General features: G+C 48.1%; 3 protein-coding genes across 6 annotated transcripts in view; 2 read left to right on the forward strand and 1 right to left on the reverse strand.

The window, feature by feature from the left end:
- Positions 1-1,152: 1,152 nt before the first annotated feature.
- Positions 1,153-24,943, reverse strand: LOC144137911 (uncharacterized). Of its 2 annotated transcripts, none has more exons than XM_077669928.1 (2): positions 24,723-24,943; positions 1,153-6,714 (listed from the first exon to the last, which is right to left on the reverse strand). In XM_077669928.1, the coding sequence occupies exon 2, from the start codon at positions 6,619-6,621 to the stop codon at positions 4,600-4,602; it is 2,022 nt and encodes a 673-aa protein (XP_077526054.1). In that variant the 5' UTR covers positions 6,622-6,714; positions 24,723-24,943; the 3' UTR covers positions 1,153-4,599. The 2 variants fall into 2 exon arrangements, with proteins under 2 accessions (XP_077526054.1, XP_077526055.1); XM_077669929.1 differs by lacking the exon at positions 24,723-24,943 and adding an exon at positions 23,140-23,347.
- Positions 24,944-25,314: 371 nt separating this feature from the next.
- LOC144137912 (TOM1-like protein 2) lies at positions 25,315-61,225 on the forward strand. 3 transcript variants are annotated; one of them, XM_077669930.1, is made up of 15 exons: positions 25,315-25,519; positions 30,639-30,723; positions 31,153-31,237; positions 35,061-35,207; positions 38,749-38,883; positions 39,889-40,149; positions 42,005-42,083; positions 44,078-44,208; positions 45,388-45,463; positions 47,656-47,779; positions 49,093-49,174; positions 51,331-51,354; positions 53,770-53,820; positions 57,023-57,059; positions 58,835-61,225. In XM_077669930.1, exons 1-15 carry the CDS (start codon positions 25,456-25,458, stop codon positions 59,011-59,013), a joined length of 1,560 nt encoding a protein of 519 aa, XP_077526056.1. In that variant the 5' UTR covers positions 25,315-25,455; the 3' UTR covers positions 59,014-61,225. The 3 variants fall into 3 exon arrangements, with proteins under 3 accessions (XP_077526056.1, XP_077526057.1, XP_077526058.1); XM_077669931.1 differs by lacking the exon at positions 51,331-51,354; XM_077669932.1 differs by lacking the exons at positions 51,331-51,354; positions 53,770-53,820.
- Positions 61,226-93,780: 32,555 nt separating this feature from the next.
- Positions 93,781-116,837, forward strand: part of LOC144137919 (uncharacterized) — a 510,196-nt gene continuing 487,139 nt past the window's right edge. Inside the window, exon 1 of the mRNA XM_077669938.1 lies at positions 93,781-94,379. Coding sequence (XP_077526064.1) covers positions 94,253-94,379 — 127 coding nt within the window. The 5' untranslated portion in view covers positions 93,781-94,252. The remainder of the gene's footprint in view (positions 94,380-116,837) is intronic.

Below are 116,837 nucleotides of genomic sequence, written 5' to 3' on the forward strand. Positions count from 1 at the left end.
GCAATGCCGCTTCTGGAGGCTCCGGGTTTCCTTACCATAATATAAGGGGCTGTGATAAGAACCCCCACCTACCCCCCCCCCCCCCTGCCCTTCCCCTCTCCTGAGCACTGGGAGAGAGCACTGTCGAGCTCGGACCGTGACGACCAGCTTTGTCTGGTGGTGCAGAGAGCCCAAGAAGCCGGACGGACTCAAGGGGTCCTGGAATGAGGACTCTTCCCCAGGGCTGACTACTTTAGAGACACGTTTATTCCTCCTCCTCCTCTTCCTCGATTCACATATGGTGTTTGAAAGATAAGTCTCAGGGGGCGGGATACATTCAAGGAATGAGCCCCCCCCCCCCCCCCCTCCACCCAGCCTCAACACAAGGTGGTATCAGTGTGGGGGAGACAGCCATAGCGATTTCCCGCAGTTGGCATTCACCGCATTTCCCCCTATTGCGTTGCTCATGGGGCGGGGGGGGGGGGGGGGGGGGAGGATTGGCACAAATGACTGAATGTTCGTTCTCTCTACTTACCTACTGAAGCATACGTGTGCGTCAGATGGTGATAATTATAAGGATGGTCCCTGCTGGGGGAGTGTTTAGTTTTGCTTTCCAGGTCGCTGTCACCATCATCTGCTGTTGAAATGGCTTCTTTTTCCCGAGTCCTTCGCGAGTTCAACCCATCCCTTGCCCCGAGCTGTTCCACGTAGTGTTTCACTTCCTTCAGCTTATCGATTGATTGTAGGGTTTAACGCGCCAACGCAACGCAGGCGATGAGAAGCGCCGTAGTGGAGGGCTCCGGATTAATTTTGACCACCTGGGGATCTTTAACGTGCGCCGAAATCTCGTACACACGGACGTTTTTGCTTTTCGCCTCCATCAGAAAAGCGGCCGCCGCGGCCAGGAATCGAGCCCGCGACCTCGGACTCTCCTTCAGCTTATCTTCTCATAACAAAGTCACTCCGTCCGAGTTACACCCGCCATGTTGGCACAGCGTACATTGCGCAGTCCGAGTGGCACAGCCTACCTTTAAGTTTTATTCCAGCATTCTATGCAGTCTTGCTTTCTTGGGCACCCACAAACGGCTTGAAGATATGTCCGGGAAGCAACGTTCTGTGACATACGTTAGCACACTCTATAACAAAAAAAATTACGCCTGGGCAAATGAAACGTGTTGAGAAGAAAACAGTTTTATTGCACAAAGGGCTGCCATGTGTTGTTGCCCAGGGTAACTGGAGTAAACAGTGTGTGTGCACACAAACCTGCAGATGCGTGAAAAAATATGGCACTCATAACCCACGATACAAAAACACCTTGTGAGGACACCAGTGAGTGGTAATCCGGAATGTTAGCTAACCCTCATTGCATGGCCCGTACATATGTACATGTGCTGCCGAACTGCGTTGTTCGACGCTCTGCTTCATTACATCTATGACAAAAATAGATTGATTACCCAACTCTTTCCAGCCCTCCACCGCTCCAGCAAATGTTGTGGGGGTCGTAGTTTACGGTGGATACCGAAGGCACGTTCCGATTTAAAGCACACATGACATACTTCGTGACAGCAACATCCAAAACTTTTTTGTAGCGTAAGCTACACTGGCCGACGTTGAGCAGTTTTCGCGTGGACCCTGAAGGGCCGTGGTGCACAAGCGCGAGGATAATTGGATTGGATTGGATTAAATTGGATTGTATTAGATTGGTTTGGAAATCCGATCCAATTGGAGTAGGGGTGTGAGAGAATTGGGTCCGCACATTCGCCGGTCTGCGCATTCCAGAGGAGTGACGTCATAGCCGCGGCAGACGCACTGGCGCCGGCGCGTGCCCAGCTGCGCGTCTCCGTTGCGCAGTAGCCAAGTCTGACGCTTCGCTGGAGCCGCTTGATAGCCGTTTCGCGTGGCTCCTGAAGAGCCGTGCTGCGCATGCGCGAGGAGCAGTGGCTGGACCGCACCGCACCGCACTGGACTGGACTGGACTGGACTGGACTGGACTGGACTGGACTGGACTGGATTGGATTGGATTGGATTGGATTGGATTGGATTGGTGAACCTTAGCTCACGCTCCGTATATACTGGCATAGCCGAGCTACGCCACTGCTACTTTTTTTGTCGAGGCAATACCCACAGTTTTCCCAACAAAGTGTAAATTTTGGCTGCTTAGTGCATTCCAAACTTGCGGGACCAGCGCAATAGACGGGACAGGGAAGGACAGCACCCCGATGCGCTCGCTTGCTGTTTTCCTCGTCCTGTATACATTCCGCTGTTTCCGCACGTTCTAACGTCTCCCGTCGACGCTTGACAGAAAACCTGCTGGAACTATACCGCCGTTACCGAAGCGGCGGAAGCCACGCGAACGGGCACTTGTAATCACTGCATCCATCCATTCGAGGGACGTTTTGACGACTAGGCCAAAGTTTAAAGTCGCTCGAGGATTTTTCTGTGCTTATATAACGGCCCGGATGATGCGTCGTTTCCTCGGCGCTACACTGCACAGCACTGCACAGGACGCTACACTACACTGCGTCCTGGGGCGGAATTCGCAGTTTTGTTCATTTCATGTCCTTCCAAAGTGTCCATTTCGAGCGAGCCCTGATCGTCTGGAGGCAGACGACCCGGATGTGACGTAAAACAGGTGAGGTTGGTTTCTGCGCATGTCAAAGGCCGCGCATCAGGAACTACGTCACAGCTGGAACGTACGCGAAATGGACATTTGTGATACGGACACGACTCTTAATTCCGCCCTTGGAGAACAGACGTATTGTACCGTTACATAAAGATGAAAAGCACACGATTTGCACAAACAAAAACCTGGCCCGTGCTACCACCTGACTTGCTTTGAACAGCGCTCATGAAAAGGGAAACAGCAACGTCGACAAAGTGCTTCCTTGTGGCACACCACAAGATACTGCCCACAAGCCCGTAGCAGTAAATGCAAAAAAGAAAAACGACCCACAGACCTATGTATCCCGAAAAATGAGGCTGAATTTGGCTGAAGTTCTGTCATTGGTCCTCCAAAACATTAGTTGGATAGCTTGTATGAAATAATATTTCACTGTGCAACCCCGGATCTGTTCTTCTAAAGTATAAAAATATTATTTTTTGTTAGAAGGATGTTTCTTTGACCATCTTCCTGTGTGCTCGCATCAACAACACAAACACCATCGATGTGGAATGAACATCCGTCAGCTTACGCCAACATCCCCTGTGCAGTGCACAATGCAGTGAATGTCTATGTAAAAAGGAATGAAAAGTGCGGTTTTCACCTTTCGCACATATGCATAAAGTGCACATGTGTAACTGACGCTGAAAATCTTGTCTGCTTCTTTCGGTCAGGAATGTTAGGAACTCGCCGGCTGGCGAGGAATGATATCGCGATGCAGCATTCGTGAATGCATGTTTGAAGCTAGTGCATGACATTTGCTTATTTATGCTAACCGCATCATTTCCGGGTGTGTTCTGCCACGAGTCCAGCGCGTTTTGACCACACACAACTTTTTCCTCAAGTTGTTTCCATTTGGTTCTGAGTTGTTTTCTCTTGCGTGCAGCCTTGACAAGGAATTAAAATACCAGGGTGTGCTATATTTTTGTTCCGTTTAAAACCAGACTTAGAGTCATTTGCACATTAGCTGCTGCTGCCAGCTCCGACGGAGCGAAGCGGAGACCAACCCGCCATGTAGACCACTTATTGGCGATTCGGTCCGATATCCGCATACCTTGGTCTGTTTAAAAGTTGATATATAACCGCGAAATCTGTTTGCAGAGCCATACATGAGGGGATCTCTGCAGCCACGGCCGGAGAAGTTTTTTTGAAAAAACGTAACCATGTGGAACTGGCGTTTTCTCGCGTTTCTGGTGTTGGCAATCAAGCGCCGTCACCAAGATATATAGCCAACGGAATGGTAGAGATAGGGCGGTAGACATAACTTGTGCACTTTCTTTTCAAAGGGAAGGGGAGGTTTGTGTAAGGCCATTTGACGTTGTGGGGGCAATACGGACAAGAGCCGTGAAACGTTTCAACGTAACTGTAAATAGTTATGAGAAAAATACATTCTGCAAGAGCTATAGCCTTTAACAGCCGTTAAAGACACATTCGTCGGGCAGCGGCAGTCACGTGCTGTGGCCGGTGAAATGCACCATCACCCCACAGGGCAACAATTCGCGGGAGTGCACAAAAAAAGGTGTTTGTTCCCTGTCTGTAATGGTCAACAAACGGCGTACACGAGCCGCTGTTATCGTCACAAAGATGACAGTGAGATAAGGTCGACGTGATGACTGTGCTTTGTCAACACCGGCATTTGAGCAGGGACGGCCAAGCCTCTTGATTATTGTGCTCTACATTCTACGCCTACATACTGCAACTACATTGAGCCTTTGTCTTGGGTAAATTAGGAGGCTTTTGCGTCATTGCACCCACCCGAAAAGGCACTTCGAGGCTGCTGGGCAGCTTAACAAACCGCGTGACGTACAACTACGGATTGCGGCCCAACCACGGCATGCAAATTGAACGCAAGGCTCACAATAATGACACTTGCTCACACAACCACCGAAAAGTCACCATGCCGCTACGACGTGCAACATCACCGGGCTCATGCGCGTGCGCAGTTGACAGTACAGCGACTTTCACAAGACCGTGACTGAGGTACACGGCACAACGCAGCCGCGCTTCTCGCTTTCACCGCTACCATCACCAACAGCATCCGTCTTGCGCTTCTTACAAGATCCGACTGTCAGGAGCTCGAAGTCTTCGACGAAGTACATGGAGTCCAGCGCCTTTGCCCAGTCACCCTCGCGGTACTTGATCATGGAGTCGCTGGCCTTCTTAATGCTCCCATCTTTCAGGTGCCGCCGGAACATGTCGGCCCACTCACGCTCGTGTCGCTTCACCTCTTCCGGGACAAACTCCACCGACTTCCACATCCGGTCTTCCGGTGGCGGGTCCAAGCAGGACACGACGCGGACGGCGTAGAAGGCATTCGCCCGGGTCATCAGGGTGGAGTGCTGTCTCGGGTCCACGACGCGACACCAGGGCCAGCTGTGTTGCGCCGACAGCTTACCCGTCCTGCCGGTCTTCTTCCCGGCCAGGGACGTCTGGTACTTGAGGAACTCTTCGACGCGCTCGCAAGACTCTCGGGTCACGTCCGAGTTTAGGAACCTGAGAAGGGCCGCCGGGTTCAGCTTCGTCTTCTCCTGCAGGGCTCGCAGCAGGGACAGTGTTCCCAGACCGGTTCCGATGGTGTGGTTCAGGTAGCCTTCCTTAAGGAACTTCATGTCAAGTTGGGCAAATTTCCGGTCCCCGGCTTCCCGGAAGTGCACGTACTGGCAGACAACAAGAACGCTGATCTGCGTTTGAAGCTGCGAGCCCCTGGTGAGCTGCTCGTGTAGGGATTCGAGGAAGCGTCGGTTGGGAACCGGAATGACTCCTCGGAAGGACGCCGAAGGCACGACGGACGCCAGGACACCCGCGACCCTATCTCGGAAGTAGGATTCGACCTGCGTTCTTGTCTTGAAGGACACGAGAGCGAGCAGCAGAGAGCAGAAGCCGATGATCATGCCAGCTTCGTCCAGGGCTTCCCTGTTATCTCTGCTGGTTTCCAAGAGCTTGGATAAATAGATAAGAAACTTCAGGGCGCTGGGGGCGGCAAATGACGGCTGCCGACTAATGCCACGCTCTATGCTACCACCGCTTTCCATCATGCTCTTCCGGAGTTTGACACCGCCTTCGGGTTTGCTCTTGCGTTCTATCATGCTGGAGGGACGCCACTTGAAGAAGCTAAACCTCTTCTGGACAGCGTTGGTGCGATTGTTCTTGGCGTTTTTATCACGTAGTTCGACGGACGTGTCGTCACTTGAAACGTTTGCGAAGGGCTTATTCTCTTTCTCATCGGAACTTGACGTCGGCACCTTGGCAACTTTGGCCGTAGAGCCGGAAGTCTCGTTCGGCGACGGTTTTTTGATGGCATCCTTGGACGCTGGAACAGCCGCAACTTCAGGCGCCGACGCTTTCGCAACCTTTTCAACCTCCTGTACAGAGCTTCGTACGGGAACTTCTGGCTTGTTCACTTGATTTTCTTCCGCTTTCGGAATGGCTTTATTGGTTGCCTCCTCTGAGCCAACTCTTTTCTCGTTTTTGTCGACGGACGTCTTGTCGGTTCCTTCAGGGGTAGAGTTCGTTGGTTCCGCCTTGCCAGGACTATCCTCTTTCAAAACACTGTCTTGCGTTTTGTCACCTCCATTTTTGTCCTTCGCAGCCGAAGGGTCTTTACCGTCGGCATTCACCGCTGTGACCGGCTTCGAAGCGGGGAGATTTTTTCCCGCGTTTTTGTTCTTGGGCAGTATCGCGTCCTGCCTTCCCTTCACGATGTCCGTGAAGAGAGGCACGAGAAGGTTTGACGGCGACGGCGTGGCAACGATACAGTCCAGGATAAGTTTGTCCAGAGACACGCCGACGCAGGCCTCGCCGCCGAAGAGCTTCACCCACGTCTCGTAGAGGAACCGCCTCGTGACGTCGTCCGGGAACTGGAACTTGAGCTCACGTCCCTGTCGCTTCACGGTCTCGTCGGTCCAAGTGCGGACGCTCTGCGGTAGGTGACGCAGGACGTCGGCCTGCTGGGACCGCAGCTCTTCGTAGGCGCTCGAAGCCATAGTTGTCTGCAGATGTTCAGTGGAAGTGTAATGGATGACTATCGATCAGGAACTGCCGCTTCCGCTCCAGCCAGGCGCAGGCCACGGTGCAACCTGCGATTACAGTAAGATAAGCCAATGTGAGGTACGGCGGCACACCTCAAGCTTAATTCTGCGCAAAATGATTTTAAAGAGACCATGCAACACTTTTTTCAACTTTTTTTTTGAAATCTTAAATGCTTGCAGGACGTAGTCACCCAACACCCCCAGTACTTAGATTGGGGGGTCGCAAAGCACCTCAGCGAAAAATTACTGCTCTATGCTCATCAGATAACTTGGAAACTCGCTCAAAAGATTTTTCTTTTTCTCGGTCTTGAAGTTCTTCGATGGCCCGAATTACGTCACTGAGGTCATGTAGCGGCTGTTGGCCGGTTTTCCTTCAGTTGCAACAATGAACGTTTTTCGATAACCACTTTAAAAAGAAAGCCACAAAAGCAAAGCACAAAGCAGAGGCGTATCTGATGCGACGAGCAAATCACGCAATGCCGCTCCGTGCTGGCGATAACTATGGTTCCAGACGCGAAGGAAGGAGTGAAGGCGCTTATCGAAAGCGTTGTAGGGTCCCTTTAAGAATCCTAGCTGGAACATGGAAGGTTTCTAGGGTTTATAAAGGCAATTTCTTATTTATTAAGCTCGTTCGTGCTTTTCGTGAGCGCTATTCTTCCTAGACTGCCTGTATGTTTTGCACTCTACTATCGTGATAAATTGAAATACGAACAATGGTGCGCGTGGTTGTCAGTCCATGTTGCTCTCCCTGACGACGGGCCGTGTGTGGACAGCAGGCAAAAGGTTGGGAAAGCCCTCTAGTAACTTATGCTTACTGCGCAGGCGCAGTCTCTGGCTTAGAATGTGGACCATTATACTGAAAACCACGCGCACCGTTGTTCGTATTTCAGTTTATCCCGATAGTACGCACCCTTCCCTGCCACGAGTTTCAACCATACAAATTTCCCCGCCATCATTTAAAACTATATGCTTTAACATTATGAATTTCTGTGCGAACGTAACGAGCTATATACTCGGTTACAACTCAAGAACGGCACCACCTCATGTAGTGTATCACTCCGCCAAAGCGCCAGACCCGTGACGTAAGTGTGCGCGCGTTTTGAAAGAGGTTTGCTATGAATGCGTGATATCATCTGCCTTGTCTCACGCAGTTTGTTTGGCGTCACTGGAGTCGTTTATAAGCATATTAAGTCCAAAAAATCACGGGAACGGCTCACGCCAAGTTCAAAATATTCCCAGTAACGCCCTACTTGCACCGCGCGGAGAAACATCCGGCTACGGTGATAAGGCACAGCGGCAACTTCCGGTGCTGTCACCGAGTATAGTCAGTTTTTCTTGCCTCTTCGCTGAACAGTCCATGACTCTTTACCCTCACCCTCCATGGATCTTTGCCGCCACATACATTCAGCAAGAACACACCATTTGCCGGATCAGCCAGAATAGCTTGAAAATGCAAAATTGAGTCCGGATGTAGCAAGCCACTGACTGCAGAGTACCGTATACGTAGGCCCGCTTAACCAGGACCAATTTCGAGAAATTGAAAATCCTACCGTTTTCAGCGCTAAAGATTATCTATAGGTCCGTCATGACGATTTAGAGCGTCGAGTAGTTATTTCTAGAGCTCTGGTAATTACCTAATCGAGTAACTAGCCAAGATTATACAATTACCATCTTTACCCTCTGAAATGGCGGACATTTTTCCGTGAGGAAACTACGAAGCATTGAGAGAGGCGCCCAGTGGCAGCAGTTCCTGCAAAGCCTCCGTTTATTTATTCCGCTCTAATGAAAAAAATGCCCAAAATTCAAACAAACGTGACTGGTTCAAAAACTTGGCAGACGATCAAAGAAAGTGTGCGGCGATTTCAGCGCAGCTGTGGATGATTTTGGCTCAGTAAACACTCTTTATAAAGAAATCTCTTTATTATAAATCTCGCTTTATTGCAAGTATATCATCGTCCCATTACAGTGTACAGAGAGCACATAATGCGCGTTTTTAACGAGGTATCCCTTATAACAAAGTAAGTCTGCTATCCTGAGCAATTCGTTACGACGGGGGTTTACTTATATTGAAATTGACTGACAAACGCCACTGTTGAGGCAACAAGGGCAACACGCCTCCTGCGTTGCAACGACCGGATGAACGGTGCATGCGAAGCCATATTTAGCCCGTTGCCAGCCTCGTGCGTCGGCGAAGACAGCGACGCTAGCGACGCTAAAGAACCAAACACATGTGCGGAAAACGGCGCGTTTCCGCAGGAGTTTTTCAAAGACGATAGTCTTTCTTGGGCTGCTTAAACCCATAAATTTTGGCCTGTCTGTCTGTCTGTCTGTCTGTCTGTCTGTCTGTCTGTCTGTCTGTCTGTCTGTCTGTCTGTGACTCGAATCAGCCACCCGGCCAAAGTAAAATTAATATTTCGCAATAGTCTTATATACGTAAACGTCTAAGCCCGGTTTATATGTGCATATTTGTCAACTTTGTTGAACAGGAACAAGACATTACGCAAATATAAGACAGGAAATTAGTACACAACGGATATTTACAGTGTTCCTTTATTAAAAAATTTATGCATGCTTGGTTTTTCGATAGCAAATGATATTCTACATCTACTGCAGAAAACCGCCGCCTCCTGGCGGCATATGAAAAATCACGCTGCAACAGCAACGAAAGGATCCACTAGCTAGGTTCCACGTTCTGCTTGGAACGCCCGTGGAGCACGGCCAGGCGGCTCTGTAAACCTTCTAGTCGGCCGCCTCCATTCACGCGCGTCTCCGCCGTACTGCAGCGCTGGCATCGAGGAACCCGGCCTGTAGCAGTGGAACGCGGTAAATTCAAATCGCCTTGCGCAAACCTTTAGTGTGTTTGCCTTGGAATGAGCGCGACGGTACAGGAACAGCATGATAGGTGAGCGGGAAAGCAAAGGGGGGCATTTCCTTGGCAAATGTCTACAAAGACTATCGTCTTTTGACGACATTTGCAACGAAAGGAGCAGATACGCGGCCAATTTTTTACTCTCCAGAACCGGTAATGTAGTATCCATGCGTGTTCCTTGCTGGTTCTGGAGCGGTTTCCGGAGAGGGAAGAGGCGTAGGAATACGCGTTGTTCTCCGCGCTTGTGTTTGGCCCTTAATGGGGATGATATTGTGGCAACCGAGCGAGCGATCCACCTTGTGGTCACCCGACAACAAAGCACAAACAGCTCAGTTGTAATTTCGCGAGTCTTCAAGTCAAGTCAAGTCAGATTTGTTTACCAGATACACCGAAGTGTAGCTCTGTATGGTCTCCTGGGCTAAAAGCTGCAGTAAGCAGCTTGACAGGGGCCCAGGAGCCTTTGAACATAAAGGCAGACAATGCAACATTCACACAATTTACAGGAAGGAAGAAAAATTACTGTACGCTTACACCTCGCAGGAAGTAATGAAAAAAAAAATACAGATACATTCTCACTGGTCTAGATAATGCTGATACAATCAATGTACACTCATTACATTTGTAGTTCTATACAGTGCCATAAAGCATAAAACATGGTGTCTTTGCCTTAATACACTCCCACGTTCTGGGGAGATCTTTGTTAATATGTACGTACATTGCCAACGCAGCCTGTACTGTTCTCCCTTGATGTTCCACCGAGGTGTCCATAGTATAAACTTTCCACTCAAGCCGACCATCAGACTGATCGAGTTTCACTCAATACCGAACATCCATCCTAGCCGACGCGTAACTACCTGTGCCCCTCGTAAGCAGTTACGCTTCATTCGACAATTACCTGCTACATTCCATAGAACTTTACTCTATCAAGAGTGGCCTCGCAAAAGCAGTGCAATCGAGATCGACAACAACCCATATCTCTATGAAGGCCGAAGAGTCAAAAGTTCCTGACCCACTGACCTCCTCCAGCCTATGGCCTTCCTACCTCCAATAAAGGTACTGCTTCTACTGCTACTATATACTTTCCGACACACACGCTCATTCAGGAGCTGTGGAGCTACCCTTTGTTACCGGCACGACCCGTTTCTCGAGAATGTTTATCGTCGTCTTTGACGACGTGACTGATAACACGTAGTGCGCTATCCACGCTGTGCGTCTACTCGGCTGTGACTCTATATACGACACGAGCTATGCGCGCCAAAACAACTGACTGCGTGGAATGACGTCTGAGTGAGCTTTTTTGGCGGAATGGCTGTGAGTTTACAAGCTTTGGATGCACCAAGAAGGAAAACGAAGCCTTCCGCCTATCGTAGCAGGAAAGTTGGCCCATCTCCTCTAAAACCGTGCAAAGCTATTCCGCCGACATTTCTACGGCGTGCATGAGGAAGTCCCTGCAACGTATATATACATGCGACCCGACAGCTGGACATGTTCGCGCAGTGTGGTCCGTCGAAATGTTATCGCTTTTAACGCAGTAGTGAAAATATATGTTTTTTTTTTCAGCTGAATTATTGAACCGGAAATTTCTTCTAGCTAGAAATATTCTAGCTAGAAATGGGCATAATTATTAACTGGAAATTCAGTTTCTAGGTCATTTCTAGCTGGAGTGAGGTTTACTTCCAGCTAGCATTTGTAAATCCTGCTAGAGGAAAAAAACCGCAAGCTGGAAATAATCGTCTCTAGCTAGACTACGAATTTTTCTAGTTAGAAGCTGTCGATTCCAGCTAGAATCTAATAGTCTAGTCAGAAATGAAGCCGGAAATCATGTTTTCTTGCTACAAATGCTCTTTCCATTTTCACGGGGGTAGTAACCAGCTTACTCGCAGTACGCCGATCACGGATTAAGAACCTACCTGCGAGCGTCCTTCTATTGATTCGCGCGTTGTGGTCTGCCGACGGAAACTGTGCACGGGGATCGCCAACTTGTGTGGTGCCCTAGTGCGTTCGTGTTTATAGCTTACATGGCCATGTTTGTTTGTTGGTTTCCGTTTGCCTAAATTAGGCAACCAGTAACGGGTAGGGAATTATACGTCAGCGTCCAGTTATTCTCTCTAGCGAAGGTCGGCGTATACCTGGCACACGTAGGGGCCTTGTTTTCTCATGGTCATGCCAGTGTCGTGCATGTATGTGCAAAGGGTGCGCTGACGTAGGGGTGGGGAGCGCGAATGATAAAAATAACCCTGCTAGTCAACAAATAATGAGTGCCGATAATTGTTGTTGTGTCGATAAGCTGCGCACCAACCCACATACGGCTTCGGCCGACGTATGCTCTCACCGCGGATATCAGCCATTCTGCAGTTTCAGTTGGCGAAAACATGAACAAAATAACCGGAAAGTTATGTGGAGTACGACGTCGTCCTAGTGTTTATGCATTTTTAATTTGTGTGAATTCCTTGTTATGGTTTTTTTTTTTCATCATTTCTTTTTTTTGCTTCGGCTCCTTTCATGCGTTCCCTTTCCATACACCCAAACTCCCATGATGTATGATCGAAATGAAATCCTGCGTACGCCACTGATAATGGGGGGGGGGGGGGGGGTTGAAAATATAGATGTTGATAAAGGGAGGTCCCCTCTCTACCTACGTCACTGATATGTGCCTAAGATAGCTCACAAGGCACTTCGAATGTCATTCGCGTGAAAACTTTTACATACAGACGCCCAATCACATTTCCCGCAGAGCTCGTACTGCTGTATTCATGACAGACCTGTGCGGACACCATCGCTCTAAAACGGATAAAAATCACGTCCCTTTTCTTCCTAGACAGATGGTTAAAACGCGAAGCTTTCTCCATTTAAACTTGGGTCAAAGTCGAAGTCCAGAAACCAAACTGCTTCGACGGTGTCGGAATGGCCCAATTGGAGAGACGTCGGTTCATAACGCGGGGGACCCGGCCACGTTCGATTTCGATTACCGGAAGCGTGTTTTTAGGGGCGAAGTCCCTTGGGGGAATTGGGCTGTCGGCGTCTCATGTCGGCGTCGTAAGCGTCGTCTCATGTGGTCACGGTACTAAAACACCGGGACACTCGGTTGCGCCTCTAGCTGGATAGAACGCTCCGTAACGTGCACTAAAAAACACTGGGACACTCGCTTACGCCTCGCGCTGGAGAGCTTCGTGCTTCAAAGACAAGATACTTTTAGAGTAAAGCTATATACCTGTACCCCCCCAACGACTTCATATCCGTGGGCAAAAACGTCAAGGCGCCAAGAATACACTTGTACACTGCATGCTTCGCCCCTCCCCAGGTTTCACGTTAGTGGAGATGGCCCCCGAGATTCTTTTTTTCTTGGGGCGCTTGATGTGCCTTTGTGAAAACCCATCGTGTAAGTTGGCTTTCCTGAGGTTACTTTTGGGCGTAACGATTTGGTTTCTGGACTTCGACTTTGAACTTCGAAGACATTTGCTTTCGACCAGAGAAAGCTTCGAGTTTCAACCAGCTTTCACTTCACCCACGATCATCATCATCGTTAGGGAAAGAATGTCCTACAGTGCGCTTTGGGGCAACGTCGCCATCAGAGCACTCTTAAAAATCGTCGCAGGTGGGCTTCGCCGCAACGCTCCACAAGGACCAATCATCGTGAGCAAATGTGCAAATTTGTCCAATGTCGAGGCCCACCATGCGATTAGAGTGAAAAATGGTATCTGCACTGGGATAACAGCGCAATTGCGCTGTTTAAGTTTCATTAAAGGGACACTGAAGTGATATGTAAACATTGCGGGATTACTTGCGCAAATTGTAGTCCGGGGTCCCCAGGCCATGTTACGACCACTCTGGGCGCGTTTACGCGATTTTATTTAGTAGAAAAACTAATTCGAAAATGCTGTCCTCCTCTCTTTACGCTCGCCCATTTTCTGTGGCGTTTTCGTGTGACGTCAGGAGGGGCTGAGCTGGCAATTGGCTGCGCCACGGCTGCGCTACTGCACGGCTCCCCGGCCGACAGAATCAGTCGGCCCAGCGTTTCGTCCGCCGGCCGCCGGCGGGTCGTCGCAATCAAGGAGGTTAAAAAAAAATTGCTTGGTCGCAATTCGTTCGCTTAGTTGAAACGAAGCCAGGACACGTTTGTGAATGGAAGAATGTGCCTTTCTTTACTTGGTTTGTTTGTACACTGTATCTAGCTCCAAGTCAAGGTCGCTTCACACAAGCGCTGCACATGCGACGCTTCGCTGACTGGTACGCCAGTAGGAAAATAGAAGGCCTCTTGAAGGCGGGAGAAGAGTCAGCGAAGTCAATATAGGTACTAAGCAAATAAAATCAACTGATATTTTTACCGTACAGCGGGCGACGCTTACTGCACGATCGCAGTACAACAAATAGTCACCTAAGCGGCTTGAAATGCCAAAACTAAATAAAAGTGTAAACCGGTTGTACAATATATACCCTATATTAGCAAGGCATTCGCGTCCCAATCCGTAGCCTAGCAGTCTGGGGCGCTAGGAATTCACCGCAAATGTTTTGCGAGTCATGAGTTCGAATCCCCGCGGGTACGTGCTTTTTTTTTTGTAAGTTAACTTTTTTGTTTTCCGCCGATGTTTTCTATATTGAGTTCACCTTTTTTGGGGCCGCAACGTTCATGGCTACACGAACTAGTTCACAAAACGCGCGCAGGCTGGCACTGGCGCGCTAGCGAGTTCTCGTTGGCGTGCTGTTGCCATAAGCACCGACTGCTTGCAGGCAGTGGGCACAGGCCAGAATGAACAGACCCTTGGCCTGGTGCGAACACGCTTTTTACGATACAGGCATGAGGGAGGCAAGCTCCAAATATGGGGGGAAAGCGCATGACATTTGGGCGTCTGCGGGTACGCGGAGGGCGTTCATGCACTGCGTAGGTCTCGGCTAGTGAATGCTACGACTACAAGCCGTCCTGGGAGGCTTATCTTGTGCATTTTACAGCCGACAACATGGCAGAAGCGCGGTACGATGATTACTGAGATATTGAGAATGCCCATCCAACAAAGCCATTGGTTATATTTTACAGAACCGAAACCGAAACCGAAACTTGTGTGATTGCTAACCTTGGGCATCGTCCAATCACGGCGCCCCTCCTCTCAACGTCACAGCCTTAGTTGGTGCGGCCGCCGCAAACCGCGCATGGTAGTTTTTCTTCTTTCGCGCTTTGTAAAATAATTACCGATTTGTCAACCGGATAAACGATGAAAAGTGTGCTAATTTGAGCCAGTCTACGCAGTTCAAGCAAAAACGGGAGTGTCCCTTTAACCAAAAAATTAAGTTTCATTATATATAAACAAAAAATTACTGTCCACTTCCCCACAGTATTGCAAACATTATGCACTAGGTTTTCTTCGAGTAACTCTATTGCTCTTTTCTAAAATCCTGGTGCATGATAGCTGGGACACCCTGTATAATGCCTTGGAACTGCGTGAATCAATTCTATATATCAGTAACTCGTCGCATATCAGGCTGCATCATGGTGTAATACAAAACTTTGATTGTGGCGAATATGTGTTGTTCCTGCCATATAAGGAAGCATCTAGCGCCATGTATGGCTGGATAAGGCGTCGTATATGGGTTGAACGGGCCATTTATGGCTGTACTTGGCGCCATATGGGTTGGCCGCGCCGTATATGGCTGTAATTGGCGGCATATTGGTTGGCCGCGCAATATATGGCTCTATGTGAGGCCATATATGGCCATATAGTCGAGGGTTTGACGGCATACCATCTGGTCAGGAAACATGCTGGAAATGGTTTACTGGTCACTGACCAAAGTCAAAATATACAAATGACAAAAGCTTGATCAGGGCTAGTTGGTTGAACATACTGAATAAATTTGAGGCGCTAAACAACGGGGACCAAAGAAACATACGTGTCTACGTGTTTCTTTGGTCCCCGTTGTTTAGCGCCTCAAATTTATTCAGTATATACAAATGACGTTTCGGGAACACTACCGCTACCTTGTTCACATGGCCATATTTGATGCCATCTACGGACTGACCGCGCCATATATGGCAAATAATAACCATATATGAACACATGTATAACTATATACCGTATTTACTCGCGTAATGATCGCACTTTTTTTCCAAAAATATGATGCAAAGTTAGGGGTGCGATCATTACGCGAGGTAAATTTTTCGGGAAAAAGTTTCAGCGCAGGAAATGCGAGTTGCAGGTCAGAATGTTTACGATAAGCCATAATAAGCATAACAAATAAAAACATAATAAAAACTCCACTGACCACCCAATGACCACCGAGTGATGCAAAATGCCATGTTTTCATTACGGAACGTGCCGGAATCACGGAATTACGGAACGCGCCGGAACGAGCTTGCTGTGAGGTGAGAAAAAGTGGCTGTTGCTGTCACAGTGTGGTACCTATAGACACGGCCGCCGACGCAGCAAGCCAAGCGCGTTTTTTTTTTATGTTTTGCGAGTACATTAAGTTCATTTAGTGAGAGTTTCTTCCGCACCAATAATGAACTCATGCACGCTTGCCGATATCGCTAACATCATCAAGTCCGCAGCAATAACGTAGCCATGCGCGCTTTAACAGAGGAGGAGACTAACGTAAGCAGGACCATCGTCGTCTAGACTTGGCACACAACGACATATGGCTGCGGCAAGTTCAGGGTGCGATCATTGCGCGGGAGATAAAAAAAGTCATATTTTGACGACGAACTTCAGGGGTGCGAACATTACGCGAGTACAATAATTCTGCGAGTAAATACGGTATGGCCACATATAATGCATATATGGGCCATACATGGAATTTTCGTAAGGGAAGGCGCGCACCTGCGCTGTTGTCACAGTGCAAGGGCGGTATTCTCGTAACTGTCCCTTTTGAGTCCCTTTCATCGTGACGTACTTCCGGTTAAGCAGTGAGCGTTGGCAGTAGGTTTGTTGCACTTGCGTTACGTCACTTCCGGTTGTTTGCTTTTAACCAATCAGGGCTTGCCAAAAAGGACACTTTGGAAAGGGACGCAAAAGGGACAGAACTCGAGAATACCGCCCCAGATGCACGCCTCTAACCATATGCTGGGTCTCGACATTCACCAAATTTGCACATTTGGTCAGGATGATTGGTCATTCTGGAGTAATGTGGTGAAGACCACCTGCGGCGATTTTTAAGAATGTGAGGCGCAGAAATGTGAGGCGCAGAATGTGAGGCGCATGTCCGTTCCTTCTTCCTTTTTTGTGTCCTATTTTATTTGCGCTGTTACCAAGCAAGACAATGTACCAACTCGCCCAGTCGTCTGTTTTGGCAGAAAGAAAACTAGATCCGCAGCCAGCAGATCTCCCGCCATTTATCGCACTATGCACTGCGTCAGTTTCCCGGATGCGGTTCCATTGTCAGAATTGCACGCTGCCTGGCGGCCGAATACTACGACGTTGGCCAGAGATGGTGCACCCGGTCGTGTGAGGTCAACTTCCGTCGCACGCGACCGCATCCCGCAAACTTTCCTCCCTCAGTGCTGCTTGCCCGACTCATGGTCAGCATTAAATATGTTTCCGTTCTCACTGATAACGAGCCTGTGTATCTCTTTTCTCCCTTTATCTCGCTTGCCTTCCCACTCCGACCTACACTTGTACGTTAATCACATCGCAGTATCAGAGTGTATATGAACAAAAGGAGCGCGTCAATTTTTTTTTTTTTTGACATCGCAAGAGGAATGTCTCTGCCAGCAGTCGCATTACCGCACGTGTGGTGGGATGGTACATTAATTATTTAACGGTTCCAAGCACTACTATTCTTTTCCTGGAAGATTACAAAATAAATTTTGCCTACTCTACTCTGCATTTTATGTCTGAATCAAGGGCGACGCTTTTTATCTGGCCTCACGGCAATATCTATACGTCAGATTTGATGGCCCAGTATTTCGCCATATTCCCTAACTAACCTACTCTCAGTTCTACCGGTGAGCGGCAACAAATATATTTGCGCCTAAGAAGGAGCAAATAATTTATACTCGCATCTGTAGGGGAAAATGTCTGCTTATTTCCACTGGCTGGTAGAGTCCAGTGTCTAAAGCCCCAACCACATGGAGCGATTTTGCGAGCGACTTGGGGCGCGACGCGACTAGCGACGAACTACTTTTCGCCGCGCACCAAGTCGCTCATCGAATCGCTCGGTTCTGGGTCGCCAGAAACAGTCGCTCGCCTCCCGGAAGTGGCCCCAGCGACTAGCCAATAGGAGAGCCCCTACGTAAGCACGCAACCTCCGGTTTAAAGAGAACGGGGGGAAGATCCATGCAGACGACGTCTGCGGTGCAGCGGCAAAGAAAGCTTTGCGTGGCAAAGCTTGAGTACACGCTGAAGCAGAAGCAAGAAGGCTCCCGCTCACACTGGGTGAGACCCGTGTGGGAAAAACGACGTCAAGAAAGCGAATTCTTCACGGCGTTCATGTTGGAGCCGAGAGACGAGGCGCAGAAGGAAAAGCGTGCGCTATCGCTAACCCAAACCAGTTTTAGAGATGCAATGAAGTGCAAAAAGCAAGGTAGAAAGGCGTAATACTTTTTAGTCATGCTTTTTATGACAAATGAACAAAAAAATGTTTGCAAACAACCAGCGTACCAAGCGCGTGTGTGCGGCAACATTGAAATCGCCATCCTCAGTCGCTCGAGCAGTCGCTGTCATGTGGTTGCCTCGGCGAGCGACTTCGGTTCGGCGACTGCGGATCCTAGTCGCGTCGCTCGTCGCGTCGCTGGAAAAATCGCTCCATGTGGTTAGCGCTTTAGTGCAGCGCTCTGTAGTTTTAGCTGAAAGCTTTCCCCCTTTGTCCACGCAGTTGGGTGGAGCAGCAGCGCATATTCGCGCATGCGCAGAACACGTCTCTCTCTCTCTCTCTCTCTCTCTCTCTCTCTCTCTCTCTCTCTCTCTCTCTCTCTCTCTCTCTCTCTCTCTCTCTCTCTCCCTCTCTCTCTCTCTCTCTCTCTCTCTCTCTCTCTCTCTCTCTCTCTCTCTCTCTCTCCTTTTCCTTTTCCTTCTTCTTCTTCTTCTTCTTCTTCTTCTTCTTCTTCTTCTTCTTCTTCTTCTTCTTCTTCAATATTTGTTACTTAAGCTCCTTTTTATAAAAATGAAAATTATCTATACCTGACGCCTCAAACAACCAAAGGAATGTATACGACAACGTCAAAAAAGCGTTGTAATTTGAGTTTTGGACGTCGCAGTACATTTGAGCTGTGAGTCACGGTAATCGTACTACTTCGCGTGTTTCTTTAACGCGTTGGGCTTTAGTTCCAAAACGTCGCATACCCCGCGGGTGCAGGAAGGAGCAAACATCTCCTTCTTGAGGATTCCAGCGGATAGCAAGCAGCAAATTCTGCAAAAGCGAAGGTGTACCGCCAACAGACCTAACCTTCGTTCTGCGCGCCAGCGGGTGGCTAACAAGGTAGGTATATGTATATACGAGGGCCTGGCAATCTGCGTACGCCCGCAGTTCTGTCTTTCTGTGAGGATCGCGCTGCCAGCTGCGCGCCACGGACGCAGCTGGCAGCTCGCCACGACTGAGCACCACTGATGTCTTTCGAGAAGCGGGGACTGGGACAACTCCCTCCGTGCTTTGTGAGCGAAAATGTGGCGTGCGTTACGCCGTCGCAGACAGAGATAGCGGCAGGGCAGAATTAAACAGAAATAATAGTTATAGGTTAGATAAATTTAATTAAGTGATGAACGTAGGCGATATGGCGCATGCCACCACCCCGATTGGAAGGGGAGGCGATTGATCATCATCATCACACAACGGCTCTGGCATCTTTTAAGTGCAGAGCACTTTAGGGGCTCGCCTTGTCGTCGTAGCTCGCTCGCTGGACCCAAATTGACTCACACGGCGTTCCGTCATGACGGCTGTCGTCGAGGCGTAACCCAGATGCTTCGAAAGCCAAGCGGTTTATATAGTCATAAGCGTTCGTAACTCGTGAAACGCTAGCACTTGTCCTACATCTCCCCGTTGTTTAGCGCAAAGAAAACTATCGGTATATTTGAGGCAAAATATATGTAATTAACCGGCAGCGCCCGCGTTCGTGTAGTTACGAACGCTGGTTGGGTTGGTTTTTACGACGGTAAGCAAAAAAAGTGGCAGTGCAACGCCGCCACGAGCGGGACGAAAAGCAAGCACAAGATCATGGAGCACAAGAAGAACAGAACTCCCGCTGGCGCAGTTTCAGGCAGGGAGCGCGCGAGCACTGCGAAGGCGGGAAATTTGAATTGCATTGGGTGGTATAGCAGTGAGCGGATAACGGCGCTACAGCCCATTATGGCGAATCACTGCTCCGCACTTCCGACAGCTTTCACATTGAGTGGAACGGCTTTTTTTTTTTTTTTGCAGCGCTGTCTTCAAGAGGCTACAAGACGACTCTTCGAGCATCGTGTCTCGTAGCGTCTCTTCGATGCCACCTCATTACATCTCACGTAGTGGTTATTTCGCACAGAGCGAGCATTTTTCAGGATACTAGAAGAACAATTTCTCCAACGTGATAGCTCGCAAACAGCAAGTTTTAGGGTTCAGTTCTAACGGTGCAGGACAACTATTCAGAACATTCCGGAGCTTCCGTGTTAGAAGTGGTCAGGTAATGTTCCTATATATCCATACACTCCCGTAGGATTTGATCTTCCTGTAGACAATACATTCCTTAAACGTGACATCTTGCACACAGCAAACTCTTATACCGAAGCCAACTGCAACGGAGATTTTTAAGACGCTCTAGAACATCTGTGCAGCCAGTCGTCGGCCACCGCGCATAGCATAGGACATCCCTGGAGCCTTCCCCTGCGCAGATACCAGAATAGTGGCTGTGGAAAGGTAATAGTTATGTAACAGCTTTCACTTGGCGGTAGTTAGAAAGTGTAAACTGGGTGCGCTTTGATCAGAGTGACGTATACCCCTTTTGAAATGTAGTTCTTTCTGGCATGCGTATATACTTGATTATGGCGCTCAAGTTGTTTCATGCATGTACAGCCACGATCACAAGTTTACGGATCGGGGAAATGGCAATTTTAGGTTATTTCTCTTCCTATAGCAGCCCGACAATCTGTCGAATGCAGGCGAGATGTCGTATAAGAACTAATGAAAACTACCGCACATAGTTCTCCGGGCTGTCGTGCGGCAGAGAAATAACTCAAAATCGCTGCTTTCGTGGTCCGTAAACTTCTGCCCTTGGGAGTACGTATGTATATGCGGATATCACGAAGATGACCCCTAGTGAACCGAAGTCGTGTATTGTGCTGGGTTATAGGACAAACGCGTGAATTGGACTGCGCACTCTAAAAAGTCGTCGCAGGTGGGCTTCACCGCGGCACTCCAGAACGACTAATCATCGTGGCCAAATGGGCAAATTTGGCGATAGGCGATGGCCAACATGCGATCACAGCAAAAAATAGTATCTCCGCTGTACTGTTTCTTGCTGTCATCGCATGCCGGGCCTCGTCATTCGCCAAATTTGCACACTTGGCCACGGTGATTGGTCGTTCTGGAGTGTTGCGGTGAAGCCCACCTGCGACGACTTTTTAGAGTGCATGCACAGTGGTAAGCGCGCTTTTACAAGGCCTATGGCAAGGAAAAAAAACAGTAAGAACACATCCAGCAAGGACTGGACATTTGTATCGGAGGGAAGGATATTTACACGGAAGATAATAAAAAAAACTAAACGAACAGACACGATGCACAATGCAAAACAAACCACGTCACACTCACACGAGTGATCAAGGAAGGTCACTTCGGCACCTCTCACCGCAATCGAAGGTCAGCTCAAGCACGTGTATTTGCTCTTTTGAATTTTGAACGCCCAGAAATTTTCCGCGTTCACGGAATTTTGCGCCTCGTCAGTACAACCAGTGATTTCCAGCGTAGCGGCCTTGGCGGTAGTCGGTGGAAAAGTGACACCAGTTTCACTAGATAAGGTTATCAGTGACACTAAGTAACACGAAAGGCGCATCTGATGATGATGGTGATGATGCGCTATCCCCTTTGTAGCAAGTGGGAGCAAGCTCTGCATCCTAGCCGTCACTTCAAACTAACCCCAGGAAGTTCTCTCGGGACGTTGAGGAAACGCCCCGTCTGGCCAGTGTACGCGCCACCCCATGCGACAAAGGAATACAGCCCCACACGATGCTGGTACACAGTATGACCTTATGGTTTCTGCAGCCTTCCGCCGATGGCTATGCGCGCACACTCCTCAGCTTCTTGCCAGCACGAAAGACAACATCCACGACAAAATGGCCTCTAATCTTTTGCAGCCGGTCAGACAGAGGCCGCGATTATCTCGGAGCGTCGCCGCGGGGTCAAGACCATTTTATGCGCTGGTTGGCGCTTCAGCCGCCTTAACATCCTCTCTGAGCAGATGCGAAAACCAAGCGCGATAAATCTGCCGCTTCGAGTCTGACAATTGGCTCATAGAGCTTTCGTGCAACGAGTGGACACGATTATAGATTAAAAAAAGGTTTGGTGGATCTGAGGGAATACGACCAGCAAACATGGTTCCTTTGGAATCTTGGCGACAGGTGAGAGAATTGCGGGACATGATTTCCTAGAATTTCAGGCGAAAAAGTGGGATATCTGTTCGTTTGTTTAAACTTCAGGACATCGTGCGCGTACACCCGCCGCGGTGGCTCAGGGGATAAGCCGTTGTGCTGCTGAGCACGAGGTTGCGGGTTCGATTCCCGGCCGCGGCGGCCGCTTTTCTGATGGAGGCGAAAAGCAAAAACGCCCGTGTGTACGAGATTTCGGCGCAGGTTAAAGATCCCCAGGTGGTCAAAATTAATCCGGAGCCCTCCACTGCGGCGCGCCTTATCGTATGATTTGTGTCGGCGCGTTAAATCCTACAACCAACCGATCAATCAATCAATCAATCAATCAATCAATCAATCAATCAATCAATCAATCAATCAATCAATCAATCAATCAATCAATCAATCAATCGTGCACGTACAGGAGAAAATTTGCTTTTTCGGCAAACGCAGAATAACCATCCACTTTGAACACGTGGTGCGCAGTTCCGCGCAGATTCTGTTGTAGGGTGCGGCCCACTACGCCGAGTAAAATGTTAGCACTGACGCTACTTAGAGCCACCAAACAAGCTACGCTTTATTTAGTGACAGTATACGTACCCAATGTGGGGTTATAAACCACGCCCAAACGAAACAAACGTATAAGATAGATTCCGACGTTAGTCATAAAATACACTTTTCCGTTGATCTCAGTGATAGTTTCTTTTAAACGAATCGTGACGTCATCGTAGGGAACAGGTCCCCTGCGCGTACATAAATGCAGATCACATTGCATAATTACGCTGAATTAAAACCGTCACCATCTCCCAAGTTTCCTACAGGGAACGAATCGACCACTTTCAAGGCTTCCAAATGCTTTTGCAAAACGCCTGAAATATACGAACCCTGTTGCGTCTCCAACAATTCCTAGACGTTACAATTCATCTCTGCCCATCTGGACACAGATGAACTGTGCATCTAAACAGTTATTTGTCACCTCCCGATATACACCCAACACATCTGCGGTGCACCGTGGAGATTAACGATGAATGCATGCTGGCATCAACGGAGGCGCCAAACTACCCAGAGGTGTGGCTAAGTGGTACCTACAGAGTGAAGTGCCGTGTCCCAAGGACTGCGTAGCTGCTGTGGACGCATGCCGAAAGCACACGCTGCCAAATGGGAGAGAGGACGCTGGCGGAGGGAATAGGCGGCCGTGGCGGCGGGGGAATGCGGCGGCACGATACCGCACCGCGCTCCGTCCCAGTTCACCCGGCCGACAATCCAATAACGAGAGCAGTCCATCCAAGCAGCACGATACACGCGTATACGGGAGATAAAAATAGAATTTCCCTCATTCCACGCTAGGCGCCCGCTCTATCGGCCGTCTGCAGCCGTCACCGCGGTCTTTTCCGACATTGTCAATCACGTGGAAGACAGCTAGGCTATAGACAGGAATAAAAAAAAAATCATAAATGGAAGCCACACGATTTCTCGGAATGAAAAGCTCCGTATCAGTTTTTTTTATGTATTTAACGGCTACAACTTCGAAATTTCGTCGATGGAAAGAAATTTGCGTCAAACCAAGGCTTCTGTTTGTTTAAAGCCCGATGTCTCAAGCAGATAAGGCAACGGCCCTTACGATTGTGTGCTGAGAAAATGAGATTGGAAAAACCCTCCCGAACTGTGCCGTCTGCTTCGCTAACGATAGCAAATGCCGTTTCTTCCGCCGTTACTAAGTAAGCACTCATAAGAGCAATGCGCTATATCTAGGTTTAATTTCAGCCTCGGGAATTATCAAAAAAAAAAAAAAACCTTTGTGCTGAGTCTGAGTATTTGTGTGGTTTTTCTGCAGTCCAGACACTGAGAACTCGAACATGCGATTTAGAGAAGCACCGTGAAACTTGTTATTTTCATAGGAGTAGAGCAGAAACGCACAAACTAGTCGTTTACAGGAATATCGAAGGCGTGTTTTATTATTTTTTTTTTTGCTTATATCAGCACATCTGACTCGAAACCGGCGCGTTTTACAAACAGACTTCGCTGGCGATATCACAAAAGTATTGTCATTAGGAGCAGAGTAGAATGGAATGTGCAGTATCTACTGCAAGGGTCCACGCGCGAAAGGCCAGCGGTTGCTTGTAATCCCAGCTGTAGCAGAAATTCTCATAACGAAACACCTCGATAAGTGGCTTCAACATTACGTAACCACGAAATTACGGCGCTTTCATTGTCACAGTGACGCGCAACATTGCTGGCTGCGACAATAACATCGGCGCAAGAAGGCGCATCTCCCGAGCAGACGACAAAAAAGCGCGTACACAGGTGGCGAGCGGCGGCCCGCCCACGCGATGACGTCATCAAAGAGAGGGAACCCCATTTGTTGCTCGTCCGCAAGAGCAGACGACTATTTACCGTAGAAGGCAGAATGGCTGGGTGTGTATGCTGCAATATATTGCCGCATACCGCAAAACTACGCACCCGCGACGCTCACACGATCAGACAAAAGCGCGCAGAAAAGCAAGCCATGGGCGCGAACACCGTGACTTCACGTTGAAATAGAAAAGAAGACGTGTCGTCTGTTGCAGTTTCAACCGCCTGCAGTTTGTTAGACGGAAACGCTGCCCACGCAGTCACGCGCTGTACATGTACCTCCCCTACAAAAAATCATACCAACCGGCGCAAACACTTACGTTTACCGCGTCATGTTCAGTTTCCGTCGCATTGTACGGAGACAGGCTGTTTCACTTCCTCCTTTGGAGTCTACAGCTGTGCAGGGAAGCATCAGTGCAGGTTTAGGGAGTATTTGATGGATCGTAACGTGGAACTCCTGTTGTACGTAAACTCCTGAGAGCTACGCGCTAGCGGAGTAGTGGGAGCGGCTCTCGCCCGCGCTCCTGATAATCGCACAAAACGAAAATGTTTTGGCAAAGGTGGCGCTGCGGTCGGTAAAATTGCGGCTCATCTGTAGCAACTTGTATGTAGTTTCAATCATAGAGTTTGGTTTGAAATCACGAATCTAGTTGTTGAGCCTAAGTTTGAGGTTGGGTTTAAGCGCATCGCGCTTCGGAGACGAGGTATTTAGCTGTACTTGTGTACAGCACTCCTGTACAAGAGCACTTTAAATGGACCTATTCGCTGGTCGCGCGAATGTTATTAAAGAAGTGGATGTTGAATGTCGGCTTTACCTACACTATTAACGATAAACACTTTTTTTGCGAGAAACAGAAAGTCTTTTTAGTTTCGCAGAATGGCGGCAGGCGGCGTTCCCTTTGAATACGAAACTGATCGAGCGGGATCGACGCAACAACTGTTTTTGCTGCACCGCTGATGGCCGCCGTACGTCTGATGTGATAGGCGTTTGTGTTGTGTTCCTTCGACGACCGTATTCGAACGCAAGAGACTCGAGCCACGGAGTTCACAAAAATGTCGGCGTTATTGGCCCAATTGGGCGGAAACCCCTTCAACACGCCCGTGGGCCAAAAAATTGGTAAGCCTCGTTTCCGCTGGGATTTTTTTTTTCACGCACCGTCTGCCAATGTAATCAGCTGTGCTCACGGAAACATCCCGTGCGGCACCGTTTCGCCCATTGACTAACGAAAAAAAACGCAAAGTAGCGATTTTGTGCGCCTAAGCAGGGCTATTCAGCTTTGTCGTTTCAGATTACCCTCCGGTGTGTCCACGATACGCGAAACCGTAAACAAGCGCATACAATACACCTCGCAGCCGCCCATCAAGCTTTCACCAAAACATTCAGTGCTCATTTGTAATGCATATCTTTCCATCGCTCGTACTCATCGGCTCAGGGAACGCTGAGCGGTTCGTCTTAGATGAGTCATTCACTCGCAGCTACTGTTTTGCTTTACAGCGGTAGCGTGTCGACATCGCGACGTTATCGGCTACTTGTTGTCGCGATACGAAACGGGCACCTTGTCAGTGCGAGCATTCTTCGGTGTCTAACCGACAAGCGCTTGGTAACACAGGTGGGATTGTTTGCCGCGCGACAAGTGCGGCCAACGCGCTGTAAACAACGGGATCTAGCCGGGTAGGGATCGTTTTCGGGCCAATCGGCTGTACGTGGAGCGCGCAAAGCGTGACCGAAAGGCGGGGGGCAGCGTTCTTACTCAGAAGACACCTTTGTGCGCGAGCCTGACGTGTCTATATTTAGACGACGGTATTCTTCGGCGAGGTAAAGGTGGCACCTCGCTGTTTCGCGCACCATCCCGAAAGCGGTGCCCTTTTTTTTTTTTTTTTTTTTGCATACCCATATCTGCGCGTACCGTATTGAAAGCGAGATGCTCGCGGCGTTGAACCCGTAGGACTTGGAAAGAGAGTGACGCGGTGCATTTCCCTGAAGCTTGCTCAAACCCAGCGCGGTCCTAACGGGCGGTTGTTGCGTTCGGGCCATCGTGGGATGAGCGTTGCGTGAGCGCTTCTCCGTTGCTGTGACTCATCACGCAAATGTCGGGTCGCAGTGTAGGCGTACGACGGCAGTGCCGGGCAGATTGGCGGCGTGATCATCCGGGGTGTGGCCTGGAAAATGGGATTGCGCCAAGTTTTGGAGTTACCGTTAGTTAGTGCCAAACAGCTGGATCACTTTCCTGGTAACTGCGGTGGTTGAGGAAACGCGCGCGATGGGAAAGCGGTAAAATACGGGGTTTGAATCAAGATGCCGCACGGAAACAGCGGGGAACTTTCAGTTTGCTATTACACGCAAAATGCACTCCAGCCCGCTTATTACGAACACATCGGGAAACGAAAATCAGCTCGTTATATTCGTTTTTCGCAATATCTGGACATAAAACCTATGTAGACAAATTGTCACGGGAAACGAAGATTTGTTCGTTATATCCAATATTTCGTTAAAACCGGGTTAGCTGTAAGTGGGATATACTGTATCGCTTATACAATAAAATTGATTGTACCTCTATCACATTTGGTGCCACCAGAAATGACAGACAGGGCTTAAAAAGACCAATAACTTTATCACTTGTGTAGTCTCACTGGTCGTGGTGGAGATTTCCTTTGAAGTTTGTAAGGGCAATGCACCATTCCAGATTTTTCAGGGGCAGTGCTCATTCCTGTAGGAAGAAGTGAGAACGTTTCCATTTTGGAGCTCTTTACGCAATGTATGTTGCTTAAATTTTAAGTAGACACCAACAGTGCATCTCTTTAAACTGAACCGCGCAGTCTTAGACTGATGTCTTGTGTGCATTTTTCGCACCAGTAGTGCCGCATCTGTAGCCAGGATAATTTTAATCACAGTGGAATGGACGAGCCAGCCTCCCCTCCGTTTGTTTGCAAGCTGAACTTGTGGATGCATAGCTTTCGAAGTTGACAATAAGCGCAGCTCTGGTTCACCTCCTGCAGACTGATTGACTTAATGTTGCACCAGTGCAGTGTGCACTGGTGTTAACAGCAGGCAAGACAGTGTAGCGGTTGCGTTCTGGGAGGAAGTGCAACAGTTGTAGCTCCGACATGGCACATCTGCTTTTTTGTGAGCAGAAAATGTATAAAAAAAAAAACTCTACGTTACGTTTTCCACCAAAGAGCGGGACGCAAAAAAATGGAAGGTGTTGCGACATGTGCAGCACTATGAAATCAGTTGGCAAGGTCACGTTTGTGTGGTCGGCAACTTTGCTCACTGTCTCCACAGATGGTACTGCATGTTTGGCACTCGAACATCAGAATTGGGGCTGGCCAAAATTATTTTCAGTTCTCTTGGCCCCGCCACAGTTTATTACTCTGGGACCCCTTTCAGTATTGGCTATATTCTAGTGATGCACCCTTCTGTAACAAGAATAAATTTCTTTTCTATTCTATTCTTGCTGCTGCCTGGGTCTCCGAAATACAGCACGATCTGCCTTTCCAGTGTCAGCCTTCAGACTCTCCTCCTCCACTCCCCTTGATGCATGCATGACAGAATGTTGCTACATAAATGGTGTATGTCTTCTATGCAAAAGCCTGTGTCCCTAAAGTAGGCACTTGCGTAGAAAACAGATACCTGTGCCTTTTTCCTACATCCTTGCAACACAGGGTGGTGCGTACTGTGTTTACGAATATGCTTTGCCACGTTATATTAATCTCTTTAAGCATCATCACTATGTCCTCTTTCTTTTTTTTCCTTGGTTTTCTTTTCAATGCACCTTTTGTAAGGGGCGACTGGAAGAAGGGTGATATACGTAATGCTCAGACTTTTTGGAAGGAAGACAAAGTTTATTTCATTTTTTACATACAATACAGTTTTACCATCTGTACCCTTAGCCAACTGGCTAGAACCCGGCCCAGGCAGTAGAGGCTTCATGAAATTTAAAGTGGGTCATAAAAACATTTCAGTGGAATACCACATGACACACATCAAGAGAAAACAACGCTGTAAAGAAGTGCCGCTTGGCTACAATGGTGAGCCATATTTGTAGAAAAATAAGATTCCAGGTTATAGCTCCGGAAAAGGCCATATTACGTTTACCGTAATTATCGTGGGTAACAGGAAGGTTGAAACGAAGGTTGGTTTGATTGCGTGTTTCTCGATGTGGCCATTGAAAAATAGAATGAGGGAACGGAATATTGTTTTCTAGTATATTCTTAACCATACAAGCTGGCTTGTGGTCTCTAGCATTTGCAAGTGGCATAATGTTTTAGGCCAGAAAAAAGTGGAGCGGAACTGTCGCTTACCCTACTAAACGTTGTAATGCGGAGTGCTCTCTGTAACTAGGCAACTCGGTTTAGAGAAGTAGGAGAAGTATGTGACCCCCCATGTCTCAACACAGTAAAGTTATATGGCAATGAAATATAGAGTAGTTTTATATTATCTTGAGAAACAGACGTCATTGATAGGGGAAGCAACTTGTGTAGAAAGCGCCTCACTTTATAAATTAATAGTAAAAAGGGGAGTTGTGCCCAAGCATGCAATTTGAGAAACTGTCAACCACTGGGACCAAAGAAGTAACAATGTGTTTTAAGGGGGTGACAAATCGTTAAGGGATAGGGATAGTGAGGTTAAGGCAAAAGTCTGGTCTCGGTTTACGCATGATAAGAACAACTGAAAGTCTGACAGAGAGGCCTTCATCATGCAATGGACTGTATTAATGAACTGATAACATCGATGTGACAACAAATTGCAAATAGGTGTTTGCAACTTATTCCTCAGTTTAATGAGTTATAGTTTTACTCATAAAAACGCCGCAGGAAGGAAAAAAAAAAAACATACTTTTCTTTTCAGGTGTTTGGTTTAATTTGTACGCTACAATAAAAAAGGTTAATTACGTCAGAATCTGCATACCCCATAGCATTCAAGAAATGGTGGTTGCAGTTTGCACAACTATTGTAGTGTAATTACAGAAATAGTTAGAGGAGTGGCTGTATGAGGGGTGGCTTGGTGTAGTATAGTTGAACCACGATTTAAAAGATCAGTGGTACCCATGAATTATTTCGTTAAACTAAGAACTTCGTAACATTGAGAATGCATAAAGGGGGCCATGTAGACAAAATACAAGTTTGTTTTATTCGGTAGATTTCGTGTTTTTTGCTGACCCCAGCACTCGTCCGGAAGCAAACGATGCTTTATTATTCACTGTCAAATTAATCAGTTTAAGTTAAAATTTTCATTCTCCCACCAAATCGTCTTTCGTGACGTCTGCAATGATATCATATGTGGTGGGGGAGCCTTGTTTACCGTTAGTCAACCTAGACGGCGCCACCATACCGCGGCGGCCCATTTTCTGCCTTCATTTTTGGCCATATTTGTGCCTGGCTTGTTTTTGTTCAGGTAGAAAATAATCATTTCGTGAAACATGGTGTTCACTCGACAAATATGGTCACGTAAGGCACTGTCACTTACGCCATTCGGCGAGTGTCGTCCGAGACAACCCCACAGTGCCGCAGTGCTGCGCATCTAAACAAAGCATAGTGCGCACAGTACCAACAGCAGTACGCACCGGTACTTGTGTACTTTTGTAACTTTCACTGTTTACCCACCATTCCTACTGCTAGAAAAAGAATGTGCCCTAAATGCAAACGCAAATACCGTATTTATTCGAGTATGAGGCGAGGTTTTTCTCCAAAATACGTAGTCTCAAAATCATACCCCGCCTCACATTCGAAGCTCAGTATGTATATATATATGGCGATTTTTTTGCTCTCAAAACTGCACCCTCGCCTTATAATCGTGACTGCCTCATAATCAAATAAATACGGTAGCTTGTTCAGCAAGCCTATAAGCCCTGCTAATTTGCGTTTGCTTTTGCCGGCCTCAGCCAATCGCAGAGCTGGGGACATATGACATCACAGATTCCGTTCCGGAAAATGAGCTAGTGGGTCGCGTGTCCATTCCCATTTTTCCTAATTATGTAGCTTATTTGAGCGACGCTTACATTAAAAGTGGGGTCTGTATGATTCTAATGAGGCAATCTCTCGAATGAACCAAACTTGTGTTTTGTCTGCATGGCCCCTTTAAGCCTTTGGGCAGCAGCTGAGGGTATCCGGATTTCATTTATTGAATCTGGAAATAGATAAGATCAGTTCCATAACACTGAGTTTCAGCTGTAATGAACAGGTTGAGCGTAGGAGTCCTTCAGAATGCCGACACCCTCTGTGGTTGTTGATCGCAGAACAAGCCACGGACGCTTCCCTGGCCTCCGAGAATTGGGCACTCAACATGGAGATATGCGACCTTGTCAACGACACAGACGAAGGGTGAGGAGGACACGTTTTTTTGGCATCTTGCACCCCCTCAGGTGTATGCACTGCACTTCAACCACCACATTGTCGGGCGGTCGGGTCGTTTCATTGGGGAACTTCCAGAAAATTGTTGCTTCCAAACTGTGGAAAGAAAAAAAAAGTATTTTGCGGTGATTTGACTCGCACATCAACTAGAATGCGCAGCCAAGTACTTGACTGCGCATTACATCAAACTGTTGAGCATGAGCAACTAAAGATAGACCTGACGTTTTGGTTCGTGTGAGTGCAGTAGTTGAGATTATTTTTATATTCATTCTCGAAATGAGTAAGAAGTGTTCTAAAATCAAGTACCTAATGAAATCAAAGATAAGAGGGATGATAAAAGGTGCTTTTTAAGAAGTCTAATCTCTTTTTACGTTACTTCTCACCTCTGCCTCTCCCCAGGCCAAAGGATGCGGTTCGAGCACTTCGTAAGCGGCTCCTTCAAAACGCGGGGAAGAACTACACAGTTGTCATGTACAGCCTTACCGTGAGTACACCTGGTGCTGTTCGTCTTGCAGGTGTCGTAGCTTAATGCGTGAATCGACGTTTCCCACTAATGAGGCAATGTCCATTACATTACTTTAGAACCCCGTTGATACGTTCCTGTTTCATGCGATTTCCCAGTTAGTACACTCTCAATTTTGGGCACTAAAAATGCCCCATAGGACGTTTCTTCCAGGATAGTACGTTTCTTCCTCGCGCGCGCGCGTGCGTGCGTGCGTGCGTGTGTGTGTGTGTGTGTTTTTAACGTGTCAACGAGGTTCTACTGTACTCTCTAAAGTACTTTCAAAGACCAAGGATGCGGGTTCGATTCCCGAATGTGGCGGTTTTGGTGGAGGTGAAAAGTGAATTGCCCGTGTGTTCGGGATTTCAGCGCACATTAAAGATCCCCAGGTGGTCAAAATTAATCCGGAGCCCTTCACTACAGCGCGCCTCATCACCTGTGTAGCGTCGGTGCATTAAACCCCATAACCAATCGACCCGCCGCGGTGGCTCAGTGGCTAAGGCGTTGTGCTGCTGAGCACAAGGTCGCGAGTTTGATTCTTGGCCACGGCGGCCACTTTTCTGATGGAGGCGAAAAGCAAAAACGCCCGTGTGTTCGAGATTTCGGCGCACGTTAAAGATCCCCAGGTGGTCAAAATTAATCCGGAGCCCTCCACTACGGTGAGTTAAACACCACAATCAATCAACTCATAACCAATCAAACAATCAACTTTCAAAGACTAATTTCCTATCGGTAGTCGGGACACTGATTTCGGTTTTCTGGCAAGCAAGGTTGTGGCATTGCTAAGTGGCCCTGTGATGTGAATGTCATTTAGCACTAATAAGCAAAACTGTTTTTGTCCGCATGCGAAGGAAATGATAGGAAGAAGTAATGCCGCCTGTTATTCTGTTGAAAAGCAGCAGCTTTTGTGTACAACTAACAAAACATTAATCCTTCATACTCTGAAAGCTTTCCTGGGCAATGCACCTTAATTAGTATGGTACTTAGCTTGACTTTTTTCTTCGCTGTTTTTTTTTTTTTTTCCCCTTGATGTGGATTTGTTCTCCCCTTCAATTTAGAGGTAAATTTTAGGCATTCAACACAAAGTTACTGCTCGCAAGCATTTGGAAGTAACATTTTTAAAGCCCTTAGCTCTCCTTTATGAACTGCCCTGTACTGCCAATATGCTTTGAATTTATCTGCTAAGGTGTGGGGTATTGCACTCAAGAAAGCAAAGGCTTGAACACAAGCCAAACGAGACAGCAATTGTTTCGAGATCATAGTTGTTGCAGTGCTTTTGTTAGCGCTATTTGTATATAGATAGAACTGCTCCAACAGTCCGTATCTTTGTATTGTTCGCGGCTGTGTCGACTTAGCCCGTCAGCAATGCTGCTGTCGACCCCACTTTTCCTTACATGCCAATGCCTTCATCGTCATTTCATTCATGTCCACTGCAAGACGAGGGTGTCTCACGTAATGTGATTCAATTTGATGGGGCCTATAGGCTCACGAACAGCTTGTACTTGCTCTCCCAGTGGAGAGCAGGGGCAGGCTTAGTGCAGAAATGGAGTAAGGGTGTCAACCCTGGTTCTGCACCAGTGGGAGAGGGGGCAAGCGCTAAGTGTGAGCTTTTCAGGAGGCACGTGTCAGATTGGACAGGCCTATTTGCGTTCTGCCGTAAAGCAGCTACACATTTGCACTAAGTGGAAAGTCTGTTCCGAACACGTGGGCTTACGGGAAAGCAATAATGTGCCCGCCCAGAGTAGGCAGCATGATTCAACACAGCTGTAGCTGTTGCAAGGGCTGGTCTGACAGCTTCATTTTTGTGTGCAGCTGCTTTGAGAAAAAGGGAGGGACTGGAAACTAATAAATCAGAAAGGTTTTTTTTTTATTTATTTTTTTATTTATTTATTTATTTATTTATTTTTTTTTTGAAAGCTGTCATGTGCACTTAAACAGCATCTTTTGAGCGCCGATTGTAAAGCAGAAATGGATGTGCAGAGGGGGAGAGTGTAGGGGGAAGGGGGGAGGTGTTGGGAGAGGCAGAACCGTTCCATCATCTTTTAGACACTTCTCATTGTCAGTCTGTGTTTGAGTTGTTCTTCTTTTAAAATCGCTGCAACATTTTCACTTCTTATTTGAGCATAGCCTGTCAAATAAAAATGATGACTTTGAGGAAAGGAAGACAGGGGAAAGGTATTGGTGTGCTATGGCACATAGCTGGCTTCTCATAGCACCACACTAAACCTTTAAGCAAACAACCCTTGAATAAGTGAATTCATTCAGTTGATGTTTTTGTCAGTTTCTTACTGAGGTGCCGCTGCAGTGCAATTCAGTTTAACTATGTTTGTGGCTGGTTTCCACCTTTTAACATTTTTTATGACACAGTTGTTGTCATGAAATATTGGATTCTTCAGTCTATCTGCCATGTTTGTCATTCGAGGGAATTGTTTACATTGCAATCTGTGTCAACTTTGTCATTCACTTTGAGTACTTTCAGTGTATTTTATTGACCACTGCTTGAACATGTTTCAATTTCAAATGAATTCCTTTTTCGCACAAACTAGTTGCCCCATTGCTGAAGTGAAATTCTTCTGTAAGTGATTTCAATACCCTGAGACTTGCTGACTTAATAAAATTATCTTGTTAATGCTTTTTTACGACCAAATACTCCCCAGTCGCTTTTGCACTAATGTGGAGCTTCCTATCACAATATGACTCATCAGTCTAAGCCCCCGTAGTTTTGTCCCTTCCTGGCAGCGATGCGCGTGAATGCCTTTACATCTGTTACGGGTTCGAGCGGTTACGATTGAGTAAACGGTTCGCGCAGCTGCGGCCCCTTTTGTCGTCGGGTCGACACGCATGATTCACTGCGGCATTCCTGTAGTCTGCCCTTTTGGCTCAGTTTTATTTATGACTTTGTTGCGTTTCCTGGCTTTGTTGGCTTGCTCGCTTGTATATCGTCCAACACACTTCCTCTCGTCTAGCAGGCCTTTTTTTTTTTTTAACTTATCCTTTTTCTTTCCTGTTGCTGACATTGTCTTTTCCGCGCCGTCTGAGAGATGCTTGTTGGTGAATGGCCCTTTGCATTCTCAGATTGTATTTGTGGTGGGTCTGAGGGGGAAATTGATAATGCCGCATATCTTACTCTCGAGGCCACCGTGAATGCACATTTTGAGCATCGCGAGCAAAGAAGCGAACGAGCAGCGTTGACGGAGCCTTTTGCTTGTGAGGTTCTCGTTAGTCAAAATTATAAAAAGGTTTTCACTTTATTTTTGAAAAAAAAGGTTGCAGGTTTTTTTTTTTTTTTTTTTAATGCAGTTCTGGGTGCACCAACCTGACACATGTAGTCATGGACAAATGAAATGAGAACATGAAAATATGAACCCAAATGTGCAGAATCAAAGAATACGGGTAGTGGTGATAAAATAGCAGCCCACTAGTGTTATATTTCAAAAGGCACATTTTCAAACTTTGTTACAGTAACAAAGTACAGCGGCAGTTTGACTTGCACGAAAAAAAGTTGTTTTGTGTGTGTTCTGGTTTATATTTTTGTGTTTGTGTTTCATTTGCCCATGACTGTACAGTTTACTTTAAGGCGCCTTGCTGATGCTCCAAGAAAGAAAAAAAAAAAACAGTCTAGTGTAATTCTTCCATCGAATGAATCCGTACTGTTACGGGTGCTTGGTGTGTTGATTAGACATCACTACACGTGTGGCAGTGTGCTTTTTTGGAGGGAATGGTCACTTACGGCCTACCGAGGTGAGCAACGTTCCCTTGAAGAAGGGGCATTAAATTCGGCCCATCCCCCTCCATTGCTGTGCAGGTGCTGGAGACGTGTGTGAAGAACTGTGGCCGGCGCTTCCACCTGCTGGTGTCGCAGAAGGACTTTGTCCAGGACCTGGTCAAGATGATCGGCCCCAAGAACGACCCGCCCACGGCAGTCCAGGAGAAGGTGCTCAGCCTCATACAGGTGGGTGGGCTGTTTCCCCTCTCTTCCCCTCTTCCCTCTTCTTTCGTCTCAATCCCCATCTCATCCTGGGGGAACAAGAGGTGACATTCGTAATGGAGTTTGAAGTAAAAGATTCATACTTACAAAAAGTCAACAAGGCTTCCGTAGGGAAGCCGAAACATCTCGTTTTTGATAAGCCGTTGATCAGCTATCCACTCACTTTAACTGAGAAGTTACTTTTGTGGCACTGAAGGCCTTGCGTGAGCACCTAGTTTTGAGTGCCATCATTGTCACCCAAGTGGCGGAAACGTTTCCGAAGGGCATTGGCATTGGGTGTTTTTGGATGGTCCATTCAACATGTCTATGGTGGTCCTGATTGTCTTATACTCGGTTATAACTCAAGAACGGCACCACCTCATGTAGTGTATCACTCCGCCAAAGCGCCGGACCCATGACGTCAGTGCGCGCGCGTTTTGAAAGGGGTTTGCTATGAATGCGTGATATCGTCTGCCTTGTCTCACGCAGTTTGTTTGTCGTCACTGGAGTCGTTTATAAGCATATTAAGTCCAAAAAATCACGGGAACGGCTCACGCCATGTTCAAAATATTCCCAGTAGCACCCTACTTGCACCACGCGGAGAAACATCCGGCTACGGTGATAAGGCACAGCGGCAACTTCCGGTGCCGTTCTTAAGTTGTCACCGAGTATAGTGAAGTTTATGCTTCGCTGAGCCATTGGACAGATGACATTTCTTTCTTTCTCTCTTTGTCTTCTTTCTTTCTTTCTTTCTGTTCATTTCTCTTTTCTTTTACCCTGTTTTTGAATACTCATGCGTGTTTCGGACAGTTCCTTCAACATATCTATTGTGTTTTTGATGGTCTTAGGGAAGTTAATACCGTGTTCAGATGTTAGGCATGGGGACATTTCTTTATTTTCTATCGTTTTTTAGCCTGCCTTTAGATGTTTGTGCATGTCTGCATGCTTGTGTGCATTCACAGTCAAAAGAAAATTGTTCTAAGCTGCAAATGCGTTTGAAATAATTTCTCTGCTTGAGGCCAGTGTGGCAGCTGATGACGTGTGCAAGCGTGCTGAATATTCTTGACGTCTTGTTTTTTTTTTTTTGCAATCATCATAGGTTTGCTCTGTTGTTTGAGCAGTGTGCAGTAGCTGATTTTTTCACAGCATGAGGTCACTGGTTAAGTTTCTAGCTGCCAAGGTGTAGAGATTTCAGTGCGGAGATGTCACGATGTCAGAGCGGAAGGCACGAGGTTCCCCTGCAAAGTTTATTGGAGTAAACTTCTGCTCTTAGGGGGTACTCACCTGGTCACATTCCTGTGGGAGTTACAAATTCATGACCCACGGGTTTACAAAGCGTCTCTTACTGATACAAAAAGTTTCACAAATACGCGAAAGTGTTCCTATTGGCCTAGTTTTCTTTGTTTACAAATATATAATTTTTTACTGAAATAAAAAATAAACAAAAAACATTTAGTTTGTCTAGATGGCACTAGCTGTCAAGCGAGTGAAAGCTCTATTTCTTTATTTCAGTAGAGAAGTGACATATTTCCGAAATAAGCAAACTAGGCTGTTTGAAGTATCTTCGTGGGTCGGCAAAACCTTTCGTATCGCTGCATTATGGCTTTTGAGCCAGTGACTCATGAAGTAGTAATTCCCATAAGAACGTTAACAGGTGAGTCCCCCTTAAATAGAGTATTGAGAGTACAAATGTCAATGCGTCAGTGAATTGTATGCCACAACATTCAGGTGGCGTGTATTTATGTCAGAACGTAGCCCTTTTTTAAAAAACACGCAATCAGATCAAGAACATTATCAATCGAGCCAAAATAGCATAGGTAAGTGGCAAGCACGTTGCACTCTTTTCTTATCGAACACAGTAGCTGGCCTTATGCCAGAAAGATGAGGCAGACGCTCCACGGTCAGTCAAAGATAAAGGCGAAACCACATGCAACGTTTTGGTCGCGTCTTGCGGCCGTCTGCGGCGCCTGGCGCCGACGCGGAACGGGCGTTGGAGAGGGCAAGCAACCACAAGAGACTCGCGAAGAGCGCTTCTCCGATCCAAGTTGCCAGACTTACTTTGGTAAAGGCAGCATCGTTCTGTTTAAGTCATTCCTAATAAACTGAAGAATAAACAAAACACGTTAAATTGATGTTCTATTAAATAAAGTGCTAAAGAGCTGCCAAATAAAGCGCCGCCATGTTGCGTGCGGAGGGGGACCGGAAATTGAGGATAGCAACATCCGGCGCAGACGCCGAAAACGGACCGAAAATCTGGGATGCGCAGACACCGGCGCTCCGAGCGCGCTGCTGTGTATTTGGTGGCGCGCGCTGAACGCGCGTCGCCGCGGATGGTCTCCAAACGCGACCAAAACGTCGCATGTGGTTGCGCCTTAAGATAGCCATACAGCAGCTGAGCGCTGATATCAAATTGAAAGTGTTTTGCGGCCGTAGGTTTGCATTACTATTTGAGCATTGTCTTGATATTTCTGAGCGCGAGGTCACGGGCGAGATGCTATCTATTCACCACATCTGTTCTCCTGAAGTGGGCAAAGCACTTCTGGTGCAGACCATATAAATAAAGCCCCGTATTGTCACAACTAGTCTGCAACAAAACTAGGTAGTCCACTCTCATGCCTTATAGCTTGAGAGTAGTTTTGGTGTGTAGAGCAGCCTGAATTGGAGCAGCTGACTGTAGTTTTGAAAGGGTCGTGAAGACGCAATACAAGTTTAGTCCATCAAAAATACTTCCTTGTCCTGTTAACAGTGACACTAACGTTATTGCAAACTGCAAACAAATGATTGAGATATTGAGGAAAATGCGTGAAGCAGGGGTCACTCACCCCCCAGCTACTGTTCAGCGACATTTTTATGGTGTCACAGAATCTTGCTTGTGCAATTACCCATCGCGGTGGCTCAGTGGCTAAGGCGTTGCGCTGCTGAGCACGAGACGAGAACGCAGGTTCGATTCCCGGCCACGGCGGCCGCTTTTCTGGTGGAGGCGAAAAGCAAAAACGCTTGTGTGTTCGAGATTTTGGCCCATGTAAAGATCCCCAGCTGAATTAATCTGGAGCCCTCCACTACAGCGCGCCTCATTACCTGCGTTGCGTCGGCGCGTTAAACCCCCACAATCAATCAATCAAATCAATGAATCGTTTGTTTATTTATTTTATTTATTTATTTGCAGGGTACTGCCAGCTTCATTTAAGAAGTCGGCGACTGCCGCCCAAAGCCACTGCCAAGAAACATAACTGGGCAATTGTAGAGGGTCCTCTAGAGACAGTTGAACATGTCACTTGAATGCTTACGTGCACTTAACACACTCATGACTGTGCATTCAGTGCTGGCCCATATTATGGTGCTACAGCACGAAATTTGGAAGTTTTTCAATATTTCTTGAGTTTTTCATTCAATAAAATGTTTTACGCAGCTGGAATGTAGCTGAGTGAGCTACCAAAGGCTAGTCCTTTGGAATTAAACAAGGTTGTCTGTTGCCTTCGTAGCCCCTTAAATTGACTCGCCAGTTTTCCTTTCTCTTTTTCTCCAGAGCTGGGCGGACGCATTCCGCACCCACCCTGACATGCAGGGGGTGGTGCAGGTGTACACGGACCTCAAGAACAAAGGGGTGGAGTTTCCCATGACGGATCTCGACACCATGGCACCCATCTACACTCCGCAGAGGGTGGGTCCACTGAGCGACCTCTGGGCCTGATCTTTTGAAGAGGGGTCACTGGCAGTTATTTAAATCCAGAAAAATCACTAGTGGGGACACACATCTTGCATTGGTGGCCATTTTATTTTTATAAATACAGGTTTTAAGGAATATTCCTCGCAATTTGAGGGGTCAGGGCCCCCCTTACCTTCTCATGATTTACGCCACTGGTTAAGAGCAATGCCGTCACCACTGGCATGCAAATTGCTGGTGCACATTTTTCGGGGCTGTTCTCCATACTTTGAATCAAGCTTTTTAAAGACTGCACACAGCTAAAAGCAAAGCTTCTTAGAGTTCTAACTATGCGTAGGAAGCTGTATTTTTTTTTTTAAATAAAGCACACTTCCATGGGTGCCAGCTAGTGTGTGCACAAGGGAGCAAAACTATGAAAAATCTAGTTCTGAACATTAAATGGTTAAAGCCTGTCAGTTTGTTTTACAAAATACAGTCTAAATGATCTTGCTAAGTGTGGCTGGAAAGGTGTCAAAAGCCCAAGATGTCCAGGTTGGCAGATCTTGGCACTCATTTCTTGTGGCTCCCACTAATCCGATGTCTGCCTCTATTATCGCATGCAATGAAGCCAGAATACAACGTGTTTGCTCTAAGGTTCAGTCTGGACGTGTAATGTAACTCGGAATAATCTGTCCACTGAACTGCAGCAGCATGTTCCAGAGGGCACACCTTTCCTTGCTTAGCCAAAAAAAAAATTGACAGAGCGGGTGACAGGACACATCCCTGCGGCACTCCCCTGCAGAGCGTTCCGCTCACGGCCCCATTGCCCGCAACGCTGCAACTGGTGAACCCGTATGCGGTGCACAGGGGCCGGGGTAACTAAAATAACTCCCTAATGACTCCCTTACTCTGGATAACGTGTTCAGCATGTTCGAGAGACCACACCTTTCCTTGCTTAGCAAAAAAAAAAAAAAAAGGAACAGAGTGGGTGACAGGATGCATCCCTGCGGCACTCCCCTGCAGAGTGTTCCGCTCACGGCCCCGCCGCCCGCAACACTGCCACGGGTGAACCCGTATGCGGCGCACGGGGGCCGCCCCGTTGCCCAGACGGATGTGGAACCCCCCGGGGCCCTGCCCCCGAGCCCCGTGTCGCTGAGCCCCGAGCAGCTGAGTAAACTGCGCAAGGAGCTGGACATCGTGCAGCGCAACATGACCGTCTTCGGGGAGATGCTCGGGGAGCTGGTGCCTGGCCAGGAGCAGCGCAGCGAGTGGGAGCTGCTACAGGCGAGTAGCTTGGAGGTCCTTTCTGTCTGCTCAGCACTCAGCATGACGAAGCAGAAGGGCTCGGGAATGATGCTGAAAGGCTTCAGCCGCGCAAGAAAAAAATTAAGCGTTCGAAATGACGCAGAACAGTCCTAACATACGAAATTAAAAGCAAGTACAAAAGAACAGAACTCCCATTGGGGCAGTTTCAGGCAGGGAAGCGCATGAGCACTGTGAAGGTAAGAAATTCGAATTGCATTTGAAAAACCTCCGTTCCATTCATCAAGAGAGAAGTGAGACAAGGGGGCAAAGAGCGTGATGGGTGGTAGCAGTGAGCGGATAACGACGCTACAGCCCATTATGGAGAATCACTGCTCTGCATTTCCGACAGCTTTCACATTGGGTGGAATGGGTTTATTCTTTCTTTTTTTCACAGCTCTTTCATCTGCTTAGAACTGTGCCATCGGCTGAAAGTCGAATCATTTGCTGACAGCTGTGTCGCATCACTTAGCACCATGTGCTAAATTTGTTGTTGTTGTTGTTGTTAACTTGTTTAATTGTAGACTTTGCATTCATCCTCCAAGTCCTTCCCATAGGCATGTTTATAGCAGCCATAGCCACTGTGCAGTTATGTTGGCAGTCACAGGTACTTAGATGTTTAAGTAGAGAGCAATTGAATGGGAATGAAAAGGAAGCTACCACAGGCAAAAATGCCCAACCAAGCATAGATGCTGACAAACAAATGCAGCCTCTCTTTTTAACCCGAGCAAAAGTCCAGTGGACTGACATGATTTAACCCTCGTGTCAGCAGAAAATAAGCTGTGAATGGTTCCAAGTTAGCTAATTACTCAGATGTCAGCAGTTTGCAAACAGCAAAGCTGTCTACTTATTGTAATGTAGCGGAAGTGGCACCAGCATCAATACAGACCTTCGCTGCTGTCATCTCGGCAGTCATACCTTTCCCAGCTTTCCAGCAAAGAATTGCTGTTTGGTGACTTTGGCGAACATTGAACACACCTTCATTAACCTTTGATTTAGCTCCATCGAGTGGTGCCTGTCTGTTCAGCTCAGTTGCTGAGAACACTTTCACTTGGAAAGGGGAGCTTCTGGGACGTTTGTGCTGTAGCACGTGACGATGGACTTGTCTGTCAGGCGTGAAAACAGTCTTACCTGTATGCACGTTGTGCAAGCATTTGCACAACTTTTATGAAACGCTCGCCAACCCTGAGTTTTGGTGAATGGATGATCGCAGAATAGGCCTCCTACGCCTTACAAAAAGAGAAAAAAAAAACCTTGGGCCATTTCCAGTAACGTGAAACTTGGGGAGGGGTGAAGCATGCAGTGTATAAGTGTATTCTTGGCGCCTTGGTATTTCTGCCTACGGAGATGATACTATTGGGGGTACAGTTATACAGCTTTGCTGTGAAAGCCTCGTGTCTTTGAAGCACAGAGCATTCTAGTGCAAGACATTGGAAAACGAGTGCCCTGGTGTTTTAGTACGGTGACTACAGTATAGCCGACTTATAGCGAATCTGGCTATATTGAACAAATCTTGGTGTCCCGTTACCACTTGTATACATAGATTTTATGTCCAGATATAGTGAAAACGGATATAACAAACTCATTTCAGTTTCCCGATGTGTTCGTTATAACGGGGCTGGACTGTACATGATGCTGTGACGACATGAGACGACGACATGATACGCCGACAGCCTGAGGCCCTGAGGGACTTCGCTCCTAAAAAAAAAACTAAAAGAGAAAGTTGATGTCTGGGAAGGCTGGTCAGGCTGCTTCATTTTCGCCACGTAGCTTTTGGTGACGTATTGTCAGTGCCATACTGCGGGATTGTTTGACGGGCTGCTTTCTGTCGCTGCAGGAGCTGCAGAAGACGTGCCACGCCATGCAGACGCGGGTGGTGGAACTCATCAACAAGGTGGCCAACGAAGAGGTCACAGGTGGGTGTAGGGCCGAGTGGGGCGTCGGTTAAAAATTTTAATCCAATTAATCAGTTGACTTTAATTGTTTGATTGATCGATTAATCGGTTGCATTTGCGTCGGATGAATAATGACCGAAAATATTATTTTAGGAATATTTATAATAATATAGTAGTGATAATAATAATAACAATATTGATAAGATCAATGTGCTCTTCGCCCAGATGAGGTGAGCAGGCCATCATCATGGCGCTGATTCGGGAGAGACGCTTATTGCCGCGTTCATCACTGACACCTTTCTAGAATGAGAAACATCGACACTCGCCGTAATTGCAGGGGAAGCCAGTTAATCGCTGTTCACTTACGACAGAGTTAGTTTATACAGCAGCCAAATGGTTCGAGTGCCCGCTCGCCGATTTTCATACCGTGTAAATCTGTGTTAAGCGTCACCACTTTTTTGTCTGTTTTGGGTATAAGCTTTTGATTTTAATAACCATCATCTCTGAGCATACTTGCATCATTTTCTGTTGTGACATCAGGTGAGTTATTCGAACAACAAATTGATCCTCGACATGCTTGCGCACGATTTCAACATGGCTCTCTGTTTCAGCTTTCTCACATGACTTCAACCGATTAACCGGTAAAAAAAAATTAATCGCAACTAAAGCATTAGTCGATTAATCGGAAAGTTAACCCATCAATCGCGCCACCCCTAGTGCCGAGCACCGCGTGGGTGTCAAACACCGGGATGGGCTTGCACTGATTTCACAGCTGTGCCCCCCATTTGCGGAGCAGGACTATTTCTGTGTCAAGCTTCTCTGAAAACAAACAACTGCACGGTTTTGACGTTAGCTAACTGGCAGTAACTTTTGGCTGTGTTGAACTGGGAAGCTCTTTTGGGGTTGCCTTGAGGCATCTGAAGAGATCCAACCGACTGTTCCATTCCCTTTCTGTTATCGTTAGTATGCACGTTCTTTCTGAGGAAGCTGTTGCACAATGCACCCCTGTCACACGACAGATCTATTGACATTTAGGGCAAATGTCATTCGCTCTAAATGTCATGAATTCGGCGCTACACGAGAGTACCGAATGGCATTTGAGGCCAGTGACATTTAGCGGCTAACTGAGGTTCGAGAGCTCGTTCAGCAGCCGAATGAGTAGCCTCGACAACAGTGGCACGTCACTAGAGAAGAAAGTTTACTAATAAACCAATTCTATTTCTAAATACTGTTAGTAAACTTATATTTACCTCTTCATGTTGTTGTTTTTTTTTTTTTCAAATAAAGAAAGACAAACAGGTACTAACAAAAAAAGAAAATATCATCTCTAGTGCGCGCGCTACCCTAGTATGGATTTTTGTGCGGGTTTTTCTCTGCTTGTGGTGTCTACTGATGTCACCTAAACCGGTGATTTTTTTATTTTTATTTTAAAAAATAATCTTTCGTTATGTTTTAAAACTTTTTTGTGTGGAAAACATTCCAGATGCACTTGAAATTATAATTTTGCAGTTTTGCGAGCCCACTAATCGTCACCGCTACCACTATCAAATGACATTTGTTTCGCCGTGTTGACTCTCGCAGCCAAATTGAATGTCATTGACAACTAATGTCATTCACTTTGGATGACAGTAGATTTGCTGTGCGACAGGGGAATAAGGCACCCCACTCTGTCAAATGACAGCTGTTCAAAGTGCATAAAGTAGTTATTGCTGTTTGCTTGGTTATAACTCATCAATCTGGTTGAAAAAAATGCCCTGTTTGTGTGTGGAGCTTGTGTAGTTAAAGAAGCTCTCTTCCTGGGTACTGTTCTGACCTAAATGCGGATACATTTTATTAAACGAGTTCAAAGAAAGAAAAACAAATTCGAATTCAGTAAACTAAGTGAAGCCCGACCTGTGTAGGCTTTTACGATTGTCCTGCCCTTGTGTATTGTGACTGCATCATGCGCCTGATGGCGCAGCGCTCTTCTTACTTTTGTGTGTGCGTTCTCCCTTTGTTGTTGTGGTCGTCATCAGGGGAGCTGCTGCGCATCAACGACGACATGAACAACCTGTTCCTTCGCTACGAGCGATTCGAGAAGCGGCGGACGGCCATTGTCACAGGACAGGTCAAGGACGCGACGGCCACCAGCGCGGCACAAGGCGAGGTGGGTTGCTGGTCGACGCTTTAGAGACGATTTATGCCGCCCCTTTTTTGCACCTAGGCTTTGCATCATTTCCCTTTACCCACCAGACCTTTGTCAGATGCTTATTCACCACTTCCTTTTAACTTACAAATTTCTTAACTCTTGTATTTGATACTTAATTATTTGTGTGCGTGTAAGCTTAGCCACAGGAGAGGCTCCACCGGATCACCAAAATGTCTCAAAACCCATCCTACGCATGCGAGTGAAGTGCCGTATTTTTGCACGTATAACCCGCACCAAAAATGCGAAAATTTTAGTGGCAAAGTAGGGGTGCGGATCACACGCAGGGTTCTTCCTTTAGTGCAGCTTCACGGCAATGCGCGTTATGCCATGAAGCTCCTTTGCAGCAACACTGACTGAGCCTTCCATGGCAGCGATTGCGCAAAACATACAAGGACAAGGAAGAAAAAACAAGGACAAGCGCACTCTAACAACTGAATTTAATTAGTGAATTGTGACTTTCGCCTTGCAGTCAGTGCATTCTACTTGCTAAATATACGCCTTTTCTGTCTATATAGTACGTGATGTGTGGCTTGAGCAGAAGCTTTGGTGCAGCCTTTCCTGTATCAAATGTGCGGGCAATACGCGAGGATTTTTTTTTCCTTTTCCGGCGGGCTGAAAGTGGGGGTGCGGATTATATGCATGGGCAGGTTATACGTGCAAAAATACGGTATGTGTCGAACTTCTCGCGCATTTTTGTGGTGTCACTAGTGATAAGTATTTCAGTCTAGCTAAGCTTTCTGTGAATTTTTGCAACACAGTGACATTACCGGATGAATCAAACTCATGTATGCATAGAAATGGTTGACAAAAAGAGAAATGCATGGGCCATTTACTGCTTGTCGCAAAAGGCAGGCAGCCTCACTTGTGAAAGGGTTCTACTCTGTGGCCTATATGACATCGACAGGTGTCATATCCTTTTGGTGGGTTAGCCGTCATGTTAGCAGTCACGCAGGCTGTCATCCGAATTAAGAAAGTTTGCAACTAATGTGAGTAACCTGCAGCTGCTTTAGCCTGTCCATAGCAAATGCCCTAGCTGAACCGAAGTTTTTCATGCAGTCCGTGAGGCATTCGGCGTACTTTCTGTCGGCCATTCATTAACCGCCATGCACTTACAGAAGAGTTCTCCAAACGCTGCAGGGGCCAGCAGCTGCGGAAGCGGCACCCCTCATCGACCTTGGCGAGCCAGACCTGACCAACGACTTCCAGAAGCTTGGTGAGTTACCAGGGGACGTCGCCAGAGGGAATGCATCAATTTATTACTGATGGCTGCATTGTGTTCAACCTTTCACTTCACTGTGTAGCAAAACATGGAGCCATAGTCTATTCGCAAAGCTGGGAAGAAGAGAGAATACTACATGTCCTTTGTGGCCACCACTGTGCACACTATCGTGTTTCCGATGAAGAAATGAAAACTGTGCAAAAGACAAGGACTAAGACGACAGGATAAGCACGACTTCCAACTTAATTTTTCTATGAAACGACGACACACATACATAATTCCCACTGGTATCACCCGCAAGCCAATTACCGGCCGCACCACCCCTTGTGGCGTAACCAAAATTACATGTTCAACACAACAAACAAAAGTCGATAAAATGGGGCAAACAAAACAGAAGGCATCAGTTAACAGATTCACCGTAGGTGATAAACGAGGCAGATAAGCCAGCACGTGTCTTTTCTAAGACCAAAGATTAAAAGCAGAGTCAGCAAGGCATAAAATCACCTAACTAAAATGATAACAAGGGTGGGAGATGAAAGTGGTGAACAAAGCAGATTGTGTGTTTACAAAAGTTTCCGTCACACTGGTTTCTTGTGGTACTTGATATTGTTACGTAGATAGAATTGACGCAGCTTCCTTCAAAGAACATCGTTTATTGGAGTGAACTTGGGCTCCACTAAAACTCAAAGCAAATACAAGCGACGTAGAAGCAGTCAACGAAGGGATGGGCACAGACTGGCATCAGCAAATCAAATGCCATGCTTTTTACTAGGGATGGGCGAATATTCGGTATTGTCGAATATTCGATCGAATAGCTCTCTATTCGTTATTCGCTTTGATCCGAATGCAGGTATTCGATATTTTCGAATTATTCGATGCTCCCGAATAGGCAGCTAAAAGCCAAGCTTTTCGGTCAAGCTTTCCGAGAGTTACCCCAGGCTTGGCTCAAGACCCACCGACGCGGACATTTCTATTATCAGTGCCGGCACTGCCGAGTTGCTGCCTTGCCTAGAGGTTCGACGAAGCTCTCGGCCGCCAGCACACTTAAGTTAAGTTAAAAAAAAAAAAGGCGGCACTGAAACGACACCGCTCCGAACATAGCGGCACCAAGCCAGCAGACTTGTACAGGCCGCCATTTTGAATAGGCATGCCGCCATTTTGAATAGGCTCGCACAGCGCGGCAGTACGCCGTACTAAGCGAGCCTATTCAAAATGGCGGCCAGCCACTTGCGCTTTGCTTGGCTACGGCCGAGGATACTAGTGGCTACAATACTTCTTTTTTTAGCGGAGCTTCTAGGCGGCGCTTAAACTTGTGAATGAGCAGCCGGCGGAAACTGCTGCACCTAGAGCATGTTGCGCAACAGGCATTTCTTCATGAAAACTTGTGAATACAGCAAAGGAAAGCTGTGTGTAAGATTTTGCAGTAAATGTTCAACTGGTAATAGTTTTACACAATGCTGTGCCTACGTGAGTTCTAATTATTAGAAAAAAATGTGTACATTAGTCAGGTCACAAGTTACTCATTTGTCTTTGTGATTTGCAATGTGTACTATTCGAACTATTCGATTCGAAATTATTCGACCAAACCACTATTCGCTTCGAATTCGCTTCGAACCTCAAAATCTATATTCGCCCATCCCTACTTTTTACTTTGGTTTTAATCATTGGAGAACCATCAGATCAGATGTAAAACATTGGTGATCGAAGCATTTGACAGGTTTCTTCCTATCAAATTAGATAGCTGATGCAGTGTACAGAAACGCTCTCTTCACTTGTAACTCAGATAAGACAGCTGGGCGCGACCAGACGTTATCAACAAAACACAAAAATAAACAAAACAGAGGCTGTAGTTCGCGGCAAAATGCTATCTCCCCTTTCGGGAGTCCAGTCTTCACTTTTTCACGAGTTAATATTGACTTCGTGTGCTTACACACAGTTTACAGGGGTCAAACAAGCTTCCATGCTATTAAGATCTGCTGTGCGAGATTGCTCATGCACTGGCTAATGAGCATTTGACCGGTGCTTGTATGCTAGTGAGTGCAGTGAACATAGCACTGGTTGGGCAGTCGGTGTAGTGTGTGTGCTTGTTCTCGATGTTCACGCTTTTATGTGTGCCTGTATTTTTATGTGCGTTTTTTTTATCATTTCTTTTTTGCCCCCTTCGCCCTCTACGCTGGCGATGGCAGTGGTGGGTGCGGGGACTGTTGGGGCAGGTTCAAACCCGGCGGCCAAACCCTCGGGCGACGAGTTTGACATGTTTGCGCAGTCCCGACAGCGCACGGAACAACCCACTCCCGGTGCCAAGTCCAGGTGAGACCATTCCTGATACAGGGGACTAAAATTCACGCGAGCAAACTACCCCTATTTTCGCACGTATAACCCGCACCAAAAGTGCGAAAATTCCAATGGCAAAGTAGAGGTGCGGATAATGTGCGGGGTTTTTCCTTTAGTGCAACTTCACGGCAATGAGCGTTTTGTCGTGAAGCTCCTATACAGTAGCACTGTCTGCTTTCCATAGCAGCGATTGCGCAAAACATACAAGGACAAGGAAGAAAAAAAATTCCCTCGCACTTCCCCGAGGGGGAGAGTGTGTAAGTGCGAATGCACGGTTGTTGATTGCGCGATTACGGTGGATATCGTGATCTTGGAGTGGAGAGGAGGCGCCCAACACCCGCAGTCACTGAGCGGAGAGAGGAGGAGGAGAGTAGCGCCCGCCGTTACGGCGAGGGCTACACGAGCGCCCTCACGCGTCGGAATGCGGAGTGCCCGCTACGCGAGCGAGAGTTCTCCCCCCCGAAGTGGAGAGGAGGCGCCCAACACCCGCAGTCACTGAGCGGAGAGAGGAGGAGGAGAGTAGCGTGTGCCCATCTCCCCCCGTTGCTAGGGAAGACGAGGAGGAAGACGAGGAGCGCGCGCACCCGCAGCTGTTGCTATGCGGACGACGGCGTCGGACGATTCAGGCTCGCTTAAGAAGTGCATGCGCACTTAAAACAAGGACGAGCGCACTCTAACAACTGAATTTAATTAGTGCATTGTGACTTTTGCCTTGCAGTCAGTGCATTCTACTTGCTAAATATGCACTTTTTCTGTTTGCATAGTGTGTGATGTGTTGCTTGAGCAGTAGCTTTGGTGCAGCCTTTCCTGTATGAAATGTGTAGGCAATATGCGAGGATATTTTTTTTTTTTTTTTTTTCCGGTGGGTTGAAAGTGGGGGTGTGCATTATATGCAGGGGCGGGTTATACGCGAAAAAATATGGTATGCTTACTGTTGTGCATTATAACAGGATGACAGTCATGGCCTTGGACAAAGGTATAGCTTCTGCATTGTAGTAATTTAGCTGATTTCGCGCTTATCCCCATAAGCTGTAAATCTGTTGACCCTCGTAAAAGTCACACTCATCTGCGAGACTTGCAGGCAGATGTGCAATGCAGTCTTTATGCTGATCTGAAATCACAAACTTCTTGTGCGCAATAACCCCATACCACAAAAAAAAAAAAAAAAAAAAAAGGAAGGGGGGTCAGTGTTGCTCCTTGCGGCACACCTTCCACGTTCGTCTTACTCCCCTAAGCAACCCCCACATTCGTGGGCCTTGTTTTACAAAAGTGTCGTTCTTGTCGCGCAGTGGCAGCTCGTATGCAGACAACACCAACATCGACCAGCTCAGCGTCGGTCTTGGTGCGCTCGCCCAGGTCAGGGGTCAGAAGGTGAGAGGAGGCGACCTGGGGTAGTGCAAGAGCGTTCCCGGGTTGCAGTGTGCATGCGCTGCTGGCATGTGCATGCCTTGCAGTGTGGGCGTGTGTGTTTGTGCGCGCACTTTAATGCGGCCGCTTGTATATTTTGTGTGTTTGCCTTCATTCTTGGCTTGCCTTTGTGCTGATGTTAAATGCTGTTTCTGGGACATCTGTTGGTACAGTGAGAATTGGAGCGAGTATAATGAATCTCAGATGGAACGTGTGGATCCTTCAGGCATTCATAACTTTTTGAATTCTTTTCATCCCCTTTGGGTAATATGTTGCACTTTTGAAGCACCTTTTTTTAAGCTCCACTCATTCCATTGGAGTGGAATTAATTGTGGTTACAGTATGAAATATCATAGCTGGAAGGAATGAAATTTTGAATGATGCTAAATTTTTCTAAGAAAATGTTAAAAATCGGGCTGTATTGGAATTGCCCTAATGGAGGCCATGACCGAATTTCTGATTACATAGGGTAGCCATGTAGGGTAATCTTGGCAGCGGGAGAGGAGGACGCAACAAATAACATTTGACAACTAATTGTGGTAGGGGGAACAGGTAGGATGGAATGGAAGAGATTGTTTAGACACAAAAGGTATCAAATTTGAGCCTGAAACATTCTCTTTCCCCCCCTTCAAAGTGTGGGTCGGAAAGTGGGCCACAGCAACCTATCACAGGTTTAGAGTGTAAACTACAACTACAAAACATAAACATGCGAACTAGTTTATCCGGAAAATAAAAGTACAGTAGAATCTCGATGATACGATTCTGGGTGATACGAATTTCGGGATGATACGAATTTCTGAAAAGTCCCGGCAAAATTGCATTGTTTGCAATGGGAAAAATTTCGGCTGTTACGAACGGACCTGCGCGGCCCGGCGGATGATACGAACGAGCCGGCGAGGCGCCCGACTGCCGAACAAGCAAGTGACGGCTCTCTCTCCCCATTTGTCACTCTTCTTTCTCCAGAAACGGCCGGGCTGTTGTTTTCTGCTCGCGAAAACGCGCCCCGCATGCCCCATGCGCGCCGCGAAACCTCTCGCAAGCTGCGCGCACCGCAGCCGGCAGCGGCAACATGGCGGCGGCTTCGGCCGCGAAGTGGCACGGCCGCTCGAGCGACCGCTTCTAGCCGCTCTTTAAAATGCCGCTCAAGGCAGACACGAAGTTGCTTGTGCAGTAAAGGAGCTGATAACGTTGGCGAAAACGGTACTATAAAACATCATCCGCGCCGCTAGTGAAAGCGCCCATAAAATATCTGCCGGAGTGCTAAGCCTAAACATCTCGGGCGGAGCCAGCCGGCTGTCTCTGGCGTTTCGCAAGTCGTCAGCGTCATTTTCTGACCGAGGTAGGAGATACCGCGGGCGCGAAATCGTCATTGCGGCTGTGAAAATACTGCGCGCGCAAAGCTGAGGCATGCGAATCGCGTGCAAAAACGCACCATGCTGTTCACGCTTGACTGTTGCGGCGTGTAGCGAGCTTGGATACCGGGAGTGAGGAGACAAGCGCGAAGCTAGGCGAAGCGTTACGCGCTCCAGAAAGGACTGCTTTGGGACATGGGGGTTTAAAAGAAACAGAAAAAATCACGGATTTGTTCACGCGAAAGTAAGAAAAGAAATAAACGAAAACTTTTTTCAGCGCTCAATTTTTTGGTCTGTGTTGGTTCATACGAATTTCGGATGATATGAATATTTTTCGCGGTCCCGCGAGATTCGTATCATCGAGATTCTACTGTATAATGGTAATGTTCAAGATAATCGGATGTTGCAACAGCTTCGGTGCATAGTGTTCCAAATGTTCAGTTAGGTGCTGATAAATTGAACAGCAAATGCGTGCCATTTTCTTTGCCTTAAAGTGGAATTCCACGTTGCTCAGCCCCTTTCAAACTTTGCTACCTGATTTGCCTTTGTTTTCGTCGTCGTTTTGACAGTATGCCAAACTCAAAACGAGGCAAAGTTGCGCAGTTGTTGGGTGCGTCGTCGTGACTGCTTCCCCGCATCGTTGCTTAGTCACGTGACCACGTGGTGGCGCTTGCTGGATCTCATTGTGCTTGTTGTGCATTGTTCCTCGTTGCCATCTGGTGCATTTGTCTCGGCACCAACCACTCAAATCATTCCTGACCATGGCAGGTGGAAGCAGACACGTTACCCGAGGTAAGAAATAGTGTAGCCACCTTTCGTTTCTCTTCCTCCAAGGTTTTTTTTAGTACTACTATTTTTAACAGTTTTGTGCCTGCTTTTACAAGACCCTTCCGAACTATCAGCATAGCTGCCTTTTTTTTCTTCTTCCCCTGGTTTTCCTTATTTACTGTTGTTTGTTGTTTTGGGCCTGGTTTTACGAGATTCTTCCTAACAAAATTATTTTATTTTTCGGTCCGATATGAATTTTCTTTTTTTCTATTGTTTTCCTTTTCGGTTGATAACCGGTCGCACTACGAATAACACAACAAGAAAATACTGCTTATTAGGATATTGTGAGTTTCTGAGTACTTCACTTGAGGCACCATGGCAGATAAAACCCAGAACATGATACTCATCACCTGTACGTGCTTTTAGTGCGGCGTGAAGGTATTAAGAAATACAAGGAATAGATGTTAATCACTCGTATAATATTTGTGATGCTTTGAAGCCGAGTTATGGGCTTCAGGTGGGCAGCTCACCTGCAGTGCTAATGTACAACGTGCTTTGTAGAGTATCCTTAGTGTGATTCATTTAGTTTAATCTATGTCAAATGTAATTGATCGCTGAGATAAACAAGCAAACAAGATGGGAAGTATTTTTACAAAGCCCCTTGTTATGCAAAGAATGTACCGGGTGCACGAGGTATTTGAGAACAGAACATTGGCATCAGGCGCAACAGAATATGTCTAGCAAAATCAGACATATTTTCACCAAACCTTGTGAAGTACTTCTACTACGCTTAGTTTCAATAACTACTCAATGAATCCGCAATCGGCAGCAATAAGCAATTCGATTCAACTTCGCAAACGGCTGCATGCACGAATCGGGTCCTCCTTAGAAATGTTGGCCATTGAGTGAGAAATGGCGGCCTTCAGCGAGTCTCTTGTATTATGCGGCCCTTTGTTGGCGTCTCTCTCAACGACGCCCCAGACATAGCAGTCGAGCGGATTTAAATCTCGAGAACTAGGAGGCCACAATTTGTGAGTGACAGGGTCGCAGAAGCTGTCAGCCAGCCGCTATTCGGTGACGCAGGTGATGGGGGCAGGAGCCAACTCTTTCTGAAAGACACCTGGTCTTCATTTTGAAACACTCTCTATCCATGGCTTCACAATGGTGACAAGCACATCCACGTAACTAGCAGCGTTAACGCGGGGTAATAAAAAAATGTGGTATGACGTCACCCTCATTGCGGACAACGGATAACGCCACCGCCGGAGAAATTAAGGAGCGCTTACAGTGTCTGACCGCTGCCTGTGGTTTTTTTTTTCTTTTCGCCACAGATGCCACTGTACCGCCACAATACATCAGTTCTGTCCGCACGTTGTAAACGAAACACTTTGCTGAAAACACTTTGCTGCAGAAGGGTGGCAATGTCCAAGTCGCTGTGGTGCACGGCCAGGGTGACGAGGATTGCATGACGTTTTATTTCCTGCTTCAACTTGCACACTTCCATCTTTGAACAAACTCGAAGTATGAATTATAAGAGGTCGACGAACAAGAAGCCACATGCCTAGATATATGTGATGAGGCTGCTGTTGTCTATGGCGATAACAAAAGGCGTTCTCAAATACCTCGCGCACCCGGTAATCATCGCTTTAAACAAGACTACAGTTTTAGCATTTGAGAAATATAGCTACTTCTCTTTTGTAACTTCCCAACCAGACAGAATTCTGTCAAATGTTCGATTTCAGGTTCTAGCAGTTGTTTTCGCTGGTTAATAAAATTTGGAAAGCAGTGAAGAAAAAAGAATGCAAGCCATTGTGGATGGTTCTGTTTGTGCTGGGAACACGCGATACGGGACTCTCAGTTGCCCTTTACAGTTTACAGATACAACTTTAAATGTTGAATCTAGCACGCCAGTCAAAATTTTCTTTGACTTGCATTGTTAGAAAATATCCAAAGATGTTCGCAAGCCTGTTTTTCAACAGAAGCACTATGGGGCATCTGTACCATTCGCCAACACCTTTTCAGCTAAAGAGCATCACTTGAAATGTGACATTTAGCCAATTTGATCCCAAAATTTGGTCTGTCCTTACACCCCCCTCCCCTATTTGTTTATGTTTTGAAGAAGGACTTGAATAAAGCTTGGTGTGGTGTTAGTTGGTATATAGTACTGCTGTGTGTTTGCGCTGGAATGTATTGCAGACGACACGAAAAACGTACACTTTGACATGCAGACGGCACTGTCTTCACGTTGAAGTGTACGTGTTTTGGGCTTGTAAATGTTCCAGTCTCAACACCCATCATTGAACAGGGAAGCTCGTTCGCATGTTTTGCATGTGAGTGGTTTGCCAAGGATTCTCCTTTTTTATTGTTTTGGTTGTGTCCCCCTCCCCCCTCCTTTTTTATTTCCTATCCTTCACCCCCCCTTGTAATCCTGCATGACAGATCCACAGAGAGAGGGACTTTGACGAAATGGAGGAGTGGCTAAGGGAAAAGGTGAGGGCATGTGCACTTTGTGTTTGAACAGACCACCATCCCCCAATCGTTTTTTAAGTGCGGAGCACTTTAGGGGCTTGTCTTGTCACCGTAGCTCGCTCGCTGGACCCAAGTAAAGCCCCACGCTGTTCCGTCAGCGGCTGTCGTCGCAACGTCCCACACAGGCTTCAAAAGCCAAGAGGTTTATATAATCATAAGCGTTCAGAACTTATGAACCGCTGGCACTTCTCATACATCTCCTCGTTGTTTAGCGCAAAGAAAACTGCAGGTGCATTTTAGGCAAAATATACGTAATTAACCGGCAGTGGCCGCGTTCATTTAGTTATGAACGCTTGTTGGGTTGGTTTTTACGATAGTAAGTGAAAAAAAGTGGCAGTGCAACGCCAGCACGTGAGGGAGGAAAAGCAAGCACAAACCAAACAGAACACCCGCTGCTCAGTTTCAGGCAAGGGGCACGCGAGCACTGCGAACACGGGAAATTAGAAATGCATTGGGTGGAAGCAGTGAGCGTATAACGGCGCCACAGCCCGTTGAGATGAATCACTGCTCTGCACTTTCGACAGCTTTCGCATTGAGTGAAACGGCTTTCATTTTTTCTGTCGGCTGTAATTGCATTTCCTTACATGCCAAATTCATTGCGCTGATTCGTTAAAGGATAATGTGCGGCATTTCTTAACCCAACTCAGCGTGTGAAAAATGCGTTTAGGTGGATTATTAGTTAGCATGGAAAAGGTGAGCTTATAAAAAGGTGCTTGGAGCGCTTTCATTGGGGAGTTGAGTTGGTTTTCAACTTTTGTACGCGGCTCTGCAGTTTCTGTGTAGATGAGGTTCCACCCTGTAAAGTCTCAGAGCACAGCGTCCATAAAAAATGGCTTGAAGTCGGTGCATTTTTCTGTTACTGTCCTAAGCAGTGGCGTAGTGCGGTCAATTTGTACTCACTCGCGACAATTTTACGGTTTTAGGCAGTTTAGACAGAGACGGTTTTACGTAATAGCCGACGTGCTGTACACTGCTGTACCCATGTCCTGATCATCTGCTGTGCAGAATCTCCCACTTCTAGCTACCTGTAATTGTTAGGAACTGGTTAGCAGCGTGAAGTCGGCGTACGATGTGCACTGTCAAGGCCTGTGGGAATATGAATAGCCATGGGACAAAGTTAACATGATGGGGTGTTGATAAATGTTTGTGGCGGGTTATTTGTTTCCTTCATATACACAAATTGGGAGCACACATCGTCTTGATCAGTATTCACCTCAAGAGGGTTATGTGGTCTGTTTGGGTCGATGTCAATTTCAAGGGAAGTACTAGCACTAAACTTGCAGAAAAATGTGTTTCAAAAATGGCAGCACCAGTTGGCATGAGTTGTGCTCTGTGGAAGAGTTCTATTTCCCCACTAGTCTGAACGCAGCCTGGAAGGTAGGTAATGTTTGGCTGAGAATGTTGATAAAACTGGGAGTGCGCGTTTTCGGACAAGTTAATGTTCATTTGAGGAACTGGGGGACGAAGGCGACAGGTAAGTTGCCATCTTGGTTGGTTGAGGTGCACCTTCATGGATGCCTTTGTCTAGTGTTCTCATCAAGCAGGGCGTGAAATTCAAGAAACAATAGGCGGGCTATAGCAAATACCAGATGTCAAATGTGGGGAAGTGTGGGGTTGATAGATTTGAAGAAAGAGAACAGCTGCATTGGAGTTTTACGTCACTTTTATTTTCCCCTTTTCGCGTAGCTGAGTTTATATATAAAAGAGTGGAGGTTGGAACTGCCTAGTGTTACACCATTAGCAAGTGAATGAAAATGCAGACGAAAAATGCAGTTAAAGGGGCCATGAAAACAAAATACAACTTTGGTCCACTTGAAAGAACTAGTCTCTGGTAACTCTGATACATTCCCACTATGAAAGATGCTTTTTTAACCAATAAAAAAATGCAAGAAATATTGGTAAACTTTTAAATTTTGTGCCACAGTGACGTAATATGCTCAGGAGTGATGTAGTGCGACCAGTATCAGAGTTTTATTTGCACTTTCCTGTTCAAGTGGTACGGTGAAACGGAACTAGAGCCCTCATTTTAAATCACCTCCAGTCATAATTTTTGGCGGTGGCTGCCGCCAAGGCAGCCGCCAATCACACAAACAAGATTCCGTGACATCATAGAGGAGTTGCTGGAAAGCGGCTAGAGAACTGCCACTTCTGCATTTGCTTTCCTTAATTAAATATCTCCATTATTTGGTGGAAGTTTCCGATACAATTTGTGTCATCACTGTCAGGACAAAGTAGCGTTTTTAATCAACCAAACTTGTATTGTGCCTTCATGGCCCTTCTAAGTTATGCAGAAGTGTCTGTTATGTCTCTTGCACGAGTTGTCCTTGCACTTGGACTTGCACTTGACTCGCATTTGTACTTGGCGTTCAACAGTCTTGTTTAGTGGGCATTCAGTCTCTGCGCCTCGTGCACTTGTGCCATGTTTGAGTAAGAAGCATGCACTGTTGGTCAGCCTGCAAGCCTGGAGTACAAGCGTGTGGTGTTCTTTTTCCGAATTCTTTTTTATAACTGGACCAAACAAGACTGCACTGCAGTTGGTTCTGCTCTGCTGAGTGCGTTTCGACAATGTGGGTTGCACAAAACAATAGCTTGGTCTGTTGACTGGTTGACGAGGGCGAAAGGGGATGTTTCTTTCTGTTAATTTGGTGGGAGGGTGTTCTAGGTGTGAAGCATCTGGGATGACTTGCTAAATTTCCTAATTGTGTTAGTCAGTTCGTGGACTTCTAAAATTTCAAGCATGCTCGAAACGTCTTGACGTGTTCTCGTTCCTAACGCATTTTGTTAATTTCCGCCCGGTTAGCACACTACACGTAGGAAACATTGATTAGTGACAAGCTTTATGGCAGACTCTTAATTACAATAGCACGGGCATTTCTGAAACTACAGTTTACTTGAAATTTCAGCTAGTGTCGACAGTCTGAGCTCAAATGTTGTCAAAGATAAGATCTAGCATTGAAACCAGGTAAACAAAAATGGATTATTCATAGCCATGCATATTTTGGTTCGAGGTTTATAACATCTTCACTTGGTCTACAAGCAGCATAAAGTTGGCTGCAAATCTAGGCAATCATTTACAGCACCGTTTTTTTTTTTTTTTTGCCTCTTGCTTGTTTACCTTTCATTTAGTATGTTTAGTATTAATATTATTTTTTCTTCTTTCTAGCCGTCTGAGACTGGCCCAGAAACAATTACAAGCACAGGTAAGAAAGAATTACTATACTGGTACTTGGTAGTAATACTATAACCAATGTGGTAAAAAATACCGTAATTGCTTTTATTGTGTTTAGCACAGTTCCCATGCTGCAGTATGAGATTTTGACTTGTGTCACCAATGTTCTTGGCACTGGAAGCTTGTAGACTTCTTGCTGCTGTGACTTGATTGGTCAGAATCAAGTGTGTTTCCTTTTTTGCTACGCATCTGTTGCAGTGAGTAAGTCATAGGGATATCCAAATCACTTTGCCAATTGTGTCAAGAAATTTTATTGGCTCACCCAAACACGGTGTGCAACTTCTGTAGCTGTAGTTTCTTGTTTTAAATTGACCTAGATCTTATTTTGCTTTAGGTAGTGCTCTTACCTGAACTCTAGCGTATTGCAAGGATAATAATAATAATACTTTATTTTCAGCAGAAAGGGAAACTGTACAGAGGTCAGGCCTACCAAAGCCTCATAGAGCTTGAACGGCAGTGCCTAATAGTGCGGACAAACATGCTAAATAAAGAAAACTAATTTAACAGAAATTTGTAGCCAACTTGCAAACAGAACACTGTGTACTTGACAGGCAATGAGGTAAAAATACCCGGAATACTGAAAGCACTTATAAAATAATGTGCGTTAGTGCTTTCCTTAGTTTATAATTAGTTCAAAAAGAGAGGCAGTTTGGAGGAAGTTGATTAAAGGCATGATGTACATAACAAATTCGAGTTCTTTTCCCGTATCTTGCGGCACATCTAGGTATCAGATACGGTCTTTGAGGGCAGAGGCAGCCCGTCGGAATGTACGGTATTTTAAAACGACTGCTCCAGTAATGCTTCAATACAATGGTTTCTTGCAATAGTGAGTTGAAGTTTGGCATAGATAACATGGCAAATATATTAACATCCCTGGCAAGACATAGGTCGTACTCCTCATTACGCAGTAGTAAACGCAGAATAGAATCAATCCTATTTTGCCATCGTGTGGCACAGAACCCATAAATCGTGACACCGTAACGAACCGCGATCTAACCAATTGTGGTAGCTCAGTGGCTGCTCCGTTGTGCCGCTGTCTATGGTGTACTTTCTGGCCACTTTTAACAGTGTTGCAAATTTAGGCTAAGAGCAAAAACATTTGGGTGGACAAGCTCATAGCGTGTGTTTTTATCCCTGGGTGGTATAAATTAACCTTTAACGCTCTGCTGCAATCTGCTTGTGGCCTAGGTATTGCTTTTGCATATGAAGCCCTACTTTGGACTTTCTTTTAAGTTGCGGGGTCTACCAGACACAAATAGTTCTGAGTTTGGGGTTGTGGATCGTTTGGTACTTCTAAAGTGCTGTAGTAGTGTCTTCTACTTCACGAGCGCTCATATGAAGCCAAATTGCCTCGTGCTGTGAATTGTCATCGTGGCAGTTTTCGTCGAGTTCTAACACCCTATCTAGTGCACCAAGATGGAGTTTGTTGGAGCAGAGTTGAGGGAATATTGCTACCCCACAAAGAGAGTGAGGAGGTCTTCATTAAATAACTGGCTCCGCAAGTACTGGTGTAATAAACCGGGTGGCCAATGGCAGCCTGCTTGGGGGCGGGAGCGGTATCACGCCAGCTTCGCTGTACTGGGTAGTCGCCAAGACCAGATGTCACTCCGCCCCCCAGCGAGCTGCATCAGCATGACAAGCTTTTTCACATAAGGAGTGCACGAGTGCACAGGGGGGGTGTGGATGATAAAAAGATGCCTTCCATCATGTCACTTTGGTCTAATATAGTCGGGAAACCCCTTGCAGAGTTCGACCGGTTCCTAGCGGAGCGAGTGGCCGCAGCGGAGCGATTTCCGCCGGCGTCCTCTGGGCCGACACCCGGACCAACGCCCGTCGGTGGACCCACCATGCCGCCCGCTCCGCCACCATCGCGGAATCGCATGGAGCGGGATGAGAAGACAGAAAACAGCCTGTTTGCCTTGTAGACAGAGAACAGCAAAGAAGATAAAATTACACGTTCCTTGGTGGTCAGTTCCCTTAGATGATGCTGCGAAGGGAGTGAGGTAAAAAAAAAAGAAGAGAACAGAATTATAACCGCCAGGGAATGTGTATGGCATTTTGTGGATAGGTTTTATTTTTTGAGAGTTTGTGGTATCGCCCTTTTATTTGAACGGTGAATGTAGAGTGGAGAAGTGAGTAGTGTCGCTGAAAACATACCTCGTTAAGTTTAACGTGTGCGTGCCTCTCGCAGGTTGTACAGTGTAGGTGAGTAATTAGCGGTGTAGCTTTTCACGGGAGAGTTTCGGGAGCTGTGTTTGGGCTCTCGACCCGGTGGCTTTTGACTGCCCTGTTCACGCTCGAAAACTTTCATTTCACTTTCTCTCAAACAGTAATGGCTTTTTGGTGTAGAGAAGAAAGTGGCCTCAAGAACAGGAGCGAGGTGACCTGTAATGTTTCGGTTAATGCCAAGTGGCTCTTTTTTTGAGCGTCAGTAATGCCTCAAAACAAAACCACTGCGCAGTTGGTCTAAAAAGCATTTGCTATATACTCCCGCATACCTAAGTGACACTGGTATAGTTCATTTGGATATCGCATGGTCAAAAATTTGATAACTAAAAGAAAAGGAAGGATAGGTGAATGGTTTTGAAGTCACTCAGAAGGTTGCATAAGTGACTAGGTATTATGTCGAATAAAATTTTTGGCAACTCGGTAGTCCACACAGTGAAAGTATTCACTAACTGAGAAGTAGTTGATCAAATGCAGTGATTGCATGGTGTGGCACGGCCTCTTGCTTTTTCTGTTTATGTCTGATGGTCTTTTGCAAGAATCAACAGTTTTGTACACCAACAGGCTTTCTCCGACATCTCTTGGGCATTTTGTGTAGTGTTTCAATTATTTCAGTGAACAAGTGGCTTCAACTAAACTAGAGGGCGGGATTATGTTACTGCAGGTCTAGTTCACACAGAGAACAGCACAAGAAATGTAAATATAAAATAAAATGGGCACAGGACATGTTTGACATCTATTAACTCACAATTCTAGCTCTTTTGTTGATTTGGGGGCAGTCGTCACTCTCCTGAGGTCATTTTTCTATCGGCTTTCTGACGGCTGCAGGTTTTGTTACTGCTGTTGCATTGCAGAATAGGTGGACGCAGTGTTTTTAGGGTGGCATTATGCTTTAGTGAAGCAATGAAACCAAATTGTTCGTCTACGGGACATCGTTTTTGTGGTGGCATTTTGTACCTACAGTGGTTTGCAGCATGATTGCAATTTGTTGCAGACACCATAGGTAAATGTTCCTGGTGCAGTTGACAGTGCGGCATTGAGTTGTTGTGAAACCTGGTGATTTTAATATAGGCTATTGCGTTTGCCTAGCAGGTGGGCTTTACTTTTTGTTTTTAGAGTAGGTACTTGCTGTTGGCATTTGAGGAGGAGCATTCCAGAAAACAAGTTTGGGAGGAGGTTATCTCGCTTAAATGGCGAGGCTTTGATTTTATGTTTTAATAGGCACCCGAAGCTATTCTTTAGGTGTGTCATACCATTTGGTGTGTATGTGTGGGATGGCACTGCCCTCGTAACAAAACCATTGTTTTTGAAGTTCATGTGAGGGACTGGGGGTAATTGGTGATGTCTTCAAATAACAGCAGCTCCACGGTGCTTGCCCAAATAAAAAAACATGGTCAAGTAACCCAATGCACCTCTGGATTATAGAGGCCAGGAAGCAGTTATGAAGTGTGCTTGCGTGTCATCCTCCATTCTTCCAAAGCTGTTTAGGCATTAGATGTTTTGTGTTGTTTTGCGGAGCTGACTTGGTGATTGTGATCTCTTTGGTTGTGGTAATGACAAAGCCCTGTCGTTCATTCATATATATATAGGACAGTCGGGTTCAGTTTCAAAGGGTAGCTGTTGTGTATGTCTACGGCCGTATTAAAAGAAAGAGGAAGTAGTGTTAATGTACCGAGTAATGCTGTAATTGGTTTCAGCGCAGTCTTGTTAATATTAATTGTGTCATCTTTATTTAGTTGGTGCTGCTAGCGTGGCACTGTCAAAATGGCAATCATTACCCCATTCAAAGTGACAGGCAGTTAGTAGGTCTAATGGGAAAACTCTCTCGCAGATTAACGCAAATATCTGGCCACCAGAAAGTTATGCAAACATTGGTCATCACGTTTGTCAGAGGATAAGTACCTGAGTTTACATCAACACGAAAGCACGTGCAAACAGGGCACACATACACAAAAACAGAATGGCACTGCAACATTACATGAAACAAAAATACTGATACAACAGCTTTGTTTTTCAAGCAGTTGCTTGTAAGTTCACAACAAAGAGAGAGTACGATAAATTTATCGTACTCTATCTGACAGAGTATGGACAGAGCACGATAAAGAACGCAAGTGGCCGACGTACGTAATGGAGGTTCTCTGAAAATGGTTGCAGGCACACTTCCTTCTATCTGAGCCTCCCTCCTTCCATAGGAGAAGCCAGGGCCAACGTCTCGATTTTGTAACAACGCTCTATAAATCGCGATCGTTCACCATCAGGTAGAAAGCAAATTCAGGCACGTCGTCACAACACAAGCTAAGAAAAAGGACTCTATGTGTTTTCAGACTAGAGGTCACTATGTTTAAGTTCATAATGCTTGTGCAGTTCATGTTTCTTGAAAATAGTGGTCTGAACAGGTTATAATGATTGCCGTTATTATTTTTACACAATTACCACAGTTATTAAAGTGCCTGTGTGGATTTTATTACATGTGTGAGAACGCTTGCATGTCTAAACGGATTCGAAAAGTTATATTTTAATGAAGTGGCTGTGATTACATTTGATACATTTGAGAATGAGTTCTAAGGTATCCCAAGTGTTGTTAAAGTGAAAATTCCGAAAATTGTCTGAATTAAATAAAGCAACATTGTCTGAACGTGCAAATTCTGTGCAGCACGGCATGCCTTGTCTTGGCTTCACAAGCACACCGAAGGAATTTCGCATTAGTAAACAAACAGATTCACATGTTTGGTTTGACCAATATAATTGAAAATCTGCTGAAACCTTTTTCGCACTTTTTATCAAAGCAAGCCCACAGCCAAATTTACAATTCACGTAATAGTACATTGTATTCAAATTCAATATGGTCCCCTTTTTTTTTCTGCAACTTAAGTTGTGCCGAAGGCCTTCAGGGATCTTAAAGCCAGGAAAAGAAACATATAGAGACACTAGAAATCCTTTACCCACAAATACTGCTGACTTTTGCCCTTTCCTTGTCTTTCCTTCTGGGGCTGGGTTTCTACAATGTCTCAGTTCTTCTTTTTGATCGCCTGAACCCAGGAAGGTAGTTTTTGCCCTAAGTAGTTTTTTTTGAAGTGGCAGGACTCGCGTTCCTCAATCCCAATCGCTACCGACCAAAGTCCCGACTTGGACATGTGTTGTAAATAGCTTGCGTGCGACTTGATGTGTAAAAAGTTTGTGGTGATCTACCGTGAGAGGTTTCCGACAACATCCTATGATGGGTTTGTTCGTACCATGTCGCCATTTCTTGGTGCAAGGCGTGAACACGGGCGATCGTTGACGTCTACACCCAGTCGTATCCTGTTAATTGGTTGTAACTTCGTACTTTGGGTGGTATGTTTTCTTGCTCCTTTAAAGTTGTCCGTTCTCTCGCAGTGAAGGTGGTTGCGGCGAACAGAGTTGTGTGTTGGCTATGGCTTCTTATTCTGCCACCTGCGTTTATATTCGCTCTGTAAAGTGTGGACCGGGCTACGATGGGATACTGGCTGTCTGTGTGAAATAGTTGCGGCAACGTGTGTATTTCAGCGCGTATTGTGGCATTAGGTGTTAGTTCCCCAACCGCTTTGTTTTTATTGCTGGGTGGTCAAAGTGTGTACATGGTGTAATGTAAAATAAACTCCACGCGACGCTTAACTTTCTTTCTTGCGCAAAGCCTGGGTTTCTTAAATTTATATAGCGAAATCCTCCTCGCTCAGATAACGTTGGGTATTGTATAGATGGTTTTGTGTACATACTTCCGAGGTACTCTTAGGCCTATTTTTTTCTCGCTATCATTCTATATTTTCTGTGGTCTGTCTGAAACGTTTTTTTTTAAATCTGTTGCTGTTGTCACTTGGGGCATTTTGTGTCCTCGTAATAATAATAAAAAAAATAAAACCTGGCCTTGCAATGACTCATACCTTGTGTGAAGGAAGACTTGAGAATCTCCATTTCTAGAGGTCACCCTCTCGCTGGATTGCCTTGCACACATTACAATGCAATGCCATCAGCATGGATGGCATGTTGGGGCAAGAAGAATGTGGTGATCACTGGGAAACCTGCCGCAGTGGTTTAGTGGCTATGGTGTTCCGCTTCTGAGCACGAAAACGCAAGTTTGATTCCCGGCCGCACCGGCCGCTTTTCTGATGGAGTCAAAAAGCAAAAACGCCTGTGTGTTCCAAGATTTCGGCGCACGTTAAAGATCCCAAGGTGGTCAAAATTAATCCGGAGCCCTCCACTACGGCGCACCTCATTGCCTGTGTAGTGTCGGCGCGTTGAACTCCAGAATCGATCAAATCAATCGAGTTATACTGCAGGAAGATTTGTCGTTTCATGAAGTCAAACCAGATATGTGCTTCGAGAGTCGAAGCCTGGTTGGATTTTTCGGAGGTTGCTAGTATAACGCGAACATTGTTGAAAGCATTTCCAGTGAATCTGTTTACTTGTATTGCCTGTGTGCTACTCCAAGTTGCTTTCCAAGAAGTGTTCCCGAGCGAGGAAATGTCCGCGTACAACGGCGTTCACGTGCAGACATTCAGGTAGGTGGAGAGGGTGCGACAGCAGCCGAGGCCGGGGAGGATGGAGAGAAAGTGGTGTCGGCGCATCAGTGGGGGGTAGAAATTAAAGCAGAACGCAGCAGCAGCTGAGGCGCCAGGGAGAGAGCTGCGTCGGCGCTGCAGCGGAAACACAGTGGTGGATGGGGGTACGAGGCTCGCGAGCGTGATAGAGCCGACCCCGCTGCCAATCACGTGGACACCGCCGGTAGGCATGGCGCAGCCGTTTCGGGAATGTAGGCTACCTAGAGCACTCGTACGAACTGCGCCCGCGGAGGCGTGTTTTGTTTCGTGAATGGGTTCGACTCAAACCAAAGCGGCTTCCCTGGGTTATCTACAACCATATGAATGATTCGGCCCGCCAATTTTAACAGCGGAACTGTTGTAGCTGACTGTAATGTGTGGCGCTGAACGCGTTAAAAATACCAAAGAAATGCCGAGCGTGCCTGTGAGTGCGTGCCTCGCGGCGATCGCCGATCGTCCTCTTTTCGCGCAGTGGCTTTAGCAAAAAAAAAAAGAAAAAACGCAAAGCAATAAATGGCCCTCTGAAAAATTTTCAGTAAATTGCTTTCTCCATTCGCGCTTTCACTGTGCACGACGGTCTCATTTCGTGGTTTAGCTGTTTTATTTAGCACAAAGAATGGTGACGGCACTTTCCTGTATACTTAGGAAGCGTACAAAAAAAAAAAGCGAGGCTGACGATTACGATACTTCCTAACGCAAAATTTGAGCCCAGTGCAAACTGAAGTCTTCTCGGACACGGTGCATAGCTGCTGCGTCTCAAAAAGCGATCGCTTGACCAGCGAAAGCATGCTCGGCGGCAGCGACGTGCGTTGAGATAAGGGTAGATAATCGTGTTTGAACCTCCCGCGCAAATGTCACGTGGTTCGGAGGAGCCACGCAAGGAGGAGGACGACGAAAGACCCACGCACGTGCAGCACACACCGCAGGCTGGGCTTTCGTGGCGCGGGCTTTGCATACTGCTCTCTCCCGCAGCTCACACCCCACATATCATTCAGAAGTGAACAAAGGGCCCCACAACACCCTCACCCCCACATTGTCCCTATACTGTAACACGAACACCAAAGCAGACCTTCACCACTTAATATGTGTATGCCCATTCTTACATCGTTCAGACACCATTCGGCACCATATACACCAAGAAGCACATGCTGCATTAGATAAGTCTTTATTACACGAAATAGGCAAATTTGCAACCAAAAGTGGTCTGTCGCGACTCGCGAGTAGTCTGACGAAGGACGACCCCGGCGAAGCCTCCGAACAGACAGTGAATAAAAGAAAAAGTACCTGTAGCTGAAGCAGCCCGTGTAATCCCCTGCTTCATATTCCATTTTCCTTACCAAGTGGCTTTAGCCCTCGCTTTCCCAAATAAAAGCTTTACTACTACTACTCACACCTTTGCCATACTTTCATCGTCCGCTTTCCTGCGGGCTCATCTTCGGTGGCCTCTTCGTTCCCTCGGTTATCTCGAAACGCGTCGTCGCCGGGGAACGACTCGCGCCGCTTCGGCATTCCGCCCTCCCCCTCGCACTTTCGCCACACTTTCCTCCGCCGTTTTCTTTCTGACTTCGGTGTCCCGTTCGTTCGTTCGGTTGCGGTACGCGCGGCGACGCCGTGAAACCACCGTAGCGAGCGCTTCAGTGCAGCGCACTAAGACGATTTTTGCTTATAGGAGACCTGGTGGCCACCTTGGATGGCATGGCCACCTTGAAACTGCAGCGTCATTTGGGGTATCCAGAACTAAACACGTTGGGCAAAATTGCTTTATTTGTTTCCTAAGTACGCCCATGAAAAGAGGAGGCAAAACGTTTTATTGCGCAAAAAAGAAAAAAAAGAAAAGGTGGGTGGCGTCCTCAGTTCAGGAAGCCGCGCGCTTCCGCAGCCCGGGTGGCCCGGTTTATCAGGCGTTGCTGGTCCTCCGGGTGCAGGCTGGTCGGCGCGCGTTCCCACCGCTGAGGGGATGCGGAAGGGAGGGGATCGGGATGGTGCGGGCAGAACCATACAAGATGGGCTGTTGTGGCGGGGAGGTTGCAGGAATGGCAGAAGTAGGAGAATGTGGTAGGGGAGATGTGCGACAGTACGGTACAGTTGAAGTATGTGCCTGCCTGTAGCCGGCGCCACGTCCGGGCCTCTGCTGTAGTGAGCGACGGGTGGGGAGGGGGGTAGTGGAGACGAGTGTGGTGGTAGTGGGCAAGCAGGAAAAAAAAATATTTAGCGGTTGCATTGCACGGTTTTATCTTGTCTCAGCGAATCTGCAATGGCGATCTCAGGTGATTTGTTCGGGCCACACAATGCGACATCTCTGGGCATATGCGGAGAATTCCCTGGTACGTCACCGAACTTCGTGCTTTAACACTGTTCTTGGTCGAGGCCTTCATGGGTGGAGGCGTGGTAACGAGGGCGCAGCGATGTGGCGAGGGCATAGGCTAGCGATGGGGGGAGCAGACTCCAAGCACCGCAACGCAGTATAGAAGCTACGCAAGTATAGTCTTCAGCCTGAAATAACACATGTTATCATTCCGCCTCGCCTCGTAGCTAAGATGCGAGCGCCGGGGAATAGCGTCTGCGTGGCTTAAAGGGACACTAAAGTGAATTCGTCAAGCTCCCGTTTTTGCTTGCACTGCGTAGACTGGCTCAAATTAACACCTTTTTCATCGTTTATACGGTTGATAAGTCGGTAATTATTTTAGAAAGCGCGAAAGAAGAAAAAAAACTCATGCGCTGTCTGCGGTGGCCGCACCAACTAAAGGCTGTGACGACGGGAGGAGATGCACCGTGATTGGACGATGTCCAAGATTAGCATTCAAACAAGTTTCGGTTCTGTAAAACAACATGCTTGACATCCGACGGCATCGTTGGATGGGCATAATCGTCTTACCGCGCTTCTGCCATGTTTTCGGCTGTAAAATGCCTAATATAAGCCTCGCAGGACGGCTTGGAATCGTAGCAATCACCAGCCGAGGCCTACGCAGTGGATGAACGCCCTCCGCGTCACCGCAGGCGCTCAAATGCCATGCGCTTTTCCCCCATATTTGGAGCTTGCCTTACTCATGCCTGTATCGTAAAATTCATGTTCGCACTAGGCCAAGGGTCTGCTGATTCTGGCCTGTGCCCACTGCCCGCAAGTAGTCGGTGCTTGTGGCAACAGCACGCCAACGAGAACTCGCTAGCACGTCAGTGTCAGCCTGCGCGCGTTCTGCGAACTCGTTCGTGGAGCAGTGAACGTTACGGCCCAAAAATGGTGAACTCCGTAAAGAAAACATCGGCCGAAAACGAAAAAAGTATACTTACAAAAAAAAAGAAGGTACCCTCGGGGATTTGAACGTGCGACTTGCAAAATAATAAACCTAGCGCTCAAGACCACTCGGCCACGGGCTAGCGCTGTTGGCGACGGAAATATGAGTTTACACTTTTATTTAGTTTTAGCATTTTGAACAGCATAGGTGACTATTTGTTGTATAGCGCTCGTGCAGAATCGTCCCACCAATTTCCACGATATCTCACGTCTAGCAATAGCATTTCTTAGAGGGAAAAGCGTTCGCAGATGCGTAGTCGTGCTGCTGACCGCTGTGCTTGTTCACCCAGCGCAAGTAAGTGCTTCCTGCTCTCTAGTTTTACGCTGTACGGTAAAAGTGTTTGTTGATTTTATTTCCTTAGTACCTATATTGACTTCCTTGACTCTTCTCCCGCCTTCAAGTGGCCCTAGATTTTCCTCTAGCGTACACCAGTCAGCGAAGCGTCGCATGTGCGCTTGTGCAGCGCCTGTGTGGAGCGATCGACCTGGGCTTGCAGCTTGATACAGTGTACAAACTAACAAAGTAAAGAAAGGCACATTCTTTCATTTACAAACCTGTCGTGGCTTAGTTTCATCTAAGCGAACGAATTGCGACGACCCGTCGGCGGCCGGCGGACTAAACGCTGGGCCGACTGACTCTGACGGAAGGTCGGCGAGCCGTGCAGAAGCGCAGTCAAGCCAAGTCATCTCCCGCTGACGTCGCACGAAAACGCCACAGAAAATGGACGAGGATGCAGAAAGGAGGACAGCATTTTCGAATTGATTTTTCTACTACATAAATCCTCGTAAACGCATCCAGAGTGGTCGAAACATGGCCTATGGACTCCGCACTACAATTTGCGCTAGTAATCCCGCAATGTTTACAAATCACTTCAGTGTCCCTTTATAGGAAAGCAGGAGTGGTCAAATCGTTCGCGTCTCTGCTCAAGTTCAGACGCGCTGGCGCGCAGCATTCTGCTTGGACACATGGCGCCATCTCTGAGTTTCTCGTGCAACAAAGACTGTTGAGACCGAGTGGGGGCACCCGATCCGAGCTCCGTGGCCTCCGACATACGAGTGGTAGCGTGTATGATGCGAGCGGCCAGCCGCTGTAGCAGCCGTGAAGAAGTCCAGAAGCCGTAGGCTAACGTAACTGTTTACTTCATAGCGAGAGGTGAGCCGAAGCCAAAGAACAATGCCCCGACGGGCGAGGTTACAATACAGGACTCGAGCAGAGCGACCGCATGGATTCGCTGCTCAAACGTACAGGAATGGTTTACAGCGCTTGCGGGGGTCTATTTATACCCAAAAGCGGTAATGGTCAAACGCCAACAAGCGGCAATACGCCACGAACGTCACAGACACACACAACGCTCTTTGCAGAGTTCGTAAGCCGTTCATAGCCTCGGCGCACGTTGAGTCCGGGAGAGGGGAGAGAGGAGGACTCCGCTGAGTTCGCGGGGCCTCTGTGTCCTTGAAGAGCGTTGAGACGAGCCTCGCCGGCAGCCGCCGAAGTTTTGAAATGCGCCGAAAGCGAAGCGTCTGACTCAGCTTGTCGAAACCTGTCACGGACATGGTGGCGCCTGACGGCTGAAAGGCGCAAGCAGTGGCTTCGCCGCACAGCCGAGGAGTGATGCGGGAAAGTACGGCGGCGCTGGCCGATTCGTAACAAGACTGGAAGCAGCAGTAAACGTATCTAAACGTTTATGTCCAGAGAGAGAGAGAGAGAGAGAGAGAGAACGTTTATTGGCAGAGCATTTACGGTGTTCTTGTAGGAGTGGTTCCCTCTTCACAGGAATCCATGAGCTGTCTTCTGCCCTATCGGTGAGCAGGAGCTGGCCCGAAAGGCAGGGGCTGGACAGCATGTGTCTCCCACTGCTCTTGAGGATTTGAAATTCGGGGAAGGGGTGGTGGGTGCACGTCTTTTCTACACTCTAGGATAATATGTCGTAGTGTACCAGGTTCTTGGCAGTATTTACATTCTGCTGGATAATGGGTGGGGGATATCCGGTGAAGCCTAATTGGATGCGGGAAAGTGTTGGTTTGTAGGAGTCTAAGTGTTGTTTCTTAAGATTTCGTGAGGTTTGGGTGAGGTAGCGGGAAAGTCCGTCGATTAACCTTGTAATGTTGTATTAGTTCGTGGTATGTTACAAGAGGTACAGGTTTCCCCACATCCTCCGAGGCCTGGTCAGCAAGTTCTCGGGCCTTTTGGTGGGAAAATTCGTTGCCCTCCATGGAAGCATGTGCAGGCGTCCACACAATCCTTATTTTTCTGTCAGGGAATTTGGCTGAGAGCATGCGGCGCGTTGCTGGTGCCACCCAACCCGACCTGAAGCTCCTGCACGCTTCCTGGGAGTCTTTTACGACCACCGTGGCTTCCGTCTGCGTGAGGGCCAGTGCCACAGCTAGCTCCTCCGCTTCTTTGGTAGATGCGGTTATTACGGTGGCACTGACAAGGAGCAGATAACACTAGCAATATCCTAATTATAATAATCGAGTTCACAGTATTTCGAAGTTTATTGCTTTGAGCAGCCTTGGGCCCTGCTTCCTCTCCGCAGGAAACGCCCAATCACGCTCTCCAGCCGTGGCAGCGATGCACGCTATACAAACGAGTGCGCTTGGTGTTCGTTTCTGGAATGTTCGGGAAAAAATGGGTAAAGTTGCGCGCTCTCTGGAAGAAGAAGCCGCCCGTCGGTAGTGCCAGCGAGAGTTGGCGCGAATACGGGCTCGGCGTCGTCGGGCGAGTCCAGTATTAGCTGGTGCAAATCGATCTGCTGACTTTGGGAAGTTTCTATGAAGCTTAGCCTTAGGGTTGTGGAACGCCAGGCAGCTTCGCTGCTAACATCGGCGTTCGGTGGGCTAATTTTTTCTTTCTTTCAACGTGGAATGCTTGTTTTCCGACATTGTAATCTGTCAAATCAAGCAAAGCTGTGTGTTGTGTTCGGGCAAGTCTCTTTCGACTGGTTGCGGCCTTTTCGCCTGATGCTAATCCAACGTGCGCGGGTGTACTTTTTCCCGCACCCATCCAGAATGACGAACAGCCGCTGCGCAGGGCGGCGACTTCGTCACTTCAACCACCGTGAAGGAAATATGCGTCGATAACCACCATGTTAAAGTTGTTGAAAAACTGTAAACGGCACGCCTGATTAAAGGGACCAGGAAAACAAAATATACGAGTTTGGTTCGCTGGAAAGATTGTCATGTCAGAATAGTAAACGTGCCAGCAATAACGCGAACGTCGTAGCAATGCAATATAAGAAAACACCTACGACGCCACTTGCACGGCTGGCGGTCGCCGACAAAAGCTACAGTGAGTTAGTGCATCTTGTTTCGTTGCATCCGACCGCTTAAATCATAGAAACTCTATGCTTAAATGCTCACTGCCTCATAGAATGCTCATAGAGTTTCACACACTGGCTACTATGTTTTCGGCACCTCACGAGTGACGTCACTGTTCATGTTGTGCAGCGGGAAATTTGTAAGTTCATCAACGTTAGATTTTCTTTTTCTGTGACGACAACGCCAATGGCAGCCAGGATGTATAGTTGAGCGAGCAAGCAAAAGCTATCTCTTTCAAATAAAACGACAATGCACGTTGTTTTTATGGCCCATTTAAGGCGATATACAAGTTGCTATTTATCTAAAGCTATTTATCTATTTAGCTGGGCGATAGCATTCGCTATTACTATGGTATTAAACATGCGTAAGGTCTCGCATGAATTTCGCTCTCCACGAGACTCACTTGAAAAATTCCAGGTGTCTGTTATGCTGTTCCTACCTCGCGTAGATGATGATTCATCGACCCATGGTTCCAACCCAGCCTAATTTCTTTCAGAGCGACCATCTTTATCAGGCAAGCTTTAATTGTAACACGCTTTACCTAACGCCGCTCCCTAACAACCAAGAATCGGAATGGGAAGTTGACCGCCACGTTGATGACATTTGATGCATTGTGCTGTTATTTTGTTATTGCATGGGAGGGTGTAATCACAGCGCCACCCGCCTCAAATAAACAGGAGATCGTCTCAAATTCTGAAAGCAAACGATGGAAACCCCTAGGGAATGTCCGAGCCCCGAAACTTCCGCCCTGCCCAGCCCCGCAGCCGTGGGGCATAATAACAAAGCCGCTCTGCAAATCTCCTGTTGCCGCCATCTTGCAAAGGAAGCGTCTTTCAAAGCAACCGCCCGCGCCGCTTTCCCCGCGCGTTTTCCGGTCGTCTGCGTCTTTCCGCTTGAAATGGTATTTACGCACCGCGCCCGCACCGGTTTGAAAGACGCGCTCTTTTTATTTTCCCCTGCTCGGAAACGGTGGCGCATGGAAAGGCACCTGAAAAGAACGAGATAAAGGAAGGGGAATACAATGGCGAATGGGCGTGAGAAGTGGAATGCGTGTAATTATGCCTCGGGTGACGGCGGCCCGCCATTGAAATCTTCTCGAGCAGACGACGACTTTTGGAGTGCGCCGTCGTCTGCGCTGATCGTCGTCTGAGCGGTGCGCGCTCGTCTGTTGACTCGCCCTTTGATCGTGATTACCTCGATGGCCGATTTATTTCCGTCGTGGGCCTTCATTCGTTATTTATATAAAATGGTTTTGATGACGTTACGGTAAGAAAAGTTGGTTCGAGTACAAGTGAGCATTTCTGCAGATTTATGCGTCAAGCAATGCCAATTAAATGTCCCAAGGGGAAAAAATAAAAATAAATAAAGCCGCCGTAGCAGCAGATGAGCGCGCTATAATAGACAGTAGAGCTGCGAATGTATCTCCCGTCTTGAGTGAACCAATTTTGTTGTTTGCTTCATCGACTTTCGCAATTTACCTTGTACGTGGATGATATATTTGCACTTATAACAGTTGCCTTTGTTTCGAATAGCAACTTCACTATCGGCTGCACAGAGGTCTTTCTTTGCGGGAGAGAGAAAGGGTTTCATCCGTGTCCACGCACAAGCAGCAGCTTCGGCTCTCACTGTTGCAAAAACACATACGCGCCTGGAGAAAAACCACATGCTCGTTCGTACCCACCGCAACAAAGCGACTGCTCGTCACTATTTGGTCTGTTTTTGTCAACCCGGGGAACGGCTACGTTGGTTCGACGAGTTTCATTCCCTTAAAATTATCAAGGGTAGTGACTTTACGCATGCCACGAGAGCCTCTACTTAGGTCTCGGCGTGGCATGGCCGGTGGCAGAACTGTGGTTTTCGTAAAATCAAGAGAACCAACAAAAGCGGCCTTGCGAACTCTGGAGATACGTCACCTCTGCCTGCATACGGGTCAAGTATAAATCACGTTGAACCGCACAGTTTCCCAGCTGAAAGAGCGCTTATACGTGACCAATACACAAGGCTGTTTGAGCTGGTTGATTGATTGATGGTAGGGTTTAACGCGCCGACGCAACGCGGGCGATGAGGTGCGCCGTAGTGGAGGGCTCCGGATTAATTTTGACCACCTGGGGATCTTTAACGTGCGCCGAACTCTCGTACACACGGGCGTTTTTGCTTTTCGCCTCCATCAGAAAAGCGGCCGCCGCGGCCGGGAATCGAGCCCGCGACCTCGTGCTCAGCAGCGCAACGCCTTAGCCACTGAGCTACTGCGGCGGGTTGTTTGAGCTTGAGCTGGTTGATGGCCTAGCTAAGGTACGCATGGATATAGGAAATTAACTCGTGTTTAGCTTTTATTGCCCATAAAATAGAATTATTTCTTCGTTTCACTAAATTTTGAAACGAAATTCTCCTTAATTTAGCGATACCAAACTTGATATCTGCCGTATTTACTCGCGTAAGGATCGCACTTTTTTTTTTTTTTCAAAAAATGTGATGCAAATTTAGGGGTGCGTTCATTACGCGGGGTGAATTTTTCGCGAAAAACTTTCGAGCACAGAAAAGGCAAGCAATTTGCAGGTCAAATTTTTTACGATAGGTCTCATGAACACAAAAAGAAAACCATAAATAAAAAAGATAATAAAAACTCCGCACACCGCCGCCAGCCGATTTGCAAAGGGACGCAAAATGAAGTATTTTCATGAATTACGAAACACGCCTGAACGAGTTTGCTGCGAGGTGACAACAGGGCGACCACTAAGTGGCTGCCGCTGTCACAGTGCGGGACATCAAAACAGACATGGGGTAGGGTGTCTACATGGGGGCCGACGCAGCAAGCTGAGCGCATTTCTTTCTTTGGCTCGTGGGTACATTATGTGCATTTAGTGATAGTTTCTTCCTCATCAATATTGGACGTATGCTTGCCGATATTGCTAATATCGACTAGTCAGCGGCAATAACGTAGCCATGTCCGCTTTGAAAGGAAGGAACACGGAGGTTGAAAGGGAAGGGAACAGAGGTGAGCACGATCATCATCAGCTAGACTTGGCACGCACACCACACAATGCTGCGGCAAGTTCAGGGTGCGTTCATTGCGCGGAAATTTAAAAAAAAAATCAAATTTTGACGACAAACTTCAGAGGTGCGATCATTACGCGAGTGCGATCATTATGCGAGTAAATACGGCATTGCCTCACATATCTGTTGTGCTGCTGAGCCCAAGGACGCAGGTTCGATCCAGGCCGCGGTTGCTGCTCTTCTGATGGAGGCCAAAAGAGAAAACGGCCCTGTGTCGACAATTCGGCGCACGTTAGCGGCTTGTAACCTTTATTGATTCCGTGTTCCCCGTAAGAAAAAACAAAAAAAAATTGGGGGGAGACAAAACCCGCTCCAGCCAAGCTATGGCAGGTTAATAGCCAATAAAAAATAAATAAAGGAGCGAAAGCCCAAAGGTGTTTTTCCGTAAAAACCATTGTTGATGAGAGAAAAAAAAAAACAGTGGCACTTAGCACATAACCGAGCTCTCCACACCTACCCGAATAGCAGGCAGCAAGCTAATGGCGAACAGGTGAGGCACCAATGACAAAAGTAAATCAGAATCAGTAGAAATAAAACAGACACACTAATGCGGAGCAGCTTAGCCTGCAGGTGTAGCTTGGCGCTGTGCTGTTGAGCCCAAGGACGCGTGTTCGATTCCCTCTCGCCGCCTCCGCTTTTCTGATGGAGGCGAAAAGCGAAAACGCCCGTTTGTCGAGTGCCTCGACGATTCGGCGCACGTTAAAGATCCCCAGGGGGTAGAGGTTAATCTGGAGCCCTCCACTACGGCGCGCCTCACCGCCTGTGTAGCGTTGGCGCGTAAAACATCATAATTCAAGTTAAACACTACAATTATTCAATCAACCAGACGTATCTATTCTGCTACATACGTATACGAATGTGCACGCTGACTAGTAAATTTGATGCTCCTGGCGATTTCGCTGCTGCGCGGGCGCAGTCTAGACATCTGCCGTTAACTATGCCGATGCCGGATGAGCGCAGCCTGACACGAAGGGCAGAGGAGCGAAATAGGGAAGGAGACCGGGATGTAGCAAATCATGAGCATTTAATGCGTAAGCACGTCCTCCATTCGAAACCCTTTTGAGGCGGAACTCTCAGTTTCGTGCGTTGCATGTCCGTTTCAAAGTGTCCGTTTCGAGCGAGCCCTGATTGTCTGAAGGCAGACGACCGGATGTGACGCAGAACATCCATTGGTCAGAGGCCTCGCAAGCGCAACTACGTCACGAGTGAAGCCGAAGCGAAATGGACATTTTCGAAACGGACGCAACTCGGAATTCCGACGTGGGATCACCCTTCGCGGCAGCCAAAATTCACGCCGAAGGAAGCGTGTCCGCTTTAGGGTATTACAAGCGCACGGAAAGACAATACGCTTCACAGAAGAGTATCCACAGCGAAGCACATGGACACAGCCGCGTCATCCGCCACTCCGCGCGAAGTTCTTACACGCGGTGCCGCCAGTGGCGGTCCCAAGGAGGGGGGGGGGGGGGGGGGGGGGCGGTCGCCTCCCCCAAAGAGGTCCTCAGTTTCTTATTTTTAGTTTTTTTAAGCATTCCACTTGCGCGAAGTTAAATCCCAGCGGGTTGCACCGCATACGCGCACACGCCTCCATGGTTATCACCACTTCAGCAGAATTGACGCAAGGAGCGGAGCGATTCTTTATTCGCCTCGCCCCCCCCCCCCCCCCCCCCCCCCCCAAAAAAAAAAAAATCGCCCCCCCAAAACCAATCTCTGGGACCGCTACTGGGTGCCGCCACATTTCTCGTCATGCCTGTTATTCCCTTTGTCGTAGAAGTTGTCGTCGCGTTCTATCACCTGTTCCCGTCCCCGTCCAAGGAGTCAGCCTTGCCCGCTATAGCGCTCATCCCATTAACTTTGCCCTGTACGTCTTAACGACGTCTAAGCATAGACGTTCAAATCCAAATTCAAATTTTCGGGGTTTGACGCGCCGAAACTACATATTTTAGGTGCGCCTGGGTGCGCCGTAGGGAGGCCCCCGGATTAATTCCAGCTACCTGGGGATCTTAAACGTTCGCCGAATTCGCGACACACATATAGACGTTTCCGCTTTTCGCCCGTCTGTAAAGCAGCCACCGCGGCCGGGATCGAACCCACGCGTGCCTGGGCTCAGCACAACGTGTTCTAGCCCTCCCCTCGAATCACCCAAGCAGTTAATGAGGCAACACCGGGCCGGCCCTACTTGTTTCATTAGCGGAACCAATGACCCGTAAGGGTACCATCACCGCACCGGCAACGGCGTCATTGAACGTGTATTTGTTGCGCGCGTATATAGATGAGGGCGCGAAAGAACCCATTTTTCTCAGCGCCGAATAATTTAACGCAAACAGTTACCAATTAGCACCCCCTTGTTCTGCCCTCTCCGTGTTTTTCCTGCAGTGCACGTCAAATCGCGTTTCTAGTGCCATCCAATCGACCAAGAAAAAGAGAACTGAAGAGGGGCAGGAAACAAAGCGAAGATGCATCGACTCATTCGCTGAATAAAGGGACTTGGAAATGCGCGTCTACGTGGCTTCATTTTTTACACCCTTCGTTCTGCCGCGTCATCTCTTTCTTTTAGTTTAAAACTTACCGCTTTGCATAGCTCGCCATGAACACTTCCTTCGCGGCAGCTGAATTAAGGTGCTAAGTTCTTCCGCGAAGGGGGAATGGTCCTCCCCGAAGGAACGGGGGAGCGGGTCATATTTCTTCGGAAATGCGAAATCAAATTAACCGCGGCCCGCTGCCGCGCGAACAACGCGAGGAGTAATTACGTTTAGCGCAGAGAGGGGTGCACTCCTCGGAGGGCGGGCGGTGCGCCCGTAGACTTCGATAAGGAGAAGACCTTGTATAAGAGTGTAGGCAGAGGTGCGGTATCGCTTGCTCATCATAAACCGCGGGGCAACGCAGTGCCACAAGCGCTTCGTGCGTGCGCAAATTATGACGTGTCGATGAAAAACGCACAAGACGTGGGGGGTTGGGGTGCGGGGAGAAGTGCTGACGATGTCGAGTGGGCTGAAATGCTTCGCGTATCAGTTTTGCGGACGAACGAGACGGTTGAGAGGAGGTCTTGTGAGGCAGATTTTCGGCCTAAATCTAAATTTTGGGTTAATCGTGAAACGTGATGCACGCCTGCCTCCGAAAAAAAGAAAAAGAAAATACCCGCCTGCAAAGCGGCTTTATCATTACGATTACGGCCCGCTACCCTACTGGGGTCTAGATGAAGGGTGGAACGGAGACCCTGCTTCTCTTAACAACGGCGAAGGATTGTGCGAAGAGAAGCGAGCAACGTCAGTTTCCTTCAAATTTTGAAGACTGCATAACGGAAAGAAAAACGAGACCAAAAACTCACCCACGCGCATCTCATAAATGCTGCAAAACAATCCAATGACTCGAGAAGAACTCAACTGCGAAACGCTGCCTGACTTTCAAAGACATTTCGTTTTTTTTTTTTTTTTTTTTTTTTTGACGTCTTCGAACAAACTCTTACCACCACAATACCCTACTCCATACAATATACCCGACCCTCTGCCCCTCTATGCTCTGCCCCACCTCTTGCAAATACTGCCCCCTCCCTGGCACCCAATACCATCTGGTATGGGGGGTGTCAACAAACCCCCTTCCTTAATAGACCCTATGCAAAATGCGCCCCGCCATCTCACGTCGACTCCGGTAACTAGGTCCGCCATTTTGGTACGGTCGTTTGAAACCGAAACCAATTAGCAAAACATAGAAGGCGGGCATTGACCGCTCTTGGTGATGGACTACAATTCCGGAGCATTGCTTCGTGCCGCAGAGCCCGCAATGCGGAAATACCGGTTCAAATCGAGAAAAGGTACGTGAATTTCCACGCTTTTGAACGAACTTTGTGACGCGAACTGTGCCGGCGCGAGCAACCTTTGTGACACGCTGGGCGCGGTGCGCTTGGAGCGAATATTTGTCGTTGGTTCGCTAAGCGCTGGGTTCCGTAGTCGCTGTCCGTATGAAAAATACAGCTGCGTTGGAGTTCTGTTGTCCAGCCTTCGTATTCTAAATGAAGCCTGAGCGTGCGCCGCCTATTCACGCGACTGACAGCGGCGCTCGACCGGGAAAACAGTACCACACGTTGCCAAAATTAGGCTGTTTCTTTACTCGTCCCTGTGGCTCTGCGCCCGCTTCATTTCATTGTTAAATGGTACCGCTTAGCCCCTACACGAGCCTTTATCTTACCTAGGGCTGTAAACAAACTTTTCTTGCCGCACTACGCCGTCACGGCGCGGTTGAAAATTTCCTCTGTGGCGGGCGCGCACGGTATGGGAGTGTGTTGGTTTCTTTACGTTGCATTTAGCCGCGTGTAGTTGCAGAAATGGCGAACACTGTTTTATGATGATCTAACGGGGAAAATTCGAGCTTTTGCACTTGGTTTCCGATTTGCCGGGCAGAAAGGTTTGTTGTTACATCAAGTTAACTTGGTGCCCATTGTCATTCCAGCAACGATGTATTTACTGTCGAATATTTTGCGACTAAAATACACACTCACTCCTCTAGTTTGTCACATGCTGCATGCATGCCTCCGACGTAATGATAGTGGCCATTGATGTAGGTAGCTGAGACAATTTTCAAGTTTTATTCAAAAAGAAAAAAGAAAACGGACAGAGTTGCATCAGGCCGTCGCGCATCAGCTTGAGTGCTTTTGCGTTTTTTGTATCCACAGTGAAAATCCCAGTAAATTAAACTACTTCGCTAATTTATAGCGCGTGCAGTATAGCAAACTGCGGATATAAATGGAACAAAAAGAAGCATTCGCGCACCCCTGCATGTCGCGGTCTAGTAAACACGACGTTGCCCAGCCTCTGCGTGCTCGCGAGATGACCACGGCGAAATGTGGCATGAATGCTTGCTGGTAGCTCACAGGTGACCCTTCAGGTGCCATGCCAGTCCTTGTTTCTGTCACTGGGGGGGGGGGGGGGGGGGGGGGGGGAGGAGTAGTGGGAGGCCAGCACAACTGGGGCAAAAAACTCATTCCCAAGGCTACCAAGTTTCTCCCCAGCGCCTGCACGGCACTTTGTTGCTGCTCGCATTGCTCCTGTACTCGACGTGCATCGAACAGACGCATTGGCAAGGGAAGGGAGGGGCCATTTTATCGCGGGCTTCTCCAGTCAATGTTTTGGACACTCGCTGGCTTGATGCCTTGCTGTCTCGGACGTCCCCACTGTTGCGGCAGCTCAGTGCACGCAAGCTCCGGTGGCGCCTCTTAAAACCTTCGGCTTGCAAGAGGGCGAGTAGGTGCACAGCAGCCAGGATGTGACTCCATGCTCCGCTGCAACCCGCCGGACACTCGCACGATGCCTCCCCAATCGCCCCACTGTCCGTCTCAAAGGTGAGGCACACAACATAGGGCCGGCCACTTTTGTTCTGGGAGCGAAAGCAGCTGCTGCGCACATGGATGAGGCCCAACCTGCAAGAACAGAGAGAGTATCAGTAAATAACAATCAGGGAAGAACAGGACTAGTCCGCTACAGTTTATGGTAAAGGGACAGAGCAGAAAGAAGTGGCCGCAATGAACAGACTCAAAATGACCAGATTTTGTGTCTTGCTTAACACTGTGGCAAGGGCAATAACCTACACCTCAAACAGCAATGATGTCAAAATTGTTTGTCAAGTTCGAGCGTGCAAGTATCTCTGCATGCTTTTTTAATGCATTTTTCAAGAGAAGGAAGTTTAACATTTAAAAACCTCAGCGTGGGTAATGATACCAGTAGACCCGCATAATCGTGTTCGTCATAACTTAAGCAAGCAATAATATGATTATTGGGAACTCACTTCCAGAATCTTGCGAGATAAACAGGTAAACATTCGGGCTATACCGATGACCAAAAAAATCTTCTACTTCAGTGAGTTCGAGCTAACGAGGTTTTACTGTATTATCTATTCGTGCACACCAAAAACATGCGCTTTAGAAACAAACACAACCACCCCACCGCCAAAAAAGGAGAAGAAAGACACAAAAACAGATTTTTGCGCAGAACATGCGCAATAAATAATGAAAACACACAAAAAAAGAAAATTCAAGGCGTATGTGCGCTTTTGTAGTTGACTTCGCCGCAAAGCACGATTGCTTTGCGGCAAACGCGCGGGCGGACGACCGTCACGGAAAACGGCCGCAACCTTTCCGTAAACATCTCCGCCAAAAATCATCCCGTAAATTCCATGTACAGCATTTGAAAATACCTAATCCACCCACTAGCGGTACGGTCTGGCGATTGTCGCTCTCCTCTTTCAGGGTTACTGCAGCAGGGTCGCCGCTACGCATTTGCGTGGTAAACAACGGTGAACAAAGTGCTCTACAAATGCTCATACCGGTTAACTCGCGTCAAGTAAAAACAAAGAAGGATTTACTTACTGCGACTCGCACGTGTTTGTTCGCACCGATGAAGGCGAGCAATGCGCCTCGGTGGCTAGGCGGCATGCCCTGCTCCGCTGCCGCTCGGATGGGTCTCTGGCGCGGCACCCCGAGTGGTATGAGTCTTCAGACACAGTCGGCAGCGCAGGCAAGTCCTTCGTCCACAATCCGCGGTCGAGAGCCGGAAAACACCGTCCAGTTTGAGCCATACCGCGTTACCGTCACCTACTCTTCCACAGAAAACAATACAAGACTTCCCGATCGGCGCCCGTACCAATATGGCCGACGGTCTCGTTTACATCAGTGTTGCTAGATCACCAAGCAATTTCGCATAGGGTCCCAACCTGCATACGATCAGTGGGTGGCACGGCTGGCAAGTTCCGACCTCTCCTCCCAGCTTAGCCTGGCGGAGAGGGCCCGGTTGGCCAGCACAGGCCAGGGTATCCCGGACTCGAGGAAACCCCCCACCAGGTCGGCGCCCAGACATCAGCACTTAAGGCTCGCCAAAATAAAGTTTACTCCTCCCCCGCCACCTTCCCATCCTCCTCCTCCTCCTCCTCCTCCTCCTCCTCCTCTCTATCCCTTTTATAACTTTTCCCTTTTATAACTTATCCCTTTCGGACACGCCAGTACCGGTTTGTCTGTCTTGTAAGGGAGATGGTCGACCTTCGGGTCAACTCAACTATCTCTCTCTTTCTAATCGAACAAACCTAGCCTCATAACCTAATCGACTACAATAGCCGGCCGATTTTTCGGACCTGGAGAGGAACGAAAATTCCGAATAAAACAGCAGTCCGAAAAATCCGCGAGCCACCAAAGGAAACTTTATTTCATTTAAATTGGCCATGCAGATGTCGAGAATAATTCCTTGCCTTAAATTCCACCTTCGTGTGAGAACGTCTGCTTGCAAGAGTCTGGGGCCCTGGAAGGAGGGCACCACCCCTAAGACAATCGCGCCACCTCCTTTTTTCCTAATAAACGTTTCTCTCTCTCTCTCTCTCTCTTTGCACCTCTGCAAGGGTCACGTTTTCTTCGTAAAAGTGATGTCTCAAAAGAAAGCCGGCAACGCATGACCCATTTCCGGCTTTCGAGATTGCTTCCGCCGCGGATTATACATGCAGAATTATGGCCTCCAAGATGAAAGTTTGTTGCCCCGGTGGGAGTCAAGCTAATCCCCATCCAATCCGCGAAGCTAGCCAGGTGACTTATGATTCAAAATGGCGTCGTCATGGAGTCGCGCCGCGGCTCTGTCGCGGAAAATTTTGTCCGGATAATCGAAGGTTTGGCTTTACTTTGTCAGAAATATTCGCTGTTCAATAGCACTACTCGTGTGGTACAACCGGCGGTTCCTCGGGAAAGTCCAAAATATCCAGCACGTCCGAATTTTTGTAGTCCGAAAAAAAATGGTCGGCTACTGTATTTGTTAGGTTAGGTTAGGTTGGGTTAGATTAGGTCAGGTTAGCCGACGGGGCGTCGACGCAGGAGGGGTACGAGCATATAGGTTGTTGCTCAAAGCGAGCTCCGATCAGTCGCCTCGAGCGTCCTCGCTGATGCTTCTTCTTTTAGAACCTGTTGAATCTCCCGATGGGTATGCGCCTCTTAATCACCATCATCGTGTAGACCGTGTTAGTAAAGTGATGATCCCCGCTAAGGGTAGCCATGGCCCAGGTCTGCCTTGCGTCGTTCTTCCGTTAACAGCACCGATTCACCGCATACACACACGGGTGGATGGCACTGTGATGTTCGCTGGTTTTTTTTTTTTTTTAAATGCAGAGCATTTCAGTAACTCACGATGTCACCCGCGTTGGCGTCCGTAGTCCGCACGCTCACTGCGCATGCGCGTCGAGTCGAGGCGATAGCGAACACTCACGCGAGGGGCATTGGATTGGATTCGAACACTCTCTCGCGAGGGGCATTGGATTGGATTCGATTGGATCGGCATGGATTGGATTGGCTTGGCTTGGCTTGACTTGGATTGGATTCGGATTGGATTGGATTGGATTAAAGTGGATTGTGTTGGATTGTGTTGCGTCATAGCCGCGGCACGTTGCGTCATAGCCGCGGCAGACGCGCTGGGGCTGGCGCATGTGCAGTACTCTCTCTCCGGCGGTTTCCTCTCCTTCGGGCGCGCTGCGCATATAACCGGTGTGCCGTTCTCCGGCGAAGCAACATCCGCTCTTGGCTCAAACACCTAGAGTCCACGCCGCTTTACAAGTACGCCGACGTCGTCGACTGGGACCGGCTTACGCAGTCCCCTCAACGTATATAAGCGGCGGAGCGCGCGTTCGGAATTCAGTCAAGGGCGTCTTTGCTTGGCTTTCGCTTGACGTGACGCTTTGCTTGACTCGAGTAGATGCGACGCATTTACTCGAGTTCCCCCTGTGGGAAGATGCGGGCGGCTTTTTTGTGTGTGTGTGGCCTGCGCTCACACTGTTCGCTACAATCTTTATATATCGGCGGTTCATAATCGTTCCAGAAGCATGGGATTAAAGGGACACTGAAGTGAATTTGTCAAGCTCCCGTTTTTGCTTGCACTGCGTAGACTGGCTCAAATTAGCACACTTTTCATCGTTTATTCGGTTGACAAATCGGTAATTATTTTACAAAGCGCGAAAGAAGAAAAACTACCATGCGCGGTTTGCGGCGGCCGCACCAACTAAAGCTGTGACGTTAGGAGGAGCGGGCACCGTGATTGGACGATGTCCAATGTGAGCAACCAAACAAGTTTCGGTTTCGGTTTCGGTTCTGTAAAACACAACCGTTGGCGTTGTTGGATGGGCATTCTCAATAACTCAGTAATCATCGTACCGCGCTTCTGCCATTTTGTCTGCTGTAAAAATGCATAAAGATAAGCCTCCTAGGACGGATTGGAATCATAGCATTCACTAGCCGAAACCTACGCAGTGCATGAACGACCTCCGCGTACCCGCAGACGCCCAAATGTCATGCGCTTTTCCCCCATATTTGGAGCTTGCCTCCCTGATGCCTGTGTCGTAAAAAGCGTGTTCGCACCAGGCCAAGGGTCTGTTCATTCTGGCCTGTGCCCACTGCCTGCAAGCAGTCGGTGCTTATGGCAACGGCACGCCAACGAGAACTCGCTAGCGCGCCAGTGCCAGCCTGCGCGCGTTTTGTGAACTAGTTCGTGGAGCCATGAACGTTGCGGCCCCAAAAAAGGTGAACTCAATATAGAAAACATTCGGCGAAAAACGAAAAAGTTAACTTACAAAAAAAAAAAAAGCACGTACCCGCAGGGATTCGAACTCGTGACTTGCAAAATACTGGCGGTGGCACACCCAGTAACCCAGACCGCTCGGCCACGAAGCGGGCTCGGCTGACGTCGGTAATATAGGGTATATATTGTACAACCAGTTTACACTTTTCTTTAGTTTTGACATTTCAAGCAGCTTAGGTGACTATTTGTTGTATTGCGCTCGTGCAGTAAGCGTCGCCCGAGTTTCCACAATAGCTCACGTCTAGCAATTGCATTTCGTAGACGGAAAAGCGTTCGCAGATGCGTAGTCGTGCTGCTGACCGCTGTGCTTGTTCGCCCAGCGCAAAAAAGTGCTTCCCGCACCCTAGTTTTACGCTGTACGGTAAAAATATCAGTTGATTTTATTTCCTTAGTACCTATATTGACTTCGCTGACTCTTCTCCCGCCTTCAAGAGGCCTTATATTTTCCTACTGGCATACCAGTCAGCTAAGCGTCGCATGTGCGCTTGTGCAGCGCTTGTGTGAAGCGACCTTGACTTGGAGCTAGATACAGTGTACAAACTAACCAAGTAAAGAAAGGCAAATTCTACAATTCACAAACGTGTCCTGGCTTCGTTTCAACTGAGCGAACGAATTGCGACGACCCGTCGGCGGCTGGCGGACGAAACGCTGGGCCGACTGACTCTGTCTGAAGGCCGGGGAGCCGTGCAGTAGCGTAGCCAATTGCCAGCTTATCCCCTCCTGACGTCACACGAAAACGCCGCAGAAAATGGGCGAGCGTAAAGAGAGGAGGACAGCATTTTCGAATTAATTTTTCTACTAAATAAAATCGCGTAAACGCGCCCAGGGTGGTCGAAACATGGCCTGGGGACTCCGGACTACAATTTGCGCAAGTAATCCCGCAATGTTTACATATCACTTCAGTGTCCCTTTAAGTGTAAGAGGATCCGGACCTTCGTGTTGTCGCTGAAATCAGTTATAATCCCCACCATCAGTCGCCATCCTCTTTGTCGAAAGACATGACTGTCGTGTGGACAGAACGAAAGGAGACCCCCCGGAGTAGAAGGAGCGGCAGTGCATGCATCAGCGGTTAGTAGGAAGTTTCGAGCGTATTCTTTTTAATCAAGTAACCTCCATCATCGCTGTTTTCGCGGTGTTTGACCACGAGAAATTTTCCGAGAAGCGAAATCACCGTTGTTGGTCACCTTTAATGCGAGCCCTGTGATGTGGGAGTGGTCCCTCAGTCCAGCAGGCCCTGGTACGACCGTTGTCATCCACGTCGTCGCGGGTCGTCAGGATATATAGTTACGTAGAGGAACGCTATTTTTTCCCACAGTAGTGTGACGAGAGGGGAGGGAAAGGACTGGTAGAGAAATGGAAGAGGCGTCTAGCCAATAAAAATCAAACGCCCCTTCTTCTAGCGACAAAGATAATTGAAACGTGAAGCTTTTGGGGCGTGGACATTGATGGTTGAAGTTCAACCACCTTTCACTTCACCCACGATCATCATCAAAAACGCCCCTTCGACTAACGACAAATACGCTTAAACCATCTTTCACTTCAGCCGCGATCATCGTCATCGTCAGAGAAAGTTGGCTTTCCTGCAGTCAGATTCGAAGTGTAAGGTCGCCGTCAGGGAGGCAAAGAAAGCTTCGATTTAAAAGCGCGCCAGCTTCAGCTCGTCACCCCAACCCCCCACCCCACCCCCGTCCGCACCTTCTCCCATTTTCTGTCGAAATAACAGCGTCGCGCTAAGAAAATACCGGGGAGCCTGCACTCACGCGCAAGACTTGAATGGCGAAGCTGTTGTGTGTGCACGCACTGTCTGCCACATAGTTAAGTTCCAGTATCAGTTTTATTTGCGTAGTTGCGGTGCTAGTAATCGTCGTCATATGCACGGAAGAGGTCGACGCGTCTTCTTCGCGCCGAGTGGTGGATGCAAAGTCGTCCTCAGCATTGTAGACTTCCACCAGCTCTTGGTCATCGACTCGAGGTAGCGGTGGCGGGATCTGCAAGTCGTCTCGGGAAGGATTGGCACACTCGTAGCCGCGCCTCCATGATGACTTCTAGAGAATGTGGCGGCCGCAGTGACCTCTCCCAAGCAGGGTGTCTTTTCAACTTTAGCATTAGCGATGGAGATTTTTTTAAGTGCGAATGCACTTTATAAGCGACCCCAAACCATCCACCGCCGCCGGCGGCGGCGGCGTCCGCAGTGCTCCTCTATATTTAAAAAAGAAACAGCATCCGGCGCCAGGTTTCGATCCGAGGACTTTGCGGCCGCAGCGCGACGCTCTACCGACCAAGCCACGGACGCGACGCTGATATCAGTGTTAGTGACGCGCCTTATATCTTTAACGCATTCAAACTACGTCGTCAGCGGCGTGCGTTGGCGACTCAGCGGCGTTATAGCGGCTTGATAACTGCGTGGTGTACACGTGATACTACAAACCCGATGGAAGAGATGGAAGAGAAGGCGGCGAGGCGGTGGGCTGCGGGGGCCGAGCGCAAGCCGCAAGCGGGCCGACAACCGTGCATTCGCACTTTCACATTCTCCCCCTCGGGGAAATGCGGGGGAATTTTTTGTTTTGTTTTGCTACACCACTGCACAAGCCGAAGACTTGGCGGTCGCCGCTAGGAACGCGTTCACGAGTGCTCGGCATTTTCTCGCTCCTCGGGGGTTTTCCCAGTTTTTTGCTAAAGCCACTGCGCGTGCCGGGAACGCTCGGCGGTCGCCACGAGGCACGGGCTCATGAGCGCTCCGCATTTTCTTGATATTTTTGTAGCGTAAGCTACACTGGTCGAGGTTGAGCAGTTTCGCGTGTGCCGTGAAGGGCCGTTCTGCGCAAGCGCGAGGAACATTGGCTTGGCTTGGCATGGCTTGGCTTGACTTGACTTGGATTGGGTTGGATAGGATTGGATTGGATTAAAGTGGATTGTGTTAGAGTGTGTTGCGTCATAGCCGCGGCAGACGCACTGGCGCGGGCGCGTGCCCAGGTGTGCGCCTCAATTGCGCAGTAGCCAAGTCTTACTGGTCTTACGCTGCACCGCGGCCACTTGATAGCCGTTTCGCGTGGCTCGTGAAGAGCCGTGCTGAGCATGCGCGAGGAGCAGTGACTGGACAGGACAGGACTGGACTGGACTGGAGTGGACTGGAGTGGACTTACTGTACTGGACTGGACTGGATTAGACTGAATTGGACTGGACTGGACTGGATTGGACTGGATTGCTGAACCTTAGCTCACGCTACGTATATCCTGGCATAGTAGAGCTAAGCCACTACTATTTTTTTGCAACGACGAACTTGTGGCTTCTACAACAGCTCCGCTGTTAAAAAAAAGCTGTCGCGCAAAATGTCAACGTAAATGTCTGCGCAACCTGAGTGTTAGTTCCCAGCCTCGTCGAAGACAATGCCACCTGTAAAAGAAGACGACCGCCGGAAGCCCCAGAATCTGCCTACTAACGTCAAGCTTGTCGTTCGGAGAGAAGAAAGCACTGAGGGCTTTTCAAGACACTTTTGGTTGAAATCGCCCGCGTGCCGGAAGAAGCAGGATGCGCTGTGTCGTAGAGAGGCTTCAGTTTCTTGAGATCTATCCCGAGCATTGTAACCGAGGTCGACACCGTTGGCACTGTACATCGTAGCAGTAAAAGTGATCTCAATTTTTGTTGTTTTGAAATTGTATGGTCCCCGTGAGCTGACTAAATACACTTTAAAAAAGTGATGCCGTAAAATATGCAGTAGCCTCTCGTTATAACAAAATCCGCAAAACAGAAAACTGACTTCGTTAAAAGCAGTTCTTCGTTAGAAGCAGTGATTATTTGCACTCCCCACACTGCATCATGGGTTTGCGAAAAACTTCCAGTAAAACGAGAATTCGAATAAAGCAATTTCGTTATAGCGAGGCTTTGCTGTAACCAACACTGCAAAAGCGACGTAAAAAGAAAAACGAAACCACCTCGTTTCGCAAACACATGCATCGCACGCGAAAACCTTGCGAGCAAACGAACCAAAATGATGTCTAAAAATTACACCCATCTTCCCGCGAGGGAACCCTGGTGTGATGCGACGCATCGGGGGGTTCAACGAAGTAGCCAAAGCAAGGTCACGTCAGTGCGAGAGCGAGCGCTTGACTGAACCGCCGCGGCGCGATACCCGCTTTATATTCACAGCGATTGAAGGAGAGGAGACAACGGAGGAGAGTCGCGCCTGCGCGCACTTGCGCGCACCGGAGCAGTTGTTAACGCAGCGAAGCGCGCGCCAAACAAGCGCGCCAGCTGTGGTATGCTAATGAGCCGGAGTGAGAGTGTTGCACACAGCTGTGGGAGAGAAGAACGGAGGAGGGATGCGGACGGACGCCGCGGCGACGACGCAGGAGGGACAAGTCCGAGAGCAAGAGATGCGTCGCATCTAAAAGATCGGCTGACGATTGCGATGCTCCATAATGCGAAATTTGAGTGTAGAACGAACTTCAGTCTCGTCGGTGACGGCGCAGATGCTACTGCATCTCGGGTAGTAATCACGTGATCAGCGAATGCACAGAGGCGCGAGCTACTCTGGCGTTATCTCGCATCGCATCGCCGCCGCCGAGCATGTCTACCGCCCTCCCCCTCACACGTTCGCCATACTTTCTCCCTACGCTTTCCTGCTCGCTCTATCTCGTCTCTCTTCGGTGTCCTCTTCGTTCGCTCGGTCGCAACGAGGCCGACGGCGACGCAAAACCGCAGTAGCGGGCGCTTAAGAGCTGCTCACTAAATGGGACAGAATAATCTGGTTATTAGCGTTGGCGCCTTTACTTAAGACTCACCATAATCGTCACCGCGTATCTCCATCGCTTATTACAACAGCCGAGGACACTCAGCGCTTCGACACGTGCCCAACGAACTAGCGCTGTTCCCCCGCCGCGGCCACGGCCTTCGCTCGAGGTGAAAGTCGGCCTGATGGACGACTCGCATTCCTGGAAGCAGCGGGCCCTGGTAACAAGAAGAAAGCACGGCTGCATCGGTTCGGCCAGATGCGCCGGGAACGCTCGAGCGGGCGGGCGTACGCCTAATTCGCAAATGGAACGCGCAGTAGCCCTGGAAACCTCATCACTTATTTACGGCCGGCTCTCCAGGGGGGGCATGCCTCCACGGTTCGTTCGTCGATGCGCAGCTGTCACCGAGGGCCGTCTCGGCTTGGATTCGTGCGGCTCGCTGGCGTCAACTGCTGCCCCCACGCGGCGTCATTCGGAAACGGCAGCCGTACGGCGGTAAGTTTGTGCGTGTGTACTTACCTGCGTACCACTAAGCCGCCGCGCGTCAGCGCCGTTGTCTGAGTGCGTGCGTGCGTGCGTGTGCGTGTGTATGTGTGTGTGTGGGCACTCAGGCCTTGCGAGCCTGTGGCGCAACGATGCAAGCCCTCCGCCATCTGCGCAAATTGCTGCTGTATGCGCGCCGTTGCGAACGCGGAAGCCATCGGATGTGCCTTACGCCTGATCAGAGTGCGCCGTCCGTTCCGGTGCCGTTTGCTTTGGGGGAAAAAAGAGGAACAGCTGAGATCAGGAGAGTTACGGCAGAGGCGAAGAGGCAGCGTAGTACATTGCGTCCATACAACAACCATTGCTTGATTTGCCTTTCCTTTTTAGCTTCATCCTGTATGTGGCGTCGTATACCGCCGCCGGAGTAGTTGGCATCTAGCAAGGTGCAGGCATAGTCAAACGTTCTCGTCAACTTGTCGTATGCGGACGTGCCCTAATGAAATAGTTACCCTCCGTGAGCAGTGGAGACCCCATTAGCCGATTGTGCTTTCGTCATCTGCTCGCTGTCTCCTTCAAAGCTGTACATGTTGTTTCGTGCATGCCCCGGCTACAGTTCCTCTCAGATAGCTATGCACTTGTCCCGCTTTCTCAGCTCTTTCATCTGGCTATCTACCCCCTCTTAATCCACTGAAAGCACGGCGTGCAAGATTTCAGCGCGAAGAAAAAAAAACGACGTTCGACGTCGTTCTTACCTTGATTGGGATGGCGTATAGTGCCTCGGTGTTGTTCCGGATTAGTGCACACGCCTGCTGTCTCCCCTGACTGAATCCGGATCACTCACGGAGCAGAGCAGGACTACAACTGAGGATATTTCCCGCGGAAATGCCTCGGTATATCAAGTAAAATACTGAAGTGGTGGTTTAAAGGCCTGGCCCGCTCGTCTCGAAAACGAGGTAAAGGAAAATGGAAGTCAGTATGCGTTACACTGTGACAGTATACTTGGCTCACGAATAGATGTAGTGCGGACCTCGTCGGCACGGTCCGCACTACAGCTAGCGCGCCACCTGTTGGCACTTTTTTTTTTCTTTTGGGTTTGGCAGCTCGAGCTCGACCTCCTTTGTTTTAGCGTTAGCTTTTATCTCGCCTCTTTTCGAGACCATGTTTTAACGCGTTTAATGCCAACAGCGAAGCTGTTTGGCAAATCGTAATGTTTCGTGTTTGCTGTTAAAAGTCCAACAAGATTTGTTGACGGGCTAGTTGGTCTGATACTTGAAACGCCATGCGGATTGCGCGGAACGACGACACAAAGAGGAGACAACAGCACCAAGAAAGTACAAAAGTACCAAGAAAGTGCCGAGCGCGCGCGCGTGAGCGCGGGCCAAGTGGCGACCGCCCGGCAGTTAACAATACCAAGAAAATTCCCAGAGCTCGTGTGTGCGTGCCTAGCGACGACCGCCCAGCATCGTCTGCGCACGATTCTCAAGCCACGCATACCCACTTAGGAAGATTGGCCAAGATTGCGGCGACCACCCAGCAGTTAAAAAAAAAAAACAAGAAAATGCCGAGCGCTCATGCGTGTGTGCCTCACGGTGACCGCCCAGCGTCCCCGGCGCACGTTTGTCAAGCCTAGCATACCCACTTAGGGAGATTGTCCAAGATGGGCAAAAAGAAAAAAATCCAGCGTTCGCCATAGTCGTGGAAACACTGACTCGGAACGAGAAAGACTCCAGCGTTGGCCGCAATCATGCCAACACTTGCTCGGAACGGGAAAGACACGTCATAGCCAAATAATGTAGACATATATAAGCTGTGACAGTAGTTTCAGTCGTCCAGAAAGGTTTGTTCCATACTTCAAGTTCGAGCGCCGTTTGAACTAAAACAGTTCAAACGGCGCTCGAACTTGAAGTATGGAACGGACGGACGGACGGACGGACGGACGGACAAACAGACAGGTAGACAGACAAACAGACAGACAGGCAGACAGACGGACGGACGGACGGACCAAAAATTCCGCATTTCGGTAGCCCCACAAAGAATATCATCCTTAAATAAGGGGACCTGGGAAAGAGTCAACGAATTATACGAAACTACAATAACAAGCGTTACGTCGTGTAAAATCACAAGAAAAGTTCGCGAAGTTTAAAAACCACAGACCACGTGTCCTGCAAACATGATAACACATAATTAACGGCGACGAAAATTACAGAGATGGCACGTAAGTTATAGGGAGCAACTCGAAATAGTTAATTCCGGCTATCCAAGCAGTTTGAAAGCAATCCAGGCAACCGCACGTTAACGAAGCGAACAACAACCAAGCTCAAAACAATCTAACCAGCCGCGGTGGCTCAGTGGCTAAGGCGTTGTGTTGCTGAGCACGAGGATGCGGGTTCGATTCCCGGCCGCGGCGGCCGGTTTCCTGATGGAGGCGAAAAGCAAGAACGTCCGTGTGTACGAGATTTCGGCGCATGTTAAAGATCCCCAAGTGGTCAAAATTAATCCGGAGCCCTCCAATACGGCGCGCCTCATCGCCTGCGTCGGCGCGTTAAACCCTACAATCAATCAATCAATCAATCAATCAATCAATCAATCAATCAATCAATCAATCAATCAATCAATCAATCAATCAATCAATCAGTATAACTATAGTTTCAAAAATAGAATGCAAAATATTGAGTTGAGGATGCTATTTTGCTATTTTATGAGCAGCAACGTGATTGCCTCCCTTCTCTCCCTCCACCCCCCCCCACATTCTTCCACAAAAACCGTAGGCACTATGTTTTCCATTCGATGTTTGTTTAAATTTTTCTTGAACGAAGAAGGTGAATTTTCAATTTCGTCGCCTAAAAAATTCCGAAAAGTTATTGAAGAACATTTTAGCGTTTATTTCCCGAAATTGTTCCCGTTTTCGGCAATACATATTTTTGCGAGATAGAAATGCGTATTAGTAGAGAGACAGAGAAAAAAAAAACTACAATAAGATAACTTAGAAAGGGACAATACCTCAAGTCGTGCAGCGATAACGAAGGTAAATGTTCTTATGAGAAGCTATTAATAAACGTAAATCTTGTTTGTGCATATCTTGTAGGAAGCTAATATGAAGATTGGGTTGCCCTATAGGATGAAATGCAGTGGTTCAAATGGCTATGAACATAACATAACATAAACCGACGAGGCCTGGAAGGTTAAATTATTTCCCAGCACTAAGAGTCGTTATACATCAAACATTTTTTGCGCGCCTGAAACGTAGATTCCATTGGAATTTTACGTGCGAGTCCGTCTCTGACTATTCCATTGAACAAAAAGCCTCCAATTCGAATGTCAGAAATCTGATATTTCATGCCTTACTTTGCGTATTTATATAATTTCAACTCCTGTCTTGGCAAGTAGGCTGGTAGTATATGAATAAATGAATTTAAGTATTCCAACCCTACTCAGAAAAAATTGGTAGATTCCGGGGGTAAACCAACTCGATGAACAACACCTGCATGGATGTATACTGCAGCCGACTGTAACGCCTGGTTTAATTGACCACGGAGCTTCTGCGGGCTGCATAACACGCCGCAACGTATTGCGTTAACGATTTTGGGAAGTTCCCCATTGCTTAATTCGTTCGCAGTCGAAAGGCGACACGTCAACAAATTGTTACTCATTGCAGTAACCTTCACGGATTGGCTAATTTATGTGTACGGAATGGCTTTTGTTGCCATTAGCCGAAACCAGGTTTAATTGCATTATTTCGAATGGCGGAGAGAGCTCGTATACTTGTATATATAACGAGCGCCCTATGGCTGCTCTGCTAATGACCGACATCGTCTGCTCTCTCGTCGCTTCAGGCGATATTCTGGCACTGACGGCGGGCGAAGCGGAACACACATGGATTTCATCTCGGAGGGCGCGCTCCGTAACGATCTTTTTTTATATTTACGGCTTCGCTTCGCTCCGTTTTTTTTTTTTTTTTTTTGACTTCCTTTGTTGAAAATTTTCTTTGTCTCGTCTGCTCCTATATAAAGGTTCTTTTGATAACAGAAGCCCGCTCTCAGGCGCTGTCCCATTTCGCTGTGTTCTGACTTTCAGTGTTGGACCAGACCACTATTTCTGTATTAACTCAATCGCGTACCTATATAGACGTTCTGGCCCCTCCAGCCCCACGCTTGTAGCGCAAGCGTCTGTTCAGTGTCAAACCAGCCACCCCTTGGCTTGGCTCTGACTTCGTCTTGGCCCGCACGCGCGCTCGCGCACACTCTGTGAAATAACATTCGTACAAGTCGTTTGGGTAGCCCGGCTGTCCATTTATTTCCGGCGACTGTTGCTCTTGGTTACAGCGTTTTTTACTGCTTGGTACGGGTTTTGTTGTTTTCCTAGCATATCTTCATAAGGCGGGCAACACGGACCCGAGAAAGTTGATTGCCTCTCCGTCCATGCGGGTGGCAGAAAATGCACTAAGGGAAATGAACATCAAGGGACCGATTACCGGGGAGCGATTGCTGGAACAACAAAACGCGCCGAGTTTGATTTAATAAACCCGCAATTGCATCGGCTGCCGCCTGCACCAATGAAATTGCTTCGCCTCTGTTTTTCCGGGCCCCTATGCGGAGCCCCATTTGTATGCAGAATAGTTTCTCGTCTGCACCAGTAATAGTTCGCCTGCGACGAAGCGAAGTTTCTTTTATATCGTCTGCTTCTTCCCGCCGGATCTCTATGCGGCACCGGCGTTCCGTATTAGTTGTTTTGCGGAGACAACGAAAATTGAGCCGGCATGGCATTTAGGTTCTTCCGAATTCAAAATCACCCCTTTTGTCGGCAGTCGCTGCGTACGAGGTTTGGACTGCGCAGTTTGAACTCTTCTTTACCCTCGAGGCCGGCTGCCATCTGCAAACCCTGTCCGCTTGCCGCTGTAATCGTCTCTGAAAGGATGTCTCTGTGCCCCAGCGAAGATCTGTGCCTCGCTCCCTCTTTTCTTGAAGCCACACCCACTGCCGCTGTCTTCGAGCGAGGCGTGCGTCGCCCGCGGTCTCCCCCGTCGTGGTTGAGGGGTCGGGGACGGGTGAATAAACGGAGAAAGTGGCGCTCGGGGGGTGGGGGGGAGCGAGGGAAGAAGTAAACAAGACGGAAAGGGAGGCAATGCGAAACTAGGAAGTAGAAATTCCAAGGACGCACCGCTCTACTTCTCCGCCAGAGAAGAAAGCAGCGAGCGGAGAGTTTTTTTCTCTCTCTCCGTCCCAAAGCAATACCGAAAGAAAAAAGCCGCACTGCCGGCTAAAAACTGCCAAACATAGAAAGAACAGCAGACGACCGTTCCTCGCAAGCCGCTGTCGTCTGCTCGAAAACTCTCGACGCCAAAACGCCGGCACGGGCTGCTCTGATTGGCCGGCCGAGCCGCGCCCCTAGCGCCAGTCGGTGGCGTTCACCGGAAGCGCGTAAACACGCCGCCGAGATCAACGGCACTCGACGACGCGTGCTTTCGAACGGCCGGGCGCCGCGCCGTCTGTTCGGATTTTCGACCCGGGCTCCGCCGACTCTTCGCGAACTCGTGTTTCTTCCCGCCCTGTGCGTCGGAGGTGACGGTGTCACGCGGTGTGCGTCGTTTCCGCGTTTGAAATCCGCGCGGTGAAAGTTTTGTGCGGGTGTAAATGCCTTCGAAAGTGGCGCCCAGCGGCTCAACGCCATTGCTTCTTCTGCGGCCGCCGCTGCTGTTGTGAGGAGTGGTGAGATAGAAAAAGCATGGCTTCGCTGGTGACTGCGACAGCGACGTGGTTCGTGGAACTCGGTCCGCCAATCATCGTCACCGTGGAAGACGACAATTAGTCGCGGAAGAGGGGTGAACCGAGCGCGCCCCTCGGAGCAAGCAGGTCGTTACACCTTGTTCGTCCAGTGTTGACACTCCTCGCACCGCGCGAACGCGCGCGCGTGCTTTCAGGATGTTGTCAACTTCGGCAGGCTCTTCAGCGTCGAAGGACAACCAACTTTTCCAGGCCGTCCGCAATGAGGATATTCCGGCGATTCTGCGGACGCTGTCCAAGAAAAAAGGGTTGAGAACTCCAAAGAGTGAGTGCTGTTGTTTATTCTCTTGCTTTTTTGTTTATATTCTGGAATGCCATTCGTCCCGTCCCGGATGTTCCCGGCATTCCCAATACCGTTTAGGAACTGGCGACCAACAACGCTAGAAATAGGTCGCGTTCTTTGCGCGAACGCACGCCCAAGGCTCAAAAACTGCTGCAGCCGAGTTCTACGCGTCGCACGGGGGTGTAGCGGGGCTGTTCTTCTGTTGCGCTGTCACGCTAAAGAAGAAATAAAAAATAAGGCGTTTATTTTTGTTGCATTGACAGCGATGCAACTGCCAACGCTCTTAGGAACTAGCCAATGTATCATCCCCTAAAGTTAATTCGAGAAACTTTTACATGTCCACTTTTTTTTTTTTTACTAATTCCGTTAAACACTGGTGACTCGCAACAAGTTTCCTAAACAAGATATACGTGTCATAGTGGACTGTTTAAAGGCTCCATGAAGATAAATTACAACTTTGTTTAATTTGAAAGAACTGGCCTTTGGTTACTCACTCAGCCCCATTTCAGACGCGAAAGACGTTTTTTTAGCGCGCTAAATGCAATAATGACCGAAAAACTTTCAAATTTAGCGCTGCTGTGGTGTAATATGAGCAGGAGTGACGTAATACGGGCCAACGCTGAAGCATAGTTTTCAGTGTGTTAACTAGCACGTTAGCATTCAAGTGATACGAGAAAGCCCACTACAATCGCCGTCATGTTCCTTGGCGGTTTCTTAGATCGGCTGCGGCCAATCGCACAGAAACGATTCCGTGACGTCACAAAGAAATCACCGACAAGATTTCGTGATGTCATAGAGAAAACATAGACAAGATTCCGTGACGTCATAGAAATCATAGACAAGGTTCCGTGACGTCATGGAGAAATCGCCTGAAAGTGGTTGGGGAGTTGCCACTGCTTTATCTGGTTTCATTAATATCTCCCTTATTTGGTCGAAGTTTGCAGTGAAATGAGTATCATTGTTACCGGGACAAAGCTGTCTTTCTAATGAACCAAATTTGTATTGTGCCTTCTTGTCCCCTTTAAAGCGAGTGGGCCCCTTTTTCCCTTGTTTAGAAATTTGTTATGCTGTCGTGCTCGTTCAGAAGCACTCAATGAAAGACGTTGTGTTTAACCGTCAACATCAGTCCCACACGCACCGCGGACTGTTCCCAAACGAATCCGGGGTTGGATTTTTCGTCATGCATTTCTGCTCAATCTCTTGTGGGAGGAGTCCTCAAATTGTCTGTGAACAGCACGGGAATGGTGATTTAGATCGTGTCGAAACTTCGTGCTGCACTTATTTGCACGTGCTCCACATTTTGGCGCCGCCTGGCGTACGTGAGTGCAACCGGTGCAACTCTCCGTGCCGTGTATACAGGCGGTGCGTCGACCCCGCTCGAAAAGTCAGTCGAGCTTCGCTTAAATCCGGATTGAAAGTGCCCGTGCGGAGACAGGGCTATAACACGCTCACATTCAAGTTTTGACGGGGAAGGAAAACCTGGTTTTCTCTTTCAATTGCATTACGGGGCACTACAGTACAGACTCGTTGCAACGAAGTCTGAAAAATGGCTTCGTTATTAGCGGTACTTCGGTAAAAGCGAATATTTTGTTTTCTCAGTGCACCGCAGTGGGTGAAACACTTCGAAAAAGGCGATATTTTGAATTATGCGATTTTGTTATAACGACAGTTTGTTTAAGTGTATTTCACGGGTCGGCAACGTTTTGAGGCGGAGGGCCGAGTTGCATTAAGCCGACACGGCGGAGGCCGGACGGAAAATGGCGGAGGAGTGGTTGTCTTTTTTGTACCTGTGCTAACAAAAGAAGTGAAGACGTTATCTGGGTAAGTGTTAAGATGGGGGATGGGGTATATATGCCAACAGGAAGCCTTCTTAAACTTCTTTGTTCCTGTCTAACCCGATTTGAGGTCGAAACTGCCGTGTCGGCCTTGTAGGGGGTCGACGTCGTGGCGGAGGGCCGCGTAATACCGCCCCGCAGGCTGTAGAGATTGCGGACCCCTGGGGTATTTGAAAGCGGGAGTCGTGGTGTACTGGTTGACCACTTAAATTGTTCCTTCTCAACGCGAGCGCACGGCCATCGCATCGAAGCGTGTGCGTTTCTTCGTTGAATTACACTGGAACAAGACAAAATGGATCCGTCCATCTCCGAAGAATCGAGGCGGAATGCAGTTCGCGCTCTCGTTCCTCCCTTCGGCCGCGCGGTGTTGTGGGAAATGGGACGACCTGCGATCTGGCGGAGTTATACGTAGGCGGTGGGGCCCCTGTGGTGTTTTCGGGGCTTGCTCACGGATCTAGAATGCGACTACTCACGTGAAACTGGGGCTGCTATTTGCTTTTATCCTTGTGCTTTTACTTGTTATCAACCGTTTTTTTTTTTTTTTTTTTTTGGTGTTGTGACTGCGGTGATGGGGCGGTGGAGGGCAATGGGCAAGGTGTGACCAGGTTTGCCACCGGTTACGGACAAGCTTAATCCGAGGCTGCCGCTAAGAGAGAACGCAGATAAATTTAGCTCCTTTCGGGCGATGGCCCACGTCATCATTCCGATATGAAAGGGAACCCCGATTTAGAGAAGGTGCCAATAGCAATTAATCAAATCAATCAATCAGGGGAGGCGGGTTGCAAAGAGAAAAGTGCAATCGCTGCTTTTAGCTCCCAGCGCCACAACGATTGCCATTCTCCTCCATGTTTGGGAACTTACTACGCCCATCAATGTCTCGGAAAGCTTATTAGTGAAAAGAAAGAAAAAAAAAACCTGTTGCCTTGGTATTGCTCGGTTAAAAATCTTGTTTGCTAAACTTTCTGCTACTTATGTCGCGGTCTCCACTTTTTCCGAAGAATATACCCGTTATCCTTATATTACATTTTTGTGCTTTGTCATTGTTTTTTATGACCGGCAATGTGTGTGTGTATATTTTGCTTATGTTGTCGGGTGTTTTGTTGAATGTTTATAATTTAATTCACCGGTTGTTGAATGCGCTTTGCTAATGCTGCGGCCGTTGGGGTATATCAGAAACGCGGCGTCATCAGGCGGCTCGAACGCCTTTCGCCCCGCTTAGGAAGATAGGAAAATTGAAATGTTCTGTGCGTTGTACTTAAACTGTAAATAAATAAATAAATAAATAACAATAAATCGATCAATCAATCAATCAGCCCTTTATAAAAGTCTGCGCAAGTATAAAGCCTTTCATCCGTTAATCTTTAATATGATCAGAGCATGATCTGGGCTGTGTTGCGCATGCGTAGTTACATCTTCCTGTCGACTGCGCCAATTGTAGGGCCGTTAGCCCAGACCACTGATACAATGGAAGCTCCTAGAAGGAAGAAAATAAAAAGGTCTATACCGTTCCTTTTTTTTTATAAGAAGAAGAAGAAGAAGAAGAAGAAAGTTTATTGAAATGCAGTAGGCAAGTGATACAACAGTACAAAATTTTACAGACAAGGGTCCCAAAGTCGAAGACTGTACCGGGACCCTCATGCAGCATCGCATATACGAAAAAAAAAAAAAGGATAGAGGCGTAAATCACTTATTTCTAGGACGGACGGCGTTAGCATGCGGCAGTCATCGTGCGCGGTCGAGGGGCTTCGAGCTGCGTCGACGGAGGTCGGCCGGGGTTTTGTTCCCGGCGAACGACTTACCTCTCCGACCTGTATAGGCTGTATATCGCTTTCCGCCCACGTCTGTGTCCGTTTCGGCTGGATACGGACGCTATGACGTGGATTCTCGGAACTACGCGACAATCAGCGTGGACATGGCCTATGTATTTGTTACCCATGGGCTTGCTTTCACAAGAGTATGGTGGTGGTGGGGGCGTCAACCCTGAAAGTTGTGGCTTTTGTTTGAAGCTCCGATCCAAAAAAAAAAAGGGTTAGATGATGCTTTGTGGAAACCTCAGTTTCCATTACCGGTGGTACTAGCTGCGGTTCACTCGGCTGTTATGCAATTGTTCTATTTCTGGAATTATTTTTGACCAAACCTGGTAGGAAAGAGTTGCGGTTGCGGTTGTGCTGCGGTTGCGCAGTGCACGTGCGCTAAGGGATTAGAGAGCGACTTGCTGGGATGCAACTTTTTAATGCGTTAGTCTGCACCCTGGCACAAAATCTAACGCCCCAATCTGGAAGAAAGATGGTTGAAACGCGAAGCTTTCTCCGATACAAATGCAAAATACACAATCCAATCAGCCAAGTCCAAGTCTGCGGCAACGCCGAGTTAAGCGAATGTCATGTTATGATTTGCTATCAGTTTGTGACTGGGTCCACTGAATGTGCTGATCCGGTTAGCTCAGGGTTGGGGATGGTTTGGGCTTCCCGCTGGTTAATTGCGCGAGGCGCGACCAACGTGCCATCTGTGCGCCTGTCAGAGAAGGCTCTCTTCATCATCATCATCATCGATCAACCGTATGACGCTAAACTGCATTCGTCTGCCACAATGGAATACGTTATGCATTCAAAGACATCCCATTGTTTCACCGGTGGGTGATTGATTGGCCCTTTGTGGAGACCCATTCTGTTAAGTTGGCTTTCCTGCACTGAAGTTAACTTTCCTGCTGTCCATTTTTTTCCCCGACACCTCTTTGCAGGAAGGGAGGTGAGGTGAGGTAGCCAGTGTCTCTGCTGGTAAAAGGGGAAAAGGGGAGTGGGTCCGCTCCCCGGATGAAGGGACACGCTTCCGATCGAAACGGAATTCCGTATCCAAGTCAGTGGGAGCGAGCAACTCCTGTTAAACCAGGCGTTGTCTACTGGTTACGTTTCAACACTGCCGCAATTTCCTTGATCACCTGCCAAAACGACCTTGCTGTTCGGCCTCTGTGGCCTAGCGGGTATATCGTCACGGCTTCCAACGCAGGTATCCAGGGTTTGAGCCCCTTTAATTCTACCTTCCTTCTTATTTCGTTGATTTTTTATTGCAAAAATGTTTCCTTAAATCAATTCTACGCACCCTTCTCGTAAATGAGGGTGGTTAGTGTCCACTTCTTCGGCAGGAACCGTTAAAAAAAAAAAATACTCGTCGCGTGGGGCGTGCAAACGCGGTGGCGGTGCCGGGGCGGCGCAGCAAGGGAACTGTCCACTCCAACACAAAGTCTCTGCTGCAACACCTCCTTTCTTCGCACCGTTTGCTTTGTGTTATGATTTAGAGCTTACCTTAACGATTTCCTTTTCAAATTCAAGTTGTGTCCGAACTTTGGTAGCAGCATTTCCTTGTATTTCGCTTTTTTCTTGTTTGCCTTTTGCGCTGTTGTATGTCCAGCATTCACCACTCACCGCTGTAGTCAGCCCCCAGTTGGCGTTGCAAACCCTGTCACTGTCAGGGCTGACCCCTTTTCTCTCTCTCTCTCTCTCTCTCTCTCTCTCTCTCTCTCTCTCTCTCTCTCTCTCTCTCTCTCTCTCTCTCTCTCTCTCTCTCTCTCTCTCTCAAAATTGCTCGTTTTGTCGTTGCAAGCTGCTGCCCTTGGCTTACAACAGCTTAGATAAAATTGGATTGGGGTAGCAGCTGGTGGTATGACGTAACGGGGCAACGGCAAGTTACCAACGTTTTCAGCCACACGTATGCTCTCGCGACCTGTCTGTCTTGCACAGGCTTCGCGCGTATCCTACGCAGATGTGCCTCGCGGCAGCTTGCCCGGCCAGGCATGGTGACAACGAACATCATCTGGAATTGGGCTGGGTGCAACCGCGGTGATTGTGAACGACAAGAGGGCGGGACTAATGCCACTAGATAAAGTTACAGAGTATCGGCACCCTTTTCTCCTATTGTTCCGTGCCGACGCCATGACCATTGGTCAGTTCGTCGCATCACGTGACATTTGTTTACACTGCCACGGTTCATGGGCGCCGCCATTTTGTTGTGTATGCGTTTTAGTCGGTAAACTCTGGTCGGCTTAGCCTGTCCTCCCTACTCTACGGACGTTGTAACTAACGCCAATGAAAGATAACGCGTGTATCAGCGTTTCGGCAGCAGAAGTGCGTCTGAAGATACCATTTTGCTAAATCTTCGGCAGTGTTGTTAACAGACTACCCGGTCGAAGTTAGCGGCGAGGCAGTAGATGCGGCTATCTGGCAACACTGATAGACACCAAAATGGCCGCCGTTGCTGACTTGCGTGCATGAGTGACGGTACTCTTATTCGTTACCTAGTGACTCTAGGCGGGGCGATCCGCTCGTCTACACGCTCGTCCCCTTTCGCAGCAGTTGCACCCAGCGCAATTCCAGACGAAGCAGCACCAACTGACCGCAGTTGTCGCCCTTTTGATAAGAGACAGATTAATTGCGGCAGTTTTGACTTCGAAGCCGGTTGAAGTGTCGTTCGTGTTCAGCCTGCAGTATGGAACGGGAGTCACCCAAATCCCGTCCCATTCTTCACACCCCCTCGCGGCCGGGGCCCCTGCGAGCCCCGGCACCTGGTCACCGCTATTGCGTGGCGCCGGACCACGGCTCTTGTTGGTCGTTATCGTAAACATATACGGGGAGAACCGTCGGCTTTCCGGGGCGGGGGGCGGGGAGTATGAACGGGCGGCCGGCTGCGCAACGTCCAGGTTTAGCGTCGTCTCCGGTCCGGGGCGTCGTAAGAGCAGTTCTCTGCGCGTTGTGCGGGGGCGCTTGATCCCTCGGCTGCTTCCGAGAGGAGCGGCGCAGTCTAAAATTAAAGCCGCTTCCGTCGCCCTTTCGAGCGTACTTTTTTCTCCTCCCTTTTTTAGCGTTAAATTTTTTTATGGCGGATGGTGAAGTGGCTGGCTGTTTTTGGGCAGAGGCGTTCGTGGGCGCACTGGCCTTTTCGTTGTGTGCGTACAGTGTGTGTTCGGCGCCAGCTGCCTGTTTGTTTTTTGGCGAGTGGAGCACACGTGTTTGTCACCTGCAGGAGCGCTGACTGTAGGAGGGAATGGAAAAGTACGCGCACGCACTAACTCTCTCACACGCACATACACACGGGGTCAAAAGTTTACAGGACATGATTTTCACTTCTATCTAACGTTAATTTCTCATCTCTTTGGGAGCTAAGCTTCCGCTACGCGTATGGTCATGGTACCCTGAAGCACAGAGAAAGAAGTACTTTGAAGCGTAACGCTTCGCTTACCAGTCTAATTTTCTGAGCCCCCAGGGAGCAGAGAATTTAACGTTGAAACGCAAAATCGTGTCCTGAAAACTTTTGACCCCGGGTATACACATACGTTCACACATACATACATACATACATACATACATACATACATACATACATACATACATACATACATACATATGCCAATACATGCATCCATACGCACATACGCATATACATACATACATACGTACATGCATACGACCACGAGGTCGCGGGTTCGATTCCCGGCCGCGGCGGCCGCTTTTCTGATGGAGGCGAAAAGCAAAAACGCCCGTGTGTACGAGATTTCGGCGCACGTTAAAGATCCCCAGGTGGTCAAAAGTAATCCGGAGCCCTCCACTACGGCGCGCCTCATCGCCTGCGTTGCGTCGGCGCGTTAAAACCCCACAATCAATCAATCAACGTACATACATACATACATACATACATACATACATACATACATACATACATACATACATACATACATACATACATACATACATACATACATACATACATACATACACACATACAGGCATGCGTATACATAGATGCGCACATACGCGCACACACTCTAATCATGCACGAAATCTTGGAGGGGGCGTCTCAGTGAAAGGTTAGACCCAACACACGCAGTCATGCTTTAATTCGGGCTAATTACTCTTTGAAAGGAAGCGGTAGGCGCGTAATATTCGACAGCTCGTGGATGTATTCAGGACTCTTCGTCGTCTCTCATGGTTCCGCTCCGAAATATATATGTACAGTGGTGTGCATCGTATTACCCCACTTATAAAGCCGCAGTGACTCCTCCGTCACTTTCCTTTTTGGCCTACATGCTCTCCACTGATTGTCGACTGGGTATGACGTTGCCAGCATCACACTGCACCGGCTGCATATTAGGAAGCCATGTACGTAGCAAAAGTGACTATTATCTGCTACGCTCCTCACTAACGCATAATCGTATCATCGTCATCATGACTACGTGGCGCGACGTGCGTACGCGCGGACTCACTTTTTGCTGACAGCCATGCACACACAACCGGCCACGATAAACATAACGTTATATACCAGCGACGTCTGTTGAGCGTCGAGGTGAATAAATAAGCCCTCATCAAAGGTTGGCGGAAAAAAAAAAAGAAAAGGCAACCCACTGGCAGCGCCCTGTCGTTCACGGCTGCACCCGTCGGCACCCGCAGCTGTATTCGTCGAAGCGCGCAAACGTGGATGCCGTACGCCGCCTGCAGCAGCAGCAGCAGCAGCAACAGCTCGCCACGCTGTTGTAAGTTGATTCAAAAGGAGAGGAGAAAGGACAGAGCCTTGCGGTGTGCCTCTGCTTCCCGGTTTGATGTCAGATTCTACTCCCCCCGATTCGCCACGCTGTCTTCGCGTTCGAGAGGGAGAGAAGAGGGATCCGTACTTTTGATGGCTATACACGGCTCGTCCTGGCTCGTCCAGGGGCGGCTTCTTTCTCGCAATAAGTTCGGAGCAAGGCGGCGGCTGGCTGTGCACGAACTCAGTTCCAACCCTTCTGCGCCGCTCCTCGGGTGCCTCGGGTCGCTTTCCTCTGAGCCGAAGACCAAGATAAATAGGAGAGAGCTCAGGGTCGTAAAAAACACACGCCACAGATGGTTCCGCCTTTGTGTGGTTCGGTGTCCGCCCGTTCTGCCGCGATTATCGTTTATGCGGTTTGCCAGCGATGTGCGGCCGGAAAGGGGGGTACTGCTAGCGCGCGCGATGACCGAATCGTCTGCTGTGTCAGAAACGCCGCAGACGTCGCACTATTACAGCGAAAACTCGCTTCGAAATGACCTTACAGCGGCCACGCAAACAAAACACGTTTGGTTCATTCGAAAGATTGCCTCGTTAGAGTCATAGTGACACCATTTTTAACGTAAACTTTGCTCAAATAAGTTACATAATTAGGAAAAAAGGGAATAGCCACGCGGCCCACTAGCTTATTTCCCGCAACAGAACCTATGATGCCATATGTGGCAGCCCTCCGATTGGCTGAGGCCGCCGAAAGCAAACGCAAATCAGACAAGCTTGCCAAGGAAGCTATTTGCGCTTAAATTTAAGGCACATTCTTTTTAAAGCAGTAAGAATGGTGGGACAAACAGTGGAAGTTACGGAAGCACACGTAAACACAGAAGTACCGATGCGTACTGTTGCAACTGCGCGTGCACAGGACTGCGGGTCTTTGGGGTTGTCTCAGACGACACTGGCCGATTGACGCAAGCAACGGTGTCTTAAGTGACCATATTTGTCGGGCGAACACAATGTTTCACAAAACGATTATTTTCTACCTGAACAAAAACAAGCCAGGTACCAATACGGTCAAAAACAAAGGTAGAAAACGGCTTGTCGCGGTATGGTGGCGACATCTAGGTTAACTAACGGTAAACAAGGCTTCTAAATCGACTGCAGAGCGGTTGGTTCCTGTGATGTCATTGCAGACAACGAAAACACGATTTAGCGTGAAAATCAAAATTTTAACTTAAATTTATTAATTTATCAGTGAATAAACATCGTTTGCATCCAGACAAGCGCTAGGGGCACTATAGAACACGAAATATTTCGAATAAAACAAACGTATTTTCTCTGCATGACCCCTTCAAGCCGCCGGAGCGCAGGTATGGCGGGTCTGGCGATGCGCCATGTGACCCGCAGCGAAGAGGCATCACGGCTTCGCTCGCTCGGAGCCTCGCCGCCGCGATACCACGTGACTAGACGAGGGTTCAACGGCTGCTTAGCCGGCGCATGGTCGCCCGTTCTCTCCGTGGATGGCGCGCCGATTTGGCCGTCTGTACGAGGTCCTCAGCTTTCGCTCGGGGTAACTAGGTTTACGAGGGTTATTGTTATTTCGTTATTTCGTCCCAAAATACGGCGTACGTCATGGCTACGAGCAGACATTTGTCCGTGCTTACGGACACATGACAAGCAAACTGAAATCCTGAACAGTAGGCTGCCTCCGTTATCGAACAGAAAGGCGTACAATTAATGCGTGCTGCTTACGGGACATGAAGTCTTACTAAGCGCCTTGGAGGAAGTCTTGAATCAGCCCCACGAGCAATGGAAAGAAGGGTGACGGGAGTGATGCGTACGGATACGAAGGAAACATGCATCCCGTGTTAGGGAACAAACTCGGGTGGAACGAAGATGGCTCAAATTAACTTGTAATACGCAGAAAGGAGAGAGAGAGAGAGAGAGAGAGAGAGAGAGAGAGAGAGAGAGAGAGAGAGAGAGAGAGAGAGAGAGAGAGAGAGAGAGAGAGGGAAGAGAAGAGGGGAGAAGAAAAAAAATAAAGGTATAAAGACAGAGCTCAGAACGTAGAGGGAGAGAAAGAGGAATAGAGAGTGAGAGTTGTTCAAACGAATGGCCACGTTGCTCAGCGCGGAGGTGCAGCGGTGGCAGTCGTTCCGTTCGGGCGGCACCTTTCCAAGAGCGCTCAATTTGCCTAATTCGACCAGGTGGCACGCGTAATGAGCGAGGAATTCGGGGGAGGTGAACGTTTCCAGGCCCGTACAGGTATATATACGCGGTGCGCGCGTCTCGAGAGCGTTTTAAGCACATGGGCGGGTATATGCTGCGGTCGTTCAACTTGGGTTCTACACGCAGTATACGTTGTGAACTGCCCCACATTGGATTTAGCAACATCAATAGATCACACCTACGGGTTCTGTTCCTTCCAGGCCCGTATGTTCCTGTTTTGGCTGCGTTGGGAAAGGTTATAATTTGCCGGTGTTTTGTTAATAGGGCGGGTAGCCGCGTATGATGTATGTATGTATGTATGTATGTATGTATGTATGTATGTATGTATGTATGTATGTATGTATGTATGTATGTATGTATGTATGTATGTATGTATGTATGTATGTATGTATGTATGTATGTATGTATGTATGTATGTATATACGTATGTATGTATGCATGTATGTATGTATGTATGTATGTATGTATGTATGTATGTACGCACAGGTGCCGTCTTAAGTAGTTTGAACAATGATGTGTGAATATCACAAAATATTTGTCTTACTGGCTTTATGACAGCCATTACCGGCTTATAGGAAGATTTTTCTATTAGGGAGGGCTCCTTTAACCACACACCAATGCAGTCAGGCAGTTTCCGGAAGAATAACTATCAGTAAGTTTGCGAGACGGTGCTCCAATTAATTTTGACGTCACTTGTCTGTATGTGTCTCTGTGTGTGTGTCCTTGTCTCAGCTTTTGGCGCAGGAAAGTTATTGTGCAAAGCAGTTGGCGGCTGCTCCCGGTGCAATGAAGCACCGTCCTTCGCGAAGTTTTCAAGTGCGTGCCTTTTGGTATTTAGACATCGTCGCTGTAAGCCGTACCCTTCCCACAAACTCTTAGTCATGTCGCAGTGGTGCCAAGATGTGACGGTTGGACTCTCCGTTGCCGCGTCCAGAATGACGAGTCGTCAGCCTCTCAGATGCATGGCTGAAAATGACGCGTAATATCGCAGTGAAAAGCAGCAGAGCTACGGAGCCTCAATGTAGCGCTACGCTGAGTTTCCTTCCCTAAGCAGAGTCCTCGTCGTTCGAGACGGACGAGTATCTCCCCTACGGCCGTACCAAGCGTTAAGTCCCAAAATCAGACATGCATAGCAGCCGTCATATCTGAAAAGTTATGATTGTGATGATGATGATGGTGGTCCGCACAGAATAACAAGTACGCACTCATTGGTCAAAAAGAATTAAGTTTTGTCAGTGAATCCGATCAGACAACATCAAACGGCGCAACGGATGAAAGAAGTTATTCCCAACAGTATCTATGAGCAGTGGATGGAGGTGCTGAATCTTGAAGAGAAAAAAAAAAAACTCCCACCTCCCCTCGCGGGAACCCCTGTGTAGATGCGACGCATAGGGGGTCCACGTTGCAGCGTTGGACAGCGGAGGAACGGCGCTGGAACGATGGAGCGGAGCGGCGCAGGCATCGCGTTTTATAGCGCGCATAACGGTGAGGGGACGCGCCGGCACCAGTGCGTCTGCCGCGGCTATGACGCAACACAATCCAACACAATCCACTTTAATCCAATCCAAATTCAAGCCAATCCAATCGAATCCAACCCAATGCCCCTCGCGAGAGAGTGTTCGCTATCGGAGAGGAGAAGGGGTGAGCAACGGATAGCGCAGCTGGCGCGGCGAGGAGAATGGGGGAGGGGTGGACGCCGACAACGCCGGATGGATGCAGGGGCAAAGCGAGTGAATGAGATGCGTTCGCATCTGAAAAAAGTGGGGAGCGGGGGAAGGGGGGGATAAAGGCGGCAAAAAGAAACTTGCCGAAGTAGGGGTTGGCGAAGAAGAATTTGGTTTAGTCGATTAGCGAATCCAAACGAACAACATCAAACAGGGCAGTGGAAGAAAAGATCTACTCTGAATAAAGAGAAAACTAGGTGGTGTACTAAAGGAGCGAGAGAGAGGCACCTGACCAAGTGGCTTGCTCCCAGCAGTGTCCCCGTTCCTTCAGTTTTGATGAACTCAGCTTCGCGTGTCGCCATCAGCATCTACCCGATACTGTTCGACTCTAGACCTCGTGCTTTTCGGCGCATGTTTAAAACCGAGTTTTTTTTTTTCCTTTCGTTATCTGCGCATACGTCCGCATAATTAGACAGACGAGCAAACGATTCCCCTCCAGAGTTGATGCCAGCTAATTCAACGCAGCATGACTCATCGTAATGCGAAGGGCGGCCGACAAGGCGGAAGGGGTCCTTCGAAGCCGTCACTGCGATGAGAAGGGCGGAAGGAAGGGAGGGCAGAACGCCGCCATTATCATCTCAGCCCCGACCGCAGTCGGGACTGTGGGCTCCCTCGGGGGCTCGCCGGAAAGTGGTCGCCACTGTCCTCTTTCGCCCGGCTAGTCTGTTCCCGTCGGGGGCCGACAAACACGCTCCATTAGCCTACGTACGCCGGGCTGCTCGGCGTTGAGACGAGATCTCCCCGGCGTCCGGGGCGACGCGTCGTCTGCTGTCACGTCCCCCGCGTGCTTGCCGTCTCGCAGACGACTGATTATTTGCTGTGGCCGCGGAGAAGTTTCGCCCGGCCGTTTGCTGGGCGTAACAGGTCAGCCGTGAGGCGCTTAGTCACACTGCTCCTCGCGAAGTGCATGGACAACTAATTCTATCGTTGAAGGAAAATCTCTCGCACACTTCGTGTCTGTTTTGGGACCGGGCGCAGAGACTAATAATTTTTTTAAGTTGCCTGTTCGCTCCCCATCAAGGCGAAAATGGCCCATAGAACGAAAAAGCCGACGTCTGACGTTAACAAAAAAAAAAAAAAAAAAAAACCTGGACCATCCCCTCTACGTGAAACCTTGTGAAGGGCGAACGAATCATGCAGTGTACAAGTGTATTCTTGGCGCCTTGGCGTTTTTGCCAGTGGAGATGAAACCGTTGGGGGGTAAGGTATACAGCTTTGCCGTAAAAGTGTCGTGTTTTTGAAGCGCGAAGCTCTCTAGCTCGAGACGTAAACGAGTGTCCCGGTGTTTTTTTAGTACGCGTTACGAAGCGCGCCAGCGTGAGGCGTGAACGAGTGTCCCGGTGTTTTATTTAGCACGTGTTACGTTCTAGCGCGAGGCGTAAACGAGTTTCCCGCCCAACGATGTTTTTAAACCAAATGCAGAAACTATAGTTCATCTCACAAGCTAGCTGCAGCACTGTGGAGGCTACATTGTTATGAATAGTGCGCCCACTGAGGGCGCCTAATCCGCCGTGAAGGGGGTCCTGAAAGGACACTCCCTTCTCCCCTCTCGGCAAGTGGCACCGCACGGCCCCGGCGCCTTTTGTCGCTTCCTTCGCGGTGAGTTAGGCGCCCTGAGGGGGACAACAATGTAGCCTCCACAGTGCTGCAGCTAGCTTGTGAGATGAACTATAGTACCGTGTCCCCTTCTTTTCCTACCCATATTTTGACCGCTAGGCCTTCCCTCGATTTAAATAGGACTACAACAAGTACCGTGACTACATGAAGCCGCGATTACGACGACGACAGGAGACGCCAACAGCCCCAGCCCCCAAGGGGCTTCGCCCCGAAAAGGCGCCGTCGGAGGCGTTCCGCAGCGTGAAAAAAAGCTCGGCAGTAGCGAGAAGGGGTCGTCCATGCCAGTGCAACGGGCGAGCGCAAGAACAACAAGCAGCGGAATTCACTATCGTCGTCGGCTCTCCCGTTACACGGCGGCAGGAGCGAGCAGCGGCGAAACAGGTTGGAGACAGATCGAAGCCATTCGAATCGCGAGGCAAAGCATCTCAAGCGGCAAGAGGAGTGACGAGGCCCTTCGACAGCGCGAGACGGAGGCAAGTTGTCTCAAGCGTTCAACTGGGCATTCGTGATTTCGAACTGGCAACCTGTGGATAGCTCAGTGTCCTCGCGTTTTGCTTCTTCGTGGGGGTACGTAACGATGCCCGTACAGCTTCTGTTGCCCCAAACTGGACTTCCGGGAGTCTCCTGATCGCCGTTGTACACGCTTACTTTAATTCCGATTTGGTCGTTTGTGAACGCATTTTTATGTAGATTTGTATGTGGATTGTTTTTAAAAAGAAGAAAATGAACAGCAGACTTGACACGATCGGTAGGAAAGAAATGGCACAAACAGGCGGGGCTAACTGCATTTGGTTTAAAAACATCGTTGGGCGGCTAGAAAGGTGGTGGACATGGAATTCTGATCAAATTATTTTCCAGAATAGCTATCCGTGTACGGGTCTAACTGCTACATGGGCTTGTCAAGAAATGAAACTTATGGTCGTGGTTGAATAACAAATTTAGCTAAGTCGCATCGATTTGCAGTGTCTTGGTGATAGGATAGCCCGTACTTCCGTATCCATAACTGCGAAAAAAAATTAATTTGGCCTCGCGCCTTCTGGCTTAGTTTCAACCGTCGCCGAAAGACGATAGTCTTCTGCCGCCGCTGCAACATAACTCCCTCTCATCGAACTCTCCCCTCTCTCACCGTGATGAATGCTATAGAGGTTTCATAATTTCAATTCAATTTTCCCGCGTTCGCATTGCTCGCGCTCAGTCTGTCGGGACCTTCTGTTTATTCTGTGCTTGGCGCAGCTCGAACTCGATTTCTGTTATTTTGTGTTTTTCTTTTATCTAGCCTCTCGTCGACAGTTTTAAAGCGTTTTTATTGGTTTTTGTAAAAGTTCGATTCCGCTTGTAGCCGTAATTGAAAGAACGCTGCTACTCGCATCTAACATTCGAACCTTGTTATAACGAAGTAGCATTGGAACAGCAAATTAGTTCGTTATAACCGATATTCGTTGTAACAGTGCTGGTGAAAATCGGCTCCAACAAAGCGAAAATCTGGCTCGGGGAAAAATAATTCACACAAAAATGTCTTTTTTAAAGGCTTCGAGTCCATTATGAAGAAGGTAACCCTTACCTTTCTCCTTGTTGCATTTCAACCTCGATGAACCGGAACATGAGTATGTGAAATTAGAACAGAACAAAATTCACTTGACGAAACAGGCCTGCGTCTTTATTTATTTGATGAAGGATGTGATCTTCGTCTGGTGGCTACTCACAACACTGAGCCGAATTAAGTTTTCCACAGTGTCCACGAATATGAGGGGCCTTTATTCTTCTGCAGTTCCGGACGACGGTCGTTTCTTTTTCTTTTTTTTTTTTGAGACAGCTTCTCAGACTCCCGGTCAAATATTTCTTCGTTATATGCAATATCGCGCGGCTCTCACTTTTTCAGTTTCGCTATAAAAGAATAAATATTAAGTGCCATTCAACTAAAGCGTGACCAACCAGTCTGTATTTAGTTCGCTATAGCCGATAATTCGCTATATCAGTGTTCGTTATAACGAAGTTCAACTGTATATACTTCTGCGTTTCATGAAATGTGCGCAATGTTTTATTTGTGCTAAACAATGTTTACATGTTTGAGACGTGCCACAAGCTTTAGCAGTTTGGAACTGTCCTGCCTATACATACTTCGCGTTCAAGCACACCTGCGTTTTCATCGAGTGACAGACAGACAGACAGACAGACAGACAGACAGACAGACAGACAGACAGACAGACAGACAGACAGACAGACAGACAGACAAGACAAGACACAAGCTTTAGCGGTAAGCAGGCGAAGAAAGACTAGAGAGAGAAAAAAAAGAAAAAAGAAGACAACCAAATTTATGTTCGACGGGTTGTGTGCTCGCCGCCGCGTCATGGCCTCCTGCGGGACGCTGGCCACTCGCCAGCCCGCCTGTTGTGCGCGCCCTGTGTTGGTAACTGACGTCGTCCATTAGCCTCAAAAGCAGACGACGCGCCGGCTGGCCACGCTTGCAGACGACGAACCGTTGCTCGATCGTCTGCCATGCTACCGGCGCGTGGCGTCGTCATCGTCTGCTTGACAGGATCGTCTGCAGCGGCTGCCACTGGCGGGCAGACAAGCCACGCGGGCTTTGGCCGTGGCTTCGGCTACTGCCAGCCACGCACGACAACAATTTAAAAATCGGACGAAAGAAAAAAAAAAATGGTGCGACCGACAGGAGAAGAGGGTGGGCGGTCAGGAAAATAAAAAAGGTTACAAAAAAAAAAAAAAGAACTGGTTGCGCGGTGGGGAAGATTGGGGTGTCGGGAGGGATCAGGGTTTAGTTCTGGCAGTTTCCTGGGAAGCGAACGGTGGTGGTGATCGGCCTGCCAGGCCGCCGGCTCACTGACTGAGCGCCCGGCGGGGCAGCGTTGCTTGCGTTTTCGCCTGTTTATTTGGCCGTTGTCGCCGCCTCGCGAGCTGGCTTTATCTCCTTTCCGACGCTGTTGGTGGCTTTGTTATCTGCGCATAGCGGTCTTCACGAGACCCCATGAGGCCCCTCGCTGTCACGGGAACCTTGGCGGTGGTGCTGGAGGGGAGGCGGTGGCAGCGCCAGACGTATTCTGTGTTCGAGCTTGAACTTTCTTGAACCACCGCAAAGCGGGCTGGAGGCCATTGTCGCGTTTAACAGTGCTTGAAGGCGAGGACCTCCTTTATTCAGCGTAGTTGTGAAATGCGTACGCTTTTTCAGGAAGGTTGTTCGTAGTCTGGCGTTACTTATGCGCTTCTGTTGAAGTGTCGGCGGCGGCGTCGAATGTCCCGCGCCGGACAGCCACGAATTACGAGGCGTGTGGGAAAGACTGCCTGGTACAATGGAGGGAAAAAATGGAAGCTAAAACGTCGTTAGAGATGTACAGGGCTGAGAAAATGAACATCAGAAAGGAAAATTTCTACGATAATTCCCAGGGCAGTGCTTTGCTTTTTGAGGCTAGAGCAGGTTGCCTGCGAACTAAGAGTTTTGTGGGGAAGTATTGTGGGGACGTATGTGTGGTCTGCGGAAAAGAAACAGAAACTATGCGGCACATAATGTTAGAATGTGAGGGTATCCATCCAAATCTACATGAAGGGAATATTGGGCTTCCAGAAGCCCTAGGAATTAAGGGTATCCGAGAGGAAGTTAACTTCAAGGCTGTCGAGGGGACGAAAAGAAGATTAAAATGCTGGTGGACGAAAAGCAGAGAGGGGAATATTGCCTAGGACAGTTACCACCTGTAACAGGGAAAATAAAGTATTTCGGGCCTAATAAGCTTTAGTACCTGCCCTAAGCAGCGCTAGTATTAAACCAAGAGTGTAAAACATGGTTATATTAGTCCTTTTGGTAAGATGACATGTCATCACCCCGCCTCAAAGGGGAAACCAATAGCAATCATCAATCATCATCATCATGCACATGGTGCGTGGTTGAATACGGTGGAGCGACTGACAGCTTTGAATATTCCCGCCTCCTAATGCTACGTTACTATTTGCTTCCAGGGCGCTTTGTTGCTCATTTTTTAGTCCCGTAGCCGGGATGGTCGTAGTCTGATGGGGATGACTGGGCAATACATGAAATTACGTAAGAAATCCATTTCTGAAATGGTTGCTCATATTAACTTCATGTATTGATGCTCTCAGCCCGATGTCGGGCTATCACAAAAGTGGAAAGTGACAATACAAGTGGTGATACGCTTACAGGATAATAACGAGGAAAATACATTTTGGGAAATGCATCGACGGAAAAACAAGGAGAGATGCCGAATGTAATACAAAATACATTGAATGATTGTAGGGTTTAACGCGCCCGACGCAACGCAGGCGATGAGGCGCGCCGTGGTGGAGGGCTCCGGATTAATTTTGACCACTCGGGATCTTTAACGTGCGCCGAAACCTCGTACACACGGCCGTTTTTGCTTTTCCTCCTCCATCAGAAAAGCGGCGCCGCTGCCGGGAATCTAACTGTAATGCAAGATACAAGTGGCGACAGTGTTAACTTTTGTCCAAATCTATGGATGCGTACAGATGATTTCAAGAAAGTCGTTTTTAGGCAACGTCCTTACTGTGGTGTCTGGTAATAGCTTCTATTGTTTTATTGATCCCGAAAAGAAGCTATACTTATTACAGCCGTTGTAAGCAGTAGCAATAGAAGTATAAAGCAGCAAGCTCGGGTTTTATCTAAAGAGAAAGAAACTGGTTAGGGGTGGATAATATACTTGGATATAATACGCTTACTCAGTGTTAGCCTCCTCTGGCATAAACGGTCATAAATGATTAAATAGTTGGAGCCATTCCAACTGTGTCAAGGTGGCGGATGGCGAACGGTGATGTAGAAAATACACGCCACAAACATGGCTAGAGAATGTACAGGAGCTTATTTTTTAATCATTTGGGAATGGTAGCGGCTATAGGGATTTGTGATTTCTTAATAAAAAGTTAAAGAAGTAGGGTTTTATTGTAGCAAACAAACATGGTGGTGTCCGTTTCCTTGCCGTAGAAATCCATGCATCTCCCCCCCTCTCTCTAAAGCAGGCGGGAATTCTGTAGCTGTTACTAATTCACTGTAAACTAGCTGCGACCAGAAAGTGAAACTCGACGTAGTGATAGATTCATTTCTGCTGCGGGTTAATTGTTATGCAGTAATTGTTCGTGGGGACGTTTTGATAAACAAGAGTTACCGCAGCTTTCTGCTGAGCGCACTTGATAGTGTTGGCTTTGCCGCAAGGCGTTTGCGCTCGCGGAGGAGACAAAAATTTCCCATCCCTTCCCGAAAAAAGTTTAGAGAATCGCAAAGGTCAAAAGTGCGTCCAACGACCTTCGCTGAAAGTTTGTCCAGTAGATCGCCAAACAATCGAAGACCCAAATCGCATACGAAGAATTAACCCACGCGACGATTTCGCGCGCGCTAAGTAAACGCATCTCCGAACGATCTGAACGTATACCGATATGTGGTTCATGAGATAAAGGTACATTATTGTAGTCCTTCTTTATGATCGATTGGCGTGTATTCTTGTGTCTATATGCTCCTTTCTCGCGGTTTTCGAGTAGCCGTTTTGACGCAATGGAAGCCCAGCTTCACGTAGGCGCCGTGTGTCTAGAGACCTCATCAGAGCTTTTAGGTCGACCAACCGGTCTACGGGAAGTGCATTAGATTTTTGACAGAACGCCATTGGTCCCACTAGAAAGAATTGCTTTAAAAATGCACGGAACTTTAGCCGTATACAGCTTCTCTATAATATTCAAGTATCACCCAGTGTCGCGGTACAGTCGAGTCCACTTATAACTATACCGTTTATAACAATATATCGGATATAACGATGAACAGCTATGGCACCATCAACTTTTGTATTCTCTCTATGGTAAAAAAAAAAAAACGCATATTACCATGATCCAGTGCCACGATATCGGATATAACGATTGAATGCGGCTATATTGTGCACCAAAAGTGCAACAGTGACGAATCTAACGACGCGGTTGCGCAGCCTATACTCAGGTAGTGTCTTTGTAGGAGGCCCAATGCGTGACACAGTCCCCTCGGGGACTTTGTTTCTGCCAAGGACATTTACCTCAGCTAGGTGCAGCCCCTATAGATGCTCTTGGAAAAGGTTTGCACTAGCTTCACACGCGGCAAACAAAGGTGACCGACTGTGGCTTCTTTTCCGCTAATTAGTAGTAGTACGGCCTTGCTGGCATGCGAATAAAATGTTTTGAGCTCTGTTCCGTCTTTTTATTTCGCAACCCGCTTATAACAATTATCGGTTATAACAATGGGATTTCCTTGGCACTTGGATATTGTTAAAAGTGGACTAGACTATAGTTTGGTTCCCCTCTTTGCTGGCTCTGTCGTGCGGTCTTCACCTCAGCATAACTGTGCATGCGGTGGAGCACCCTTTAAAGGAAAGCCTCGATGACGACGATAGTGGCAGAGACGGCAGGCTGAATAGCCGTCATCGTCCCGTAAGCCCAGTGCTGTACAAGGAAGAAACGTAAGCATTTTCGCTAACTTTCTATTCACAACTATTCTATTTTTTTTTTGGGGGGGGGGGGTGAAAATCAGGAGCACGTAAAGGGGCAGATTTGTAAGCGTAGTCACGTTCATTTTTGAGGCGAAACCCCTTTAAGGCTGGGGCTGCTGCCGTCTCCTGTCATCGTCGTAATCGTCGGCGCATGTAGTCGCGGTACTAAAACACCGGGAAACTCGTTTACGCCTCGCGCTAGAACGTTACGCGTACTAAAAAAAAAAACACCGGGAAACTCGTTCACGCCTCGCGCTGGAGCGCTTCGTAATGCGTACTAAAAAAGCACCGGGACACTCGTTTACGCCTTGAGCTGGAGAGCTTCGTGCTTCAAAGACAAAAAACCTTTTACAGCAAAGATGTATACCTCTACCCCCCGCAGCGGTTTCATATCCGTTGGCAAAAAAGTTCAAGGCACAAAAAAAAAAAAAACACTTATAACGTTGGTGGACATGGCCCGGGATTTTTTTTTCTGGGACAGTCCGGTTCAGCTGTTATAAAAATGCCATAACTATTGGGTGATCGCGGTCGTTGTTAATTTCGTCGCTGCGTCTTTCATTTCACTTTCCTGTTATGTTCTTACGTACAAGTTAACGTTTACGTATCGCCTTCAACAGGAGCACAGTAGGCGTTTAGCTCTGGGCGCTTCCCCCGTTGTCACGCTCCAAACATATGAGGGCATCGTCGTCATCATCATCGTAATCATTATCATCATCAAAATCACGGGTTCATACTGCACCTCTCCGGCTTCCTTCAATACTAAAGTAGGAGTAGAAAGTGATTGCACAATTAGGGCAGCACAAAGTCGGAAGGTATAAAAAATTAGAAAGTGCCGTCCCAACAGCGTGGGTTTGCCAGTATTTGCGCGCATTACTGCAGCAACGTGTCCACACTAAAAATGTATTATTCGCATAGGCGATTGGCATAAGTTTAGTATGGGGTTACATGCCTATAGGCTTTTATGTAACGGTCGACTTATTGCGCAATGGAAATAGCTCTACGATAAAAGATGTAGAAGCGATTTGGATCCTTTGTGTGTGTGTGTGTGTGTGTGTGTGTGTGTGTGTGTGTGTGTGTGTGTGTGTGTGTGTGTGTGTGTGTGTGTGTGTGTGTGTGTGTGTGTGTGTGTGCGTGTGGTTGTGTGGTTGTCTTCTCTTCTTCTCTTCCCTTGTAATAATAATTGCCCGCGTAGTCTCCTTCTCGTTTGAGTGTTTCGAAATTGTGTAGCAACCGCATCTTATTTTATATCGTTAGGGCCATTTTCCTCTCTCCGTCTTTTCACCCCTTTTTTTTTCTTTGATAATCGACAGAAATTGCGATCTATTGCCGCAACAAATGACACTTACTTTTGTTCCGTTTTTATTTCTCTCCAAAGAGCAGTTCCGTTGAAGAGGAGACACGACCTCGTCGCTTCAGGTGCACAAAAGCTGAACCACCGCCGCAAATCTCGTCCACCTGCCGGATTGTCCGCCGCTTTGGCTTTGAAACGTCGGAAACTCTCGCTCAGAAAGTTCGTCGCATTTCTTTTCCTTTTGTCCCCGTGGGCTCAGGTATCGCGTCTGCGGTGTTTCCGCCTCGTGTTTCCTATTCGCTTCCGTCGGCTAAACGGTTCGAAACTTGAGTACGAGCCGCTTTGTGAAAAACCAATACCGAAAAGCTTTTTTTGGCAATAACGTTCCTTCGTCTTCGCCGGTTCTCGGTGTCAGCGCACTGCCGGACGCCAAAGCGTGTTCGGTTGACGCTAGCGCCGCTCACGCCACGGCTTCTCGTTACGGAATGTTTCGACGGCGCGTGAACAAAGTAGGACAGTATTTTTGCGTGTATAACCTGCCCATGCATATAATCCGCACCCCCCACTTTCAACCTGCCGGAGAAGAAGAAAAAACCCTCGCGTATTGCCCGCACATTTGATACAGGAAAGGGCTGCACCAAAGCCACTGCGCAAGCAGTACATCACATACTATGTAGACAGAAAAAGCGTATACTATTGGGCTAACAGAATACACTGACTGCAATGAAATTCAGTTGTTAGAGTGCGCTCTTCCGTGTTTT

The sequence above is a fragment of the Haemaphysalis longicornis genome, unplaced genomic scaffold, assembly GCF_048455015.1.
Source record: "Haemaphysalis longicornis isolate Haplotype H1 unplaced genomic scaffold, Haemaphysalis longicornis Haplotype H1 scaffold_5, whole genome shotgun sequence".
NCBI classification, from domain to species: domain Eukaryota; kingdom Metazoa; phylum Arthropoda; class Arachnida; order Ixodida; family Ixodidae; genus Haemaphysalis; species Haemaphysalis longicornis.

Excerpts from the sequence above, each read along its gene's own strand:
- LOC144137912 (XM_077669930.1), top strand. The coding sequence starts at position 25,456 with ATGTCGGCGTTATTGGCCCAATTGGGCGGAAACCCCTTCAACACGCCC. Across the intron at positions 25,520-30,638 it reads GCCCGTGGGCCAAAAAATTG|AACAAGCCACGGACGCTTCC; the intron begins GTAAGCCTCGTT and ends TGTTGATCGCAG. Across the intron at positions 51,355-53,769 it reads AAGCAGACACGTTACCCGAG|ATCCACAGAGAGAGGGACTT; the intron begins GTAAGAAATAGT and ends CCTGCATGACAG.
- LOC144137911 (XM_077669928.1), bottom strand. The coding sequence starts at position 6,621 with ATGGCTTCGAGCGCCTACGAAGAGCTGCGGTCCCAGCAGGCCGACGTC.